This window comes from Clarias gariepinus, chromosome 28, assembly GCF_024256425.1.
Source record: "Clarias gariepinus isolate MV-2021 ecotype Netherlands chromosome 28, CGAR_prim_01v2, whole genome shotgun sequence".
Classification (NCBI taxonomy): Eukaryota; Metazoa; Chordata; class Actinopteri; order Siluriformes; family Clariidae; genus Clarias; species Clarias gariepinus.
Window position 1 is genome coordinate 11,286,680 of NC_071127.1, and position 133,321 is coordinate 11,420,000.

The 133,321-nt window shown below is 37.9% G+C and overlaps 1 protein-coding gene across 1 annotated transcript; it reads left to right on the top strand.

The window, feature by feature from the left end:
- Positions 1-21,439: 21,439 nt before the first annotated feature.
- Positions 21,440-121,614, top strand: thsd7aa (thrombospondin, type I, domain containing 7Aa). The gene is made up of 28 exons (XM_053490479.1): positions 21,440-21,858; positions 59,382-60,525; positions 63,575-63,823; positions 67,259-67,440; positions 72,326-72,481; positions 75,960-76,163; positions 80,621-80,815; positions 83,403-83,655; positions 86,005-86,120; positions 88,106-88,238; positions 88,342-88,445; positions 91,628-91,822; positions 93,209-93,475; positions 96,476-96,654; positions 96,848-96,853; positions 96,952-97,085; positions 97,262-97,415; positions 98,932-99,073; positions 99,160-99,275; positions 99,377-99,494; positions 104,152-104,297; positions 105,371-105,545; positions 110,829-111,002; positions 111,499-111,594; positions 113,634-113,716; positions 117,841-118,054; positions 119,256-119,343; positions 121,527-121,614. The coding sequence occupies exons 1-28, from the start codon at positions 21,738-21,740 to the stop codon at positions 121,612-121,614; spliced, it is 5,232 nt and encodes a 1,743-aa protein (XP_053346454.1). The 5' UTR covers positions 21,440-21,737.
- The last annotated feature ends 11,707 nt before the right edge of the window (positions 121,615-133,321 follow it).

Below are 133,321 nucleotides of genomic sequence, written 5' to 3' on the forward strand. Positions count from 1 at the left end.
GGCTGCCGGAACACGGCCAGATTGAGTGCTACTTTCCTCTCTTAAACTCCATCCCCTGAAGCATATTTTCCCAGAGAATATGCAGCTTTTTTGTCTCCTAGAGTAATTTTTTTTTATTCTAAGTGGATCAAAGAAGCAAGCTTGCGGAGTATGAGTGTGTACTTGACTCGGTGGTCTTCCTTTACGTCTAAGTCGAGTTGCTGTCACACTTGGCAAACTAGAGATTGACACTGATACACGAGAGCATGAGTGAATTCACCTCTTCCTGAACCACAGGATGACAAGCAAGCCTTTGGGAGCCCTGCTGTGGACCGTGTGGGCAGAATGCTTGAGGGCAAAGAAATGCAAGCATCTGATGCTTTACTTGCTACATGTTTAATTTGCTGATGCAAAAAAATTGCTTTTACAGGTAGATATGTTTTTCCGTGGAGCTTTGCTTTCAGAAAGTATGTTTATAATGATCCAATCCTGATCAATAATCAATTACTCAAACACTCCTCCCTGAATTCTCTTCATAAATACCCTGTTGGTTTGAGTATATGCTTTCTTAAAGTATTTAAGAAGGTATGAATGTTGTTTCATTTTTTAAACAGTATTAAATTGTAATAAAACATAAGATGATCATATAACAATTACAGATTCATAACTCTAGATTTCTCAGACCTGAGCTCAGATTCATGCCTGAGAGTTATACATGTTCTCTTTGGATCTATTTGGGCTTCTTCCAAGCTTACTCCAATAATAATAATAATAATAATAATAATAATAATAATAATAATACGTATGGTGATTCTTAATTGTCAATAAATGTGAACAGGTACATTCTATCTATTCCAGTGTAAATTCTCCCACTTCGGTGATTCTTTGACAGGCTCAGGATGAAGTGTTTTTTTTATTTTTTTTTCACGATAAGTAAATGTCAAATGTATTCAGCCACCTGACATTTGCCTTTACCCAACAACTGTATTGATACATCATGACTTCAATAGTATAAGGTTTGTGACATTTTGGAAAGTACATGTTTACTTACAATACATAAACATTCTGTCATATTAGAACATCTTCAATGCAGGGAATATTCAGTATAACTTATATGACTAATATGGGTGCTAACATCAGGCACTAACATTAGAGTTGCATATTATCGTCATTAGCCACCTACATGCAGTATGCTAAAAATAAATAAATAAATAAATAAAAATAAAAAAAGTGTAATGCATTATTTTGTCAAATGCATTAAGCATGCAAAAGAATGAAAAAGCATTTTTGTGACAAAAAATTGGTTTTATAGGCTAGAAATCCTGTTATTAGTCTATAAATGTTGACCTATGAATTAGAATTTGACATTGTGCAATAAGAAACAGTCTGATAAAAGATTATACAACCAAATAGACAAATGTTTGCGTTCTCTAACAGTCTGCGATAAGGGAAATTAAAATATTATCAGTACAAAGTTTACAGTGTAAGCCCTGGTAACTAAATGCTTCAAAATTGCTGCAAATTTTCATACCTTACTATTGCTAGGCAAAAAAATTAAACTTTGGTGCTCCAGATCTTAAAACAGCCACTTATCCAGAAAGAACCTTAAAAATATTAACATAATTTTATCATGCAACTTTATTATCCTAAACTGCTACCTACTATAGGTATCAAGCTAGTTAATTCATATTATTGCAAGCTAATAAGCCCTTACATACTGTACTTGAAAGACTGTATAAATAGTTTATAAAATACACAGATTTTGCCATGGGATGACTGACCAGCTCATACTGGATTCTGGCATCTAGTAGCTAGATTTTTTACAGCATAAATATTGCACAAGGGCAAGCCAGAATCTATACTCAAAGAGACAGCTTTATTTATAATGTGTTGCATATATACTATATAACATATATTATATAAATATATATGTAAATATAAAATAGGCAGAAAATTTGGTCAATCTTGACAAACACTGGTATAGATTAAGTTCTGCCTCACTTTGTTGACTTTCCTTTATGTTAACCTCAATGCATTTAAGGTTGAATACGTCTGTAACACTGAACTGATGTAATATGATGGTTTTGAAAGACTTATGTATCGATCGCATTCATCATAAAGACTTGATGAATGACATTCTTCCTGGAAACTAAACCTCAGCATGAGACAAGTGTAACCTGAACCCCAAAATAGATTAGATGGTTTTGACTGCCTCACCACTTACAGTATATATAGCTTATGTAACAAAGATGAGCAATATCTACAACATAAAGTCCAACCTCAAATACTGTTTCCATTATATCACTTCAAGAAAAGCTTTTTACTTTATTTGATGGAGATTACAGAATAGTACATTATCCAGGGTATTAGTCACCCAAAATATGGTCTGGATCTTATAAATGTACTGGAAAACAAATTGCTGGCACAGTGAGTGCCATTCCTGCCTTACAGCTCGAAGTTCCTGGCTTAATACTACACTTGGCATACTGAGGAACTGTCTGTGTGGGATTTTTCATGTTGTCCCAAAGTCCAAATAATTTCATCTGGGTTCTCCAGTTTCCTCCTACATCCCAGAAACATGCCAGTGAGTGGATCCCGCCTAGAGTGTATTCCTATCTTATGTCAAGTGTTCTAATATAATGTACATTGGCCACAGATCCACTGTCACTCCCACTAGGAAAAAGTAAGAACAGAAAATAAATGAAGAAATCATTTAGTAAAAATAGCTAACAGGATTTATAATATATATATATATATATATATATATATATATATATATATATATATATATATATATATATATTTAACACTCTATGAATAATGGTCCCACTGTACACATACTTATCCTCTAACCTCTACAGCAAAATCCACAGTGTTAAATTAACATCTATGTAATACTGTATGTAAAATAAAGCATTCTTTTTCATTGACAGCACAATCTTGAAATAAAATATTGCAATCAGGTTTTGACAGGTGATATTGCTGACTGTAAAGCTAATATAGCAGCAACCTTTTATAAAGCATGGGTATAAACCTTTTACTGGTTCAATAACATTGAAACCTGATAAAGCTGCCGATTGTGGAAAGAAGATACATAGATCCTCACCAGCGTCTTATTAAAACTCCTTCTTACATAAAACTCGAATCTTTTGGCAGATAATATAATGAGGACCCAAGTGTTCATCTGAATCTCTACACATGTAGGATGTAACTATAACTTTCTTTATAACTATATTGTAACTTTCTACATAGATTTTATAAAGGGTTTAAAAAAATTCTCATTTAAGAATATTCTTAATTTTTACTCACTACTCTGGGCTGTTTGTTTGGCGAACCAAAAATGGATGACCTTATTTTTACCCCCCAACACACACACACACACGCACACGCACACACACACAGAGTAAAAAGATGTTAATTTTTCTATCGAGCTACTAATGAGCTAGCTAAAACAAAAGTAACTAAATAACTTAAACAGGCTGTAAATCACAAAGATTTAGAAGCTATCACACACATATGATCACATATATTTCCTCCATTACTTTTGAATTCCATTTGTTTGCATGCTGCTTTTACAAGTAGTTGTTGTCACATCTAATTTCTGTGAATAATATATTAAGGTTTGGAGCACTGGGCAAACAGTGGCAAAGAAACCTTGAGAGGAACCAATGTGGAAGCATGTTGATAAGTGCAAGAGTAGAAATGTGTCATATGAGATATGAGAAACAGTCATAGAATGAGCACTGGGTAGACAGCAGTAGTTTTTACCTACAGTATCCAGGTGAAATATTTGCAGGTAACTGAAGCAATGGTAAGACTTACAGGTAAAAAAGGAGTTCACTGTAAAAAAAATCTCAACAACAGCAACAAACTTATAGGTGAAACCCGAAAAATTTGAATATTATGCAAAAGTTAATTTATTTCAGCTATGCAACTTAAAAGGTGAAACTAATATATGAGATAGACTCATTACATGTAAAGAAAGATAGTTCAAGCTGTGATTTGTCATAATTGAGATGATTACGGCTTACAGCTCATGAAAACCCCAAATCCACAATCTCAGAAATTAGAATATTGTGAAAAGTTTCAATATTCTAGACTCAAAGTGTCCCACTCTAATCAACTAATTGAACCATAACACCTGCAAAGAGTTCCTGAGCCTTTAAATGGTTATGGGAAAGACTGCTGACCTGACAGTTGTGCAGAAAACTATCATTGAAATCTTCCATAAGGAGAGAAAGCCTCAAAAGGTAATTGCAGAAGAAGTTGGATGTTCCCAAAGTGCTGTATCAAAGCACATTAATAGAAAGTTATATGAAAGGGAAAAGTGTGGAAGAAAAAGGTGCAGAAGCAGCAGGAATGACCGCAGCCTGGAATGGATTGTCAGGAAAAGGCCATTCACAAGTGTTGGGGACTTTCACAAGGAGTGGATTGAGGCTGGAGTCAGTGCATCAAGAGCCACCACACACAGACGGATCCTGGACTTGGGCTTCAAATGTCGTATTCCTCTTGTCAAGCCTCTCCTGAACAACAAAAAATGTCAGAAGCGTCATATCTGGGCTAAAGAAAAAAAAAAACGGTCTGTGGCTCAGTGGTCCAAAGTCCTCTTTAATGATGAGAGCAACTTTTGCATCTCATTGCGAATGACGAATGGAGACTCTGTGAAGTCCACAGTCTGTGTTGATTTGGGGAGACATGTCATCTGCTGGTGTTGGTCCACTGTGCTCCATTAAGTCCAGGGTCAACGTAGGAGAGAACCCACCAGGAGAGAATGACGGCATTGGGGCATCTATGGGGCCGAACAATGCAAAAGAGCTAAAGGCCGTTATTGAAGCATCCTGGTTTTTTATAACACCTCAGCAGTGCCACAGGCTGATAGCTTCCATGCCATGCCGTATTATGGCAGTAATTGCTGCAAAATGGGCCCAAACCAAGTAATGAGTATTTGGGGTTTTCATGAGCTGTAAGCCATAATCATCTCAATTATGACAAATCACGGCTTGAACTATCTGGCTTTGCATGTAATGAGTCTATCTCATTTATTAGTTTTACCTTTTAAGTTGCATTACTGAAATAAATTAACTTTTGTACGATATTCGAATTTTTTGAATATTCGAAATAATTGGTAACAGTGTAATTTAAGTTGATATTATTAATAAATAAATAATAAAATAGAACAAAAGGGAAAACGTAGATAATATCATTGCACTCAACCCTCAATCAGGCCAAAAAACAAACAAACAAATAAACAAACAAACATACAAACAAACAAAAAGATTTGTTACCTTGTGTAGGATTTTTATGTTTTTGTATTTCTGTATTCTCCATATAAGTGAATATAAAAGTTTGGAAAATGCTTAATTATTTTTATGTTGCAAATCAGGGTCAGAGAAATTATTATATATGTATCTGTCTACGGTATGGCCTAAGGTAATAATTAACAATATGCAAAAATACAAAAATACAAACAAAAAAAAAGATACAAAAAATATGTAAACAAATGTTTGCTCCATTTATGGATATATGATGACTTTACTGATCTTGATTTGCAACATAAAAATTACAACAATGAAACATTTTGGAAAAAGAAAATCACAAAAGTAAAAAAAAAAAAGCTCAAAAAAGTCTTTAAACTTACAAATATTCCAATAAATGCCCTGTACAAGGTTTTCCATGATGTTGTAAAAACTGTTATTTTATGGTACATGGATAAAAACTGTTTATGAGTCTGGCGGTGTGGGTCTTGATAGACCTATAGCGTCTCCCAGAGAGCAGTACACCGGTGGTTAGCTGGGTGAGATGTGTCCTGGGTTATTTTTGCTGTTTGCCGCAGGCATCGGGCTGTGTATACGCCTGTGAGAGACGGTAGCTGTGTGTTTATGATTTCCTGTGCTGATTTAATAACTCTCTGTAGTGCTTTTTTGTCAGCCACAGTGCAGCTTATGAACCACACCAGGATGTCATGAGAGACGATACTTTCAACAGAACATCTATAAAAGGACAGCAGCAGCAGTCCTTGGGGCAGGTTCACTCTCCTCGGTGACCTTAAGAAGTAGAGTTGCTGCTGGGCCTGCTTTACAAGAGAGGTGGTGTTAACAGTCCATTTGAGGTCCTCAGAGATGTATGTACCTAGGAATTTTAAATTACTGATTCTCTTTACCCTGCATTTTTAAAAAATATATATATAGAGGAGCAGGATGCTCTCTCTTCCTCCTGAAGTCAATTAGTTGTTTTGATTTTGGAGGGATTGTGTGCCAAGTTGTTATCAGAGCACCATGGAGGCATTTTAGGACTTCATCTATGTAAGAAGACTTGTTGTTTTGTAAGACTACATCCACAAACTTAATGACACACGGCTTTTGTGTTGTTTGGTGTGCAGTCATCCATGTGCAGAGTATAAAGCAGAGGACTCCATTGCTGAGTGTCAGGATCAAGGATTGATGGGACCCCAGTCTGACTGTGGACAATCTGTTAAAAAGTCCTTATCAATCTGCATGTGTACTGACTGACACCCAGCCTGTAAGGTTTTGACAATATTCATCTGGGGATGGTGGTGTTAAAAGCAGGCCTGAAATCCACAAACAGCATATACTGTATCAGCCAGAATTGTATACCCCAAGTCGCCCGCAAGTTTCAAAGTTTAGTGAGCTGAAGGCACACTTTAATTTTTTTTCAACTGGGTACACCATTTTGGTTATAGCCCTTTAAAGGCATCAAGCGGAACTATACTTGGTTTTGTAAACAAGAAGAAATGTTTGATTGTTTTCATTTCCAGAGACATACTGTAATATGGGCAAATATACGGTAATATGAATTTTCTGACCACCCCTTATACCTAAGGCAAGTATATTATACTGTACTTACTGTACATTGTTTTTTAAAATTAATACAAACAATGTCTAAAATGCTACATATTTTATAATTTATATTGTTAGCAATGAGTTTTTATTTGATGCATACCAGGGTTTTTGTGGTAAAATTGAAACTGCTAGGATGTCCTTTTTAGCAATGTTGGCAGCTCTGTGAATATTTCAATTTATCTGCATGTATGCGTGTATGTGTGCAGGATGATAATCTCCCCAGTCGTGAATTCTGGAACTGCAAGGCAATTTGAGAGTTAGAAAGCATCACATCATGCTCTTTAGCAAGACTGCAATGAGGAAAAATAATTTCCTTGGTGTTTGTCTCAGTGGGTGTGGGGATGAGGGAAACACTTCCGAGCTGAAGCACACTGTATCTGGGAAGGAATAATGCTGACGCGCACTCATTGGCAGACCCAGGAAAGATTCTGGGGTCGTGGGGGCTTGAAGATGAGGCATAAAAAAATAGGGGGAAGGGTGGCAGTATGGTTCCAGAGTGAGAAAGATGAAAACCCAAAGCCTGGTCTAGTTATGGCTAATACATACACATTTAGACTCCCACACACAGCTGATTATATATGCAGGTCAATTAATCTTGAGCTTTACTCTCAGCTTCGAATACCTTGCTCTCACATTTCCATTATGCAAAGCACTACAATTATTCATAACTACATTTTTATGTTTTGCATTTGATCATTCAGCTACAAATGATGTCCCTAATAAAGACTGCATATTTTCAGCAGTTTTTCATGTCTTACTTCTAAAGTGCAAATTGCACTGTGTCTTATTTTCAGACATTTCTGCACCTTAATTGAACCTGAAACAGTTAAGTCAGGTTTGTCTAATATAAGAAGAATTAGTAAGATTGAAGTAAAAAGATTTAGTAATTATTGTGTCCCTTGCTCTCGACAAATATAGATCAAAGAGCAAAACAATATGTCAAAAAAGTCCATCCGGGTAAATTTTATGTATAATAATACGTAAGAATAAGTGCCCCTTTTTTATTGTATGATTGTATGACAGGCAGTAAGCTGGTCTGGAGCATTTAGGTGTGTCTTAACACAATATTAAGAGGGAAAGACATAAGCGTTGGTCTTAGACAAGAAATTTTTTCTGCACATCAATCTGGAAAGGGTCATGAAACCATCTACAGCGGAAAAGAGAATTAATGAAAGGAAATCATTCAAGATTTCTGCCAATCTTCCCACAAGTGGAGGTCTCGGCACATTTACCTCGAGATCAGGAATACAAAGCTATATCTAATACCTAACAGGCCTCAATGAGCATGTTAAATATTAACGTATATGACAACACAATTAGAAGAAGACTGAACAAGTACAGGTTATTTGGAAGAGTTCTCAGGAGAAACCTTATTTGTCCAAAAAAAAGAAAGCATGACTGAGGTTTACAAAACAGCACCTGAAAAAAAAACACTTCTGAAACAATGGAAAGATGAGACAAAAGTGGAGTTATTTGGCCTTAAATGAATCAGGGCAGTGGTGGTTCTGAGTTACTGATTGGAATGTCAGTGGTTGCCCCTGTGGGGCCCTTGGGCAAGGCCCTTAACCCTCTGTTCCAGGGGCACCGTATAATGGCTGACCCTGCTCTCTGACCTCAGCCTGCTAACAAAAAGCTGGGAATATGAAAAATAAAAAATTTCATTGTGCAGCAATGTACAGTATACTGTATGTGACAATAAAGGCTAAGCCTGATGTCCAAGCACCATGTTAGGCAAAAAGCAAACACAGCATTTCAACAAACGCCTTGTACCCTAGGAAGTGCAGGGGTGATGCTTTGGGCTTGTTTTGCAGCCACGACAGAACATGCTTGGTTTATCCTTTCCTTAATACAGTACAGTCGTTCTGTCCCCTCTGCAGAAAAACACCCCCAGAGCATGATGCTTCCAGCCCCATGCTTCACTGTATGGTATTACTGGGATGATACTCATCATTCTTCTTCCTCCAAACACGGCGAATGGAGTTAAGACCAAAAAGTTCTACTTTGGTCTCATCTGACCACAGAACTTTCTCCCATGACTTCTCTGGATCATCCAGATGGTCCCTGACAAACTTCAGAGGGGCCTGGACATGGGCTAACTTAAGCAGGGGAACCTTCCGTGTGATGCAAGATTTTAAACCATGACGTCTTAGTGTATTACTGATAGTAGCCTTGGAAACGATCGTCCCAGCTCTCTTCACGGCATTGACCAGCTCCTCCCGTGTAGCTCTGGGCTGATTCTTCACGATTCTTAGCATCATTGATACCCCATGTATCTACTTCGACTTTGGCTGATTGTGGGGTGCACAGGTGTCTTTATGAAAGCTAACGACCTCAAACAGGTTCTACTAATTTAGAATCATGAGCAGAGTGTAGCTGGACTATTTAAAAGCAAAATAACAGGTCTTTGAGGGTCAGAAATCTGGCTGATAAGCAAGTGATCAAATACTTATTTGACACACAAATAAATTGTTAAAAAAATCATACAATGTGATTTCCAAGTTTTTTCTTTTTAGATTCTGTCTCTCACAGTGGAAATGCACCCCTCCATAACTTGCAAAATCACAGGGTGATCAAATACTTATTGAACCCACTTTCAGTCATATCAAAGCTATGGTTATTCTGTACTGTTTTCGGTACTAATTTGATCCAACTCAGAGATGAAGTGTTGACTTTTTGTTTTACTCTGTCTCTTTGCAAAGTCCAGCATCTCACCCTACACACAGAAGAAAGTATAGCTCAGTGTCTTGGGTTTTAAAACAGCAACTGCTGTTTAAGGCTTTTACTCAGTGCATTGACTCCCCCTGACAAATCCTGAACTTGAGCCCCCAAATTTCTAGTCACATGGTGTAGGGTTTAAACCATTGACTTTGCATCGACATGCATCTAAATGTTTTCACCTTGTGCTAGTTTGAGTATTGGCAGGCAAATGTTTTTATATCCTAGTTTAGCATCTTTCTATGCATGTCTGAGTATGGATTCAGCTCTGCTTACTATCTACTGGTGCCATGAGCACATCTGGCTGTAAGCATCATGCCAAAGAAAAAGACAAAAACAAATAAATTCCAGTTGGGGCTGCTTCAGGAGGCCAAGCAAGGAACTACTGTAAGATGTGAGACAGAGCTTTTTTATTATTACCTTCAGTTTGACACACAGCTGAGACAGGAAGAAGCTCCAGCTGGTGTTGTTATGTTCTACAATATTTCATGAGCTTGGCCTTTCACCTGCTGTCATGCAAAACTTGTCAACTTTACACACTTAAGCCAGAGCGAGAGACAGTGAAGACAGCAACAGTGCAGCTGAGGATATAAATTCTTAAAAATGCACTGCAAGAGTGGTTTCATTATTCTCCCGGCTTAGTATGGAGTACTAAAAATGTTTTTTTTCCCCTTTTAGACAGAATGTTGATGCACTGAAAATGCTCATCTATACTGTAGCTCAGTTTTCTTTTTTCCCAATGAGCCAAAAACAAAGCCGACATCCACTGTGTTGACCTCCTCCACTCTCTTCACCTTGCTATCTCCTCTACTCTTCTCATCTTGCATTGATCCATATCAGTCACTAAGAGCTCAGTTGTTGATTTGTGCTCTGGACGATCACAGTCAGCACGGTCTGAATTCCACAGGGGATTGGTTGACCGGATACAGTGCCAATGTGTTTAGCTGAAAAACATCTTCCTAATTGTATTAATTAGAGAGAGGGGGATTGAATTATGAGACAAAGGTCAGCGCAAAAGCACTGAGGTGTGCATAAAGCCACAGGAGTGGGAAGACAGCCACTATTCTACCTGGTTCCTTCTGGAATGGGATCAAATTAGAAAAAAAAAACAAAAACAAGCAGTCCAATACTGTAGGTAGAAATGTGGGAAAAGATACTAAATGTACATATACAGAATGGTCCGAACTACTGTAGCTGGTCTGTGGGTTATGTAAAAATGAACAAACAATCAAACAAACTCAGAGATGGATAAACAATAAATTCACTGGGTAACCCATGAGGCAAGCTAAGCTCCACTGGACTATCCATTCCTACATTTGGTTGCCTAGAAACCTAATTGATTGTTTTAAAATTGTTAACCAAAGTAATGCAATTATAATGTTACTAGTTGGTTAGACAAGTGCTAAGGGAAAGAATTATAACGTTAAATAATGTTATAAATAATATAATAAATACAATATATAATAAAGTGTGAATATCAGCATCTATATTTTATTTCATAGGTTTAACCGTAAGATATTGTGCCACTCACTGTCTTCCGCAAAATATTTTTTTCACATTGTATAATAAAGGCTATATTTAAACTGAATTTGTCATGGAGAGTCCCGAAGAGTGATATTTCCTACATGAGCAAAACAAGCATACAAAAGAAAAATTTCTTATATAACGTATACCTATACAATTCGACTTGCGTGCTCATCTAAAATTTGTTCATTTGACATCACTACTGTGCTATGATGGAAAACACTGTACATAGCATACCTATCAAATGAAACTTTTGTTTGGCAGTATGAATAACAACACAAACAAAAATGCAAGATCCCAAGATTATCATGTGACAGGTTGTCTATAGTAATCATCTAGTGATGAGCAGCAGCTGAAGTAGATAACTGTTACAGATAAAATTCAGTTGGTTAAATTAAGATATTATAAAGGGAATTTATGTCAAACCGGGACTTGTGATTAAATTTACATGAAAAAAAACAACTGACTTTTTATAGAAGACTTCAAGCACACTATGGTGAGACTCGTAGCTGAAAAAAAAAAAACATTTGAAAAGTGCAAACATTTTAAAAGTTGTTCCTGTAAGGCCAGCGTTTTACATGCGAAACAGGTAATCCAATCATGGCTCCGGCTTCCTGAGAAAACCTTCTACCTTGATGTTATCCAAACACTAATGTAGCACTGGGAGACGTGCATTAGTGTAGAAGAGGATTATATAAAGTAATAAAGGTAATTTTTGCTTTCATAACTGTGGTCTTTTATTCTGCATTCATTTGACTTGAATGTCCCTTGTAATTAGACAAATTAGCCTATTCATGTTGAAGGTGGTAATATTAATAAGGTATATCTATACAATGTGTTATAAGAAATGGGACATGAATAAGAGTGCAGTTACTGTATGCTCATTTATGAATACATCAGCAAATGAATGAGAATTAAATAATAAAAAAAGCATGCTATGAGTTATGCTTGTGCAAAAACAGAATCCCACATGTACTAAAAAAGTACACAGCAATCACACAGTAACATTTATCTACACATTTACAAAATAAGGTTACAACAAACTAAATATAAGATTTATTAAGCTTATTTTTTTTTTATTAACAAAATGTCTTGGTGTAGGAATTTATTTCTTGAAAGAAGCCAAATTCTATGCCAATATACTGTAGCAAAACATTTTTACACACAATTTTGACTAGATATAATCTCATATTTAGTTTGTTGTAAACTTGTTTTAACAAATTAAAGATATGCTTGGTTAAAATAAAAAAATAAAAATAAATAAATAAAATATATATATATATTTCACTTGTTAAGATGTAATTTTTTCCAGGCTAAAATCCTTCCCTGTAAATGTCCATCCTTTTCTTGTACTGTACCATTGACCCATACATCGTATGCAGATTAACAGGTCTTGTTCATCTCTATGTGAGCGGCATGGTAAACTTTTCATCATGCAGTTTGCTACAGATTTTTTTATTTATTTCCTAAGCTGTGTCATGAAAATCCTGATACACTTCCCGCCTGGTTGCACCTATCATGTCATGTCTAGTATTCTAGTAACTTACAGCCAGCTCCATTAAACATGGCTGACTGAGGATGACCTGAATGTCTCTACTAGACTACAGAATACACACTACAGCATCAAGATATCTCTTGAAGGGTATGACACACGAATCGTGACAGTTGCGTCTACATCTCAGTGGGGCATTCGTTCAGTATCTGAGTTACTGACCTTCCCTATGAGACACAATAGAAGTGTGTGAGTGTGTAAATGTACAGTATGTGCACTGGGCTCTATTATACAGAATTTCCCTTGGATAGACTCTGGGAAAAAATGATCATTATTCAGCAATAATAAACAATGCAACAGCTTTATACAGTAAAAGTCACCTTCATTTAAACAACCAATGCAAAGCCCAATTCTACCAGCCAATGCATGTTGCCTCCACCTGAGAGACAGCGCATGTTGCCCCACCTCCTTATGTACTCAGTCCACTGCACTGCTGCACTGCATCATGCAGACAAGGTCATTAAAGTATGAATCGATTGAGCATGCAATTACACTCTTTGCATCAGTGTTTAGGCCTGCGCTGTTTAAAGGTGGATGCAAACAGTGGGGGGTCATTCTCAATTGCTTCGTTGTCTACAAAGGAACTCACCTCTGCCTCTGCCTTTTGTACGTCTGTTAGAGCTGTTTGAAATAGACCCGGTGTATACAGTAATTGACAATTACTTTTGGTGCTTGATAACTCTGCGGAAAATTGAATTGCTCAGTTTCCCTGGGGTGGGATCTTTATTTGCAGTGAATAGGCTCTCATTGTGTTGAATGCAAGCATTTAATGTACGGAACAGCGGGGCAGGAATAAAACATGACAGGAGGCGCTGTTATTGGGAAGTAATCACCTCCGGGCTGATTACACAATACACCACCTAAATGTCGATTAAGGTCCAAAATGTTCCAAAATGTTTTGAGAGTTATTACATTTTTTAGATAAAAAAAAAAAAAATCAATAATAGTTTTCAGTTATTGATACAGACCATCCACCAGAATAATTTTTTCCTGTAGTTAACAGCTTTAAACAGTTATTCTATCACAGCTTGTTATGTTGAGAAACCGGAAAGAGCAAAGCCCTCTGTCTTGAAGCTTATGGAAAATACCATAATAAACAAATATTTTGATAAATATTAAGACAAATTTTTCCTTACACAAAGTTTTACCATAACAGTTACAATTAGCTGGTAAAGTCATATAAATGCCCCATAAAATTCATCATAAGGTTCACACATTTAACTGCATGACATAAATAAAAACTGAAGCTCCCTTTTATTTATTCGTTTTGGTTTCCTAGTCCTTATAGTATACTGTACGTCCTTAAGAGGAGTGGGTAGTAAACCTCTATAGAATCCCCTTTGTATGTTTCCCCCACTGGCCCCTCCATACAGTGTGAAGTGGGGCTTGGCGGGCGTCTAAAAAAAAGGAGGTGTCCCATGAAGCCTTTGTTCCCTGTTTGATTATGTGCTGGCAGAAGACAATAGCAGCATGGTGGGCTCAGTCAGGATCAGGTTTGGAGTTTGGGGAGGAGTGTGCTTGGCTGAACCCATTTCAAGCTTGATTTGCTTTGACAAATTCGAGCTGCTTAGATTAGCATTTATGGGAAGGTTCAAATCCATTATTGGCAACCTATTTTCAGCTTACGGATCAGGAAGAATTGCTCCTGAGTGGGCAAATTTTGGGGGTAAACAACAGCTGGTATGCAGGAGGAGTTACATACCACAGTTATAGTCATGGAAAGTAATAAAAAAATGTCCAATTTATTTTTCTCTGGTACTATAGCCATGCAGAAAATCCATTGTGAACCCACAAGCAGGTTTTTTTCCTTTCGTTTTTGAGTTTTGTGTTTTGAGGCTGTCTGTATATTAGCTTGGCATTAAGGAAAGGCATTTGGAGGAGATCCAACTGGACCTGTCCTAATTTGCTATTGCTTTTCCTTTCTGATTAAGACTATTTCTGAAGCACTGGTACATGCCTAAATCAATTTTACATGAGTTAGACTGGTTCTTTTTTTGTTCCTTCATCAGATCTTGCCTCTTGGCATTGTTCTTTGCCCCACACATCATTGTAAAGTGTAATTAAATCCTTAATTGAAGGCTAAACAATGCTAAATGTTCGATTGCATTAGGAAGCACTCCTTTGTTGTTCTCTCTAATCATCCCCCCCGCCCATCAACTGAGAATATTTGCATATTTAAATTGGATCAGCATGGATGGACATGCCCCTACTGTTTGATTGGTTGATTTTTTTCATCCCCCTCCTCCCAGATGTTCTATTGTGAAAAATGAGCAAATTCATCATTGCTTCCTTCAAAACAAACTGGGGCATGACCAGCCTGTCAGGTCTACTTAGGTAAGGATATGACCACGATAAGATGGGCCTGTTTGGATATATGGATGTACTTTGGACTGTATTTTAGTTTATTGCCTTATTCCTGTAAAATCCTCCACAAATTCTCCAACATTCTGTGTGTTTTTCACATCCATGGCCGTTGTCTGGTTCCTTTTAAAGTTTCTTAGTAAGGCCATCCAAATTTTTTTTTGTTAGTGTCTTCCATATCTTGGTTATTAGGAATATAAATCCAGAGTTGAATTGTGACACAGATAAAGCACTATACAACTATAGAAATAAAATAGTATGCAGGATCCTCATAGCCATAGACATTTGTCTGACTGTCTACCTGCAGTAACCCATTTATCTTGGTCATTGTTGTGGTGGATCCAGAGGCAGGAATACACTCTGGATCAGAGGACAGGTCATGGCATTTTGTCACTTTCGACACTGAATAGTGTCTTCTTGGGTAGTTGTAGGAAACAGGATCCTGTGGAAACTCAAGGGTAAATGGAAAGTAAAAATATCAGGTTCTCAGGATTAAACCTCAAAATAAGGACCATTGAAACAGCAAAACAATTTTCCACACCATTGTGCTACCATTTAATTAATTATTTAATTTATATATTCATTAGTAATATTATTAGTTTTTTTCTAGTCCTTAGATCATGGTGGATCTGGAACATCTGGACCAGAGGTAATTTACAGAAGTCAAGCTGACCGGCATATTCTTCAGTGATTGGAGGAAACCGGAGAAATTGGAGATATCTTAACCTGATGTTAAATCATTCATTCATTCATTCATTCATTCATTCATTCATGGTACACATTTGGCCATGAATGATGATGAATCTGGAGTCTATAGTGGGAATTTACTTCGGACGGTAAGTCAGTGCAAGGGTCAGTAAGCTACTAGTATTTTCTCTCAAAGTTGGAAGGAACTGAAGATTGCAGAGAACGTGGCCATGAAGAGAACATAGGATTCATATTTTTTTTATAAAAAAGTAAAATCCATTATCAGGTTTATTTGTGATAATAAACAAACAAATTTGTGTCATAAAGGCTTTGGTTCTTAAGCCCCTGGAGTCACATGACGTGATCAAAATTTTGCTTCTACCCTGCATTTGCATTCCAGTGGTCAAAGGTACACAAGTTTACTACCACTTAGTCAGAACTTCCACTGAAATATTATTTCTTTTCTGTGCCTTACGCTGTCCATTTGAGTCAGCTATATGTTAGATCTTCATTTTTATTCTAATGATGGTAGTGGTGTGATAACTACATTGCATGACAGTGGGGTAATTTATCTTAGAGAGATGACACGGTGTTAATCAGGCTGTTAATTATTTTCATCAAAATGTAATTGGACTGAAATAACTGAGACATGCTGCAAACACATCCTGGCGCACACTCACACACACACACACACACACATACACGCACACACACTGTACATTGCCTTTCATCATTCAGTGCGCGTCTTATTTTAAGAGAGCTTTATGGAATTGCTTTGCCGCCCATGCCATTGCTTGGCTCGTTTCTCAAAGCTTGCAGATAGAGCATGTGTGACAGTGGGATAAATGTGTTTTTCTACTTCTGTATGAATTTAGGCACGCACAATAATCAAGCTGCAGTGCTGTATGCGTGTGCTGTTGCACTTCTGTAAAAAAAAAAAAAAAAAAAAGAGTATTGTTTTTCCTTATTGATTTGTTCTTCTTTCTCTTTATAGTCTTCCTCATATGTTTGTTGCCTGTGCTTTCTTCCCTTTTCAAGTGTTGCCTTTCTTCTTCTAAATAGCCCCTTTTTGTCTTACCAACCTCCTTTCTTTAATTTTTGCTGATGTTCGCTATTTCTACAGCATGCAGCAGTGACCAATTGGATCTTTCTCCGATCTCACTGATGCATGCATGTGTGAATTAAGTTGGTTTGTTGCCATACAATCTGTTTGTGCTGTTTCTGTACTGGCCAAGATGTAGTATGCATGAAATCTTATTGGATTGGTAAAGAAAAAAATATGTACAGTATACTCATGCTATTGTAGGAAAATAATCAATAACAAAGGTGATGTGAAATGGTCCAATGCATGTGTCCTACCATGAAAGTATTGTATGTGGTGAAGTTTTATTCTGCTTCGACCACAGGACTATAATAGCGGTTTATTCATGCTTGACAAATTATTATTTTTTTATCGTTATGTATAAACAATAAGTATTTTATAGAATGTCTGTTTGGAGAAATTAAGTGACTGTTATCACTTACTGTAGTAGCAACAGTCATGCTTTGATTGTCATTTCATTGTAGGACAAACCAAGTAGAGGCAGCAAAGTAGACCAAGGAAAAAATCTTTTTATTACAAATATTGTCGAAAATTATGAGAAATGTTATAAGCAATACAAAAAACTTTAATTTACAGCAGCTAAAATAATGTGTCGAGTACATATTATAATCATTATAAAAGCCAGATCAAATAATGTCCTAAACTGGAAATGTGTCACACAAAGTTAGGTCCACCTGGGAGATTCCAACCCTGGATATATTAACACGCCATCCTACCTAGAGTGCTATGGGCAGTGTTAGTGTATGGGGTGCCATTAACAAAAGTCAGCGGATGATCGAGCAGTTGATCAGTGGCTTTCTACACAGATGGATGAACCTTCCACACAGCCTCAGCAGCAGAGCTCTTTATGAAAGATGTAAAACTCTTCTTTAGTGGTTTTATGGAGGAATGAATGGTGTCACGTAAGAGAGAAGCTCTGTAATGCAGGTGGTACATCCAAACTTTAGGAGGCATAAAATTGCAAACTGTCAAAGAACTTTTTAAAGGTGGACAAGTCACTGGACACAGCAGAGTATAAGGCTTTGGCAGAAGACCTCAGAGGGAGCAGTGACAACTGAACCAGCTGGCTTGGGGTAAGACAACATTGACAAGGCCCAGAGAAAAGAAAGGAGCCATCTGATACAGAAGAATGTCCAAACAGGTGTGGAGGAAACAAGATCAAATACGACAGTGGTACTGTTGTAAGACAACAAGACAGACCGATATGGTGGCGGAGTTCTTCTGCAGTGCAAGATCTTATTGTCAAACATCTGGCAGTCAGACTTTTGCCAAGTCAGATTCCTTGATAGAACTATCTCTAACCAACTACAAAGACCCCTCAAACCTCCATACCTGGCGAAGAGTGACACTGACTTCCTGTCAGCTACAGTATGCTCAGCCTCAGCAGCTTCCTAAAGGCACTTGGGGAAGGTCCAAACTGGTGGCTCCATGATTACTTTCATGGAGGCAATTCTGGAGAACACTGCCATAACCATAAGTGGAAGTAGCAGCCAGAATCCTCCAAATAAGTCCAGCTCCTTTGTAAAAGCTAGAGAAATTTTCAAATAAATAATCTGTTAAAGCCTTCAAATGGCATCCACCAAACATTCGCTAAATGACAAATAAAGGTAGACCTGAAAAGGAAAATCCCAGGCCTGACATGATCATTTTTTTTAGGTTTCACGAAGCAGACGATCATGTTAGAGCAAGAGTAAGTAAGAGTGAAAAGAGTGAAGAGGAAAGAAAGTGCAGAAAATATTAGGAGCTGATGGAGCAGTTCTAGAGCCAGACATGGGAGTCTTGCTTTTAAATGAAAGTAGGTCAATGTTTTGTAGGACGCTCATCTGTCAAAGTATTTAACATGCTGGACCTCACATTTAGGACTAACAGGAAATCCTTAAAATCTGCAACTAAAGTAACAAAAGTAGCAAACATGTAGTTATGGGTCAAGAGAGACATGGAACGTAAGCCAGGGTTTACCAGCCTGGTTTGATCACTTGGGTAAAGGGAGAATACGGAAAGACTTAAAACCTTGAATGACCTCAAGAACATCACTGATGATGCATCCCAATGCATTACAAGAGATCTTGTCTTTTTAGAGTGCATTAACAAAAAGAGAAAATAAATATTAATCTGTAGTCCAAAAGGTGGCTAGTACTGTACCTCTGTCAGAGCTGAATTATTAATTACCATATTTTCACCAATCACATCCGAGTATTCTGCGACACTGTTGTAATAATGCATGGATAATATACAATTCAGTTTTTTGTTACTAGCTAAAGCACCTTTTAATCTGGAGACCATACCATCTACAGTATTCGCTGCAGATTTTCTCTCTGTCTCGTACACACAAGCACAAACACACATATGGGGAATACCATGTGTGGATGTGCAACACTTACTATGACAAATCCACCAGCTGCAGTGCCATGTTGTCTGCACCAGAAGCATTTTTGGATGCCATCCAGATATCCTGTTCCTGGCCCACTGCCATTCCAAACTGACCCTCATGGGTTTCTGGCATGTGCAGAGATATTGATATTTTAATACAAAATTTCACCAAATGCGTGTGCAAGTTTAGTTAAAGTTAATTAAGCGTACAATGTCTATTAACCTGTTTCCCCTGACGACTAACAATCAGAAAATCAGAAAATTTGCTTTTCCACTTCAGTAGTGGGCATCAACTCTCTCTCTCTCTCTCTCTCTCTCTCTCTCTCTCTCTCTCTCTGTCTTTGCTCTCTCTCTCTCTCTCTGTCTCTGGGTTTGTTGGGTTGGTGGCTCTTGGCGTGCTTGCCGTCTGTTGGTACTGCAGTTTGGCAAATTTGTTCCAGGGTTTGCTCTCTGTGTCGTGGACGGTAGGGGGTGAGTGCTTTCCTTTATTATCCTAATCGGTGTGAAATTACTGGAATGGACATTAGCAGGCATCTGGTCTTTAGGGGAAGGAGGACAGCACGGTGGGTGTCCACTAGTATGTGCATATCTGTGACTGGGAAAGACAAATATGTTTACATATTAAATATTCTTATATCACAGTGCTATTGAGTTTTTGAATCTGATTTGTTTTATGGTGTTAATCATTGTTCATTACCAGCAGCTACTATAGTAGCTTTGACTATAATTTAAATCTAATTCTGCACTAATTCTAGAGTTATGACAATCAGTGGACTAGTTTGGTGGCTAACACCATTCAAGATAAAACAAATTATAATGGACTAAGCAAATAAATTAGCCTTTAGATGGCAAATCCTTCTATTACTGTATATGATATTTAACATTTTATAAAACAAGTTCCCATTGCTAATTAGTGCTTTAATAGAAAAAAAAATGCTGTTGTGGGCATGGCTGCTTATAGTTGATATAACATAAATGATGACTGGGATTAACTTGTCTTACAGATATCTTGCCATCCTACAACAGGATTGGCAAAGGAAAATGAAATAAAATTATCCTAATTAAATGTAATTTTAATTAATTTCCCTGGGTTTGTTGCATTTGGGAGATTCGATGCACTTTAATATTTGTGAAAGAAAAACTTTCGAATATGTATATGCAGTTGGTTGACGCTTGATCAGACCCCATACGGTGCATGCTTGGACTATGATGAGGCATCAGAAAACAAAGTGAAACTGAAACTGGCATGAAAAATAAACTGATGATGCATTAACAACTTACATTTTGCTTTGTCATGCTCTTCAACAGACTTCGTAAGTAAAAAGTTTTGTGTGCAGCAAAAGGCAATACTTTAGTGCCGCCAGTTACATAACAGAAATAATTATTGAATCTCAACCAACACTGTTATTGATGCATACTTCCATGGCCACAAGCATAACTGCAGGCTGATTCATCTAATGTGTGGAGTTATAGTATAGCAGTTTGCAAAATCACACACAGTTCATACTGATATAATCTTACCCATTTTTTGTGCTTTTTTACATTCTTGTTCTTCTTTAATATTATTGCTTTTATTTATATATTTTAACGGTACAGTAAACTAAGCTTGAATCTGTGGACATCTAATGCTCACCCCAGTCAATATTTGTGAGCAATTGAGCCCAAAGCCAGCAGTAGTACTAATATACTCAATGCTAAATAGTAAAAATCAGCAGTTCCCATTGATCTCGCATGAGTGCTGTCTGGTTTTATGTGCTGACATGTTGATGTAGCACATGTTTCTATTCAGAATTGAATTTGTGGAAAGAGGCTTTGGGCACTGTCTCTGTAATGATTACGTAGACAGAATCTCATAACTCACCTTTTAGTCAACGGCTCATATCGAGGTCAAATTTGGAAAGAATTTTCTTCAATTATTCTTTTTTTTTTTTTTTCATTTTAGCATGCTGTTTTCGCTGTCTTTCCTCTCCATGTCTCAATGTCACGAGAGTGGTTTAACGCCTCCTCTGCATTTATTTGTCATCCATTAATACCATCCAATGCTTGGTACTTGGTCTAGTTCTTGCTCTATCTTTTAAGTTGCACATACACACAGAGAAAGATAGAGGGGCAATATGTTAAAGAAAAGAAGAGATGTAAAGTGCTGAGGCAATGTGAAGGAGCAATAGCAGGTGAGGAGAGAGGCAGGGAGGAGGGTTTAGAGATAGAGAGAGAGAGAGAGAGAGAGAGAGTGGGAGGTGCTGCATTAGTGCGGTGTAGGCAGGACGCAGTAGCCGCACCAGCAGCAGCCTGAGCTGAGGGACCTATTGTTTCTCTCACTTTTTCTCTTTTTTTTCTCCCCTCCATTCACCTTCACAACGCAGGGAAAGAGACTAAAAGACAAAGAGAGGCAAAGGAACAAGAGGAGCAGAGACAGCACAGTGGATTACCCTTTTCCTGGAGGAATCGTGTGTGTGGAATCAAGAGTGAGGGACAAAAGGAGGCACACGTTACACCCTGAGCCCCTCTGCTCGCCTCTAGTGTTTGAGTGTGAGAGCGTGTGCAGTGGACTCTGTCAGCCGTGGATCTAAGTGGCCGGACTGAAGCCATGAGGCTGGCACTGCCAGCTGCCTGGCTGCTTCGGGCTGCTCTGCTGTCCACTGTGGCACTGTTGGACGTGCAGGCACAGACCATCGCCAACCACAAACCAACCTACATTTGGCAAACAGGTACAGCTATTTCCTTCCTCCTGGGAACATCCATCAGTTTCAACAGTATGTGTGTGCTGAGTAACTTAATGAGGAATTTAATCCTCATCACTTATCCTAAAACGTTTAGTATTTTTGTGAACGTGAATATGGCATAGCGCCTGCATGTTATTAAAGGTACCTACAAGTGATGAAGATATTCAGACATACAGTACTGTATGAGGTACAACTTAAACTGGCAGGAAAAAAAAGGCACTTAGTGTGAGTATGTGTATAGCCCTGACTGGTAAAGTGAACAGAAGTGAAGTATTTGATGGAATCATTTATCAAATCTGAGTGTGGAGGTTAATGGAAATCTTGTAGGTACGAGACCCTCTATCTCACTTAGACAATATAATTAGATCTCCTGCTGTTCTCCAGGAAATTGTGAGGCATACTTACTGTCTGTCTATCGGAAACCGAGTCAATGTGCTATTGTATAAGTGCATGTCGAATATCAGAGAAAGAAAAGTGATTAATTAAAAAGATTAGGAAAAAAAAAGCATAGTTGCTTGTCCATTATGGTGGGATTCATGAGATCTTTAAGGTTTGGAGACACATGAATTGTCAGTAAGTTTTCATCCTACTGAAAAAATAAGTCAAAAGTCTTGTTCTTAAGTGTCCCGTTTGAAGCATCTCTTTATCCCCACATGGACAGATGTAGACAGGGGACGATGCTGTCTATTTTGGGTGGTGCCTTTTTTCTCCCTCTAGCCCCCCTTTCTCTCCTCTCTCCCCCTTTCCACTCTTCCTGCAGTTGATTTGTGTTAACGCCACATCCTCATGGTGGGGGGAAGGCACCGGACAGACTGGAGGGTCTGAGGTGGATTCATGGGGCCTGGCTACCAGTGTGTCTCCTCTGATAAACCCAGGGGGTCGATGTTGGTCCTTTGCCTGTTGTCTCATAGTAGAGCCAGTGGAGAAGCTGCTGATCAATTGCTTGGAGGAAGCAGGACCTCCCGTGTCCAGTATAAAGTGATCAATGCATCACCTTCTGGCCGGACGAAGCTGCAGGATCAATTGAGGATCCCTGCTGCTCCATGGCCTGAGCCAGATGGGCTTGGATCAATACAGAGGGGTCTGTTTCAATCTTTCTGCACATGATCAATGAGGCAATGTGGCAGATTCCATAACTGGTTATAGATTAACAAGATCCATGCTTCATGTGATGAAGTTTGGATTACATTAATATGTACAGTATATATGGGTTGGTCTCATGACAAACACGATAGCATTCTGTCGCACTGAAATATCATGTTCAACATGACCTTTCATTATCTGTATACTGCATGCAGCTGTTTTCATTGTTAAATAGCAGCTGGAGAGATCAGCACTGTGATATGAAAGTACTTTATCTTTTTAACTGAATGCAGGAGATTAAGCTGTGATGAGACGGCATAACCTACATACAGTTCAACACTTGGTTTATTCTCTCTCTCACACACTCACTCACACACACACACCCTCCCTAGCACGTGGCTTTCTTTTCTTTTACTATTTCTTTCAGTGCATATGTCCCAAGCATCCAAGAGAAAAAAAAAAAAAAAAGTGGGACCAAATCAGATTTTTGATGAAGGTGCAATAAATTCTGCGGCTATGACGGATAAGCACACTTATGTTATATGGTGCACTACTGGGGCTTCTCTTCACTAATGTGCTTTGGAGTGACGTGATTGGCTGTGAGAGAATTCCCATGTTTCCCGCTGGTGGATGCTTGCTATGTGTGTGTGTGTGCATGATGAAAAAAAAAAAAAACAGGGGGAGATGAATTCCTGCACGCAGCTTCATCTTTGAGGCTTTGAACTGTTTTTTTTTCCTCTTACAATCATTAAGTCTAATTATTTATCTATGAAAACAAAGCCGTCAAGAGCAACTACTTTACAGAATTCACTGCATACCTGCAATATGGCCTTTTTTTTTTGGTAATGTCAGCACTAATTATAGCATAGCATGATTCCATTATTAAAGCTGATTGGTCAGAAGGTGTTGAAGAACTTCATGAATAACTCAACCTCATGGAGTGTAAGGCTACAAGCTCGTATACGCCAAGGTTTATAATAAACGTTAAAAAAGATGAGTAATTATTTAACAAATAAAATACATTTAACCATGGATGTTTGTAATAAGACGCTCATTTAGTCTTTATTTTCAGGGCTTCGTAATGATCTGCTGGGGACTTTGTGTTACCGTCAACATGATATTTTCAAATTTGTAACATTATTTATAAATAAATAAATAAATAAATAAATAAATAAATAAATAAATAATCTTTAAATATTAATCACAGTCTTGAGTTTAGGACATGGCCATGTGTTCTTAAATAACACAAAACATATATTTAGCTATTATATACCTTCCAGACTATTTCCCCAATGTGTAATTACTGTGTACTGATACTTTTCAAGACCTCCCTGGCCCATCCTCACATCCAGAGAGAGTGAAATGTCTAGCCCCTGCATGCTTGGTCACACACTTACCCTCACACATACAGATCTTAATGGACAGGGCTGAGCCGGCTCGTCAGTCTGCATTGTGCTCAGTCATGGCCCGTATATTTGATGACCTCAGCGACACCCTTCCCCCTTCTGCCCAGCCCATCCAGCAGTCCACTTTCATTCTTGGCTTTTTCACCATCCACGGATGCTCATCCTTTGTTTAATCCCTTTAACGTTTTCCAACTCCCCATCAGGCATCCTTTTTTGTGTCATATAGACCTTTGACCCTTGGAGGAAGCTCTGGAGGTCAAGCTGGTGGGGCTGGGCGTCAGTGGGCAGCAGGTCAAGTAGTTAATTCAAACAATTTGGCTTGGCTGTAAAGTATCAGTTTTGCAGTGTCTGTTTTCCCAACTGCTTAGAGCCAGAGAGGAAAACGGCAAAAAGTGCTTGGGCATATGGATCGTAGTTGAGCTTTATTGTTTGTGTATCATGCACAGCCTGCAGGTCTGATTGTGTGGTAGAGGCAGAGTGAGTGAAGTGATGAAATTACATGAGCCTTCCTCTAGATTCATCACGTGCCAGATTACTGTGGTTCATTCACTCACCCTCCAGCTTTTCCTTCATGCAGTTTGGTGTAAAGGTAAAGCTTGCTCGGGGTGTAGTACCTCATTCGAGCCCTTCTCAATCTTGTTTATTACGCTCCTTATTTCTGCGTAACTGTATTTTTAATAGCTCTGTTCACTGCTTTCCTTCTCGGCGTGGAGATACCACCATCTGCTCCATCGTATCTGCATTTGCCTGCTCCCTTCTTTGTCCTCCTCTTTTCTTAAAAAGAGTGAATGGATGTTCTTGGTATTGAGTAAAAATGAAAAGGATGACAAAGAATGGACTGACAGTATGATTTCTTCCACTTAGCCCTATCCCTTTTGTATACACACTCACACTTTTTGAGTGTATGCTTCATTAGTTTCCTAAGAACGGGCTGTTATTGGAGATTGTGTGTATGTAAGTATGTGTTTGTGTCTTTACAGTATGACTCATTGTGTGTGTGTGTTGAACAAGCTGATAGAAGAGGAGATGTTTGGACTCTTATTTTGCTTCCAAATCTTTTAAGCATTTAACAGCCTGTCTATGTCATTCGACTTGGGTTCTGTTTTTTCTTACTGATACTGTATGATAAACTGGAAATACAATGTTTTCTGATTAAAAGAAGTATGTAAGACAAGGATATTAGGGATGTTCAACTTAATGTTGCTCAGTTACATAATGTTCTTGGATAAACAAGCTACATGATTGAATGGCTTGAGTGGCTTAGTGGTTAGCACTGTGGCCTTGCACCTCCAGGGTCGGGGTCCGGTCCCTGCCTTGGGTCTGTGTGCATAGAGTTTGCATGTTTTCCCTGATGGGGGGACTTGTTGGAAACCCACCAAGACATGCAGATCAGGCTAAATTGTGTCTCAAATTGCCCATAGAGTGTGAATGTGCATTTAAATGTTGACCAGAGTTTCTAAAATGGGAATTAATACAATGGTCTCCATTGGCCTCCACTGTCCCTATTTGGACTACAGAGGTTCCTAGATGGATGGATGTATGGATGTATGGATGGATAATTAAATATTAACAACTGACTGACTGTCTTTGGTATGTAATTGTTTAAAACAAGAAATAAAAAATATATGTATGTATTTTTATCACAGTGATCTATTTGACTATTACTGTAGACTAAAGCGAGGATGTCTGGGTGGAAAAATAAACTGTTAACTAAACCAAAAAAAGTATTTAAAATGAAAAATGGAAGTGGAAAGGTTATGAACTAATGTCTTTTTAATTGCATGTTATTCACCTACAATCGAATCATCCGCTGCACAGGCCAGAACAGTTCATGTTTTAACACAAAATTCATTAAACTACAGCATGTCTAGCTTTTATTCCGGCCACATTCTTTTTTCAAGCACTTGGTTAAATCTGGATCGCAGTCTTCGTGACCCTTGTGATAGATAACAAATGAACTTATGAATTATTTAGTAACCGTGGTGAGACTAACAGGAAGCGTAAGCAGTTATCAGAGTGAGGGATGTAGACCCTAAGACCCAGGAGTTACTCCACAGGGATTTTAGTTTATTTCTCACACGAGGCCAATGACACCAATAATCAAAAAAACAAACAAACAAAAAAAAAACTAATGTCTCTTCCACCTTCCCCCTCTAAGCTTCGTTATGTTTCTGCAGTAGGGGTTGCATGACTATTTATTTTAATTAGTTGACCAGTAATTCACGTGTCAAACCACATTTTAATTAACCGGCAAAGTGATAAGAAAGTGCCAATGTTAAATAATAAAAAAAAAATTTCCCCTCAAGCATAGTCTTACAGAATGTGCAATTGACTGTAGAACTGGCTTCATCTGTACAGACTAACAACGTGCATTTCGCTTCTGTTCTTTACCATCTGTCTGTATTTCTATACCATCTGACTCCCTGTTTTCCCCCAACTTCTCTTACTTCTTATAGTAAGACTAGTAGAGTCCATATACCCATTATTCTACATACCCCTTACTATGGTTTCAATAATTAACAACAGATGCATAAAACTAACATGTTACCCCAGCTTCCATATCTTCCCTTACACCATGCATTTAGACTGTACAGACAAGCAGGCATATTAACACCCTAACCCAGAACATGTAGACAAGCACTTTGCGGTTATTATAAGACGGTGGAGGTGGTGCACATCTTTCACTTTCATGCACAGTCTCGCTTTTACACACACTGTTTTTCTCTGAGGGGCTGATCGGTGCAGCACCATGCTTTATTGGATCCTGAGATCTATGGAGGGGTTTATAAATAGTAGGTAGGCTGCACGATGCAGCACCTGAGCTCTGCTCTTTGTAGCCAATAACACGAGACGCCATAGTAAAGGAAATGGGTGGGTATGATTATTATTGCTGTTTTTTTTCTGTTCTTTCTTATTTCCATGGGACTGGGTGTAAATTTCTGCATCAATTTGCCCCGTAAACATATTAGTGGGTTTTATTGCTTATTCCTTGCAGTGAACCACCTGCAGCTTTTAGCACAGATAACACACAGTTGATGAAATAACACAAGCTAAATACCCTGCAGCCATGAAACACATCTGTAAACAGTATTTTCAAACAATCACACACTCAGCCGGTAATAGGACGGTAATAGAGAGCTTCTCTGTATTCATGCAATGTTCTTCTCAGAATAATACTGTGTATGTACACTGTTACACACAGGACGTGATCTGTACATGTGTAAACATAACTGGCCTTTAATTATTAGCTGGATCTTCGTGTGTGATTAGATGAAGTTAATAATAAATAAACACCAGTTATGAATATATAATTATATAATAATAAGATGATGGAAATACTAGCTGAATACACATCGATCGATTACAACCCTTTATGCACTCAAATTCACACACTCAATTACACCAAGAGGCAATTTAGAGTTAATAATCAATCATATTTACACCAGATACTGGAAATGAATGAATGAATGAATGAATGAATGAATGAATATACAAATGCATTCTTTTATGAGGCTCCATGTGTCTTACATAACTTTGATCATGTCTTTTCACAGAACTGGACATACATGAAACTAGTGAAATATCAGAACTATGATGTATGCATGGGTCTTTTAGCCTAATCAAATTCTGGCTAATCAGCCAACAGACAGACTCTTAGGTGTATATTACAAGTATGTGCCCAAAAATGTAATTTGCTACAAGTAGGAGTCAACCTTCAGATTTTTACTCAAGTTTACGTACTAAGTTTACACGCTCTAAAATGTACTTTAAGTACAAAAGTACACGTATTCCACAAAGAAACTGATATATATATATATATATATATATATATATATATATATATATATATATATATATATTTTTTTTTTTTTTTTGGATATCTATCTGACCAAGTTACTAATAAACTATATTTTAAAATATTTTAAACTATATGCATTTATAACTGTATGTGATTGTAATTTAATGTACAGTACAAATCCAGTAGACATTGATTGAGGTTAATCAAATGAATGTCACATAGCATTATTAACCTCTTTCCTTATTTATAAGGAATATCCTACTATCCTGTACTGTATATTGCATGCAGCCTATGCAATTAGACATGGCCATACTGCAAGCATACAGAATACAACATAGTTAATGCATGTGGCAAAAATGTATATAATGTATACATTATAATGTATGGCTTGTTATAAAAAGTCATAAATGTGTTAAAATGTTAGCTCTTATTGTTTTGTTCCTATTGTGTAGCTTAGTTGTGATATTGTGTAAGCGAGAGCGTAAACGCTTAGTTTAGATTGGAAAATCAATGCCCTTTTTGTGTGATCAGCTTAAAAGTAATGCGTCTCTAATTCTAAAAGTAAAATTGCAGTTTTCTTTGTATAAAGAAATGTAGTGGATAAGAAGAAAAAAGTATTACATACTGTGCAAGACATTTTATTGAAAATTGTAATTAAAAATTTTGTATGTTATATTTACTACGCGCATTGTTATACAAGTGTGTCGACCTTACTTATGTTATTTAAAAAAATATTTAATGTGCATAATTGTTCCAAAAGAACCACCTGCAACACTTTACTCATAAACATTATTAAAAATTGTGCACTAACATCTACCAGACTAGAAAAAAAGTACACCCTGTTTTATCTATGTATTTCTTCTCAATATCAGCATCATGGGTTCAGATCTAGTGAAAAAATAAAAGATACCTACAATATTAACATTCATGAGAATAACACTAATTATGAGTGCATCCAAAATACAGTGTAAATACAATTTAAAGGTGTTGACACGAGCAGAATATGTGAAGAAAGCCTTTTCACAGGCATCAAAGTTGTACATACTGTACATAGCTGTACAGCTTTACTTTTTTTCTTTGTATTGAATTGTTCTACTTCGAAATTCTTGATTATGTTGCGATATTAGGGTCATTCATTTTTCTTATTAAAACATAATTAATTGTTAGATTTTTTTTCTTCGAATAGAGATAATGAGCTTGTGTCGTTCAGCTGCGTTTATCCAAACACACACACACACACACACACACACACACACACACACACACACACACACACGCACACACACACACACACACACACACACTTCTCCATTAGTAAATCTAACTGCAGGTGCTAAATAAACCTATTTGTATTGCATTTTGCACTTTTAGAAAGAAATGCCATAAACTGAATTTTAATAAGGTAAACACAGAAAAGTGTGTGTGTGCACGATGCCATTAAAGAAATTTGCTTTTTCTTGTGTTTAATGGTTCACCCTTTGCAACACACACACATTTTAGCACCAATTGAGATATAGCTTTTATTCTCCCTAATACTGTATGCTATATATGCAGCTTCTTTCAACATAAACAAATCAACACACTTGCTCACACTGCAAGCCAGTTACACATCCACTGTACCCACGCAACACTTCCTGCTCCTACAGAGTAAACACTTCCCTCTGTAAATTCTAACCTTTAACTACCAGCTGTGTTTTTTCCCCCCTCCTTCGCATCACAGATATAAGAACTGCCATCAATTAAAAACCGGCGAGGTCTTTTTGCTCGAGAATCGGTCCAAGAGCAAATGAAATGCAATTAACGGAGGAGAATTGTGAGCTCCTCTTAAGAGGTTGTGAAATGTCTACATCAGCAACATTTTCATGGCCGTTCCACAGGGCTTAGCATGGTGGAAACTACATGCTAGAGCTGTCACGTGAAGTTGCAGAGAAGAAAAATATAACAAGGATATTTTATCCATATCATTTTTCAATGCCGGGTTCTGCTGGGTTTACCGTAAGTGAGATACAATAGTCAGTCAATTTATCACACTTATGATAAGCGATCAACCATTGTTCCAACCATCACGTTAAGCTCCGCCTTCCTCAATGCACCATTACTCAGCATCACCTCTGCTATTGCACTGTTTTTCACTCGTAAGCATGACGTTTTATGCTCAGATATAAATATAAGCTTTTAGTAACTATATAGCTCTAGACAGGGTACACCCTGGACAGGGTGCCAGTCCATTGCACTGTGCGCACACACACACACACACACCCTAACCTGCATGTGTTTGAGCTATCAGAGAAAACCCACTAAGCACAGGCAGAACATGCAAACTCCATGCACACAGACCTGAGGCATGGACTGAATCCTTGACCATGGAAGTGTGAGGTCACAGTGCCACTGTGCCACCCCACAGGTTCATGTTAATATTTAAATTATGGTTATATTAATATAGACTTTGTACTATTGCATATTTTCTACAGTAACAACTCCCTCACAACTCATTCAAATATGCTGGATTAAAGGACACTAGTTACTTGTTATTGTTATAGAAAAATGCATACATATTGATATGTAAGTATTAAAGTATCAAAGATAAGTCCCCAATATATGAACAAATTATGTTCCTAGAGAATGTTCATAAGTCCAATTTGTTCATAAGTCCAACAAACACTGTCTAGGTACTAGGATACTAACAATTGTTCTTGTTCTAAAATGGTGTCAATGATTAAAAGATTTATGGAAAAAGAAGAAGCAATATCTGCCTTCTTTTCACTTCACTCTATTCTCTCAATAATTTCTTTTTTGTCTCTATCGTTACTACTTGGTGCTTCTTAGCAGTACCAGATTCATCACCATTGCTTTAACACTTGCTTCCAGACATCTTCGTATGCACACTTCGTGCACGTCACAATGTACGCTGGACATGTGATCTAACTTTCATGACCCAAGATGCATAAATGCTTTTTATGCATAAAATGAGTTTATAACTCAAATGTTTGTTCGTAGGGGACGTACTGTAGTTAGGCTTAATTAATTTACTAATTTATTAATTTATTTATTCTTTCACTAATTTATACATTTATTTGGTTAGAATATTTAGAATTCTCCTGCATCATGGTCAAGAACTTTTCCATCATGAGAGAGACTTTGGGACTTTTTTTGCTTTTTCAGAATATGATACACTGTGCATTTTTGTCTTAGAGAGAGAAAAAGAGGGACGGCCTATTCTCTGTACCTATAAATGGATAATGTGTCAGTCATTATAAAACAAAAACTGTAATCTTTAGGAAGCTGTTTTGGCAAAAGATGAATAAAAAAAACTTTGAAATGTCATCATGTTTTATTTCTTACAATCTGTAATGTGAATAGTTATAAACCTGCTCAAGAATTTATTGAGGGATTATATGAAATCACCACTTTACATCTTTTCTTTTGTGCATATACAATGTGACAGGAGTCTATGCAGAGACTTATGACAGAAGAGAAATCTAGGCTTTGAGCCATATTTGCTGTATGATTTATGCAAAATAAGCATTGTGAGCTCCTAATGCCATGTGCACATTAATTCACAAAAGCATTGTTGCTTTATACAGAAGTATATGCTGCACTGCTTAACACACTTTCACACACTCGTGCTAGATACAACAATGGAAGAGGAAAGCAAGAAGAATTGACAGGTGATGTTAGTCCAACACCCCCCCCCCCCCCACCACTAAACATAACCCAACACACACACACATACACACTCTCTATCTAAATGTCAGTGCCATTCAGAACTCACATGTTCCTTAGAATGTAGATATGGACAAAATAATAAAGCATTTTATTTAAAATGTTGCAAGCAGTTTTAAAGGCAGTAACCTTCAATTCTTCCACTTTGCTTTGTATGGAATTTTTGTCTGCATTTTCAATTTTGCAGTGACAAGTAAATGCCTGGGGAGAACATCTGGCATTATAGTGTATATCACATACAAAGATGCAGATTTTTTTTTATTGATGCTTAACGTGTTATGACAAAGATTTTTGGTTTGGATCATATCAATGTTTTCTCATTCAATATAAAAAAAAACAACATAAACTCAAAATTCTTTGATTTTGAAAAAAATATAATGCAAATATAACCATAAAGTAAAGTGAACATTACATTCATGTGGATTCTCCTGGACATAACTCTTTTTTTCTTGGCTCCTGTCTCAATATTTTAGCCAACATTGAGATCCAAGTATCCAAGACCACTTTTTTCCCTAAATAAAGCTGAAACATACAAACAAACAATAATAACAATAACAATAACGCGGTACAGTGGCTTAGTGGTTAGCACTGCCTTGCAGCTCCAGGTTCTGGGTTCGGTTCTCACCTTAGGTCTGTGTGCATGGAGTTTGCATGTTCCTCTCACACAGTCTAAAGACATGCAGATTAGACTAATTGGTGTTCCCAAATTAGCCACAGTGTGTAAATAAGCGTGTGAGTACAGTATATGTGTGTGTGTGTGTGTGTGCACTGTATGATGGATAGGCATCCTGTCCAGGGTGTACCCTGCCTTATACCCCAAGTCTCCTTGCACTTATATACAGGATAAAGAAGTATAGAAGATGAAAGTAAGAGAATAACAACAATAATATATGTTAAAATGTGCACTATTTTACATGACAACTTACACTAATTTCAGAATTTCTTAATATTTTATACAAAGGAGTTACCATGGTCAGTAAGTTGTCATGTAAAATAGTGCACATTTTAACATATATTATTGTTGTTATTCTCTCACTTTTATCTTCTATACTTCTTTATATGGTTCTTTGATATGGTTTTGGCCACCATAAGCATGTGCGCCTGATCTCTAATGGTAATTCAATACAAAATCTTTTGTATTGAATTACTATTAGAGATCAGGCGCACATGCTTATGGTGGCCAAAACCATATCAAAGAACCGGAAGGCTGAGGTCAAGGCCCGGGGGTCTTTTAAAGGATAATTATGAAATACCAGAAACTGTAAACAGTAAAAAGCTGGAACAAATACATCACTAGATCATGACTCAGAACTGAAGCTTTGACATTTGCAAGACAGACAGGAAAACATCTGGAAATTCTTGACAGTGGTACAGTAATTGCACATATGCTACAGATGCACTGGTGTGTTGCCTTAGGGTTGAGATGGTTATAGCACAAAATTAATTTTATGAGCATAGCTAGTTTGACAAATTGAAGTCTTATGCCTGTGAGTCCTAATGTATGGTCATGCAAACCTTCTCCTCATTGACCTAGCCTCTCAGTGGTGTGTTTAGTAATAAAACGCAATAAGAGTCAGTGAGGTCAACCACACGCCTGTCTGTCACACTTATGCAGCTGGCACTTTTGCACAGTTAAATTATACTGCCTAGTTGATCGCTCACAGCAGGAAATGTTAAATGAAATGTCACTGGCTAACACACCATGCTCACAAATAGCTGCAATTTGTTAGCTACTTGATGGGCTAATCGCACGTAAACATGATATGCACAAGGCGATCTCATGGTATGACCAAAAGGGCAATTGTTGAATTCCCTTACTGAATAAAACAAACTGTGGTTACTGACACCCGGCTATTAAAAATAAAATAAAATCTGTGTTTCTTTGAATTGTTGACCAAAGGATCAGGTTCAACACTGAGTATTAGATAAATATTTTATTTGGGATTGTAGAGGCCTCAGAGGCAATACATAAAATATGTGCATTTTGTTGCATTTCTATTGCTGGTTCATACACATATACATGAGCTGATGTAGAATTCTGAGATCAGTGTGTAAGTCGTGAGCGATGCATGCAGCATTCATTTTCCCCAGGAAATTAGCAGAGGAAGCTGATGATTTTAAAGCTCTTCCTGGATGATATATTACTGAGTTGTAGTTAGTATGCAATTATTGTGTGTGTTGGGTGGGGTGGCTTGGGGAGAGAGAAAGAAAGAGAGAGAGAGAGAGAGAGAGAGAGTGAGAGAGACCAGCTGGACAGTGGGATCTATTGAAAGACTTAAAAGACACACTAGGAACAACGACAGTCTAAATCATATTGTACCAAAATCTTTCAAGTGACATTCACACAAATGGAGCAATTGAGACCCACAGCTACATGAAGTTTAAATGCACACAAAGGATACTTTCATATCAGCTATTCTGCCTTGTGGGCCAAACTGTTACCACCAGCCCAGAACACTTCATTTTTCAGCCTCATATATTTTATGATACCCATTCCAATCCATTCTCGAATGCCTCAAAGGTTCAGTAATGCAAACCCTGACAAATGCCTGTTTAAAGCTAATTGTCATTGATTTTTTTTAATCAAGCGAGTATTAGTAGGCCATTTCTGCACAGTGTTTATTTTAATGTTTACTGGTAAGCCATTATGGACAGTACCATTTAAAAGTTTGGACACACCTTCTAATTTGATGGTCTTTTCTGATTTTTATTTCTTTCTACATTGTAAACAATGCTGAAGGCGTCCAAAACATGCAATAATTTTAAGATGTCTCTGCCTCTAATCTGAAATGCTTTTTTGATGCTGGTAAGCTTATATATATATACAGTATTATTATATATATACACACACACTGTCTATGCGTGTGATGCACTGTATATTAGGATCCAAATTAGACTGTACTTGGTCTAGCAACATGAAGATATCATGTGTTTATCTGATGCTAACTCTGTGATAAGCCTAATTAGCTAATGGCAGAAGCACGTGTACTGTAGATGCAGCATACAAAATTTTAAGTCAACTTGACAAATGGATCGAGGGAACAAAACTGTTATGTAAATTATATCTGCGGCAAAAAGTGGTGGTAATAGGTCAAGGTGTCCTTCAGTCAGAAACAAAAAATTGCAAAGGACTGACTGATGCAAAAATCAAAATGCACGATGCAATGGACTGACTGATGTTTACCATCTTTTACCCCACATAAAAATGTAATGTGAAACATACAAAATGTACATATAAATGTAAGTGTGAACACCACACTTACTCAGTTAATTCCAAGAACTTAGGGGACTATAAAATAGATGCTTTCTAGTGAAGAAGAAACCCAATCATGCAAGCAGCAGCAACCAAAAGCCCATTTGAATCAAATGTAATCACAACAAATGTGGAACAAATTGCACTGAGGAAATTAGTTGGCAGGATCTTCCCATTCACCCTTCAGTAGCTCATGTGCTTGAAGAGAAACTCCTCCTCCTCTTATTAGCACAACCTCATTAACCACTGCAATAAGCAAAAGCATAATGGAAAGAAAAACAAGTGAGCTGATTCCATCCATCCATCCATCCATCCACTTGAGCGGAAAAACATACACTTTCACATTTATGCAAGTATCCAATTTTATTAAACTTGTAGCAGTGGCACAATATACAGAATCATGGAAAAACAGGTCAAAAGCTTAATTTTAAGCTCACATCAGACACCAGGATATAGAAAATCTGATCTTAGTTGCATGCTTGTTGGTGCCAGATGGGCTGTTTTGAGTATTTAAGAAACTGCTGATCTCCTGGGATTTCTACACAATGGCACAGTTTCCCTAGTTTACTCAGGATGGTGCAAAAAAAAATAATAAAAAAAAATAAAACACATCTAGTGAGAAGCAGTTGTGCCAGAAGAATGAAGGGTTGATTGAATGGCCAGACTGATTTGAGCTGATAGGAAGGCTGTGGTAACTCTCTTTAGCTGTTTGAAATTTAGCTGTTCTGACCAATCAGAAGCAAGAAAACAATAGTACTGAACAAGTTTTATGTCATCTGGTTAAAATAGTTTTTTTTTCCACATTTCAATAGTATTTCACATCATTCAAACTAAAATATAACCGATGATTGATTTTCACTTATATACGGCCTTCCTGCATGCTTATATGAATATCCACTCCATGACATCATTAATAGCCTAGTGTGCTTATTTTATGTTTATTTATCTTGATTTTTTTCCCCTTTGTGGATACCCAGGTGGCTTTCCTCAGAAAGGTCATAGGAAGTGTGCATGGCTTTTATAGAGAGCTTGTGTGCACTATGGTGATAGTCCTCCCTCAGGAATATACCTATTGATTCGCCCCCAAAAAAGAGAGCTTGTTTTGCTCTGAGGACTGTGCAGCTGCTGTCAAGAAATGATTTAGTGTTATCGTGACGAACGTAACCCTGCCGTATCTGTTTTCGAGATGAGCGCAGCATTGCTGTGTGTAAGCAAGGCATATCAGGCGGCATGAAGAAGCAAACAGAGAAATGGAGACGACAGGGTTCGTCGGACCCGAGCCTGTTTGATATGCACTGCCAGGGACTACGGGGTGCACGAAACTAATTCGGCTTCAGTTGAAAGGACTTCCCGACAGCATTATCCAACACAAAGGCAGTAGCATTTATGTTGATTTCCCAGCGTCTGGCCATCACTTTTATTGTTAATCATTCATTCAGACGACGTCCTGTGCTTGAGGGAGCAATATGTGATGCATTCGTCTCGGTAGAGCCCATTGACGCTTGCAGCCCGTTTATTTCGCTTAGTGAAGAGCTATTGAAAACACAAGATGAGTTGAATACATAATGCGCGTCACACATGTACAGCACAGGGCCGTGTAATGACTGTCGCAGTGTGAGATCGTGAATAGAGATATAATAGAGAGCTAAACTGTCAGTTCATGTTTCTATCAGCATTGCTAAACAGAAAAAAAAAGAGACTCAAACCAGTTAATAAATTGAAAATATATTTAGCGCTTAAAAAAGATACCGCGGCTAGGCATGTAGACGAATAAAACACCTGCAGCATGAACACTCAGTCAGACTAGTGCAAACATCTTGGAACAATGAATCTGCCAGCAATTTCTTATCTAAACAATTACATCACATAATTTGCACAACTAAATGCTTCAGCATTCGCATGAATTTTTTTATTATTTATGAATTCAATTTAATTATGAATTATTACATCTTAAAACTGGGAAAGTCAGAGCCATTGTTAAGAGTTCTTCTGTTGACCAAAAGTCAAATGTGATCAGAAAAGTCACATAACGTCATGTGTTTTACAATCAATTCACAAAATACATATTTTTTTAGACTGTAACATTATTTTTCACATATGTATTACTCACATAATCTTATATAAATTACACCACCGCTTAAAAGATTGGGATCACTTGCAAATTTCTTGGTTTTTGTTTAGTGATTTATTTTCTATATTCTACAGTACAATACTTGGGATTTCAATATTATGAAATAATTAATGGAATTAGGTAATTAAGTAACAACAACAGTCAGTTGTTATTTTAAAACATGAAGGTCAAAACAGAACAGTAGAACAGTTTTATGTCAAGTGCATTTACAAAACCCATCAAGCACCATGATGAAACCTTGTGAAGACTTTCCCAGGAAAGCAAGACCAAAACGTTACCCCTCCTGCAGAGGAGAAGTTTATATAGAGTCACCAGTCTCAGAAATCACAAACTAACAAACAGCACCTTGGATTAGTTATGAAGGCTTTACAGTTCATAAGCAGCAGATACATCTCAATATCAACTGTTCAAAGGAGATAAATGTATATTCTGGACGCCTTTAGCATTACTTTCCAATGGAGAAAGAAAATAATAATCAGAAACAAACCATGGAATTAAAAAGTGATTTTAATTTTTTTGAAGTGGTAGTGTATATAAGATTATACAACAGTTATAAGTCTTGAGCCACCCATCATTTCTTCATATTTTGCTTTAAAAGAGCCAGACTTTCATATATTTTTATGTAGTCTTGAGGAATAGTTCTCCAGACTTCCTGAAGGACATTTTTGGCTCTTCTTTCCTGGCAAGTTTCCATGTCTTATTTTCAGTCCAGTATCTGTACCTGATCAGTTTCAGAGAAAGATATTGTGTTTGTTAAGCCATACAATGACCTATGAATCATTTCGGCTTCAAAACTTATCCAACCAAAGGCAAGACCCAGTGAGCAACATGTGCAGATGATGACAGATGATCAGGCTGGTGATTAGTATACTGGTGATGCTGAATGCTGAGTGGTTGGAAGAGACGAGAGGGGAAATGAGGTCGCTGCAGAGGTTGGTACATAAACAACCAAGTTCTAAATTGAATCTTTTAATTGTTCTTTGTAGACTGTCTTATTAAAACATTTGTTGCCATTTCTTTGATCAGCATAATCCAATACATTTACCATGAAAAGATTAAGTAGCATAAAGAACATTTTTAATAATGTATATATATATATATATATATATATATATATATATATATATATTTAATAGGCCACCCTTTAGTTGAATATTTTTTTACCCCCAGCTTAATTCACCCCTGGTGTAAATGTCAAACTCCACCTATGAGTGCATTTTTTAATTGTTTGTGTGTATAATATATAAACAGTGTATGTATGTATGTATGTGTATATATTTTGCATATTGTAGTTTAAATAAAACATGCTGAAACGTGGAAATTGTGTGCGAAAGAGATAAAGAGAGAGAAGACCGCTCTCAACTCTCACTTTAACACCAGCCCCCTCTGCCTGTGGCCACTCTCTCTAAGGACTATTTATTGCATCATGGGTAATTTTAGTCCGCTAGGACAATTAGATTTCTCCCTGTAAAGATAAAAACCTGACTGTGGTTTGAGGTTTAGTAAAGATAAAGTCCCATCATCACTAAGTAAACAGATGACAAGGCCCTGTGGTGAAGCAGGATTAGCACTTTCACTTTGTAGATGTTGATCTATAATAAGAAATGTGCCCACTAGTCTTTTACAAAGCCTGCGCACACACACACACGGAGGAATTTAATAAAGCCAATCCACCTACATCCTATTTTTGGGAGGTGGGAGGAAATTAGAGAAGACTAAAGGGACATAGGGAGAACATGCAAAACTCCACAAGGGAGTAACCTGATCTTATGATGGAACTGGGAACACTGGAGCCACGAGGCTGCGAAACGACCAACTGTGCCATACTTCATGCATTAATTTATATTTGTCTATCCTTTGAATACAACATTGCTTTTGAGTCAGGACTGCACCCTGGAAGAGACCCTGGCTTATCAAAGGCCACCATACTTACACATTAATATAGACATTTGCAATTAGAAGCAATTTATCATAGGAAATAATATATACTGTATGTTATAGCATCATAATGGGTTTAGAAAAAATGTTGCCTCGATATGTATTTCTGCATTCTGTACTCTTCACGGCCTTTTGGACTAAAATATTCTTACGGTAAAGAAAATAACTTGCCAACACACACAAGTAGGGCTTAGCATTGCACCACTGTTTCTCCTGACCCGATTCAAGGCAAGACACGCTGGGTAAAAATAGAGATCATGAAATCACCCAATATTTTTTTACAAGACTTCAGCCCTGGTGCTGGTGTTCCCCTACTCTACACATTTTCTTCACTCTAGCACACCTGATCCAACTAAATCCACTAATTTGTAGCTCCTTCCTTCCCGAGATAGACAAGGTCCAGGCCTCGGATTCACCACTCTAGAGTACAGTAGTCTGAATTAATTAGAGCCTGTCACAATCTGCTCTCTCTTTTAACAAATTGCTCAGTTCCCGTACTCATCATGATGCTAACAGATACAGATATCAAGCAAAAATTAGCAAGACACACAACAGCAAGGTGCAGACCTCAGGAGGCTACACTTCTGTCCTGCAAATCCCACACTGTTGTGAAGCGCAAGTTAATTATCACCTAATTAACACCTTTTTAACATGTGCACACACTAGTGTTCTGTACAGCCCCCTCACCATTAATTAAAAAAGAAAATTCCTTTTCCATTTTTTTTTTATAAGGATGCTGAAAAAGGCTTGTACCGTATCCCCTGGAGAAGTTGCAATGGTTTGCTCATTCTGAATAGGGCCTGGTGTGATAAAATGCCTTTAAAGGTCAGTGAAATTACATTTTCTTACCCTGAATTGCAGTACATGGAAGTACAAAAAAGGGTTTCCTGTGATTGTTTTATCTGCGGTCAAATGACATTTCTTGGAATTGAAGGCATAAAACCGACTGACATCTTCAAGCACAGTAAGCTGATGAGATACAGTAAAAAGAAATACTGCTGTCTTGCCATAAATGATGATCCTGGCTAGGTTGTCTAAGAGCCCACTCCAGTTGTCCCTGTGAACACACAGGAGGGAAAGGCCTGTTTCTTGAATGTAAAATGAAGGGATAACTTGTTAACAACACGTGGGAGAAATGCGTATGTTTGTGGAAAATGTACGCACATGATTTTACTAACACCACTTGCACATTACAGTAAACCCCCATACTCAACCCCCATTGCGGTAAACCCCCATACACAACCCCCATTGCGGTAAACCCCCCTACACAACCCCCATGTCTCCAAGACATTTTCCACGTGATTCGGCTAATAATTATAGAAATTTCCGGGAGGTGATCCGATCATGGCTCTGGCGTACTGAGAAGGTTTTGATGATATCTGAGCATTAGTGAAATTAAAGACTTGAAGGCTCCTCAAAGATGCTTAACAGCTTGGCTTAGAAGAACAAACCAAAAAACCCTTCTGGAGGATAGACGTTTAAGCATGGTATGGCATTACAAGTAAATTAAATAATTAATTTATTTGCTTGTTTATTTAAATTAAAAGCAAATTCTAAATACTCTAAGTCAATGCTCTTGTAGGTGGCACTAATGTATTAAAAAATATAATATGCTTGCAGTACAGTTAGAAAATCGACACAATCATCAATCATTGAATTTAAATCGTATGAACGAGAAAAAAAGCAAAAAACAGAAAAAAAAATAATGCGGTTAAACATGAATAAGCAAAGCAACATAAATTCTTGACATAAAATCTTTGAGCAGTTTATTTTATTTTATTTCATTTCATTTTATTATTCTTTTCTCTTTAAATAATATGACATGGTCCAGAAAGTAAAATGCACATGACTTTGTTATCCTTGAACCCCTCTTGTGGGATTTCCGTTGATTCTGATAAGGTCAGAGTATCATCATGACTTGAGGTCACAGAAGCCATCTCTCCTGTCTGCATCTGAAGTGATACCTTGATATTAAATATTAACATTGGTTATTTTGTGAGCGCCCCAGACTATTCAGATGTTTTCTTTTGCCATTTTCTGAGGACAGACTTGTCATTTCACTCTGATAATGTCAAAGGACCTCTGTGGCAAAGATGATATTTTATTTTGGATGCTTTCTCTGACTAGTGACAATAGAAAGTAAAATTATTGGCCATGAGTGAAGATTGTTCAGTCAATTTTAGTATGAGGCGGAAAATAATGGAAGAATTGTCTGAATGGATGGCATTTCTGTTGGAAAAAAAAGCAAACACTTGGGAACAAACGTGAGTATATTGATTATTCTTGTGCGTGCTGTTGATGTAGAAAGTGTGTTATGCATTATTGTGAGACTTTTACCAGAATAGGGAATTGCTGTTTTATTCATAAAAAAAGATGATTAAGCATTAAATGTTTTTTTTTTCATACTTTTGATGATAATTGCCATGTTTCATATGAAAGGTCTAAAAGATTAAAAAAAAGACTTTGCCATTAGGGAACATAAACCATTTCTTTGGCTTGGGGTATAATACAATCCCAGAATTAAAAAAGTAAAAAAAAAAAAAAAGTCTTTCAGGAATGGAAATAGAGAGAAACTAAAGTAGGTCATCAGTGAAGAAAGTGTGCGCATGACCCCACCCACTGCCTTAAAAAATGCAAAATCCCCCATTAGACTATTTTGGGGTGTACTCTCACTAATGAGCAAACATTTTCTCTCATATTCATAAGTATATCATGATGACTTTCCTGAGTTATTTCAAGAAAACACTGTTATATTTTGGCCTTTTATTTCATCCTGCCTTGCTTTTCCATGTTGCCAGAAGCTACAGTGAGCGAGCAGCACCACACAAGCTCCTCAAAGCAATCTAATGCAGCAGCATCATTAAAGCTGCTGCTACTGTGCCTATGAATATTTCAATAAAGACTTATGCTAATTTCCTCTATTAATATACAACAGCCAGGGGCACACGGCATTTGAAGATTTTTAAAAGCTATGTACATGAAGAATAATGAACGTGGCAGCAAATCTATCAAAAGGTTTTTGATGTCATTGGAAGATGCCGCAGCTCACTTTGAAGCAATGTTCAAGTGTGTAATACACAATTCATTAATCAATTCATTCTTTATTAACTAGCTTTTACCCTGGAACACTGAATGGAACACCAGTGATTGAAAAGTCGTTCACAGAAAGCATTTCCTGTATTCATCCCAGGAGACTTCTTCGTTATACTGTCCATCATATTGTACTAACCCATCCTTTAAACACACTTAGTGCTGATTGACCTTACATAAGAAGGGAAGAGATGCACCCACCATGCATAGTTATCCATCCAAACATCCGTCTACTGGAGGAACCTCTGTTGTCCAACTAGGGACCGCGCATGCCAGTGATGATCATTGTATTTACTCCCATTTTCTTGACCGTGGTAGGACCTCCACCACCATTCACAAGCGCATTCACACACTACTCGCAATTTAGGAACTCAAATTAGCCTAATCTGCATGTCTTTGGAGGAAACTGGAGTACCTGAAGGAAACCCACCAAGCACGGGGAGAAAATGCAAACCTAACGCACACAGTCTCTAAGGAGGCATTTGAACCTAAACCCTGAAGGTACAAGGCAATAGCGCTAACCACTAAGCCACTGTGCCACCTATCATGTGTTGTATAACTAGAGGCAGTGTTATGATCTGGGGTCGCTTCAGTTGTTCCGGTATATTCTAGGGCAAATTATGTGGCAATAAAATAACGTCAGCTGACGATCCTAAATGGCCAATGGAATTTTTAAATTTTCACACATGAACTGGCCACCACATTGTGTGCTGTAATCAAACCTAAAGGTGGTCTAGTGAAACCTTTAGAGTGTGCGACATTTTTGTAAAAGCAGTGTTAACTTTCATTAAATAATGAAATAAATACACTTCCCACTAAAACTGTAAACGTTCACACAGGTTTCCATTCCGTCAACAGCCAGCATTGTTACCACCTTGGTTTACACATGCACTCTACCCTCCTCCATCACACATATATATGAGCACATGGGCCCTCCCCTTTTTTCACACGTTCCACCACCTACACATGTACACGCTCGTGCACATGCACACACTCCCTAGATACCACCATTCTCCCATCTGCTGTGTTTTAGAACCATTAGCATGGCTAGCGGGAGGACATGTGGAGGCAGGAGGGAGTCCCTAATGACCATGGCTCTGTTCTCACTACCTTATAACACACACAAACTGATTATGCAAATGCACATAGATTGTACACTCTAAAATATCTAGTTTTAAATACAACTATGAAGAATGCCTTTGTGTGTGTGTGTGTGTGTGTGTGTGTGTTTTCTGTGACTGTCCCCCACAGTCCCTCACTTGGCAGTGAATATAATAATGACCAGCAGGCATGCTGGAGCAAGGTGACTGGTTCACTCCATCTGAGGTGCTAAAATACGGCACAGCATTCACAATGCATCCCAACGGCTAGAATATTTCCCTCTACACCTATTCCACAATTCTTATCCTACATAAAGCAGCCGTTTGATTAACAATCTTCAACTTAATAGAGGACGCTATGCAATTAAGCTTCATCTTACACACTGACGTCTGCTATTGTAACATTTTCATACCCTTTTAGCTGTCCACTCTTGAGAATTACCTCGCTGTGTATTGAATAATTCAGCGAGCCATTGAGTGGAACACGAGCTGATTACACTGGAAGAACGATGCTCCCTCCAGTCCTTTGGAAATTGATGCGTTGTCATTTTATAGCTCAATAGTTCAAGGTGCCCTCCCTGTATACAAATCTGCCAGTGTCATGGGAAAGCATCATTGATGCGTAATATTAACATCGCGCTCGTGAAATATAAGCACCTCGGTGCACTTACCCTCAATAGGCGTGCTTGGTAGACCTTGACTTTTTAGCTTTATCACTTAAGTGCATTAAGTCTCCGAATCACCCTCCTAAATTGTGGCGCAATATTGAGTTAGCTGTCTTTACACATATTATTCAGTAATTATTATGAATTATTTACAAGCAGCTACAGTGATAGAATAACCATTATTTGGAATCGACAGATAAGAGTAGGGTGATATGAAGCATTAGGGAGAAACAAGCATTACATTAATCAAAATAGTGCTGAGAAATGTACATTCTTAGTAACTGGATAATTGAAATCAGGCATTATTATAAAATTAAGAACACATAACATTAACACATCATTGATTAGCAATTATAAACATGGCTACTTAAGGTTCATCTATACTTTTGGTTAAAATGTTTAACATCAGGTTCATCAGTGGGGAAGTGAGATCTGAACTGGGGGGTCTCCGAGGACATGACCACCCCCCATCTAGAAAAGTTGCTAATTACATTAAATTAAGAAGGCCAGCCACTATATTATGTTTTTTTTTTAACAGTTCATAATTTATATTTATCATTATGAAATGATATTGCAGAGGGAGGATTTAGGGGTTACACTGGCTGGTTTTGATTGTGCAAACCCCCACCCCTGTAATTTAAACCTACTGTATGCACTTGGGGACCAAAAGCTAGCCCGCCTAGTCCTCTCCCACAAATAAAACCAATGCAGCACGAATAAATAAAGAAATAAAATAATACAAAAATATGAAAATAAAATCAGTGCTGGCTATGAGAGAAAGGCACCCGAACACCAATGCGTCACAGCCCACTGTTCATGGAGCCCAGCAGACAAAGAGCCCAGCAACCCTACCCTGCAACCCTCTAGATCCACTACCCTTGAGGTGTGTCCCTATGGAGCCACACCTCAAGGGGCCAGAGCTGCCTCAGTAGCACAAGGCTGGGTATAATGTCTTGCATTGTAAAGTTATGACTGATTGTTGTATCACAGACAGGTAGAAAGAAAATTAATAATGGTGTTTGTAATAAAGGTTTATATTTGATAAGAGTTTTAGGCCACATCCACTCCGTTTAAAACAGAATACAGATACAATGATATTTGATGCATTAAAACAATCCAGGTACTGTGCAGTCAATGCTGTTACTTTTCCCTTGTTGCACACTGTACGATTTAACATTTTTGTCTTTCTTAAACTAATCATCCTTCATATGCAAGAAAAAGGTTTGGTGTGCTTCCTTAAGAAAAAAAAGAAGATTTTAAGGCAGAAAAATGGCTGGTGCACTTAGCGCTGCGCTTGTGGGATTGATTTCCGCGGTGGTGTGTGTGCTTTTTCAGCTCACAGTCTTGCTGACACACTGCCCTGATATCGAGCACCACTCTAACATTGCTGCAGGGCACTGCCTTTGTGTGTGCACACCTAAGTACATGAAAGGGTTCTGTAGATAACTCTACATATCTCATTTGCACTAAAAAAACAAGCGATAGATCAGGGACATGTCTCAGTGATGGGAAACGAATAATAAAAAGAATTTTAATTAGTCTGCCCTCCACATAACTATTATGGATTTTCCCCCTATTTATGCACAAAAAATATATTTAATATTATTTGAATAAAAAGCCATCTATTTCACCCTGTATTCAGCTCATTTTTTCCTTAACAACTTATTAACATAACATCTTTCTTCATAAAAAAAAAAAACTTGGTGATTTTTTTTTTTCCACTGTGCAGTAGAGAACCTCTGTGGGTTTTCCTCTCAACTTTAAATAGGTATTGTAGTGAGCCTGGTCATGAGAGTGACCTTGTGTGGGCACTGCAGCTTTGAAACCAGCGGCGTCTGGGGACAGAGCGCTATAATTGTATACGAGTGAGTAAATCTGAAGGACTGGGTTCACATAAACAAACTGTTAAGGCAGTATGCAGCATGTTATGCCTCAAGCTAAATGTTAAGTGCTGGGGTTGGATTGAAAGTCTTTTGAGGATTGAGGTAATGATTGGAGGCATCCCGGGTCATTATTTCAGAAACATCACCCTTAATTGCACTGTCACATCGATAAGAATTTACATATTGTTTTATTTTGTATTAGATATAGTAAATGATAAATAAGGAATGTTAAGGGATAATATTTGACCCGCTTAACATTGAAGATTTTTTTTTCCTTTCTCGGGGAAGCCACATCGGATCATTTGGCACAGCTTTTATGATGGATGCACTTTGCAGCACAACCTAGCCTTTTCTCCAGGCTTGGGACTGACAGTGAGGGTACCCTGGGTATTTTATATAGGCATAGAGTTAAGGGCCTCAATAGTGACAATATGCCCCCCCCCCCCCGCCCCACCCCCTTATTACGATGATGATTTGGTTGTTTAAAAGCTACAGAAAGTGAAATAATGAGAAAATGATAAATATTTGGGGAAAAACTGTAAAGTTTATCATTTTCTTTAGCTTTGAATAGCCTTATACTCTATACTATTCAGAATAGTAGCTAAATTAGTTACTAGACAAATGAGATGCTTATACAGTAAATACAAAATAACTTGTCATTTACGGTAAACAAATAAAAAATATGATAAGAATTGTATTATTATATTTAATTAATCATATTAATAAGAATAATATGATTAATAGAATAAAAGGCATTTCATGAAATTACATTTTTGTCTCCTCTAGTTTGTCAGTGCGCTATTGCTGCATGAATAGTCCTAGCTGTAATTACGAAATAATTATTGTAAATCGTGCCCACAATCATTTTTCATCAGCTTGTAAAATAGCACTTGATCCAGCACATTTTTATTAACTCTTTTATGGACTTTAAATTTCCCATGAATGGCATTTGGCTATTGAGATTTTTCTTTTCTATTTTGGTGCATTATGAAGACATAATTCGTTTCTGAATAAAACTCTTAGTGATTGTAAATAAAGTGTACTGTAAATATAGGGGCAGGTCTGCACAGGCACAATATAATCAACTTAATTAACTGTATAAGTGCATTATGAATAAGTTGAAACACAGAATCAACAGACATTAGTGCAGACATTCCTCGTCCACTTCAGCAAAGCACCATGCTGACGATTGACAGCCAGGATGATTTGAATTCAAGGTGACTGGATCTACAATAGATTTTGCAGAGTAGTGAATGGTGTGGTAAGTACACTCTAAACTGATTGCTTCTCCTAACCGATGTAGCCAGCAATCAAAGTCGTTAACTCAAGTGTCTTCTTGACTCAATATGTTTATGTTTCAGGACACTTCATATTCACTTAACCTTGCTGTTCTGAACAGACCTTGCTCTTATACTGTAAGTACAAAATAACATTTGACCTGGGCATCAGAGTTTTAGCAGGGATGCCACCCTAGTCTATGTCTTAGACGTGTCCATGGTCTTTTATTATGAAATAATGGCTTAGTGTTTACTGAGTGTGTGCTTGTGCTCTGCAATGGTTTGGCATCCCATCCAGGATGTCCCCTGCCTTGTGCTATAAGTTCCCTGGGATAGTCTCCAGGCTCTCTGTCACCCTACACAGAATAAGCGGTTTAGATCATAGATGGGCGCATTTGATACTACTGTTGATTATGTTTTCAAATATAAGTAGCGTTATACCTCAGCTGTCAATAAAAATGGGGCTAAACTAAGTTTAATTAACAACCTCAGTAAGAACATGATTTTTTTTTTCTAGTAACATGGTCCAATGTCTAAGCTGCCTTACTGGAAGCTGCATTACTTTAATATAAGTGCTCTTTTACCGTGCCATTTTCAACCCTGTGAACTTCGACTTGTATGGATTTTGCAATCTAGTGGGAATATCTGACTAATACATGAGGCCAACTATGAGCTTTCTATAACATTATCATTATATATTATATTCTTGATATCATGGAGACAGTTCAATTTATATTAAAAGGCCAGTGTGGCATAGTGCAGCTATATGAAATAACAGGTTTATCCAACAGCATTTGATTTATCACAGCAGTGTTGAGACACAGTTATGTACACACATAACATACTATATGACCGGCGACCAATGGAACATCTAAAGCAATCAGGCAAGCACTGACTTTCATCACTAATGTCATGTAAACCTAACATACTAATTTATAAGATATATAGCCCTGTTCTATATGAATAATACTGTTCATGCACCACAGTCTGTCAGGCTTTTGGACAGCCAAAGATGCTCGGTAGCTTGGTAATGGGTCATTTCAAGGTTGTTAGGCAGCGGATGTGCTTTTGTTAACAATTTTTTTTTCTTCTTCAGAATCTCCCTTCAGGCATGGCTAATTCCGCAATTTCCCATTGGTATTGGGTTATTAAACGGCATAGAAATCCGAGTTTGTTGCTTAACTGGATTTTCAGGATTCCATAATTTGATCTCTATTTGTGGTAGAGTAACAGTCATGCTTTGGCAAAAAATATCTCTCTGAATCTGCGATAATCACAAACATGTGCACTCTGTTTTCTTGTTGTGCCCGTGCTTGTGATCTTATACATCCTGAATCCTAGCCACTAGCAACAGATGCAGTACTTGGCTCCCATTTTTGTGCTTGTGGTAAGAGTTTGATAAATCTAGCACTCGTGGACCATGTTGAGTGGGTTGTTTCAGCCATTAGTCAGAACTGCTACCAAATTTGCAAATAATGCTATCAGGGAGTTGCAGACTTTTCTCCACACTTTTCTTTACTGTGTGTGAGTTGGTATTACAATTAATGATAGTGAACAACTGCTGGACAGCTGCTGACCTCATAGTACAAATAGAGTGTGGATCCGGACATTCGAGCAATATTTTTTGAATATGAGATTTTGATTTTGAAAATTATCCTATGCCTGCAATTAAAATAGATAATTTTATACTCAATGCAGACAGGTATACTATGGAGGTAAAATGCTGACCTTTTTTTTCTGTCTAAAATATGCACTTATTATGCAAACTTTGTGCTCTACCTGTTTAATATCCATCACTGATTTGAATGCTTTTGACTGCCAGCATTTAAACCTGGCTCATATCTTTTATTCTTGGCTCTCTGAGCTGGCATAATGGCTCCCTGCTTCTCGTTGGCGAAATACAGTGGATCATGTGGAGCTCTGAACATGTTGCTTAGCATGCTGTTTAACCGTTCCACTTTCGTCATTTATGTAAATCTGCCCTAATCGGTTCAAGTCGTCAAACACTGGCAGCTCTCTTGTTTGGTCCTCCTGTTCTCTGTGAATCATCTCTGGATTGCTCATACTGTATATGTACTGTTGAAGCTGTACTGTAGCTGTGTTTAAGATTAGTATTGATGTTAAGTCATGTAATTTTTTTTGGCCAGTAGGATGTAATTGCTTTAATATGACAAATGACAATCATCATCATCATCATCATCATTACTACTAGGACCACCATTACCACCATCAGCACCATTAGGCCAATCATTGTCATTATCATTACCACTGGATTCAGTGCCTTCCTTATCTCCATAGTTTCCTTTCCTATTTCAGATTGTACAGATCTAAATAATTGTGGTTGGAGATTTAAAAAAATAAGGACAATTATTTTTATTTTGTAATGTGTCTGAGACACAAGGTTTATATCTCTAAGTGTGATCCTTTAAACAAGGATTGTACTGTAGGTGTACTGATCACCAAGCTGCTCTACACCAGTTTTAAACCCATTATACACAAGTCACTGCGCTTCCACCTACAAATGGGGAAGCCAAATGAAGTGAAGAGCTGAGGTCTATACAATGAACTGTGAAGCATGCTAGACAGTTTTGTTATGTGAGGTTTAACTACAGCCAGGGCTTTACAGGGATTTTGGTATGGACTTGATAAAGTGGGTTTCCTCCCACCACCTGATTAGGCTAAATGTCTCTTTTACATTTAGTCTGAAACCTGATGTATTATGGTTGCTGTTCTATAAAAAGATAGAATAGGAATAGAAAAAGGTGTGAATGGGTAAAATTTAACTGTTTGTTGCTTTCGATGGTTAGTTGACTTGAGCCCCATTGAATTTGACATACAGTACCAGTCAAAAGGTTGGACACATTTTCTGACTCCATGGTCGTTCCTGATTTTAAGTTCTTTCCACACTGTAAAACAATACTGAAGGCATCCAAAATATGCAATAATCTTCTCTGAACAGTTAATTTTGAGATGTTTCTGCTATTTATGCTCTGTAAAGCCTTCATAACAGCTCTAGTCTGAGGTGCCAACTGTTATTTGGTGATTTCTGAGGTTGGTGACTCTAAATAAACTTCTCCTCTGCAGCAGAGGTAAGTTTTGGTCTTGCTTTCTCGGAACAGATTTTATGAGAGCCAGTTTTCTACTGGGTTCTGGTCCATGGTACAGCAAAGGGCAATTATTAACTTGAATTTCCCATTATAAATAAAAGTGATGGGAAATCTAAATATTCTTATTTATACATATTTCTTCCCAGTTGTGTTGGACTTATGGCATTTAGTTATTAACCTAGTTAACCCAGCAGTGATGTAAACTTTAAAGCACTTTTTGTAAGTCGCTCTGGATAAGAGCATCTGCAAAATGCCTAAATGTAAATGTACTTAAAGTAAGGGGCTCAGAATGGGCTCCTTTTTGTACACTGCTCCTAATTACAAATTGTAAGACTGGTATGTGCTTCTGAAAATGCTGCTTAATTAGAAAGAACATCAGGAACACAAATATTGTTCATATGACACAATCCATGGCCCATCTTGGTCATCTTCTTCTAAACAAAGAAAATTTTCTTAAAGTTTTGCTTCTTCTTTAACTATACTGTAGTAGGCAGAACCACTTTGGCCATGTTAAAAAAAAGTTATATTTTAATTAAGTGCTTTGAGCATATAAACACACATCTTATTGCATCAGCATCCATATAAACAGTTAAGTTGGAGTTTCTATCCAAAACAATTTAAATTTTAGGAACTTTTTTTTGTCCATGCAGCTGAGCTATTTTGCAGTCTAATTTACATAAGAGATTCATAACTGTTTTTGTAGCTCAGTGTACTGTACTTCAATATGTCAAAGTGACATTAATATGCAAAATGTGTGCCATTACTAAAAAAATATATAATTAAAATAAAGGTTAATTTACAAATTGGGTGCCATTTTTTTTTTTTTTTTTTTTTAATAGTTAACTTTTTGTTATGACTGTGTTTTGTAATTAAATAATGTACAGGGTAATGTAAAAATTAGCAGCATTGAGTTAACATAAAATTATAAAATGCTTAGGATGTGCCTTATATCATGCATGTTAACGCCAGGAAAGTGTTAAGAATTTGATTATAATTTACTTGCATTTTTAGAAAGAATTCCTTCAATTCTGGAATCAATCAATCAATCAATCAATCAATCAATCAATCAATCAATCAATCAATCAATCAATCTTTTGTGACTCAAAAATATATACCAGTACATGATTGTGGTAATACAGTGTACTAAATCAGTACTATCAGTTCATTTTATATACATCATTAATTTTTCATGCAGAACTCTCTCTCTTTCTCTCTCTCTCTCCCTCTCTCTCGGATACATTGCTTGCTCAAAGCTCCAGATTCTCCAGTTCAGGGTATTGTGTGGAGTTTCTGTGTCCATGTAGGTTTTCTCTGGGTATTTCTCCACGTCCCAGAGACATGCCTGGATTAGTAATACTAAATTGCTCCTAGTTGTGAATGCATGAGTGCAGTATGAATTGTGAAGGATACATGCAGTGTTTTTTTTTTTTTTCCCTTGACTCAGTGCTCCTGGGGTAGGCTTTAGATGCACCAACCCTGACCAGAATAAACTTGTTAAGGAAGATGTAAAAAATGATATGAATGAATGAATAAATGAAATGCTACAAAGCTACAACGTCAGTTATGATATTCCTACAGTATGCAATACAGTCAACCTTTAACACACTTAAGTCAGTCCATCATTATAATCATAAAGCCACGCAGACATAAAAGTTAAGAGTTAGGAGGAATGCTTAATTGTTTTGTTTACAACAGATTTCAATGACTCCTTGCAGCGTTTAAGTATAATTAGTTTTTTTTTCTCTTCCCCCCGCCATTCTTTCACTGATTCTATTTTAATGCAACATATGAGACAAATCACAGCACCGACTGTAGAATGTGCTAGAGGAGGAAAGACACTGGTCGCATTAGATCAAAGCATACGCTGGAGTGATGTGTACGGGATGTTAATCAGAACAGCAGCGTGGAGCCTGTAAACCTGCTGTTTGTGCAGTATGCAGACCGCTGAACCGACAGACCCCATACCGTGTTTCTCTTTCTCTCCCTCTGTTCAATCCAGTAAGCTTTATTTAGTTTCGGTATTGCCAGCACGTCAGCAAGAGAACAAGAACTCGCATTAAGAGACGTGTCAGTTAAAGTGATAAAACTGTTTTGTCTGAATTAATGTCTTAAATCCCCCCAAACAAACACACACACATTATCATGACGTCAACTCTTTCCATCCCGACTTCCTTGTCAAAGTAATAATTTTTTTCCCCCCAACATCTTCACTTGTCATTCCCTCCTACCCTTCGTCTTTCTTTATGTCTGGATTTGTTCTTTTTCTGCTAATAAAAAAAAAAAAACAAGTTTGTTTAGATGCCTCGAAATATTCTGCACTGTTAAAAAAACCTTCCCCCTTGCTGTGACTTTAGTGAAAGCTGGTCATTACATTATATGGGGATGGCATCAACAGTCGACAATGGAAATAGTGCAGTATGTTGGAGAATGGGGCAATGCATTAGATCTCAATGTCTCACAGTAGACAAAAAAAAAAAAAAAAAAAGGATGAATTCCCACCTTGGGTCAGTATGTGGAGTTTGCATGTTCTCTTAGTGCTTAGTGGGGTTTCCCTTCCTAAAGTCCAAAGACAAGCAGATTATTGGTATAGAAGATGACTATAAATGAATGAAAAGCAGATAAAGATAATTGTTAATGCTGAAAAAACAAAACCTTATATCCCATGTCTTTTAATGGCAGGCCACCTCCAGTATTTGTACAATCTGCCTCTGAGTTGATGTTAAACCCAACTCAGTGTGTAGAACACATAAATCTCTGTTCTACAGGTGCTCCACCTTTTCATTCCAGTCATGGTTAGTCTCTCATAAGCTACAAGATCACGATTTTTTAAATCAGTTGTGAACCTGCCACATGTGATCAGCAGATCAGCTCAAAGTCACCAGCAGGTGGAACGTTGGCAGAGCGTTGAAAGATTGCCTGTGATTGCATGTTTGGACTGTTTTGTCCTTTGTAGCTGTGCTGGCTCTTTCATATCCTGCACTTTTCTGTCTCTACCTAATTAGTCGTTGACTATAGCATTAATGGTGCCTGCGATTAGACTTGATTTATCCTTCGGTGTCAGAATAAATGGAGACTCAGCAGCCGAGGATTTGTACGCACACGAGTTACGAGTTACAGTCCTAAGCGGAGAAGGAACGTTTCTAAAATTTGTACAGGAAAGAATAAAGGACAAAGGGATTGTGTGTGTCTGTCTTTACAATGCTATGGCCAAACAGCATGCTCTTTGTGCTTTGTGTGCGAGTGACTCAAGCTGTCACTGGGTGTCTCATCACTCCCTCCATGTTTTGGTGGAGGTCTGTTCTCTCTCTCTCTCTCTCTCTCTACAGTGCAGTGCTGTTTTCCTTTAACAATAGCAGAGCACAGACTTCAGGCAAAATGCACTCATCTGCCTGTCTCACTTTCGGCAAAATAACTAGTTAGTGGTTTGGAGGAATGGAATCACTTTTGTCTGTTCAGATTTTTGTGAACACGCGTGCACATGTGATTGCTTGCCGATTGCATGAGAAGCGTGGCTTCATATTCAATTTGATTGAAAAAATGCCGCAAGCATTGCTTCAGTGAATCCCATCCTTGGGTGGAGGATTTAATCTGGCTACTGTGGATTTGTATCATCTGTAATCATTGTAGGATGCTTCTCCATCCTTTTAACATACTTACTATTATTTTACTTTTTATATGCATTTATACACTTATAATATAACACATTAGGTAAAATTATATTAGGTCATAAAGTTATGCATAATTTGTACAGGATTGGATAATTAGAGTGACGGCTGCAGTGCGGGCGTAAAACCGCTAGCTACGTTATGCATCACTTTAGCTAAGCAGTAGCTGTAGTTTAACTTACTACAAGAAGTGTAAGAGTTGAACTGGATGGGACAACATATAGGGTATGAACAATGGAGTTTAATCAGATTGAAAGTAACCTTAGCATATAAATGAACATCAGCCACTATGGCATTTTAGCTACGCTAGCTAGCTTGTGGGTTGTAGCCATGGTCCAAACAACAGTCAGGCTCTGTTTGTTCTGCTCATTTGCACATTTATGAATTAACTGGGGTTTAGGTGGAATCAGCTTTTTCCAAGATGGTGATGGTCAGAGCTCCTACAGTTGAGCTCTTCGAAAAAAGTTTTTTCTAGGTCATTTTATACGGTGAATGGCTGTTACGCTCTATATCAGCACTCTTGTCCAATCCGATTACCTGTTCAAACCTAACTGTATGTAACTAAATTTAAAAATTAGGTACTAAATCAAACCGTACTGCATTTGGGTTGGAAGGGTAGCCTTCCTACCTCTAGTCAAAGTTATAGTCACTTATCATTGGCACTTTTTAACTAATAAATTTAAACGATTGTTATTGGCTTTTTGATGAGTCCTTCGGTGCTTTTATTCCCAAGGACAAAACAACAAAACATAGTGACAGTTTTTTTTTTTTTTTTTTTTTACAAGATTGCAAAATGAGATCCGTTTAGTTCTTTTAATCCACTTCTGCTGTAGCTCATCTGTTTGACCTGCAAAACCTTTCTGGATGACATTCCCCTACACACACACACACACACACACACACACACACACACACCCTCTTGAGTTGTTAAAATGGTTATTCTGATTGCTAGTGCTTCTAAAATCATTGAAGACTCCATGCTGGCATGACAGATAATTTTCTGAAAGGGGTCAGACTTTATTTTACAATCACTTGGCAAATTACACAATAGATTATAGTGCTAAATCAATTTCTGCCTTTTGTGCGTTAGAAACTGTGTGGGTGGGAGTTTCTCTGAGCACTAAGTGATTTTTGCTGGGTAAAAAGAACATACACACATACTGTACATACATACTGTACACACATACATACATACTGTATTGATTTATGTATAAGAATGTGTGTGTGTGTGTCTTTTTTCAGTTTGAACTTTGGCATCTGTAGGTTGTTTTTATTGATTAAAAAGTGTATATATGTTGAGCATAATTGAACTGAGTTCATATTATTGTTCTCGAATGGCTGTCTGTTTAACATGTATGATGTACACTAAGCAAAGTGTGAACATGTTTGCTTTTGGATATTTAAATTTTGTAAATTAGCTTTTTTTAATATGAATGTTTTTTGTTCTTTTCTAATGTCAAATTTGGCGAATCATAAGACTAAATATAACCTGAGTTAATTGAGATGTCTGTCTGTCTTCCTACTCCTGCATGGTGATGGTGGTGGTGTTGGGGGGGGGGGGGGGGGGTCCGATCTGGGGGGGCATCAGTCGGGATTTAAATTGGCAATCTCCGGCTGATAGGCTTGGGGTACTGATGTGTGAACAGTGACAGGAACTAACAAGAAAAAACAGGTCAGTTTTAATTTTGTTGCCATAGAGCCGCTCATAAGACAGTACCAGATAAACGGATGAATAACGGTGGTGAATCAGTGCTTGCGATTATGTGCTCTTGCTATAGAGTGACACTATATACAAAGCCTGTCATCAAGCCATGGTTAAGCCCATGAGGAAAGCCTCTAACTTTAAATTGCTTAGCCATTTGATCAGATTGGATTCCAAATTGCTTTTAAGTCTCTCGACATAAAAGTGTCTGTGCCTTATCCACCCCTGTCGTTCAATGAGGCTGAAAAGAATGCCTGCGAGGAATGCACTGTGTGTTGGAGAGAATAAGCCTTTTTTGATGTTGCACGACATCCCAAATGAGGCATGTAATGCCCCTTCGAGAAATTTTTTTATAATAAAGCCCTCTGCTTAGAACAGATAAACGTAAATCTGAGATTGTTGTAGCACAATTCTTGTTCATGAGAATTATGATATCCTCCCTAAAAAACTGACAAATCTCTATTTTTGGCGGAACTCCATGTGGTGCAAGATCAATCCTTCACTTTCTTCTGCTTCTGTGAAGGATACCTAGAAGGGGCTCCAGACAATAAGCCCTCAGATCTCCATCATTACCCTACACTGTTTGATCTCTGTGGTTGAAAATCAAGTCCAGCATGGGTCACTTCATATGAGCCAGAGAGCACTGCATGCTGACCTCAGCGTAGGGTGTGGGCTCTTGAAAAACAGGAAGGCTGATTTGTTTTGTGAAAGCTTTTGAGATGTGGACGTGACCAGGATTTTGCAGTGATGGATGGTGTATCTAGCTAATGATATTCAGAAGGATTGGCCTTGTAATTAAATTGCTTCATTTTTGCTCTCTGGCCAAATTGTTTAGCAGCATCTTCCATAAGGAAATTCTACAGAACCAGTCCCAGACAAAAACCAGCCGCTCCATGTCAGTCTGTTAAAATGTCAACCAAGCAAAGCTTTTACTGTTCGTTAATAGGAGACTAAAAAAAGACTGTAGGGTGACTTGTGGCAGGGGAGGACTAGTGTGAAATAGCAATGTTGGAGACTTCATCTTCAGGTGTACAGAGGACAGATATTCAGCCATACCAGCCAAGACTTATTATGTGGCAGCCTTGTAACATCTATGAAGCATGTGCCATAATTTCTTAAATCTGTATAGCTCTTTCTATCATGTGCATCCAAGAGGGAAGGGATGCAGGAGGAAATCTCATTACCAATTTGGAAATGATTTTGCACAGATCTTTTTTTTTTTTTTGTCCCTGAAAAGCAGAAACAATACACTGTAGGAAATCTCTGACCCTGTGGCTGTAAGCAATTGGAGGCTGGTTTCTGATAGCTGATAAGTAGATTAAAAAAATTGTATCTGTGAATAAAACACATGCTTTACTGGCAGACCTCTTGCTAATTACGTTCTGTCCCTAGTTAGCCCATGACCTTTCTTATTATTTACACAGGCCTTTGAAGTTCACTGGATGATTAAACAGAATACATTGTTGCAATGCAGAGTGCAATGCACTTATTATATATATATATATATATATATATATATATATATATATATATATATATATATATATATATATATATATATATATATATAATAAGTGCATTGCACTCTGCATTTGCATTGCAACAATGTATTAAACACAAAAAATATAATAATCCTGATTAATACTTATTTCATTACCAAATGGTTGTAAATCCATCAGTCAACATAATGTTATTACTGGCACATTCATGGAACATTTTTACTGGAATCAAATATTTATCTGTTTAATTAATCCAAGGTGCATGATGGGAAAATAAAGCCTTAAAGACTTGAAAACAATAGATTTCCCAGCAATGTTTTCCCAATATTTGAAAAAAAAAGCAATTTAACCATAACATTCTTACATTACTTATCAGCTTTTCTTTCAGAACATGCAGAACACGTATTTTCACAGTATTTGATCTTAGTGTATATATATATATATATATATATATATATATATATATATATATATATATATATATATATATATATATATATATATAATTAAAATGCCCTCCTGGGGAAAAAGCCAATGAATGAATCACTTCCAGTCCTAACTATTCTCCTGTTTTCATTCCCAGCTTCCCTTGGCACCTTTTGGCAATGGATGGCGGGCATACTATTCAATTCAGCAACTGATTATAGTCTGTACTATCCTGGTGTCCTGTGTCCTGTGGATAGCCATGGAACCCTGTGACACCTTCATAAATTACACAGGGCACCTGCTAGGGCTCAAAGTGGAAAGGATGCAGGCATCCTGGGTGGGAAAAACAAATAGTGTTACAACACTAAACACATTTCATAGGTCCTATGCTGTCAAAAGTATTTCTTTTTTTTTCTTCTTTTTTTTAAACTCTTCAACCTCGAATCTTTATTGCTTAGGACGATGATGTAGTATAGTGCACACTATTATTGTAGTCAGCAGCTTATGTTTGGTCTGTCAGATAGCATGATAAGTATGCTTTCCAGCTTTCAGCTTATTTCTTTTCTCCACATTTTCTCCCTGATAAAATGGAGTGTATGGTCAATTGTGGATGTTCCAGCTCTGTCTCTACAATTTGGTCCAGGTTCTTGAGGTTACTATTGATCTTTATTGATCGTGTGGCTGTGGCCTCACCTGCAGGCTAATTCTGTCTATTGCTTCTTCCACTGACATTTTTATTTCCTTGCCTCACCTTTATCGAGAAAGGCCATAAAGCAAACCTTCAAAGAGCTCCAGTCCTCCCCGGCCCTTGGTAAATCACTCTCCAGCCCAGGCACTTTATGGCGCAGGTAGACAAGCACTGAGTTCGACATCTCATGAAGTCATCCAAAGGCCAAACAACTACATTGATGTTTTCTTTTTAAGAAAGCGCTCCACGAACCGCACTGGGCTAGAAAAGACCATCAAAGAGAATCAGTCATGTTGAAAATATGCTGCAAAACTGAAAAAATTAATTGCAGGTATATTTTCAAAAGATTTTGCTTTGAAGCTGCAAAAGCTGTTTCAAAGCAGAATACAGATGCACCCAGTAGACATAATGTCACTGTAGCCCCTGTGGCACCAGAAATGGGGTAGTATTTTTTTTTTTTTGAAAGATGAAGAGAATATTGAACTGAGAAAAAAAAGGCACTGGCTTTTTACACTGACCCACTTTCCTAAGCAAGCATGTCTCTGAAGCAGGGATCTTTTTCGGTCACTTCTCGCTTTGCTCTATGCAGCAGTTATTTTTCTGCTGATGCCATCAGGAGTGGCAATCATTTACTGTCCATCATCCTTGATACATTTACCTCCCTCTGAGTGCTTCATGGCAAACATGGCAAATGGGAATAGAGGAATATTGATTTAGGAAATGATCATTTTATTTGATGGGTTAGGGTTAGGGTCGTTTCTAGTGAGCACATTGTCTTAAGTGCATATATCAGCACTAACTGAACTCACAGAATTAACTCTTTTAAATGTAACACCATTCAAATGCTGTACATTTCATCTATTGTTTTTGAATATCTCAAAAAGTCTAAGAAAAAAAAACCCTAAGTTCCTTATTGGTGTAAGTGAGTCAGTAAAATGAGTAATACTAAATCATGTAATGTTCAAGCATGTTATATTGTCATGAAACATTATAATATCAAAACTGTAACAAAATATTTAGGAGTGTACTGTACATTTTACATGAATCTGACAAAATTATTTCACTTCTAACAGGGCCCTGGGGCAGGTGTATGGGCAGCGAGTGTGGTCCAGGTGGGAGTCAAAGCAGAGCAGTATGGTGTGCCCACTCCGAGGGCTGGACTACACTTCATACCAACTGTCCACAGAGTGAGCGGCCCGATAACCAACAGACCTGTTTCCGTGTCTGTGACTGGCACAAGGAGCTGTACGATTGGCAGCTCGGACCATGGAACCAGTGTGTTCCTGTCTCCCTACGCAACCCTGCAGTAACACGGCCAGCGGTGTGCACGCGAGGTGAGGAAGGCATACAGACCCGCGAGGTGGCCTGTGTTCAGAAGAGCAACAGTGCCCCCGCAGAAGATACCATCTGTGAATACTTTGAGCCCAAGCCGAGGCTGGAGCAGGCCTGTATCATCCCATGCCCCCAGGATTGCATTGTCTCAGAGTTTTCTCCATGGAGCTTATGCTCTAAGACATGTGGTTTAGGCTTGCAGAACCGAATCCGATCTGTCCTGGCTCCACCTCTTTTTGGAGGTTCAGCTTGCCCCAATCTTACTGAATTCCAACCCTGTCATGAAGAAGATTGTGAGGATGAAGAGAGTATGTACAGCCTCAGAGTGGGATCCTGGGGGGACTGCATCATTCCCCCTTCACGCCAAGCCAGGCAAGTGGAAGAAACTCAGCCTGAACAACCTGACCAACCCAAAAGACCAGAAAAACCTGGACGAACCAAACGACCGGAAAGACCTGACAGACCCAAACGTAAGGACCGGCCGAATCGTCCAGATCGACCCAAACGTAAGGAACAGCCAAATCGTCCAGACAGACCAAATCGCCAAGACAGACCAAATCGCCAAGACAGACCAAAACGTCTAGACAGACCAAAACGCAAGGATAAACAAAATCGGCCTGACAGGCCAAGCAAGCAAGAAAGAAAACAAGCAAGGCTAGAAAGACAAGCCCAGAAGCGTAAGAACAAGGAGCTAAAAAGAGCTAAAGAGGAACGGGTAAGAGACAAAGATCGTATGAAGGATCCAGAGACTTTAGAACTTATCAAGACAAAGAGGATAAAGAACCGGCAGAACCGACAGCGTGGAAAGTTCCGGAACCTGCAGGTGGGCTACCAAACCAGAGAGGTGACATGTGTGCACAAGAATGGGACAACAACTGTACTGAGGTGAGTCCCACTTAAGTGTTTTACATTCAAGGCACATGTGTTCATATATTATGTAAAATGCCTGTGCAACTTACAAATACGGTATGTACATGTCATCAAAGTTTAAGTTGTTATTTATTATAATGGTATATAATTTACTTATTATTATATATAATTTATTTATAGTATATATTTATTTTCTTATTTACTTACTCTTTGGTCCTCTTTAAGGCTCTTCATGGGTTCTTTTTACAATTATGTGTTCTTAGCTTACCCAAATGGTTCTACTGTATCTGAAATCCTTACTGATATAAAGGACACTGTGGGGTTCTACATAGAAGCTTTAAAGGATCCCAGAAGAAAAAACTATTAAACCATTATGTATCCTGTATTTTCTTATAGTGTATTTATTGTAACTAAAATTTCTGAATTTGAGTTAAATTTCATCAGTTTTTTTTTCAGTAGCATGAAACAGTTCATGAAAAATTGTATATTTTAGCTCCTGGTAACTAGTTTTGATTGATTGGCTGTTTTTACTTTTTATCTTTTCATCCTTCTTCTATAATAAATACACCAATCAGCCAAAACATTAACCCCACATAACATTATCATAATAATTACATACCAATAAACTGGTAACAGGATCATGGACACCCAAGGCTCACCCATGCCCACGGGGAACAAAGTCCAGCAGCCCGATCTGATCCCACCGAAATGCAATCCCAATGCAGCACAAACTATTGAAAAATGTCAGTGCCGTCCATGATAGAAAGGCACAAGAGCACCCAGTGCATCATAGCCCGCTGTGCATGGGGCCCAGGAGGCAAAGAACTTAAAACTGCCTACCCAGCCTCTGAACTCCACAGATCTCAATCTGACTGAACACACAGGTGATGTGACTGTCTAAACCACAGCACTCTAAAGATCCGTTGCCATCTCCTGGTATCACACACCACAGCACACCCCCAGAACTGCTCAGGTGGCAGAAAAGAGTCCTACTGGGCATGATGTTCTGCGTTGCAAGGTTATGGCTGATCAGTGTACATGTTCAGATTATTAGTTTATTTATCATTAAATACATTTAATTGCACTTTAAAAACGTTATTTAAATGGTGTGAAACATTTAGATCACTATCACGAGACACTTTCATCATATACTTATACATATACATATACTTAATTAAGCTAAAGTATATTGAGGAAACAAGCTTGTGCAATGTTTCAATTAAAGTCAACAGTTATTATATCATCATAAAAATGCATTAAAGCTGTAAAAGGGTTATCCTAAATGTGCTGGATGTACAGTAATGTTTTCTTATGTAGAGGTTTAGTGTCCTTTCACCTCCAGGGTTGAGTGTATGAGTCCTGACTCAGGTCTGTGTCCATAGAGTTTGCATGCTCTCCCTGAGCTTGGTGGGTTTTTCATCCACAGTACAAAGACAATTTAATAATTGGTGTTTCCAAATACTCCATAGTGTATGTGTGTATATGCATGTGTGCCCTGTGATGGCATCCAGGGTGTACTCTTGCCCTGAGTCAAGAGAATAAGTTAGTCAGTGGGTGTTGATTTGGATCTTGGATTATTTTCCCAATGGGTTTTCTCCACATTCTCTGCTTTTCTTCAACTTCATAAAATAGTCTTGGGGGTGGATTAGCTACACTACATTGTCTGTAGGTGGGAAGATGTTTGTGTATTGTGCATTATGATGGACTGATGTCCCATCCAGAGTGTATTTACACTGCATGCCCAGTAATTCAAGGAAAGGCTATGGATCCACCACACCCTGATCAGCAAAGAATGTGTAATATTAATGATCGTGATTATTCAATAATGACTTATAAGTAAAGATAGTCTAAAATTCATCTGCTCTTTCTTGTAACTTGTAGAGAAACAAAATTTGTGCATGTCTGATAGTATGTAGTCTAACTGTGGTGTAACTGTCATACGAGTCAGATAAGAGTGACGGAGAAAGAGAGAGAGAGCGAGAGAGAGAGAGCAAATAAAAGTAAACTGCAAATGAGTGGGGCTTAGAAAATTTCCCCCAAAATTTGAGCCGGGTAATTAAAACACAGCGGGAGGTGAAACTCTGCCGCCTACGATTCTCTTAGGACCTGCTGAGAGAAACACAGTTTTAATCATTCTATGGAAAATTGGGTTTGATATCTGTTAATTAAAATTCATGAAAGTCATAACCTGATGCACATCTAACTTGACTTATGAAAAGAAAACCTTAGCAAGAATTTAGTACAGAATATAAGCAATGTTACATTTGTTTTTTGAGTCTTAAAATTCTTTAAACTTTCATTATACAGTAGGTTTGATGAGATTCTGTGATTATATACAGTAACATGTTGTAGAGAGACTCAAGTGTATGAACGCAGTGTTTATTTAATTTGGGCAAATGGAAAAATCAAAGTGATAATCCATACCATAGATTAGGGCAAAGATTGTAAGGCTCATGAGAGGCATACTGTAGCTATAGAACAGGTAAGGGTCAAGAGATCGAACACAGAACATGGAAATACCGAATAAACTGGAAAAGAAGGCTTAATAACGCATAAAACAATTGACTTCCCATAAAGAAAAATAGAACAGGACTATTTAAACGCTGAACTGAGGACAGGTGCAGACATTACGTAACGAGGCCAATGAATCAACAATGGTGGAGACAAGCACAAAGGGCAATGTTCATTTTTATTCAGCATTAATTTCACATATACATAGAGGAAATAGTCAATTTTGAGCTCGATGCTCCATATAAGACCGTTTTGCAGAGATTAGGGTCACCAGGTTAATGGTCTATGAAATGACAAGGACTCTTTTTAGGTAGAGAGGAAACAAGGATCACAATAAAAAAGTTAACTCAAAAGAGAATCAGACTAAACAAAGAAAAAACTTTAAACTGCTAATAATGCAAATAAAATTAAGATATATTGGGTATAAAGTCAATTGTACAGTACAATTACTCTATAGTGCTATAAAATCAGAAGACCTTATGCATCAAAGCGGTATCGCCTGCTTAATTGAAGCTCAAGCAGTAACCTCTATGTTCTTTTTCTTCTTTTGCAGTCTGTGCGATCAGCAAACCCTTCCTGTCACATACCAAGCTTGTCTCATCACCAAGGACTGTGAAGTGACCGAGTGGTCCGAATGGTCATCCTGCTCCAAAGAATGTTATGACTTGAATGGTCCTAAGGGACAACGTACACGTACCCGCAAAGTCCAGCAGTTCAACGTGGGCGGAGGAGCCGAGTGTCCCAGTCTGGAAGAATCCGAACCATGTTCTCCTCAGGGGGATGGAGTTCCACCGTGCGTGGCGTACGTAACGCAGGCTTTCACAGTATCTGCAGAACAAGAGCACCTGCCAGGTGTCTGTATGTGGGTTCCTTTAGCTAACCGCTACTCCCCAGCAATTTCAAGCATTTCTTTTAAAATTGACATTGATTTAAGTCAACTATCGCGGTTACACCATAAACACATTGTCCTCCCAGTAGGATTATTGATGTAATGGCATGCTGAGGTGTGTGTTTGGTGCTGTATTAACAGCTACCAGCAGTTTGGCCTGGTGTTAACAGTGGGGAGAGAAATAATAAGCCTCTCTTTATGCCTGTCATCTGTTTTGGGGGATTTCTTTTTTTTTTTTTTTTTTTTTTTCTGCAGATTGTGTGTGAGGAAAAACACAGACAGAGGAGCTGATGGAAGGGTTGGGGAGGGGAAGCAGGACCGGCGTGCTGGCATCCTGCCAACATGGAAGGGGGAGGTGATGAATGGGGAGTGTCGGAGAGGACAGGCAATGTGGTGTCTAATCTGATCTCCACCACAGATGGGCCAGTCCATGCTCTATCACTCACTGTCTCTCCGGGAGAGGACAGTGTGTCACTCAGAATTAGCCCCAGCTGGTCCGAACTCTCAATGAGTTGTGCCATGCGGGCAAGAGGACTGTCCTCCTGTAACCCCATGTGCGATTTCAATACTGTTTCTCACATTTATCCAACCCTGAAGAGAATTTTTCACTTTCAATACTGTCACTGAGCACAGCGTGATTTAAAGCTTACATCTCACCTAATGACCATTGTGGGATATTCTTACTTTTCATTTAGGACCGCACCACTTACTTAGACTGTTACATTTGTCTTGTGTTTAGAAAGAAACTAATGGGCAAGGGCTAAATGTGACTAGACATCCATGTTAAATATAGATCTAGCAGTGCTGTTAGCATTAACCAGTTATCATGAACACAAGCCAGTAATATGAACAAAACATATCTAACATGTAGAACTGATTTTCTGGTATTCGGGTGGTAGAAATCTCTAGACTTAGGAAACTTTAGGAAAATCCTTTGTTGATTTGTGCCTATCAACCAGTTCTAATGTTTAACAAGATGCTGCCGCCACCACACTTCAAAGTAGGGTTGGTCTTCTCAGGGTGGTGAGAAGTGTTGGTTTTCTGTTGAACATATTTTCAAATATGTACTGTACACCCTAGTCTCATCAGAGCTTTACTGAATCTCCAACATGTTTTCTGGATATCTTCATAAGAATTTTATATAGCTTGCCACTCTCTCATGAAGCCCAGCTTTGTAGAATGGCTAGGTTAGAGCTGTCCAGTAAAAAGCTTCTCCAATCTAAGCTGTGAAATCCTTTAGCTCCTTTCTACCCTAATGGACCTTGATTGCTGTTATTGTGCCATTTTCTTTTAAATTTAAAGATGTTTTACTGGATACTTGAACTTTATGGTTTAGATATGTTTAGATATGCTTTCCAACAAACTCCGGCAATTGCATAACTTTTGAATTGCATGTGCATGGACTTCTTTCAGTGATCTAAAAGACTGGCAAGTATTTATGAGACTGGTAGCTCCTGGAATGATTTAGGGGTTTCAGACAAATGGAACATCTCAACTTCTTTAATATTAATTGGTAAATCATATAGTTGTTTAGTGGTTAGCACTGTCGCCTTGCACCTCCACGTCCTAGGTTCAATTCCCAAGTGTGCATGGAGTTTGCATGTTCTTACCATACTTGGTGGGTTTTCTCTGGTTAGACTAATCTGCATTTCTGAATTGCCCATACTAAGCGAATAAGTGAGTTAATATGGACCGGAGGTCCTACCACGGTTGTACAAAATGGTATTAAATACAATGGTCACCATTGGCTTCCACGGTCCCTAGTCGGACTACAGAGGTTCCTAAATAGATGGATAGATAATCATATAGGGCATTTGACCACATTTGACATTCTATTGTGTATAAGACAAGTAGATTAGCATTTTTTAACATATGGAAAAAAAGATTTCTAAGGTCCACATAGGGATTTGATTCACACCTTGAGTCTGTGTGGGTGGAGTTTGTATGTTTTCTCTGTACTTGTTGGGTTTCCTCCAGGAACTCCGGTTTTCTCCTATAGTATAATGACATGCAGAGTAGGCTAATAGGCATTTCCAAATTACCCATAGTGTCTGAGTGTGTGTCTGTTCATTAATGTCAAAACGCTTTTATTGACAATTATATCAAGTTTATGCAAAGATTCAATATTACCCTAACTGTTATTACTGTAACCCTTCTTTTTCAAGACCCCTGCAATTCACCCTGCCATGCTGGCAGTCAACCTTGCATAATCAATGCTTGAATTATGTGGGTTTTTTATGGTTGGTATGACACAGGACTTATGGTAGCGCAAACCTTTATGCATTTCAAGAAGAGCAGCAAGGAAGCCAAACCTCTATACTTTTGTCCACTGTACCATACAAATGTCACACAGCTGAAAGACATTTGACTGAAATCAACTGATTTTTTTTCCATTAAATGATTCAGCAATGCTAGTGCTATTAGCAAGCACTACAACAAGATGATGTCATGATGTCGTATTAAATATTGAGACATACAGTAGTGATGAACATAGCACTGTCTTCTCTCATCTTTCCTCATCTTCAGGAGTCTTATGACTGCAATGTTAGAAGAACCCACTCTATAAAATGTACTTAAGCCCCTGTCATTCTCACTTAGACATTTCACCCATTTCATCTTCTGTTCATGGGAACATTATTATTAAAGGTCAGCTTTTTATTTGATCGGCTTAGAACGGCAACTGAATTCACTTTTGCTAATGACTGACTATGGTGTCCTTATAATTAAACATAAGTCTAATATTCAATATTAAAACCATATTAAATCTGCTGTATACTGTATCCTGGATGCTAATGACCTAACTGTATCTGGTACAGTTTGTTCTGCACGTATTCTATTTAATCTGTCCAGTAATCCAACAAAAGTTTCTGGCACCTCAGGTGATTCTCCACACATGTTTACAAATGGTTATGATGAAAAATGCATGCAGCTCATCCACCCACAACATTTCAGTGAGCACAAAATACAGTTTCCCCGTTAAATAAGTCTCTAATTCCGTCTCTGCGGAAAATAAAGCTCTAATTTGTTTGCAGCTGAAGTCGTGCTGAGTCAATGCGATAAATCTAAAGGTTTTAGGATCATTGACTGGCAAGGCACAAAAACGAGTTTAAAAACATTTGCTTATTAGAGAAACCACCATCGTGAGTATATTTTTAATATTCAAAGAAATGCAATGCATAGTATGGAGAAGGTTACAACATTCTCCAATTTCATTATCTTTTTGGCACAAAATGTTCTATTTACTAGCTTCCCCAATTTTTACATGGCAAAAAAAAAAAACATTTATTTGTCTATACATTTGTAATATATTACAAACATAAAAATATGTTTGTCTTTTGCTCCCTGCAGATATACCTGGAAGACTACAGAATGGAGTGAATGTAGGGTGGATGTGCTCCTCAGCCAGCAGGACCGTAGAAGGGGAAATCAGACAGGATTGTGTGGAGGAGGGATCCAGAGCAGAGAAGTGTATTGTGTTCAAATTCCCTCAGACTCACCATCCAATCTCAGCTCCCTCAAGAACAAAGAAGGTAACGTACAGGATTAATGGCTCACCTCAAGCAAACTGAAAGTCTCTTAATGATACTAAACATATTTAGACACAATAATGCAATTAACAGGATTAAGGGCATTTTCTTGTGTGTGATGATAGCTGGATGTTGGAAATATCCTACCTACTTATTTGTCTCGCTTTATCTGTATCTTTATCTTAGTTCTATCTATTGAGACCTAACACAGCCTGAGAACATGCTGTTTGAAACAAGATCAGATCAGACTCCAATATAAGTGATAAAGCGAGTTCTAGATAACATCTGATCCCGGGTAGATGTTAAGAACGTGTTTGAAGCTTAAGTGCACTTCACATCTACTTATTGCATTTAATACAATACATTGTAATAGTGGACATTTTTGTTGTAAGTAGTTGAAACAAAACAGACCCCTCATTGTGCAAAACCTTGTCATGAGCCACCATGGGCGAACAGATCTGACAGGTTTTGATGTTGGTTACAATAAAGAATGAAGGTTGCCTGGTATTGTTAAAAGCCAAGTCCTGGAGCCAGGCCTGGGGTTGTATCTGAAGGCAAGTAACTGGGCTATTTGTGTAACCCAGGCACCTTACAAGGTTACCCTCTCATGTTTCACCTGATGGAGTTCTTTATGGGATGGAGATCCAAGGAAGAACTAGGTTCCACTGAAGATAATAACTTGCTTGGTGATATCTAGAGATCTCATGAGAGGAGATGCAACATTTAACCAGAGAAGTTGGTGTTCCCCATTTTAGAATCTAATGAATAATGACACCTCAACCATCATAACAAGAAAGGAAGGAGCAGTAATTGAAAGATATAAGGCTGAAAACAGTCACAGATTTACTATTCACAGACTTGAGTAACAGGCAATATTTCAAATTCAAGTTTTTGATGCATTAATTGTGCTAAGAAAATGATAGAGCAAGAGGATGTGGATGGTGAAAGGCTTGGGTTTTTAAGTGGTGTTAGTTGTACTGTAAGTGTTCTGGTGAGCTGGAGTGCTGTGCATGTGCTGAATGCAGAACTGTTAGTGTGGCATTATGGGACATGCTGGAAAACAATATCTGGAAGTGAATCTGGGGATGAAGAATCAGACAAGAAAAAAGTATAATCAGAAAACAATATGAATATAAAGTGCAGCAGATGAGAGTGGTATACACCCCACCTGTCTTTTCAGCTTTTGTAATTATTATTATTTTTTTCTTTTATCCAAGACACAATAAAACCACATTTCAAGCAAGACAATCAAACCTGTCTCATGGGAGGTTAAGGTGTTAAAAAGAGAACTTCAAACCCAAATTCATTAACTGTGATGTGACATGGCTGGAAAGATGTCCATAGCACCATGCTGGGCACTAAAGCTGGTATCGTGCCCGTACTCTTCCATGCGTTGACAGAGGAAGTCCTCTGCCATCTGCTCTAAGTGTTGAACTGATGACCTCGTGCAGAACTTCCAATAGCCACATCTGCTCCCGAACAGACAGTCAGAGTGAATCCAGAGAGAATAAAAGACATCAAATTAAATGGACAAAGTGGTGCAGTTACACCTCTTCAGTGTCTGAGACCATTCTGCTATTGTTGAAAGGCTGCCATTTTTTCAGTCCTAAAGGCATAATGATGTGACAGCCTTGGCTTGGTAATGCAGTGGGACAGTGACAGACAGTAAAAAAAAAGTGTGTGTGTGTGTACAGAATGTGTGAGAGGGGATATTCTGCCAGTGTGTGTGTGTGTGTAGGATAGGCTCCAGGCCCTCACAACCCTGTACACAAGATTAGCGGAACAAAAGATGTAGAAGATGAATATATAGATGCGCACACACACCAATCACAGGTGGAAACATCGATACATTTGGCTGAATTATAAAAGTCAAGAGCAGAGAAGTGTATAGAAGAGCCTTTAGAGAGCCAAAAAGAGAAAAGCTCTTTTTGCTGAGCTTAGCAAAATGATCTTACTTTCTTTAAAAATGAGCTTCCCGTTACTTCCCATTCCAATATTTTTTTAATTAGAAAAATTGACCAATTGATAAAATATTGGTTGGTCACTTTGATTTTAAAGCCTGACCCAGTGTTTTCATAGTCCTCCAATATATTCATGTCCCAATTACCACCCTGTCACTCAGTACCTACCATCAATTGAACAGGGTGAAGGCTAACACATAGTTCCTCCAAGACACATGAAGGCAGCTATTGCATTTTTTTCAGCTACCAGACACTCAGAGGAAATTGTTAGTTACCTTCTCCTATATACTTAAAATTACACCCATGTTGGCTAGTGTCACACTGATTGATGAGGAAATGTGGGGGGAAAATATTGGGAAAGTGCCTCACCTCCTTCCCAAAAAGCAAAAACCATTTTGGTCTCTTTGACTTCTAGCTGATGTCTACGGTGTCACCAGAATTGGAGCTAGAAATCTTTCTTTGATGTTTTTTTTCTTTTTCCACTTGACAGTCAATGATATTTCATGCTAATCAAAATCTTTTAATATATGCTCTAACATCAAAACTCAAACTCTAACATCAATTATGTGTAGCTTTTTCTTTTATATGTTGCTGTCATGTGCTGTCCCTAGACCAGATCACAACATTAAGAAATTAAACTGAAATTTAGACCAAATGATTGCTATTTCTATTCCTTGGGAATTTTGAAGTAAACATGAAGGCGTCCATACAACGGATCATGTGACCAGCATGTTGAATTATTCAGATATCTTAATATTAATATGAATCAGTTACAAAAAACAGTACTGCAAAAAAACAAGCATGGTATATATTTTGTGCAAATTTAATCTGCTCACTTGCCCTTGGGGAATGACAGCTAAACCAACCATCAGTCTTTAGCATACACAGTATGCTCGGTAAAATGGGTTGTTGTGGTTCCCATATGTGTCATTACCATGAAAATATGAGAGCTTTGTTCGAATCCCAAATCCTGCTTCAATCATTTGGATATTGTGGCTGGCTTCCTGAGCCCTAGTCATGAATGCCAAAAATGGCGCTTTTACATTTTACATTTCAAAAGCAGCTTGCGGCATTTTGCCATGCCAACGAAAGCAGAATCCCCATCCAGCTTCCTGCTCGGCTGTTTGTGTCTCATGAAACTCTGCTTGATTTCCTCTCCCTCAATAGGGGGGCTGCCGTGTCTCATCTATTAACGTGCACCGCTCACAAGGAACCGGGATGGAGAAATTTTAAGCAACCATGCTCCTGACGCCCATTCCTTCAACTCTGGCTACAGTACCGTATGTTTTCATCCTGTTTGTAATCGAAGTGGCTCCCTGTCGAAGGTTTAGCGTGATGGCTTTGTTACACCGCTGCCATACAGATCTCTTTTGTGCCACGGTGGAGTTATAGATGATGCAGAGCAAAGGGAGCTGCTAGCTGGCGCATGGGCAAAGGTAGCGATGGCATACCGGCGCCCTAATTAGACTGGGGAACTCTTGAGTAAGCAAAGTGTGAACCATCTGGCCTCTGTGTGAATGATGTGCCACCTGAACAAGGTCAGACGGCAAGGAGAGTGTCATTAATCAGACTGGGTTAATGGGGAGGTGAGGAGGGAGACGTTTTGGAAAGAGATACGACCAGAGACAAGCTTTTGTCTATTGGAATGACATACAGCTGTGAGCACCGCAACAGAATGAGGTTATGCTAAAAAAATGTCATTTGATTTTAAAGAGCTTTCTTCGCCTCAAAATCAAGCTAATTATGAATGACACACACTTATGGGTACTACATGTCTTTGATTTTGCCCTGCTAACTCAATTCAGTGAGTTAAATTACAATACCATTCCAACAAAGAAAAGGCTACTTCTTCAGTGACCCACATGGACACCAATCTAGCAATTATAACTATGTCACTCTTTGGCGAAATGACACTAAATTGAAAATTATGTCACTCATACTTACCACCCCACTATATAAATGCAATCACACCCCCTCCCCCACACACATTTAAAGAAAGCACTCCATCAATTCACATACCTTTTGACCACACACAGCAATTTGCATGTGAATGAAGTGCAGATCTGTCACAGAGCAATCCATCAGCGCTTTAACCTTGCTGAAAGTCACCTACTGATTTCTGCACATGCACATACTCACAAAGAATATTTGGAGTCTATATGAACAGAATAATGAGAAATAATGTATAGGTACAGTTTACAGTGTAAACTAGAAGAATGGCAACACGGCGGTGTATTGGTTAGCACAGAGGTTAGCACCCACCTTGGGGTCTGTGTGCATGAATTTTGCACATTCTCTGCATTCCTGATGGGTTTTCAAAGACATGCAGGTTGGGCTAATTGGCGTTCCCAAGTTGCCCATATACAATAAATACAATGGGCACCATTGGCTTCCATTGGTTACTATTGGCCTCCATGGCCCCTAGTTGGACTACATAGGTTCCTAGATGAATGGGCTGGAGATCAAAGATAATCATACAGTTCATGACACACGAATAAGAGCATTCATTTAATCATTCAAACTTCATATGTTCTTGATGTAAGTTAACTCAATTTCCCAATCTCTAGAGCCCTGTGTGTACAGGATTCACTTATAAGAACCAAAACACTTATATTCAAGCATGTAATTTATGCATTGCATATATGTCAGGCCTTTAGTTTGAATAGCTCATGAAGTCATGACAGTCAATTATGTTGTAACAAAACTTTAAGTGTGATTTAAACTTGAGCTTTTAATGTGTTTGTGCTTTCTTTACTTCTTCGTTTTTTTTTCAAATTCACAATAACGTTTATTGCGTTCTCCTACATGCAGAGCTTTCATTACTGTGCCTCCTAGCAAGTATTAAATTAACACACAAATCTCTAGCTGACAAAATGAGCTCTATAATCACTTTTTTTTAAATATGTGTGTTGTGTTGTTTTTCATAGCATCCCGTCCTGTGAACAACGATCTGTGTTTGGGGATCGCACCCAACACCACTCAGGTGTGTCACATCCCATGTCCGGTGGAGTGTGAGGTGTCTGCATGGAGCGCCTGGGGACCGTGCACCTTTGAGAACTGTCAGGACCAGAGCTCCAAGAAAGGTGAACGTTTTAATTATATCCCGATGTACTTTTTAAAGCAACATTCTGTAGCTCAAATTCCCCTGTCAAGGCAGGTTTTGTTTTGTGCTTTGTTTGTGTCTACTGTATTTTAGCAGTGATCACAGTGCATAGTCTAGTTTGTGTTTGATTTGTTCATCATGCATAAGAAGGGAAAGTCGGCAGCTTGCATTCTCAGCTTCCTCAATCTCAGACAAAATGGAAAAAAATGAAATGTAATCAGTGACTCAACCAAACCCAGAGGTGCAACGGCTGATGGGAGTCCAGACCTGAGTCAAAACCAAAGAGAGGGTTCAACACAAAAAATCTGTCCCAATGGAGTGTCAGAGCTGCTTTGATAGAGATGTATTCAACATCTTCTTACCATAAATCTGGAGAATTCAAAAATCATTATTCTGTAGAGGTGATACATACACCAGTTAGCCATAATTTTAAATGCAATACATTAAGCCCAGTATTGCTTAGGTTTCCGTTGTGCTGCCATGGCAGGTCTGACCCCTTGAGGCATGGACCACAAGACCTCCTGGGGTGTACTGTAGTGTCTGGCACCAGATGTTAGCGGAGGATCCTTTGAGTCATGTGGGTTGCGGGGTTGGTCCTCCTTGGATTGAACTTGTTTGTCCAGAGCATCCCATGGTTGCTTGGTCGGATTGAGATCTAAAGAATTTGCAGGCTAGTTCAACAACTTTGCCCTTTGCCTTAAGCTCTTTGCCTGCTAACAGTGATACCTGCTAACTGTGATGCACTGAGTCTTCCGATATCTTTCTGTCATAACCAGGATAAATTTCTGTTATATTACAGTAGGTGTTGTGCAGGATCAGACCAGACAGGTGAACATTGGAGCCCCATGATACCGTCACAACTTTATTGATAAACAATGTTATTCAATTAATCTTGCAATGGTGTTAGTGTTAATGGCTAATATTAAACAAGAATCAATTATTAAAGATGTTACAGATAACATTTTTAAAAGGATTCCAAAAATTAAATCGAATCAATTTGTGATTCCATATCAGATTGCTTATTATAGTAATATACAGTAGTAATATATTGTTTACATATGTTTACATTCAGTTAATACCACAAACCTACTGTATGCACACATGCAATGTACAAACAGCTGACAAACCCTCAATAGACCGACATCAATCTGTAGAACATCAAGTTTCTCTTTTGTGTTTTGTTGAATGTTGTTGAATAGTCCGTTGAGAACCGTTGAGAGGTTGGTTCCTCTGGTTCTTGGTAGCAGATTGACGGGTTTGTTCTTTACTGTCTCAGCATTTAACACCTTGTGTGAGATAAAAACCCTCCACTCTAACTCTAAGAGTGCATCATCTTTCCATCTTTCAATCAGTACACTGTGAGCTTATCTACTGCTGCTGGAAGGGATAATGCATTTTCACAAAAGCTTATGAGCTACTTTAAAGGAAAGGAAACAGAAGAAAACGGAAATAAAAGCCTGATGTCAAAAGAAGTGCGAGACAGATTGTTGAATGGTTCCAGAAGGAAACAGTAAATGGGGTTTCCTCTTTTGTAAATCTCTTATAGAGGAGAAAGCCTGAGAATTGAAAAAAGGAAGGAATGGAAGGAAGTGAAGGCGGTCGCATCTTTTTGTTGGCTCCGATAGCACGGCTGCTGACCTGTGTACTGTATTAAATGTTCGGTATGGTTGCTCTTTCCTAAGAGTTCCAGCTGATAAAATGAAAGGACGTTTTTTTCCTCATGGATCTTAATGATGAATTCTTTCATCGTTCATGTAGCTTGTTGTGCTCCTTCAACGCCCACTCTGTGTTCTGTGTAGAACATACGGCTGCCAGCATGCTCCAGTGCTCAGGGCTGAGTTCATTATGCGGGAAGCTGTGGGCTAAAGGAGACACGTGGTTTACTTTATCTTGTTTTTTTATGATTCACACACATGTTGAGAGACTGCCGTCTTACACTACCTCAGTAACCACATATCAGCTTTTGGATTAGCCGAGTGAGGATTTAACGTTTATTTATTTATTTATTTATTTATTTATTTATTTTTTAATGCCAGAGGTGCTCTTGCACATGTCCAGTAAATATACATGAATGTATTCTTCGAAGATTTCCTGATCTTTTACTTGAACCACAGTGATGTCTTACAAGCACCCACCCACCCACTAACACCATCAAGCTGTTTAGATTTGATTAGCAGCATGTGGCACGGCCTCCAATATTCCCCCCCGGCACAGTGAGCCAGTGTGGCTAAAAAAGGCAGATGGACAGACCTGAATTGAATTACCATTATTTATCACCAAGGGGTCATTTGGTTGCTTATTTGCAAAAGTTGAAACCTGCAAAATTTGCATGCAACACCATACGAAGTCCACGTCGGACATTGCACAGCTACGCAAAAGACGAAAAATGAAACGAACAAAGACGAGTGCCTAGATGCCACTGAAATAATCAAAGAGAAACAGCGTGAACATTTTAGCCCTGCAGGCCCCTGTGACTCCCGTGCGGATCCTCTTATCTGCCTGAAACAATAGTATGAATTAGATTAGAAAGTCTCCAGAGATGGGGGGCTGGGGGACGATGTAAGTGACCTTGGACTATCTCTTAGTCCTAAAAGCTCTCATTCAAAGCCTATTTTTTTTATGATGGAATGCTGAACGTAGTAGTTCCCTTGGAAACAAGCTGGTGGGATGAGTAGCTATGTTTCCTAGAATTTCCACAATTTTCTCTGCAGGCACTTTTTGATTACACTTAAAGTGTTACTAGCAGTAATAGTCACTCCATTCAGATTGGTGCAACAGAAAGGCTTTCGCTCTATCAGCAGATTGTGTGTTTGAATTCTGACAATGCCACCATTATCCATCCATCCATGCTTTCTGTGAGGGATGGAAGGAGGTAGGCATGGCATATGCACGGTTTATTCTAAATTAGTGTTTTTTAACATGGTTAAAGATACCTTTGATCAATTCTTGAATCTGTATGTATAGTTGATACCATAATTGTGCACATATGACATTGGTATTCAGACCTCAGATGTACAGTAAGTACACGCTGAAGATCTACTGAGAGTGCTGGAAGTATGTCATAGTGTGCAAAAGCAAATATGATATAAATATGACATTACTATTACGCATTTATAAAGGGATGGATGACATGTACACCTAGTAATGTGATATTTATGCCATATTGCCTTTGCCAGACTCTAGCACAGCGCTCAATAGGATGTGAAGGACAAACCGTGGGACATCATCTTATTCAAATACACTGCTTATCTCAAGACCCTTATTTTTTAAATAGATAATATTTCATTAATTACTGTAATATGTAAATTAATTAATACATGAATGCTTGGCAAGCTTATCCTTCAAACCATAGCCATTCTCTGCTTATACAGTAGTAGAAGTTTTAACTACTCCATAAATATGCACCTTTGTCTTTAATTACTAATTCCTCTGCATGTGCTTTTGTTTATGGCTTACAGGTTTCAAACTGAGGAAGAGGAAAGTGTTAAACGAGCCTACAGGAGGCACTGGAAGCTGCCCTCACCTGACAGAGGCCATACCCTGTGAGGAGCCCAGCTGCTACGAGTGGCTGCTGCTGAAGCTGGAAGAATGCATCCCTGACAATGACAAAGAGTGTGGACCTGGAACGCAGGACCCCCAAGTGCAGTGTGTCAACAGCGATGGTAAGAGAGTCTTTTTAAAGTGGAACATGTGAAGGGCAAAATATTTAATGGAGAACAATCCTTCCAGGCATTTTTGGATGCAGCCAGAGAAAATCCTTTATGGTTTGCTTGTGTTCCAGCTGGCGTCGTATTGTGACAAACCCAAATTGTTCAGCTCAAAGTGCTCTTGAACTCGCTCTACAGGGTCCCCGTTCTGGTCTGCTGCCGATTTCGGTAATTGATGTTTTTATACGGGCTGGTAGTGGTCTTCTATTGTTTGATTAGCCGAAGGGGGGGATTGTGAGAAGTAAGAAGAATGATTGAGAGCTTTTACCGCTGTAAAGTGTTATTGCACACTGTTTTAAACGACTGAATGAGTACAACATTGAATAATAATAATAATAATAATAATAATAATAATAATAATAATAATAATAATAATAATAATAATAAACATATTCATTAAAACAATTAACATAATAAATGCTTCAATTTATAACCTTTCCTCTATTTTCGCTATACAATACAATGAATTGCCACATGAATTTTTTTTTCCAAAAAAAAAAAAGCATTTATGATTCAACATTCATTTAATAAGAATAGATACAAGGATCATTCTTCTAAGAGATGAATGAATTTACACATTCACAATTTTTTTCTTTTATGTATATAACACAAAGTCTGCCTTGTCCAATAGGTCAGAAACTACAGTCCCGGCGCTCAGCAGACATGACTTTAAGTGCATCTCTGGGAAGTCAGACACCCAGACGTTCCTCTAATGCATATTTAATGCGATTTCAAAGGATGGATGCTTTGGTAGACTTGATGAGGGACCAGTGGGAGGGATAGAGGAACTTTACTGCAGTTTAATTGCAATTCTAATTTGTCCAATCTAATTAATTCTGTATAACAGAGAAGAGAGCAAAGCTGATTGAATATTTTCAACAATGAACCCATTTGAATGAGGCCGACTACTGGGAAGGAGGCTAGGAAAGTGTTGCAATAAATTAATTTCTTGTCATCTATCAGAACGAATTAACCTTAGATTATGGTGAATATGAGAATGAAATATGATTATCACACTGGGAGAATACAAATGCAGGTTATGTGATGACGTAGTTTCTTTTTGCGGTTAAGAAAGAAAAAAAAACTTATTGAGTTAGATGAGCATTAATGAGTGAATTATAAGCAAGCACCTTGTAAATGTACTTTGCATTTACACATTTCACTCTGTGTGTAAGTGAATCTCGCTGGGTGGACATGGCAATTACTGGGAAATTGGACTTCGGCATCCTCGCGGCTAATGAGCACCCGGGGGAGGGAGAGATAGAGAAAGACACAGATGTGTGTGTCTACAGCAGTGTAGTGCATCTCATAATTACTGTCTTCATTTTGCACCACCAGAGAAAGTTCTACTTCCTGTTAAGGATGGTTTCACATTTTGTGAATTCTTTTTTTTTTCTTTCTTTTTTTTTGGTTTCTACCAGCTCATCTTTTGTGAACCTGTGGGATGCAGCAACAAGAAGAATGAAATGCATTTTGAAAAAAATAATATGCATTTTTTTAAAGTAAGGAAGATGAAGTGCTAATGAACCATCTGTCCTTTTAGTTAAAGAATGTTGGAATAATTGTAATTATTCTAATAAAACATTTTATTGACAGTCTTATCTTTAGATGGATGGATGGATGGATGGATAGATAGATAGATAGATAGATAGATAGATAGATAGATAGATAGAAGGATAGATAGATAGATAGATAGATAGATGGATAGATGGATAGATAGATAGATAGATAGATGGATAGATGGATAGATAGATAGATAGATGGATGGATGGATGGATGTGACTTGGACAACCCTGGTTCAAATAAAGCTTTTTATTTTACTTGAATTTTTCAATTAATATTACACTTAAAACAAACCTTCTAATTGCAAACTTGACTACCTTATGAGGTGACAATAATTAGGATGGCCAAGTGTGTTTTTATGCTTAATGTATGCATATGGATTGGAGCATTGATTATAAATTGATTGTCAAAAAAAATTACAACCGGACATCACATTTTTAAACAGTAGTAATTTGCTCATAACTCCAAGACTTAACATATCTCTTATTGCTTTGCATTGTAACAAATTCAGTGGTATCACCAAATATAAGTATATATTATATACTTATTATATACTTATACTACTAAGTATATAAGTAGTCTACAGATTAGCATTAAAATTGCATGTAATATATGCAATTATCAATGTTAAAATGACCTCTGTAAAAGTGAACTCTGTATTTTACCCATCCTGTATATTTGGAAGTCACACAGTGGATTTTGGCTCTTGCTCTTTCTCCTTTCCTTTCCACACTACTTGTCCCCATGGCATGATCCTGCTGTATTTTTATTGCCTGGTTTAAGTCCTGCTTCCCCGCTTCAGTGAGAAGTAATATGATTTGCTCAAGGTCACCTCTGTCTTTGTCTTTGCTGATGAGGTAGTACGTGTGTTGTTTCGATCCTCTGTCCCGAATCGGTCCTAGGAATCAAATTAAACCTCCTCAAATTTAGCTCAACACTGATCCTGTTCTAAATATGCATACTGAAGTGTGTGCCTGCACCCCCCCAAAAAACCATCAATGTCAAAAACCAGAAGCGTAATGATTTTTTTTCCTGACATGGAATTCCACACAGACATGTATCTGTATATGAGATGTGACAAGAGCTAACCGTGTCCCATGCTCCTCCCTCCTCTATTCCCTTGTTTCTTTCGTGCCTCCTGGGCTTTTCATCGATCCATGTTTTTTTTTTTCTGCTGATGAGAATGGATCTGTTATGTCCCACAGGCTCCTTGTGTGTCATCTGACTCACTGGCTTTTGTGTCACTTTGGGCTTTTTTAGTGATCCAAGGTGAAGAAAAGCAGGGAGGAGTGTCACAGATCGATAGAGGGGCTATTGTAGAGCCACAGTGGGTGTAGATCCCAAAATACGCTTTGTGATGTTGTGATGACCTCTAACTCTAATATATATATATATATATTATTTTTTTTATATATATATAATTGTTTTAAATGTAAGACGTGCCCTTTTAAGAGTTAATTTTGGACATTTCTTGCCTTCTTAATGTGCTTTAGATCATTAGTTGTCTTGTGAGTCAATAGCCCTATCAGTGCTAATACAACATACAACTACTGTACAAATCTATATTATGGCAAGAAACACTTAGCAAAAAAATAAATAAAAATGCAGTCCATCATTACTTTAAGAAATGAAGCTCAGTCACCAATACCATCAAGCACTGTGATGAAACACAGAGATCAATGGAAAACTGTCCTTTGATCTGTTGAGTCCAAATTCAAGATTTTTGGTTCTAACAGCCATGTCTTGTTAGATGTGTGGTTCCCGCTGTAAAGCATGGAGGAGGAGGTGTAATAGTGTGGAGGCGCTTTTGCTCGTGACACTGTTGGTGGCTTAGTCAAAATTGAGGGCACACTCAACCACAGCATTCTGCAGCAACATGCCATCCCATATACAGTTGTTTGCATCATTTCTTTTCCAAAAGGACAATGAGCCCAACCACACCTCTAGCTTATCGTATGTAAGTCTAAAGACGGAGAGTGATGGAGTGCTGCAGCAGATGACCCGGCCTCTAAAATGGTCAAGCATGTAATTAAAAGTAGATATTTTTTATTAAGATAAAAAATGAAATATGAAATAACATGCCTTTTTTTGTTCACTCACTACGTGCCACTACTGTATAGTGTATGTTCAGCTTCGGTATGTTAAGAGCTTATTCAGTGTGGGTCAAAGGCAAGACGGTGCTTACGTTCTTCAAAAGCCTTATTAATTCATGTTTTCACACAGCTTGGGATCATGAGCTCTCCAGAGTGAACATCTGCCTCATCCAACTGGCAGCAGTCCAAGATGAGGAATTAGTTAATGTAAAATTCATGTACGGATGAACTTCAGCTGAACCTAAATCATGTACATTTGGAGTTTTCAACTGCTCAAGGCAACTCGTTAATGAAACATATGCAGGAGGGATGTTGGATTATCTCTCTCTTTCTCTCTCTCTCTCTCTCTCTCATGTGTGTACTGTATGTGTGTAGAGATGTTTCAGAAAGAAGTAGTACCAGAGATCCTTACACTGTGTAATATTCATTTCACACTAAGATAGGGACACTGGTGGCTCAGTGGTAGGTGCTTCACCTGCCATGTGAAAGGGTTCAATTCCCAGCCAGTGTCCAAACCCCAGCCACTGGATGCAGTGCCGGTCCCAAACCTGGGTAATATATAAAGAATGGTTGCGTCAGGAAGAGCGTCCGGCGGAAAACTTGTGCCAAGCTTGTATGTGCGGACCAATTGTCCGCTGTGGCCACCCCTCGCTGGGAGCACCCAACAACAATAGTGTATTAAATACTTTTTAGCGTGAATAACATAATTTTCTTTTATTCCTGATTATAATTACTGCCTTGTGTTTGTTTGCTCAGGTGAATTTGTGGACAGGCAAATGTGTCGCGATGCCATCTTGCCCATGCCTGCACTCTGTGACGTACCATGCCCCAAAGATTGTGTGCTCAGCCCCTGGACGTCCTGGTCGCTCTGCTCACACACCTGCTCTGGAAAAAACACAGAGGGCAAGCAGACGAGATCACGCTCCATACTGGCCTACAACGCAGGAGATGGTGGGTAGCTCTTTGTGTTTGTTATTGGGTGTTGGGCCACCACAAGCCATGGAAATAGCTTTAGTGCTCCACAGTAGGGATGGTACATTTCTCTCAAACTGTACTGGAGTGATGAGTGCTGGTCTTCTGGAAGATATTCCCACAACTGATGTTTTGATAATGGATACTGGAGGATTTTACTGTATGTATTATTATTATTATTATTATTATTTAGTTTAATTTATCCACCATGGATATGTATGTTTTTTTTCCACTGACATAGATTTATGTGAATAGACATGTGTAGATGTCTACAAAATCTAGCAGCGTTACCATCCCCCCACTTTGCTTGGTTAGCACTATATCATTCTAGCAGACATATAAAAACCCCAGCCAGCTGAGGTAATGAGTATCCTGGAGTGTTAAGCGATTCAAGCCTCATGTGGCCCAGATTGGGGCTCGAGTGATTCATAATGGAGTGACGGTGAAGCGAGTGCCTCTGGGTGAAACTCTGTCCCTCTGAGCTGCCACTCACTGTCCAGGATTCCATTTTCATAAATATGCTATTTGAGCGAGTAGGGCTTCCACTGGTGTCTGGGAGCAAATCAACCTAGCTTTATTTCATATCGCAGCTAATGGCTGTGCAATGGCTCTCCACTAGACGTTCTCTGGCAGACCAGAACATGTCACCGGCAGGAGGAGCATGCATTAAAAAATACAAGCATGAAGAGAAGCTCCTTTATGAATTATGGATTAAGCATGGATACAGTACGTGGTTACACCTGCATGGTGGGGTGTTTCCTGAAAATTTGTGTTGTGCGCCGTATTGTGTGCTTGATTAGTCCGCAAACGATTTGGCACACCGCCTGTGCAATAGACGACAAAGTGTCTGACAACCCAGTTGTGAACTGACTGCAGTGTGAAATTGTGAAGTCGAGCCATCTGGCTTTTTGTGACAGGATGAGGTGCTGTGCGTTAACATGAAGCTTGCGACAATGTCCCTATAGATCACCAGCGAGAGAGTAGAAAGCAACACCTTTTTAATAATTCATTTATTTTTTACTATGAACGTTGATTAATTATTCTGAGCCATAAAGCCTACACTTTTGTTATGACATAGAGGATTAGCGTTCGGCAGGTGAGGAATTAATGGAGAGCAGTGCTAATCCTCAAGCAGAAGTGTATAATGTTTTACAGTTTCGAGGGTAATGATTCGTAGCTGTAAGGAGAAGCCTGTCTTTCATTCTGTGGGTGTGATGTTTAGGAATCGTAACAAGCCGTGGCGGTGGCACCTCATGAGTAATGTTATAATGGTACAGTATATAACCTCTTTATAAAGATAAATAAAGAAAAAGACAGTGCTTCCTGCACTGCTAAGATAAGTCAATTCTACAGCAACAACCTCTTGAGGTCCAGTTTATCTATTCTTTTCCCCACTCCAGCATTGATTGTGTTGCGGTCAGTGCTTACTGCAGGGCTAATGGCTGACCTATCAGTTGGAGGTACTTTGACTGGGAGACTAATGACCACCAACAGCAGTCAGGGGTCACCTGTGGCCCATCTGGGTCCTTCCTGCAGTCCATTTTCTCTTCGTATATCTCACTTTGGCAAGCTTATTTTCCCAATAGTCAACCCAATCTCGTCTAAAATCCATCAAAGGGAAAGACACAAGTGCTAATCCTGCCACTCCTCATAACCGCTGAAAAAAGGTTAAGTGGGTTGGAGCTAAAAGAAAGTGAAAAGGCTTTATGTTTCACATTTGAGTCATTAGATCCACATGCTAGGTTTCTCCTCGCTCATTGTCTTGAAGAAAATTGGATAAGGAACAAAAGTAACAGATGGTTCGGGTAAAATCAAATGACACTTACCATAATTGTCCAGAGCAAAATTTTCAATGTTATTTATTTTTTTTAGCTAATGAGCCTAATCATCAGCTTAGTGCTTTAACTACGTTAGGTATGAGCTCATTAAAAGCACCTTTTGATAAAGCTTACGTTCTTAACGCGTAGGTGCAATGTGAAGTGAGTTCAGTTACATTGTCTTAATTATTATGGTTTACTGGTTAGCACTGTCGCATTGTACTGTACCTCCAGGTTGGAGGGTTTAATCCAGCCTTCATTTCCAAATTGGCCAAGAGGGTGTGCACCTGTAGGTTACATACAGTATCTTACATTTTTTAAACTAGTCGCCTGACATTAAATCATAAGACACTACAGCCAACCATCTTTGGAACTATGAATTCCCTGTCACTAGTGTAAAATGTAAATTTGCATTATGTTTTAAAATTTTGCACAAGAATTTTAATATTAATTTTAATGTGCATTTGTGGCTTTCCTCGCGGGTCCTAAATTATCTGAAACCTTTGAGAAATAACTGCTTGTCAAGTATTCAAGTCACTATTAAGTCATGCGTCCCATTCACGCATCTTTGCACGAGCCTAATAGTGTTAATTGTCATAGTTTCCTAATGACTCCCATCTGCTGCAGTTTTAATTAAGATCTGAATTGAAATATTATTCATGCTATATCTTTTCGCCTATTAGTGGATAAAAAGTATCAATAAAAATACAAAGCTGTTTAAATTTTAATGCTCTTGATGTTGTTACTAGGTGGTGTTCAGTGCCCCAACAACAGCGCTCTGCAGGAGGTGCGCAGCTGTAACGAGCACCCCTGCACCGTGTACCACTGGCAGACGGGTCCCTGGGGCCAGTGCATAGAGGATACATCTGTTCCTGCTGCCAACGGCTCTCTCACCCGCAGTGGAGCTGGAACCACTGGCACTGAGGCTTCCTGTTCTGTTGGCATGCAGACCCGCAAGGTCATCTGTGTACGCGTCAATGTGGGCCAAGTGCCTCCCAAGAAGTAAGAGGAAGTACTGATGTGCTGCCTTTTCTGTTCTTTATCTTAATTTTTGGGGTTATTAGACGTGGGATCAAGGCCAAGTCAAGAATAAGTCCAAATGAAAGTGACGTGGGGGATGTAAAAGCCATTCTTTTAATAATAGGTTGTTACCTCAAATTGAATAAATAAAAAAAAAGCAATAGCAATACACAAAACATTAAGGACGCAAGTCATCTAGCCCAAGTAATTGGTCTCTCTACGCAGTGCAAACTAATAATTTGTTTTGTTGTGGCTCCGTCATCCAGAACATGGACTCAAAAGATACAGCAATATCTACACAGGAAATGTATCCATATTCAGCCTCAGTGGGTTCTTAAGCTGGTTCTCTAGGCATTTTATTTAGATTAGAAAAATTGCTCTCATGCCTCCCGGTTGCCAGATTTGTATTTTCTCCAGACTGTAATAATATTTAAGAAAAAAAAAGAAAAGAAAAGAAAAGAAAAGGATCAATTAAAAATAAATGAATGAAAAGAAAAACACAAATGAACAGATGAAAACATGACAAACCTTGATGTTAATTATTCAAATACATCTTTCTCTTGGTGGAGGATGAACTCTCTCCATTATTATAATTATTATCACACTGATTTATTATTACAACTGTTTTCAAACATAACAATATGACTTCCACCCACACCTCAGTGGAAGTCAGCCTCTGGGAAAAAAAAGAAAAAACGTATTATTTATTATGACTACAGATATAGATGTTACAGTAGCTGAGCAGTTTATTTTATACATAGCCTTTACTGTAGAATTAATTAATTAATTAATTAATAACAAGAATATGGACCACCATGTACACCACATATATCGTATTTATTAGAGATATTTCTTTCCAAGCACATACTTACTGTAGATCTGCTTGCCTACCTCCAGCTGTCTGTAAGGAGGAAAGAAATCCTATTTATTTATTCAGTTTAACAGCAGGATGAAGGGCGTCACCGGCTGTGAAACAGGGAGCTGCCACACTCACCTCATGCTGACTATGGAAATGAGCCCCACTTTCTTTTTTTATGTTATTTTTGTCCTGGGTTTTACCTGCTAGACACGTATGCATCCATGCACATACGTAGGCACGTATGCAGGAACACACAAAGAGCTTTCTTTTAGACATCACCTAACACTTGAGCCTGCAAAAAAGCATCAGGTCTCACAGATCTCAAAGATGTATCCTGCTTCCTGCTTTTTTCTATATGTAACTGACAGTAACAGTGTTACTATAAATGTTCCCAAGGTGTCATATACATTTACAAACATAAATCATATATTATACAAGCTATGGCTGCGATTACACAGATAATTTTTTTTTTTTTAATGTAATGCTTTTTATAATGAACCTTGCCGTTCAGCACGCCTGGTGATGATTATGGAAAGCCATTAGGGTCAAAGTTGGTCATATGATTACTTTGCGTAAAAAAAAAAATAGCAATGCATTAAAATCTCTAGATAAATCACATGCCTTAACGCACTAACATCAGCAGCCTTATAACATATATGACAGTCAGTTGTTATTTTTGAACACAAGTGCATTTGCAAAACTCATCAAGCACCGTGATGAAATTGGCTTATATGAAGGCCATCCCAGGAAAGCAAGACCAAAACCTACCTCTGCTGCAAAGGAGAAGTTCATTTAGAGTCACCAGCCTCAGAAATCACTAAAAGCACCTCAGGTTAGAGCCGTTATGAAGGCTTAACAGAGCATAAGTTGCAGTTACATCTCAATATAAACTGTTCAAAGAAAATAATCGTATATTTTGGACGTCTTCAGCATTCTTTTACAGTGTAGAAAGAAATAAAAAACAGTACAATACTATTGACTTAGAAGGAGTAAAAATGAAAATTGAAAAAGGCAAAATTAAGTATATACTGGATCGCATGTTACTTTTATACTTTTATGCTTGCATGTAAATTGTATTGCAATATGCTTGTTACATGGGAACAGACGCATCACTTGTCTCCTGATTTTAAACACTTCCAAAGCAAAAACTGCTGCCTTTGGGAAATCTTTTGTCGAAACAGAGAATTTGTGATCATAGAGCATAGAATATGAGTTCAGGTGTGGTGAAAAAACAACCTAAACAAAACAACACTGGGATTTGACACATTATTTTAGTACAAACATACAATATTTTTATTCAATTATACTGTATGTAAGTACATATTGCATATTGTTGAAGTATTACACAGTAGGTTAAAAAATACATATATATATATATATATATATATATATATATATATATATATACATGGATCCAGCTGCTTGCTAGTGTGAAAATCATTAGCATCTTATGTATGCTTCTTGCCGTCTAGGTGCCCTGAGAGTCTGCGTCCAGAGACAGTGAGGCCATGCTTACTGCCATGCAAAAGAGATTGCATTGTTACTCCATACAGTGACTGGAGTCCTTGTCCATCAACCTGTCAAGGAGGTACGTTGTTATGTTGTTCTAAAATCCATAAGCCAAAACTCTTTATTAACCTCAGACATAACATGCACAGTATCTGTATTTTAAGCTAATAGTGCACAATCTTTTATTTCCGTTCGAGATAATTTGACAGGACAGATGCAATAAAATAAATAAATAAATAAATAATTAAATATAATAATAATAAAAAAAAGGCTGTAGTGTTATGGAGGCGAGAGGTGAGAGGGGGGTTTCTGTGAACAAATTGATAATTAGCTACTATCTGTGTGTTCACAAAACATGTAAAGCAGCATGTTGTTCACACAGTGACAGACTATCACGTCTATAAAAAGAGACTGTTGCCTGGCAACTCAGGCTATGCGAGGAATTAGAACAAATGCTCTAATAAGCAAAGTGGAAGCTGATTTCAGCTACTTAAGGGCTCCAGACGCTTGTTAACACCATTCATATCGCATGCACTCGTCATTCCAAGGAGTGATTTGTATGAAATATTGACACTGTGCATTTCGAGATCCTTTCAGTTGATTCATCTCTATAAAACTCTCATCATTTTCCTCGCATTCCAAGTGGCAGAAAGAGATGAAAATATTTGACATTTCGATATGAAGTGCTGATATTTATTTTTTATGCCTTTTGATTGTAAAGTGAATGTGTAGGTCTCCGTCTTATATTTCTTTCTTCAACTCTGCCTGAATCTAGACTTAACTTCCAAAAAGTGTTTATTATTTTTTTTTTGTTTTGGGAAAAATGGGTTGCAGTGTTTATTGGATTTTATGATGGTTTTCTCCATTGAGGTATTTTCCCAAGCCTTGGCAGTTAACAAAAGTGGGTCATCATGTGCACAGCATTTTGACATTTATTCATACTAAAGTGAGGAAATAAAGTGAGGAAAAAACATTAGAAAGGTAACATTTAAGAAAGTGTGCTTTCAACCATTTAGAAATGCATGAACTAAGCTCATAAGGTGGAAATCTGAAAATGATTAAAAAATAAAGGGGAAAAATAAGAAAAAAGTAGCATGCAATATCATGCAAGTTCTTTTGGAACATATGACTTGGACTGAGACATGCTGTTCTTCGTAGGGTAAAAGTGTTCAAGTGACGGGATACAGATATGTTGACAGATACAGTACACGAGATTTGTAAATGATTTAAATTATGTACAGTATCTTTTACATACAATATAGTAACAAATAACTTTTACGGTGCCGCCCCTCATGTTATTAGGTTTTTCTTTTAATGTACCTCATTCAAACCACTCAGCATTCAGCATCACCTATATACCATATACTATATACTGTACAGTGTACAGTATACTATCACCGGCCTGATCATCTGTCATCATCTGGATTTTTTTCTCACTGGTTTATGCCTTAAATTAGATGTTTTTTTATATGCTTGAATGATTCATATGTCACTGTGACCTATTGTAACAAACAAAAGAAATTCCTCTAAAGTAGGTCAGGTACAGGAACTTGAGTAACAATAAAAGCCAGAAAATTTCTAAAAATGGCAGATCTGGGTAGAATAATGAAAATGAATCCAAGATTTTAGAAAGACAAAATAGCAGAACAGAATAGAGAGTTAGAAAGAAAGAGAAAAGAATAGAAATTTTAAATATTATAATTTTTTTAACACCTAAATAACTTCGTTTAGTGACATGTTTCTGATTTCGAGAAATTCTAAATTAAATTGCCTGTTTATTTAATTAAATCGCATAACTAATACACAGATTATGTTTTTACTGCTCGAAATACACATCTGGAAATGAAATTATGAAAATTGAATAAAAAATTAAACATAATGCTAAAACCCTATGGAAGGAGTGATTTCGCATTTTGTAGGACACATTTGTTTAATAGTAATAAATACATCTGTGCAATATCTGTTATTATTGTATTAGGTTATTGCATAATCTTAAGCCTGAGACAGGTTCTCCAACCCTTGCTAATCATTTATTGGACTCTGTATTGCATCCTGTTTCACAAGGTGGTGCTACAAAGAGGAAGCAGTCCAGAAAACGAATAATCATTCAGCTGCCTGCAAATGGAGGCCAGGATTGCCCAGAAGTGCTTTACCAAGAGAAGGAGTGTGAGGCACCCTCTGTCTGCCTTGGCTTTAGGTGAAAACCAAACTTTCTATAGTTCTACAGTATGTGTTGAATACAGTATATTCAGATGTGGTTTCTAGGATTATTTATATGATTGAAATGTACTGATATTAAGGTGGAAAACGCATAAATGGAGGCGGTGTCAGTTGGTACCATGGTCAGTTCGACAGGACAGCCCTGGAGCTCAGGAGACATGTGGACCAGGCCTGCAAGCCAGAGGTAGAGAAAACACAAAACACTGCACGGAGACACTTTTACAGTTGGATCACACTGCACTACATATACTTTTATATCAAATCAATTAAATTTTATTGGTATAGCACTTTTAACAAAAGTCATCGTCACAAAGCAACTTTACAGAATCAAAAGAAAATTAGGTAAATGAATATGAAAAAACGCACACAGCGGCCAACATGTTGTGGGTTGTAAGAGAAAATAATTTATAAATCATAATGATACTTTTTATAGCTTTTATACAGTTAAAAACTTAATCAATACCTTTTGTCAAATTAGATTTAAAATCCTAAACGTAAATGTTGTGAAAATGTTTCTTTTTTTTTTTTTTTTATGTGTAGCTGCAAATGAGTACACTAGGAAACTGGATTGATGATATTTCCTGTCGACTGAATAGCAGCATATCCTCCCTCAACTGGCGGAACTAGCATTAAGCTGCTGACCAACATTTAGTGACTAACAGCTAGTATAATTAATGACCATAAGCATTTTTCTTTCTAAATGGGTGCAATTTTGTGTCATTGTTATTGACAAATCTGATGAATTAAATAAATTAATGATAGCAAAGGGTAACAGGCTAATGTTAACACTAATGTTAAACACATATTTGAGTTAATCACCGATGCTTAAGACACTTTACAAGTGAAAATTTTGAACCTATAAGTAATTTACACTTTGTTTTGTTCCTATGTCGTAAACTGAGATTAATTCTTTATACCTCACACTGCTGTTAACATGACTGAAGTTGTGTATCAGCTTATGATATTTCCTCTTGACTCCTAAAGAAAAGCACCTTAGGCTTCAAAATAGTATTAGTAAGCCTAATTAAAACCTGTTGTGAAAATTTTACAGCCACCAAATAAAAAAACAACAACAATTAATTGAATTTGATAGCTTTGATGTAGAGTGATGCATATACAGTATACAGCGGCTAAACATTTCCCTTCTGGTGTCCTGTATCAGAACTCATGGGATGCTTCCTGTCTACTAAAATTACCAGGTCAGAACTACAGAACTATGAAAGTATTGTGAAATCGGTTTATCTTCATACTGGATGCTTTACACCTTATAATGTAATCTTTAAGCCATCCTCAAGGAGACGTCTGTCAGAAGGTGAATAAAATGCACGCAACAAAAGAAAACCCTTAAATTTAAGAACTTAATACAAAAGAAGACGAAGGCTGTAAGTTCCTTCTCCTGATATACTGCATTTACTGTTTTAATGCTGCTTGTTCCTTATACTGTGGCTCTTAGAAATGCTCCAACTAACAGCCCAGTAAAACCGTTTAACATTACAGTATTACTAGTTTAAACAGTGTCTTATTAATCTGGCCGGTTTCATCAAAGTGAGTGTGGGTATTTTGGACAACAAGCTGGCTAAGAAAGGTTCAGTAAAACGTAATGTGGATGCAGAGACTAAACTCTAACCTGCTTACCGGCTGTGCTCTCGCGTTCAGGATGTGCAAACGAGCTCATGCCTCTGTGGGGAATTGTGATGTTTTGAGCATTTGAGAGTAAGGGAGAGTTAGTTAGCATCAAAGTGCTACCTTGGGCTGTTCTGCATGCAACATTAATCTCTGTGGAAGCACCACAGGAACTAAAAGACCCTCCACTGAAATAGGTTAAGAACAACTCAAATGTGGTCTACAATTCAGCTGTAGGCTTAGGACTTGGTTTTAATTTAAAAGCACACACAAACACACTAACCTACCCAGTTTTCAGTAGATCAGGGAGACGATCATGCACGTCAAACCTGCATTTGTTGCATTTAAGAATAGACTGTTTGTCTTTTTAAACAAAAGTGCATCAAAGTTAAATTTTAAGAATAAAATTCAATTTATGTTAATATTTATATAGTATAGGGTATAAGCACTGCATTGCATTGAAATACTAAACATAAGTCTTGGTTCTATTAAAAAAAAAATGTATGCCATATACTCATACACAGTCACATAATTAGAAATAATATCTAGAAATATACACATCAAAACTTTAAAAATGTGATCTCTGTGGCTTTGATCATGGCATGTTTTGCTAGTGCTTGATTAAATATTTAAAAAAGCTAATCTTCTGGCATTTTCATACCCAATAGTGTGAAAAATCATCCAGTATAGGCACTACTGCAATATTGAATTGCAAATATTCAAAATATTTTCCCTTCCTACAGTAAAATGTCAGTTTTGGCAATGCCGTTAAGAATCACCTTAACACATCACCTGGTATTTTCCCCATCCCATACTTTAAGTGTGTGCTTTCTGTAGCCTCAGATACCTTTTCTTGGCTGACAGAATTGGAAACTGTTGTGTTCTTCTTCCGATTCTCCTCAAATTTTAAAGAATTGTATTTTTTTTGTGATTTCATTTTTTTTATAAAAGTTTATATAATTTTAATTGTAATCGGCACAAATCATAGAACAACAGGTGTCCATATTAAAGTAGCCAGTGAATGTATTTCCTTTTTCCAATTTCAAATGTTAACATTCAAATGATGGATCACATTTAATTGAATATTATTTTATTCCCCAATTCTTGAAAACACTTCTTGAACTTTATTATTATCATACTGCACATAAGACACACAGACACAGTATCAATGCGCTACAGACTCACCTGCTAAGCTTAGGAAGAGCTTGTTTCCTTAATTAATGTAGTTATAAAAGTGCTAAGAGTTTAAGTGCTTGTGAAAGACTATAAAGGACTAGAAGAGTCCATAAATAAGGACACTTCAGCGGTAATAAACGGAAAGCATCAAACTAGAGCGTGAAGTTTAAGAGGCTATCTGGACTTTCTTTTTAGACTTCTATTAGCGGCATAAAGAAAACGGGCAATAGATACTCCAGATCGGATCATAAGGCAGACTTTTAGCAGCTCTCTCTCCATTAGGCCTCATTACCTGTAATAGAATCCTGGCGATCGCAGACACGGTTGGAGGGGCAATCCGATTCAGGGCCTTTTATTCTCTCATACGTGTGTGGATCCATTCAACTAGTCAATATGCATTACACTATACAGGTGCTGATCCATCCATTGCAGTCGGTTTTTATTTCATAACTCTAAATGAGGCTGGTTCAATGGTGCAGTGTTAAAGTTACTATAACGATGCCTCACTTCATGAAACGTTTTTATGTATTTTTTGTATTAATTCTGTTTTCGTTTCTCTCGTTTAAGCGGTGTCTTGCAAGAAGCAGGATGGTGGACAGGTGGACATCTCATCCTGTTTGAAGCTGGCTGGTCCCATGCCCCCTCTCACCCAGGCCTGCCAGCTTCCATGCCAAGATGACTGCCAGCTGACTGCGTGGTCCAAGTTCTCCTCCTGTGCATCCGATTGTGTGGGGGTGAGGACTCGTAGGAGGGCACTTGTAGGTGAGTGCGGTAGATTTCGCGACCTTGTTGGCAATTGGCGGGACATTTTTCAAATTGTCTATATAGTCCAAATAACCATGATGGCTTCAACACATACAGTAGTCTTAAAATGTACATAGTTAAAGGACTTTTTGACCTTCTCTCTTTTGCTATGTATGTGTGCATCTGTATTCACAACTGGGAAGCCCAAAGAGAGACTCACATAAAGTATACTGTAATAAAATCATCACATAGTATCATCACAGGACACAAGCACCCACACTCACACACTACCGCCAATTTCCAATCAACCTACATGTACTTCTCATGGTATTGAACTTTGAAAAGAACCCAGAGTACCCAGTGGAACCAAATAGAAACCATAAAAATGTATTGAAATATATGTAGCTTGTAAATTAATGTGATTTTATTACTTTACAAGATGGTGTGTAATAATAATCACTTATTGACTACATACTGTATATATTCTAAATAACATTTGTTCAATAGTAACATTACCTGTATGTTGTCCTTAATAATAACAAATGGTGCACGCCAGGCCTAAACATCTTTATTATTATTATTATTATTATTATTATTATTATTATTATTTAGCAGGACTTAATGACTGACAGGTCATCTTGCTTGTCAGTTTTTCGGGAATTTGATGAACTGTTCATTTGTTTTTTCTACACTGATTTTAGTTCCCTCTGAGCTGAGCAGTTTTGCTTCATACAGTACAGTTTGGAGTATTAATTTACATGGCTGAATAACTCTACAGGAAACTTCTAGGTTATAAGAACACAGCTTAAGATACTACAAAGCTTACATCATAGAGTGTGTTTAATCAAATCAGAAGAAAGAAAACTATGAACTGGAAACTCTAAATTACAAGAAAGTAAAAAAAAAAAAATTCTAACCAAAAGTCTCTTAAAAACACTAAAGTCCAGAGGCATGTAGCAGCTCTGGTACAATCCTGACATAATGAAATATCATGTAGGCGTAACGACTTGATAATTATGTGGTGAAAGTAAATAGTGTTTCTGCATTGGGTGAAGGATCTTGCCGATGATTCAGTGATAAAGTTTTGACTCTTCAATAAGTTAAAAAGTACCCACAACCTTTCCCCCCCCCCCCCCTTTGACCTGGTATAAGACCTCCGCAAGTCTGGCAAAAGATATGTTTGAAGTTAGAGTTATGGTTGGAGATAGTTTCAGCTGTGTACATTCCAGCATCATTTTCAAGATCTTAACAAATATCTTTAAACCATTCTCCAAAGGTAGTTTCAAATTAAACAAATTGATCAAATTGGCCACAGGATTCCACTGTAGTATTGGGTCAATTGAACTTATTTGGTGACACAACTTTAAAATGCTTCGTATGTTTGTTTGCTTTTCATACACGAAGGTAAGAGTAAGAAGCGAGACCACTGTAAGAACACTCAGCTGTATCCTCTAAGCGAGACCCAGTACTGCCCCTGCAACAAATACAATGCTCAACCTGTGGGCAACTGGTCTGACTGCATTTTGCCTGAGGGAGGACGAGTGGAGGGTATCCTGGGGATGAAGGTCCAAGGTGATATTAAGGAGTGCGGCCAGGGCTATCGCTACCAGGCCATGGTGTGCTACGACCAGGATAACCGCCTTGTGGAGACGTCGCGGTGCAACAGTCATGGTAAGATACCAAAACTATGCTACGCACTACACAGACACATTCTTGTGTCGCATATGTGCAGTATTTAACCCTCTTTTACAGTACTTTTACTGTTTGTGTTATAGCCCACAAGTCAAAGAGAATAATATTTCATAAAATTTAATACAAAATATCTCATAATATTGAAGTCGGGAATAGAAGAAAAAACAATCATCTGGCAATAAATTAAGCAACACAATTAAAATGGAATGTAGTTTATATAAAAAAAAATCCCAAAGTTTGTCAACAAAAGTCAGTGACTGGATAAGGAGGACATACAGTAGTCAGTGAAGCAAAGTATCTTTTAATATGATGCTACCACCACCATGCTTCAGTGACGGTATGGTGTTCTAAGCTAAAATGGCACTGGGAAATGCTTGAACAGTGGGTTCTCCACTATCACAGGTTGCGGACCTGTGGGTTGCGCACAGAACTACTTTAGGAGTTCCATATCTATGAAGATGTTATATCACGTTCAGGCCTGGGTTATATTATAACAAATTATAACAAAAGTAGGGGCTTATTTAGTGACTTATGTCCTGTAAGTTTCAAGGAGTTCTATAAACATGATGCATAAATAAAGTTTTAATATAAAATAAATACTGGGCATTCCTCAAAATTCGGGGTGTAGTTTTTTTCCCCCCTCCCTCCCTTTTTTTTCCTACACAAAGGAGATACAAGGCCATTGTGTGTGTGTGTTCTCTATAATCAATTCCCTTCATTTGGCACATCTCAACTGGAGGCAGGAAAACACTCACCTCATTGTGCACACTTAGCATCCACTGATGGAAAATTCAATAGAGCCGAATCAATGTGGAGTGTGAGAGCCCATTGCATCATTCACAGCCCAAATCTGTCAAGGCGCCTCCGACGGAGCCAAATTAGCATTTTGCTAGGGAACGAGGGAAAACTCGCCTGGAACTGGAGATCGTTATTTCCGGAATTATATCCTGTGCTGCCTCAGAGCGAAGCAATGATGGAGGAATCTGATGGCTTTTGGGCGTATACAAAATCCTGGTGATGTTATGGAGTCTTGTTTTATGATTCATACTGTAGTCAAGTTTGATTCCTTTCCTCTCATCCAGATCCTACAGTAGCTTAAAGTTGATGATGTGCTCATGGGCTTAGCATTCCTAACCTGAAGCTATGCTGATGGGAATAGATCTCCTTCTTTATTACTGCATCATGTATCTACACTATTACTCGAGTTTGAGCACACAATCCTCACTTTGTGAAGGTTTTTTTATTTCATTTTTTTTGTCTATGTGTGTGTGTGTGTGTGTGTGTGTGTGTGTGTGTGATGGACTGATGTGCTGCCTGAGGCAGTTTGCAGGGGGTTGAGCTTGTCATGCTTTTAAAACTATAAAAGAAAACCTTTAGGCAGGAAGCCATCTGTGACCACTGAATCATTTAGAGAAAGTGGGATTCAATCATTTTAGCCTCGGAATGAAACTTACTTCGATCAGATTACACTTAACATTTTATACAGGTGATGTTTAAATAAGTCATGGAATTTGGGAGGCAATGAAATACCAGTATCTGTGATATGAAGGTGTATATTGCTTAAAAGGATGAAGATAATTGTTTGAACGAGACAAATGTGGAGAAATAGGCGTTCCTGTCTGCATCTGAACCTTATCTGAAACTATCACCATGGTTACTAACATGCATAAGACATTTCCCATATTCTCAGCATGAGCAATAGCAGGATCTGCTGTTATTGCTTAAACCAGATAAGACTGATGATGCTGGGGAGAAGGGAGGAAGATCAATCGCTAGGGGTTTTACTACAGCATGTCCTTCTCATGCTTGTTAGTAGATAACCATACCACTCCTTTATAGTAGCAAGGAATTCTTTAGGATTACCCTTATGAAGTCGTTTTGATTGTGCATTCCTAATGAGCGGCTGTATAAAATCTCCATCTATATGAATGTTACATACGTACATGATATATAAAAATCATGTACAACATTACAGTATATGTGGGGATGAATTTAGTGTGAATGTCACCGTATTATTGGAAAGAATTTTATTTCTAGACACAGTGCATTCAATTTTTTAATCACGTAATGAGTTTTAAATCATTTCTGCATAAGCTATATATTATGCAAGGGGAAGGAACATAATTTAATGTTTGCATGAGCAAATATGCGCTGGTGGTAAAAACACCTTAAAATGCATAAATTATTATCCCTTTACTTGTCTTAACACAACACACACACACACATGCATAACAGCCTCCACCCTTTTCTTATTCTGCATTTATTTTCTGAATCTCATGGCAAATAGTAAATGCTAAGATAGGAATGGTGTTCAAGTCAAACCAGGACTTTGCTTGAAGTCTTCTGGCTTTATGCCCTAATTCGCCACAGTATGGTGGATGAGAGTCTAATCTGCAGTAAAACATTTAAATGGTGCAAATGCTTTAAAAAAGGCCATATGTTTGTGAATGATGATCCCAGAGCTCTCTGCAGTCGTCTGCATGAATATTCAGCGAGTGGAACGGCTGATCCTTGAAAATTTATAACTTTTCACTGACTTATGGATGAGACACGTCTCTTGGTGGGAACTGTACACACAATCTTTCAAAAACATCATTTCACATTACAGGAACTTGGCTGAGAGCTATTGATGGTATCCGAGCACTAGTGAAACGCTGGGATAAGTGCATTAGTGTAACACTATATATATCATAGCTCATAACTATCTTCTATCTTCGAAAGTCCTGGTTTGACTTGATCGCCCCTTGTATAAATTTATTTAACATTTACACTGAAATATATTGCACGTTGATGGATGAAATAAATACTAATTAAAAACAGTACCCTGTGGCTATTCTCATCAAAAAGCAAAACAATAAAAAAGTCAATTAGCCACTAGTCCATTAGATTAACTGAATAACTACAGCCAACAGCTATTTCAGTTACATCTAATGAAAGAAATAATTTGTTATTGTCTTGTTTGTTCTTATTTAACCCCAGGATATATTGAAGAAGCATGTATTATTCCATGTCCATCCGACTGTAAACTTAGCGAATGGTCAAACTGGTCACGGTGCAGCAAGTCATGTGGGAGTGGGGTCAAAGTGCGCTCCAAATGGCTCAGAGAGAAGCCCTATAATGGTGGAAGACCATGCCCCAAACTTGACCATGTCAATCAGGTGAGCTGGGAGCTTTAAAAGTTATGTTTAATGTGTTCATTCAGCACCAGAGGTTCATGACATGTATTAATAACAGGAGGCGATAAATATTTAATAACCAAGACCAAGTCTAATACCACTCTTCAATGCATAGTAATAAGTCCTTCCATTTCTCTCTTTTTATTCTTTTCTGATGATGGGGATTACACCACAGGCTCAGGTGAGCAAGATATATACAGTATTTGTTTGTTTGGTTAATTGTTTTTAATTTATCTACCATATGTTTTATAAGATGTTTTTTCCCCTTTATTCGAACAGGTGTATGAGGTAGTACCATGCCAGAGTGACTGCGGTCAGTATGTTTGGGTAGCTGAGCCTTGGAGTGTCTGGAAAGTCAGCAATGTTGATTTGAAGGAGAACTGTGGAGAGGGAGTGCAGACCAGGAAAGTTAGGTATCATGTGTTATTATTATTATTATTATTATTATTATTACTATTATTATTATTATTATTATTATTAGTAGTAGTAGTAGTAGTAGTAGTAGTAGTATAGTAGTAGTATTATGTGCATTGACTTTACTTAAGTCCAATTTCCCCTAAATAGAAATCTCTGAAATGTTTCTTTAAAGGTGTATGCAAAATACAATTGATGGGCCTTCGGATCCAGTGGAGGATTATTTGTGTGACCCAGAGGAGATGCCTCTTGGAGCAAGGGAAAGCAAGCTTCCTTGCCCAGAGGACTGTGTTCTGTCTGATTGGACTGCATGGAGTCGATGTCCATTGGTGAGACAATTCATAACTATGTAAAGTTAAGAAAAATTTGTTTTTCACATTATTGCCTCATTACTGGCCCTATTGGCTTCACACCATTCAACTGTCTCACCAGCCATTTCTTTTTAGATTAACCCAAATAATACATTGTTTCAATCTGGCACGATGGTTAGCATTGTGGCCTCTTATCTACAGAGTCAAGGGTTCTATTCATGCCTTGGGTCTGTGCGCAAAAAAAATGAAGTTTGTAGGTTAAGTTTATTATTAAGCCTGTATTTGTCACATATACATTACAGCATGGTGAAAGTCTTTCTTTGCATATCCCAGTGTAACTGGAGGTCAGAGTGCAGGGTCAGGAAAGATACAGCACCCCTGGAGCAGATAGGGTTAAGGAGCCTTGTTTAAGGGCCCAACAGTGGCAACCTGGGGATCGAACTACCGGCCTTCCGATCAGTAACTCAGTGCCTTAGCCATCTGAGCTAGCACTGCCCCCAATTGTTTTGGTTTTTTTTTGTGCTTAGTGGGTTTTCTGTCATAGTCCAAAGACATAGAGATTAGTTGTAAGTAGGAAGTAATTTTTTTTTCTATTATAAAGATGTAGGTGCAGCACAATTTGATCCAGTTCTTTGTGAGCACTCACATGCAGGGCATTATTTGGGACAATAGGAGAAACCTCTGGTTAGGTGCATGGTGTTCCCTGCTCACCTAATGTTCTGTGGGATAAATGGGCTTAAAATAGGGAAAATGGAAGAAGCTTGTTCGATCACTTCAAATGTTATCCTTGAGCAGGGCTGTAAAGAGCATTAATTACCCTGCAGTGTGTCACAATGGGAGAAATGGCAGGAAGAGTCAAATCCTCCAACTGAGGATTTGACTGTGACATTACTTAACAATCCGTTTTCTTAGAAGGTTTTGCAATGCATAAAGCAGTCATTTTTTCCAGTCTCAAAGATTGCAAACCTTTTTTCTTTTTTTTTTTTTTTACCAAAATGTTATATTTGCTACTACACATAATGCTAAATAATAAAAAAGTTTTATGCATTACTTTGATTATTAATAGGCAAAGCAATAAACAATGCTTATTTGAGTTTCAATGTTGAATTTTTTTTTCAATGTTTTTTCATTGTTAGCATGTTACAAATATTACTCATGCACACATTGTATGATGCATACCAGATCTTTTCACACACACACCATACTGTAGACTTTCCATTCACAAAACAGTACAAAAACTATATGCAACAACAACAAATCAGATTGGAAATACGAGACAGTTTAGAGGAAATGGTCATGACCTGGTATGACTCGAGAGGAAGGATAGAGCATCTCCATTGATGATTGAATGTTCTAAAAATTAACCACTCATTACAAACAGGGTAAGCTGAAAAGCTTTTTACAGTACAATGCCCACCTTGCAATGCGTTGAGTGACAACCGTGGTTAATGACCAGGTGTACATCTGTTAGTGCTACTGTATGTCGTCTTGAGAGTGTACGTGACTTTCATAGAAAGAGTTCTGTTTGTTTCAGCCATGCAATGTAAATAACAGCCGAGAAAGGACTGCCATCTCCATCCGTCAGCCCGGAGCATCAAAACAGTGTCCTCCTACAACCGAGAAAGAGCCTTGCACCCTCAATACGAACTGCTTCCACTACTCCTACAACATAACAGGTATTCTCATTTTTGTGAATGCAATTTCGATCTAATTTAGTACTGTCCTGACTGCTGAGATTAAATTACCACCGTTCATTCTGTAGACTGGAGTACATGCCAGCTGAGTGAGCGAGCCGTGTGCGGGAATGGCATCAAAACACGCATGCTGGACTGCGTGCGCAGTGATGGCAAATCTGTAGATCTGAAATTTTGTGACGAGGTACTGTACGGTAGTGTTTCTTGGAATACTATGATGTGTTGCTACAGTATGTGAACTCTGCACAAACAACAACAACAACAAATCAATCTCTTGTGTTCCAGCTTAATCTTGAGAAGAAGTGGCAGATGAATGCTTCATGTGTGGTTGAGTGTCCCATCAATTGTCAGATGTCCGATTGGTCCTCCTGGTCTGAGTGCTCTCACACCTGTGGCCTTGCAGGTAAAACAACAAGACTTACAGTCCAACACACATGTCCTTAAGGGCTCTTTAGCTGGCTACGAGTCCTCATGGGCTCTACTCAGGACATTGAATGATGGTGAGGAAGTATAAAATGTAGCAACTATGATTCATTGAACTGCTTTCTAAGAGCGCCATATACCGTAAATAGGGAAACAATTTGTCGCTCTTCTGTCTAAATTTCTGGGCTTTCCTCACACTTTCCAAAATACATGCCAGGAGGTGTACTGGTGACTGCAAATTACCTCTACGTGAGAATAAGTGTGTGATTGTGTGTGTGTGTGTGCTCACAGCATCCCATCAAGGGTGTATTCATTCCTGCCTCACGCCAATTGTCCTTGAAAGAGGCTCCTGATCCACTGCAGCTTTTCCCAGAATAAAGAGATTAAAATGGAAAAGACGAATTTTCTTTAAAACCGGAGACTTTCAGAATAACGTCATCAGCAAAATGCCTGAAATCAGAGTATTGGATTAAGTTATCCCTTTAAAGCACTGTTTATGAGAACGATAATGTGAGTGTGTAATTTCATCAATTCGAAACACTGACTGAGGCTCTATTACACAGCACCCGAGGAACCGTTTCAATCCCTGAGCCAGAGTAAACACATACACTGACCCAAGTTATTGTAGCACTATTACTCTGCCCACAGACAGGGGGGTGGGGTGGGGTGCTGATGGGATATTCACAAAGCTGGCAAAGCAGGTGGATAACAGCTGTGGGGGGTGCGAGCTCAAGTTATGCAAAGATGGTTGGAATCAAGAGACTAATGCATGAAGAGCATGCATGACTTGCTCTGTTATCAAAACCAAGTCAGAAAGCCAGATGCAGTGCAGTGAATAAATCATCAAAACAAATTATTTTGTGAATGTTCCTAAGCCAAGTGCTACACAGTGACAGCTGGTGCTGAATTCTCCACCCGGTATCCCAGCAGAGAGTATCCCTGATGTTTGCTGCAGGATTGCTTGGCACCTAGGCTACTGACAAACACACAGTGCACCAGAGCACTGGATCTATCGCATGCTCAAACGCCAGCACAAAGTCCCATAGTGCTGTTGAATTATCAAATTTGATTGTTTAGAATTTAGAAAGAGTGTTGTGGGGGGAGGGCAGCGCTGTGACTTAGTGCTTAGCACTGTTGCTTTGCCCCTCCAGGGTTTGGGTTTTGATTCCTGGCCAGGTTCAATTTCCACCTCAGTGAGTTTGCATGTTCTCCCTGTGCTTGGTGGGTTTCCTCCGAGTACTCCGCTTTCCTCTGACAGTCCAAAGACATGGAGATTACGTTAATTAGCATTCCCAAATTGCCTATAGTAGGTTAGAGTGAGTATGCGTAAAATGATGGATTAGCATCCTGTCCAGAGTGTACCCGGCCTCTTGCCTTAAGTCTCCTGGGATAGGCTCTAGGCCCTCTGCGACCCTGAATACAGGATTAAGCAATCGTATAGACGATGAGTGTTTTTGTTCACTGCTAATTTTGTGAATTTTGGGCAAGCACATGACTCATCCGAGTCACATAAGGCCAACTGAATGCATTCAAGTGCTAAACTTTCTCATGTGTTATTCCCATTATATTGCATAACACTCTGGGAAGAAACTGCTCTCAGGTGCATGTGCCACATTAGGGGGCGACATAACACATTTCAAGGGAAGTGCTATCCACCCACTCCTGCCTGCGTGGGCTTATAGATGCCCATTATTGGCTAGTGTTACTATGACTCATTTTGAAAAGCAAGTACAGTATGCCACCTCTCAGATGCCCAAGAGCACGGCCAGTTCTGCTACCTACACTCCCTAGGCCGTCAAACTCATGAGCTCAGAATGATTGGGGAAAATGCATTTCTGTTACACAGCTCCATAAAAGAGTACCAGCACTAATTCAAACCACAGGTTTACATTAATGAGTTATTTTTTATACATATGTCTGTAGTAAACAATGCGTTATGTACGGAAGTCCTCAGTGTCAGTGCTTTGTCATGAGTTATTCTAGTTTTTCCTGGAAGTTTTCAAATGGGAGAAAGAGGTGGTGGTAAGAAGGTGGACTTGTAATGTAAGTAATAACAGGAAGTAACTAGTGTTTCACAACCTGAAATGGATAAAACTATTGGTTATTCTTGTAAAAAATAAAAACAAAAACAAAAGTCAAATTGCTCTGGAAGTGTGACTAAAACACTTCACAACTATCTGTTATTGGTAAAGGATCATTACGTCTCCCCAATGTTGATTATTTTTATTCTGCCCCCCATCCCCCGCCATTTTTTGCTACGATCCTACAATTTTAATGCGTCTTCTAGTAAGCCTCTCAGCAGCGACATTATCACGATGAAAGCCTGTGGAGAAGATGAATCGACAAATGCTAAGACTAGCCGGAGGGCAGTGCACTGGTGCGGGACCTGTTTGATCATCTTCGATATTAAGGAGCATCACATTGTGCCCTGTTAGGGCTGTGTGCAATCAAGCTCATTAAAAAAAACAACTCAGAAGATAATATAACTGAGAATCCTTGTGTGCTGGAGCGCAGAGAATTTTCCTCAATGGCCCACTGATAATCCGATATTAAGCATGAGGTGGTCAGGGGTCAGTCCTGCTGCAGAGAAGACTAATTGGGTGTTCTGGACCAGGTGACATTTGGTCACAAACATTAGGGAGTACTCAACCCTTGCTATAATGTAGATGACTCTGTTTTCAAGCTGCGTAGAAGTAGTGTATACTTAGCATGCCTAAGTATTATAACAATTGTGTCCGAGCAAAACATTAAGCTTAAGTTATAGCTCCTGTACATAAAATGGAATTTTGGCTGTTCAGTTTTACAATATTTGTGTAGGTTGTGCAAAGACATATCCTACAGCCGTAGATATCGCTCTAATAGGCAAGAAAATCAAGTAGATTCCCCCAAGACATCAACAAATCCCTGGTGCTTAATTGCAAGTGTCCCATGGGTGCCACTCTTAACCAGTGGGATGCATTTGGCATAAGAAATGATGCTCATGTCCTCCTTCCCCTCTCCCCCCTTCTGTTCCAGTCAAATTGCAAAACAGTAATGATGCCTAATCAAAGCCGTTCCAGGCACTCAAATTAGGCTGGGAAATGGCTCCACTGAGTGAGTTATGTGTAAGAGAGTGCCATATTAGTCTGGTTCAAGACACACATTATTGTAGGGTTTGGTATCAAGTTATAGCATGAGAGTGTAATATGAACTATGTCTGTTACAGTAAAGGGCTTTTTTTTCCATAATGACTACAAATGCTGGATGGTAAATCTTTAAATAGAGTTTGCAAGAGTCTTGATGAACTTTTTTCCAAGCTTCCTGGAGGACATTTTAGCAAGTCTTTCATTTTAAGTCCAGTGCTTGTACCTGAGCAGTTTCAGAGAATATATATATATATATATATATATATATATATATATATATATATATATATATATATATATATATTGAGGTTCTCTTTGGGAGTGACAAGGATGGATAGGATCAAGAATGAGTTTATCAGAGGGACAACCCACGTTAGATGTTTTGGAGATAAAGTCAGAGAGGCCAGATTGAGGTGGTTTGGACATGTTCAGAGGAGAGATGGTGAATATATCGGTAGAAGGATGTTGAGGTTGAAACTGCCAGGCAGGAGGTCTAGAGGAAGACCAAAGAGGAGATTTATGGATGTAATGAGAGAGGACATGAAGTTAGTTGGTGTGAGAGAAAAGGATGCAGAGGATAGGGTTAGATGGAGGCAAATGATTCGCTGTGGCGACCCCTGAAAGGAAACAGCCGAAAGACAAAGAAGAAGATATATATATATATAAACAATCTTTTGGCACTTTGCAGCCTGTTACATTTCCCACTTATTCCCACTTTACTGTAGAAGTGGCTCAAGACTTTGACAGAATTATACTGTATATATTTGTAATAAATAAAGGTCAGCTCGTTATATAAGGTATAAAACATGACAAGGAGCGTTTATTTAATTTAATTGCTTGTCAGTTTTAAATGCTTTTAATTAGGCAATGCTTTATACTTGTAACTATATACTGTATGGTTACATTTACTGTAATGTTGTGAAACTTTCATGAGTCACGTTAGTTCTTGCCATCGCTTACATCATCATCACTCATTTTTCTCTCTCATAAAAAAAAAAAAAACTGTGCATTTTACTGAAAACTGAATAAAGTGCATAGTCTTATGTCCTGCAGACTTTCTCATAGCAGGAAACGTATTGAAGTTACAATGTGATAAAACAGTAAATAGAGAGCTTCACTAATAAATCATAACCATAATATAGTGTAATGATCATCAATGACTATATGCTTTTTTTTCCTACTGTAAGTACCACCATGTTTTTAATCTGTTGATTAAACCTTAGATCATGTGTGGCATCTGGAGCACATGTGTGGCATACTGTGAATGACTTGTCCTTAATGAAAAGATCATGTAAGATCGAGCATGTTGATGTAAACCCATAAATAACAGTATATCACAGATCATGCAGTATGGTCTGAACCAATGTTTTGTTACATGGCTGCATTTAAATGATACCCAAAGACAATGCACTTTTTTTATTTTTTATTTAATATACATTTCTTTGTGTTTTGTCTATTGTCTGGACTTTTTTTTTTTTTTGCTTGTTACAGTTCTTCTTATTTTCTTTGTAGGAAAGTTATGGAGGCAGAGGACTGTGATCCAGGCATCTCAGGGTGATGGTCGTCCTTGCCCCTCTCAGCTGGAGCAGTGGAAGCCGTGTCCTGTTAAACCCTGCTACAGCTGGAGATACAGTGCCTGGTCTCCGTGTAAAGTTGAGGTCAGGCTAAATTGCATTTCGGGGTCGTGATTTCGTTATTTTCAATTGCTTGTTGTAGAAAAGCTTTCCTTAATTATTTTGTTTAGATCCTGCCTGGCTCAGTCCTTGTTCTTTCTCTTTTGCATTTCTCTGCTTGTCAGGTGTCTAGAGTGCTGAGCCCATTGTGGGTTGTAATTAAAGGCAACAGGGAGATGACACAGCTTGCTGTTCTCTCTCTCTCTCTCTCTCTCTCTCTCTCTCTGTCTCCTCTATTGTTTGCGAGGACTGAATGGTGCCACATGCCCCTGTCACAGTGCAGACTCAGAGGAAATATTACCTCTCTCCTTTGTTCTCCACTGCTCAAATCATCATGCACTGCCCTGGCTCCACCTTATAAGCGGATATGAGAAAAAAAAAATCTTAGAAGAAAACAAACAAACAAACAAACAAACAAACAAACAAACAAACAAACAAATAAATAAATAAAACAGCACAGCCGAGTTGTATGGTTATTGGACGACTAGGATTTTCGTACCCAAAAGTGGCCTCTGTGAAGCATTGCTAGAAGATATTTGTTAAAGGATGAAATCACAACCCGCCCTTATACGATTTTAACTCCCAAACCTTAATCTGATGTTAAGTTCAAAATTTAAAAACCCTCCAATAGGTGTGACATATTTAAATAAAGAGCCTAATATATCTTTTTTTTTTTTATCTGAGTGGGTGTGTGGAAAGTTAATGGACCTTTGCTGCAGTCTGAGAACACCGGTGGTACTGTAGATGCTGCATTGCTATGATGCTTTAGTTCTTCTCATTAAAAGAAAAGGCAGTGTGCTGTAACTGAAATTTGGATAATGAGTTATACAGTACCTGGCTTCGCTTTCCTCCCACAGTCCAAAGACGTGTGGATTAGGTTAATTGGCGTTCCCAAATTGCCCATAGTGTGTGAATGAGTATGTGTGTGTGTGTGTATCTGTGTTTATGCCCCAAGTCTCCTGGCATAGGCTCCAGGCCACCATGACCAGGATAAAGCGTTGTAGACGATGAGTAAGTGAGTTATACCTGACGGTTGTGGTGTACATGTGTGTATGCAGGGTGCTCGATGTGGGGAGGGCCTTCGGTTCAGGAACGTGTCCTGCTTCGTGTCTGACAGCTCTGGAAATAAGGGTGGAAGTTTGGTGGATGAGGAACTTTGTGGCGACCTGGAGCAGAGCGTGAATGGAGACAAACAGATCATTTTGGAGGAGGCTTGCACCATGCCATGCCCAGGTAAAACACTCCCGCACCTTTAGTCTGTCTCTCTCTCTCTCTAGGAATTTCATTAATTTAAAAATGCATTTTAATTGAAAGAAATGTTTAAGGATATGAACCAACATCCTTCTGAGACCTGGACTCTGGATAAAATGTATAATTTCTCCTGATAACCTCCTGAGAACATACAGTGATGTCTTCCAAAAGGAAGCAGTTTGGCAAAAGAACAATACCCAACAGTACTCATATGAGGATTTTACACACAGTGTAAATGTGATGTTCTTATATGAGGTCAGTCAGGTCTCAAGAGTCATGATAGAAATCATCCAGTTTCGCTTGTGAGTGCATGTCTAGTCAGAGTGCTTACAAGATAACTGCACTACATTATCTGTGATTATGGTGTAATGAGCCGCACAACTCTTTTTTTTTCTCCTTGTAATTTTCTTCACGCACATTTCAGGTGCAAAAAGATTCATTGCTGTTTTTTTTTGTCTTTTCTGCTGTCATGCCTCCACATAAGCACTATGTGCTAGCTAAGGTACTGTAGGTAATTGTAATGCAATGTAATTACAGACATAAAACCTTAATTCCCTTAGTAATTTACTCACACATATGAGGGAACGCTAATATTCTTGAAAGATAAAGCCTCATCATAGACTCTTTGAGCGTCTCAGTCCATCTTATTACCAGTTTAGCATATTTATGAGGGACGGTGACTAAATGTTTCCGCTGTGAAGTAGATTTCCCTGGACAATCCTGCCATCATCCTGATCACCCAGCCCCAAAGCAGTGTGATTTATTTGGAGCAATATGGATCCCGGGGTCTCTGGTGGACGTGCCACCAAACTCAGTTTTATCTTTTTAGCATCTTATTGGTGGGGTTTTGTGTTGAATCTAGTAAGGGGTTTTTGTTCTGCTGCAAATATGCAGTTTTTAAGCAAATTCTATTTTTAATCATGTAACAAAGTCAGTGTAAACCTTAATTTGGTGGAACACCCACAAGTGACTCTGCGTCTAATAAACTGGCAAGATAATCATACTTTTGAGGGTGTAGGTGAAACAGATTATAAATATATAATTGAGATGATGAGATGATTATGGCTTACAGCTTATGAAAACCCCAAATCCACAATCTCATAAAATTTAATATTACATGCATTTAATAAAACAAGGATTGTACATAGAACATATCGGACCTCTGAAAAGTATAAGTGTGCATATGTGCTCAGTACAGTACTTGGTTTGGGCCCCTTTTGCAGCAATTACTGTCTTAATGCAGCGTGGCATGGAAGCTATCAGCCTGTGGCACTGAGGTGTTATGGAAAACCAGGATGCTTCAATAGCAACCTTCAGCTCTTCTGCATTGTTCTAATGTCTAATGTCTCTCATCTTTTGCTTGGCAATGTGCAATAGATTCTCTATGGGGTTCAGGTAAAGGGTGTTTGCTGGCCAATCAAGCACAGTAATCCCATGGTCATTGAACCAGGTTTTGGTGCGTTTGGCAATGTGAGATTATCGCATTTTTTGGATGCCTTCAGCATTTCTTTACAAGAAATAAAATTCAGGAACCATCATGGAGTTAGAAAGTGACCCCAAACCTTTTGAACGGTAGTGTGTGTATATATATATATATATATATATATATATATATATATATATATATATATACACACACACACACAGGTAAAACTTGAAAAAATAAATATGTATATTATTATTATTATTTTTTTCTTCCACAGCCACAGAAGCACTTTTATCTTATTTATCTCATGCATTATTATTATTATCTGTTATTACCATATATATTATATTACATTACGTTATTGCTGTTTATCTAGCATATTTCTTAGTCACATTCAGAATGATACAGAAATATAGATGAGATGCTGCTTCATTAGTTTATCACAGAATACCATGCATAAGCACACACACACAAAATTATGCGATCCTGTGTGAAATTCAGCATACCTAATCCACATACCAGCATGTATTTTGAGAAGACATTTGAAATGCTGCAAAGACATTAGCCTGAGTTTAGGATCAGACTCTCCATGAAGCAAATAAACTAATCCAGTTCATACTGTACAGTACTGTATGTGTTCATTTTGCTGCAGTCTTTAGGCACAGTCAGAAAGTGTGATTGACACATTTAGCTCAGTGTTTTGACATGTTCTGTGCAGCTGAAACAGAGCTGTGGCATTTTTTTATTTATTCATTTTTTTGCCCAGAACGTAACCGTAATAATTCATGAACGTTTGTGTGTGTGTCTGTGCCAGAGACAAAGGAAGAAAGTGAATATTAATGGGTTGTTGCCAATTAGATGGAAACATGACGTCTCTGCACAACACGCTGTCGGATTTATTTGTTATCTAGCTTCCCAGTTCCCTCGGTGGATTTCATCCGTAGACTTCGCGACCCCTGATTCTCTTGCTGGCTTCTCGAAGACATTCGCCTGACATACACGCCATTGAAAGGGAGCAATTGACTGTTTGCCCCCTGAAAATCAGAAGGGAAATCCCATTTCATGCTCCACTTACTGTCTGAATCCTAAGTACCTGGCAATATTACGCACATGAACAAACACAGAGATACATTCTACGCATGTTGTATACATGATATGATGTAAACATCATCATCACGGCGCTTTCATATTCCTGACATATTCTAATTGGATTATGGGGTTTTGGGAAGTCTGCTTGATAATGAATTAATATTCAGGGCCATTCATTAGAGCAGGACAGCCTGACCTAGTTTATTCTAATGAACACATCCTAATTCCATATTCCATCTGCATGATGAAATCTGGTACCGTACGCAGGTGGAAATACATTTTGATATTCAAGCAGCATGACATGAATAGAAATAGAGCTATGTGATACTTTCACAGTGACTTTAATATGAACTGTATGTTAAAGCTGATCCTTAATTTGTATGGTTACTGGTGTCACTTTATCTATCTTACAGTATATGACTCATTCATAAAGGAATGTGTGATCTGATGCTGACACAATACAAGAAGTGGTACTTTTACAATTTGCTGTGTACAGTAAAGGGTTGCCAGGGTTTAACTTTTTAAACACCCTAGTTGCAAACGATATTGCACATGGAAAAAAGAAGTTCATAGATGGTGTTTGGTTGGTTGGTTGGGAAAATATCTTAAAGGTAGACAGAGCATCAATAATACAATTTCCATTATAAAATTCACTCCAAGGATGGTGAGATAAAGCACTATTGCAAGGTTAAACCAAAAAATGCATTTGCAGTACAGTGAACATGATTACTCTGCAAAGACTAAAAAAAAAAAAAACATTTTTATTTCATGATTTTTAAGGCTTTGTCTTTGTGTGTATTTTAAAGATAGAGTTGGCTTAGAAATGTTTATGAGACCTGGCAACCCTATACACAATAATGTGCCCAATCCAATGGTGCCTAGGACTTGCTTACAGCCTACAGTTTATCTGCATGCTCAATTCACTGCTCCATACACTTGATAATTTCACAAAGCACAATTTGTAGTCTCCTTTGAATGGATTTTCATCATTACTTGTGAAATGCACGCAAATGCCCATTAATGTGCATTTTTTTCAAAAACAATATACAATCTCAGTTTTTTTTTTAATCAAACATAATGCAATACAAGAACTAGTGTAGTACCATTTCCAATCTAGCGTCTATTCACAGTCTTAACTGATTTCAACTGTCAAGCTTCAAGCTTTAAGCTTCATTATCCAGGAGTCAGAAAACAAAAACAATTCTCTTATGAGCCTTTACTAAATGGTTGATTTATTTAATCGCTTAAATCTACTGTGTGATGGACACCAGAGATAATCTGCGTAACATACTGTAGTGAGAGTCAGAGAGTCTGGTAAAACAATTATGTATAGAGACGTTGCTGCAAGAAAATCTTTTAGAAGTTACTTACTTTTCTCAGACTGAACCAATTAGACCATGTTAAATTTTGGTCTAAAAGTTGAAGCAGCCTGCTTTTGCATTAAAAATAATGCATTGCATTAGATTCGGATTTGAGAAAATCATTTGACGAAGTTGTATACCATGATCCTGATCTTAAGCTGTATATTCTGGACTAGACCAAGAAGCAGTTTCTGCTTTTTATTATTATTTATTATTATTATTATTATTATTGAAGCTAAAAGCCAAAAAGCTAAAAGTTATATCGGTAGAAGGATGCTGAGGTTGGAACTGCCAGGCAGGAGGTCTAGAGGAAGACCAAAGAGGCGATTTATGGATGCAGTGAGAGAGGACATGAAGTTAGTTGGTGTGAGAGAAGAGGATGCAGAGGATAGGGTTAGATGGAGGCAAATGATTCGCTGTGGCGACCCCTGAAAGGGAACAGCCGAAAGACAAAGAAGAAGAAGATTGAAGCTAAAAGCAAGTCCATATGATCTAGATCAGAGATCTTCATCTTTAAACCTGGAAGATCAGTATCCAATGAAGTTTATGATTCGTCAACACCTAAACGCACGCACCAAACCTTGTCGTTAACAGTATAGTTGAATCAGCTGTGTTTGAGCAGAAGAATCACCGAACTGCATTGGACACTGTTCCTCCAGGATTGGAGTTGAAGATCCCTGCTCTAGATAATATTGAAAAACTCTCAAGAGAAATTAAACTTGTGGACAACCTAAAGGTCATTTAAATCATCTGAATGGGGAGTAGAAAAAAAAAGTATGTGTGCTCTGAATATAGCCCGTAAAATTGTGTGCTAGCGGTAAGGGACATACAAAAGACCTTGAAGATGTTTCTCCATGAATCTGAGAGACATCAAGTCTTTTTTTTCATATTATCCAGGCTATTATTAATTATTGTCATGATAAAGGTTAAAATTATAGCAAAGTTATGACTGGCTGGTTTGGGTCAGTCCATTATTTTCAGAAAAGAAAATGATAGAAATGAATTGGCAATAAATAGTGTAGAAATCGATTATTATTGATTATATACTGTAAATGCATTATTATGTTAGACACATATAAATTGAGGTCTTTCAGGTCATGTTATTTTGTATTAGGAATACAGGGGAACTGTCACATGTTAAACTTTTGCCATAAGGATCATATTGTATTGTGTGGAATTCTACAATTAGTTGAAGCATACTGTTTGTGAAAATTGTAACCAAAGTCTCTAAGAAACTCCGAATGAGTGAAAGATAAAATTAAGAGCATAGGAAACATAACTCAGGTCAAGGTGCTTTACATTTTTACTAAAAACACATTGATATATAATTTGATCTAGAGCACTTTAAAAGACATACAGTAATTATGAAATATGTGTTTGGTACTGTAGGTGAGTGTTATCTGACAGACTGGACAACGTGGAGTTCGTGTCAGCAGAGCTGCGTGGGTGGCGGCGATCTTGGCCTTGGTTCGGTTCAAGTGCGATCTCGAGCTGCGCTCGCTGAAGAACCGGAGAACCTTGAACAGTGTCCAGAGCAAGAATGGGAGAGCCAACCATGCACAGGTGACGCAACAGCGTTCAGAACAAAGTCACTCTTAAAAACATGCTACACATAGGCCTATAATACACTCCCTGGTCAAAATTGTTGCACGCTCTAATACTGTATCTTATTAATCACCTTTAGCTTTGATTATGGTGGTTCAATGTGGTGGTCAAGTCAAAGATGAAAATGATTCCTCATGCTTCCAGAACCACTCTTTCATAATGTAAGATTATTAGGGGAAGAAAAAATCCACTCCAATGATTCAGTACATTCAGATGTACCGCTGACTTCATTTTATTGCCAAATAATGTTGCTGGAACTAGACCTGACCAGCTGAAGCAACCCCAGATCATAACACTCTCCAGAGGCTTGTACAGCGTGCTCTATGCATGATGGGTGTATCGCCTTCCTTTCTTATCCTGATGCACTGCAATAGGGTCATTCCGGACTCCTATCCTACGGTGATGTTCATGGTAAATGTATTACATCCATTAATCACTCTTGTTCCTCTGGCAGATGGGCGCTGTTATGATTATAAATGGATGACCGGTCCATGGCGTTCTTCTTCTCGCGCAGTGTGGTGTCAGCGCTCGGACGGCTTAAATGTCACAGGTGAGTGAGTCCCTGCCATGTCCCACACACACACCCACACACGCACACCCACACACACTTTATATCACTGAATAACAGGCTTTTCATTGTATAGTAAATCAAATATTACTACATTTCATTTAAGTTTATTAAGCAAAACAAGAATGCAGTTTTAGGAATTATGTAGAATATTCACCAGCCAGAATCATATTCATGGGTATTGTTACAAGAAATGGGTTTTATGGTGTAGGCTGGAATACATTTCTCACTGTGTGAGTGGGTTTAGGCTGGACAAAGTTGTAATATACTGTGAGTTGGCATTAGGAGCTGTCACAAAACTGTTGGAGGGGAATAGAGAGCGTAATTACTTTCTCACTGTCTCTGTATGAGCTTTAAGCTTGTAATCCAAGACACGCACATTTAATTCCACCTCATATCACACTCCTTGGGGTGTATGGTAAAGTGTGTGTCCATGTATAAAAATTGCCACCACCAACATCACCACCACCACCGACAACGACAACAACAACAACAACAACAACTATAATAATAATAATAATAATAATAATAATAATAATAATAATAATAATAAAAAGAAGAAATTGTTTCAGATACAAGCAATAAAGGACACTTAACCATACACACGTATTGTTTTAACCAATTGCTTATTGAATTTTTTTATTTGTTAATTTCTTGTAAATATTTTTTTAATTTAAAAAAATGAATAACAATTATGTGTTAATTTATCATAAAACAGACCCAATTTGACGTAGAATTACATTTTAGATTTTGTGCTTCTTCAAAAAAATTAGGAAAAAAATACAATTTCAAGCTTACAGTATATGTACATTATATTCATATATACCGTACCACATGACCAAACATTGGGCAGATGATTGCACCTTCATCCACTCCCTGCTACACACACAGAGAGAGAGAGAGAGAGTACAGTATATTTCATGTTTTGTCCTAAAATGCAAGGCGTTATAAATATTCATTAAACATCTTGTAATAGATTGAACTCTTGTTTTACAAATCCCTGGTTTATTTATTTATTTGTCCTGCAGAGGCCACAAATGCCTCATTCCTAAATGCTTCGGCAATAAAACGCATCACAGGGAATGTAGAAGAGAGAGAGAGAGAGAGAGAGAGAGAGAGAGAGAGAGAGAGAGCTCTCTTAGGACATTTCAGGTGTAAATGGTTACTGAATTGGCTGCGGCTGCTGTTCACACTTCCAATCTTGGATGAAACCCAGCGCTTGTTATGGAGAAGATCCAAGCACTGGATAAGCTTCTGTTTTCCCACTTTTGTTACACACACAGAGAGAGAGAGAGAGAGAGAGAGACTCTACAATGCCCTGTAAATGTCCATTACAATTAATTCCCTTTTCTATTGGTTTTATATATATATATATATATATATATATATATATATATATATATATATATATATATATATATATATATATATATATATATATATCGAAAGGGAAAGGAGTGCATATTGCTCTTATTTTCTTCTCGACTGTGGAGTGATTTCTCAGCATCCTGGTGTGAGAATGCTTTTTAATTGCCTGCAGTTCTTGTGTTTAGAAGCCGCTGCTCACCTGGGACTGAGTGCAGGAGCTCAGCTTCTTTTAATTTGAATCCGCCGGCGTCTATATTCATGCAGTCAGCCAAGTGATGAATTAATGGTAATGTATGTACGCGGCCTAGAGGTCTGAACCTTGCAGTTAATATGAGGCAATGCTTAAGCAAGAGGGCTAATTTCTTAAAACAGTCTAGTTAGAGGAGGAAAGAGGGATGAAGAGAGGCCTAATGAGAAAGAAAGAGAGAGAGAGAGAAAGAAAGAGAGAGAGAGAGAGAGAGAGAGAAAGAGAGGCTTAACCAAACATAAGAAACTATTCCATTAAGGAGCAGTCTCAAAATCTGTGTGTGTGTGTGTGTGTGTGTGTGTGTGTGTGTGTGTGTGTGTGTGTGAGAGAGAGAGAGAGAGAGCGCATCTGTGTGTTCTTTCTCAGCTTTGTATACAATATTAAACTATGACCGCTCACCCTGTAGGAGGATGCCTGGCGACAAGCAAGCCCGTGTCTGACAGGTCATGTGACCCAGCCTGTGACAAACACCGCTCATACTGCACTGAGGTTAGTGTTTGTGTGTGTGCGCATTTATTTCCACTACATGAACATAAACCCTGAAAATACAATCATCGAGGTGCAACATATGAAAAAATAAATTACATTTCATAAAACTGTTCCTGTTGCTATTTTTGTTCTCAGTGTGTGTAGGTGTTTGCATCTTTAAGGGTGTGTTTATTCCCCCCCAAAGTCCTCTGGATAAACATCTCAAAAAGCTCTAAAGCGTTTTTTTATTTTAAATAAATTAGACTTTTTAAATGATGCATCTATACTACTGCACTGCTGAATGCTTAATTCTGATGGGTCAAAAGTTGTGGATTAATTTGCTGTAACAGCTGCTGCTTTGATCTTAATGCCCTATGTGTCTGATAGGTTAGGATTTTACATTTTTATAGTAATAACACCATGCAAACAAAACTTTTTGTGAGGAGATGTTTGTTTTTCCAAGCAAAGCTCTTTAAAAGGCAGAGCTTGTCTGTTTGTTGGTATCATGATGACATCATACCCTTATCTGGAACATATACATTACAGCACAGTGACTTTCTTTTCTTCACATATTGCTGCTTGTTAGGAGAGGGTTAAAAGCATTGCTCCAGGGCTCAAGATCCTAGTAATGAAGTCGGTTTTGATAGCATATATAATGTAAATATTATTAAGAAAAAGGAAGAAGAACTAAAAAAAAAAATATATATATATATATATATATATATATATATATATTTATATATATATTACATTACAATACAGTGAAATTCTTTCTTCAGATATCCCAGATATCTTCAGATAACCATGATGTGGCTTCCCTGGAGCAGACAGGGTTATGGATTTGAACCTCCAACCTTTTGATCAGTAACTCAGAGCGTTAACCCCATGAGCTACTGACTTGTTTCCACATTATTAAACATAACTATAAATACATGCCATACAATGCATGGCATTTCTTATCTAGTCAAAAAAAACAAAAAAAGAATTTTGCACAAAACATTATAACACACCAATCAACCATAACATTAAAATACAAGCATTAAAACCAATATTGTGTAAGTTTCCCCACAATTATTCTACAAGACCTCTGGGGGTGTGCTGTGGTGTCTCGCACCGGGAGGTTACGACGATGTTTATTCCTCCACCAGATCTGTGGATCAACAACTCTTTGCCTGCTAAACTCCATTCACAGCACCTGTGATGCAATGAGTTTTCTGATACCTTTTCATCATAGATATCATTAACGTTTTTTTCACCAATTTATGCTACAATAGCAATTCATAGGGATTGGACTGGATAAGCTGGCCTTTGGTTCCCATGGGCATAGAAGAGCCTTGGAAGTTCCCATGATACTGTCACCAGTTTATTTATATATAATAGACAATTTTAATGTTAATTAATTCACTATAGCAAAAAATATCTGCATTCCCATCCAACTTTAAATTCAGATTGTGTTTGCAGGAAAAAAACCTCATAAGTCCGTAAGTCTAATCAAATGTTGTGATTGTTATGCATGAATGGGCAAAGATTAATATGTTTAAAAAAAAAGGAAGATAAAATGATTTGCTATATACATATCGTAACCAAATAGCATTGTTAAGCAATAACTAAAAAATACAAGGGTTAGTCAAAAATTATCTGCACTCAATATAAATATTTCAATATAAACTCAAAAAAAGCAAGACGTTGGCTTAAATCTACCAACAAGCTTTCGCATTCCCTCATTAAAAAACGTTTTAGGCTGAGCTGCGAGCCATGAAAGCACCGCGGTCTACACTACTTCATTAGCACTGAATCTTTGTCCTTGTAGGGCTGCTTTCAGGGGACCAAACAGCTGAAAGTCCAACAGATCAAGATCAGGACTATAGGGAGGATGACGTAGCAAGTCAACACAAAGGTTTTGCAGAGTATTGACAATGTGGGCAGAAAGGCGCAACCTTCCCTTAACTTCTCTATCTATTTATTGATGCACATTTTTTTTTGCGACAAAACACTTTCTCCATAATGGGCACAAAGTTTTTGATAAATAACAGCACCAGGTACACTCTCAGACCACAACAAAACAAATCACTGCACGCTTCTTCTTTTGTGCAAGTCACAAGTGGATCATCCATTTTTGCTCACACTGCAGTTCCATATGAACTGTTGTAACACATTCACATCTGCATTGGAGTGACTGGGGGACAGAAGCCTGGAACGGAATACTCTGATAAGACTAATGGCAGCATGTGGATAAGTTTTGACTCAATCTTGTACAGTATGTTGGTGTGAAACATGGTATAAAGTTTTTTTTTTATTCATATAAATTTTTTGTACCAGAACATTGATATTTAACTGTAAATAAGTTACATATAGGCGGCACGGTGGTGTAGTGGTTAGCACTGTCGCCTTGCACCTCCAGGGTCCGGGTTCGGTTTCCGGCCAGGCTCAATTCCCGTCTCTGTGTGCATGGAGTTTGCATGTTCTCCCCGTGCTTGGTGGGTTTCCTCCGGGTACTCCGGTTTCCTCCCACATTCCAAAGACATGGAGGTTAGGTTAATTGATGTTCCCAAAATTGCCCATAGTGTGTAAATGGGTGTGTATGTGTGTGTGCCCTGCGATGGATTGCCACCCTGTCCAGGGTATACCCTGCCTCGTGCCCTAAGTCTCCTGGGCCCCCGTGTCCCTGTTTGCAGAATAAAGTGGTATAGATGATGATGAGTGATAAGTGATTATGCTATTAACTGGGAAATTATTATCAGTATCACACTGCTTATTTTCCTTTAGTTACACACCATGTCTTGTTTAATTTTTGTTTTTACATGTTTAAATCGAAGTAGCAAGCTTTACTGTATATTCATCTTCTTGTTCATGTTCATAGACACTGATGTAATGCTGTTATCATGCATTCATTTTTTTTTTTTTTTTTTTTTTTTATTGAGCTGGATCTGTGGGTGTGAGTCATTTTAAAAAAAGCCAGTTGCTTCATGCTGCATTTAGTATGTAATGTGTTTGAACATCATGCATGCATGCAATTTACAGCATATGCCTGGTGTGTATTGCTATCATGTTATCAGTACACCGGGTCTATATAGCTGATTAGAAACAGAATTAATATGTTAAACACCCCCTGCTAGGCATTACTGATTTCCTCTCTGGGCATGGACCAGCTTGTAGTCCTATGCTCATTTTGTCTGGAGACTCTAGTTTGTTCTGTCATGTGTGTGTGTGTGTGTGTGTGTGTGTGTGTGTGCGCTGGTCTGAGCACTGTATTTGCAGTGGAAGTGATTATCCTCCTGAGATTGCTGAGGGAATAGGAAACACCAAGCACAGTGAGGAGAATACACATTGGAAATCAGTGGGGATTTTGTGGAATGCCTTTCTGAAAACGGGCGCAAACACACACAAACACACATAAGCACATAAGCATTTAGACACAGAGGAGTGCTGCACAAGCAGACTCGTACATATCAGCTGGAAAACACATGCGAGGATTTATTTCATCCGAACACCCACTCACACTGCCAAACTTACACTTACACGTGTCTAACATTCTACAGCACTGGCAAAATGACTCAATTCCCCCCCACCCCCCAGATTTATGAAGGAATATCAACATAGTCTGCTGAAATCCTCAGTGCTATCACTTCTCAGTGACAAAGTGAGATGATGAGTTGCATAAGAAAAAAACTTACAGAAAGACTGACCAAATACGATCGGTTCTGCATTTCCCAAATTAAGTACTATAAAGGTCATGTGACCCATAAGTGACAACAGGATGCAACTTGTTTTGTATTGATATCCACTCAACTTGTTTAAAATGTATGATGTCATCCTTTTTAATTAATAGCATATGCAACTGTGTCCTAATTGCTGTGTGAGAGGAAATACATGAAGCTTAGCAGCAGTTTGACAGAATGATATGGTTTGAACATTATCATAAAACTAGTGCTAGTGGTCTACTTATTGTCATAACAAAAAAGTCAAATATCATTTTTGGAATGTGGAAAAGATTGTACACTTGTACAATCTTTATTTTTATTTATTTCTCCCTATTAAATTAAATCCCCTATTCGTCATTAATAATCTCTACTTAAATAAAACATGATTAAAAATACAGTGGTTTGTGGTTCAGTGTGTCAGTGGTGTCTTTCTGCCCCCTGCAGGCTGGAGTGTGCGGGTGCGAGGAGGGCTACACCGAAGTGATGACATCAGATGGCGTGTTGGACCAGTGTACCTTAATCCCCGTACTAGAAATTCCCACTGGAGGAGACAGCAAAACAGATGTAAAGACCATCAGGGCCATGAGCCCCACGCAGGCCAGTACCAACCTCCCCGGGCGCTCTGGACGTACCTGGTACCTACAGCCATTCGGACCAGGTGGGCTTTGGGCGAAGCTTCATGCTTCTGCTTTGTTTGCTATTTCAGCATGAATGATCATTGTCCTAGATCATTATTTACGTGCAGCTTTATAATGATTACTAATGAAAAAATCAGTATACATTCTGTGAATTTCTAAATAGTTTCTTTCAAACATAATCTTCAACAAGATTATGATCGTCAACAAGATTTCATATTCCCTCATTAAAAAATGTTTTAGGCTGAGCCTTGAATACGCTGCTATCTTCACTTCTTCATCAGAAGTGAATCTGCATCCTAGTAGAGCTAGGAAGGATGCTTTAACACCTTAAAACCTTAATAAAAAGTTTTATAAAGTTTTGACAGTGTGAGCAGAGGTGTGCATCATCATGCAAGATCACAACACCCTTGGATATCAGTCCTCTGTGTTCAATCTGAAGTTTAGGCTTCAGCTCTTCAATAACCATCTCACTGTAACAAGCACTGTTGATTGTTGAACCTTTTTCCTGATTATGTTCCAATACTTTTGGCCCTTGAGAATTCCAGGGGGGAAAATAGTGAGCATCAACTTTCCAGTTGATGGTTGACATTTGAACCTTTTTCTTGGTCGGTAATTGAGGATGCTTCCGTTCCATACTCTGCTGTTTACTCTCAGACTCGTATTGATGAATCCGCGTCTCGTCTCCTGTAATGATTCTCTTTAAGAAACTTTTATCTTCCTTAGAGTATCGGTCTAAATTTGGTTTGCAGATATCCAAACGCTTCTGTTTATGCTCTTCTGGGAGTTGTTTTGGGACCAGATACATCACTGCATCACTGCACGCCGCCCTTCTTTCAACCAAATCACAAGTGGGGCAGGCACTTTTGCTCACACCGGAGTTACAAATGAACGGATTTAACATGTTTACATCTGCACAGCAGTGACTAAGGACACGGTAGCCTTGAACAGAAAGCTCTGATGTAACCAGAATGCGGGTAAAAAGGAAAAAATTTAGAGACTCTCCTGGGGAAGAAACCTTGATAAGAACCAAGGATCCTGTAATTAATTTTAGCTCTTGTTATGTCATCCATGTTTGCAGCAGGGTGTTGTATAAATATATGAAAAGCCAGATGTATGATCAGTTGATTTCAGCAGGTAGCATCCGATGCCGACAGGCAGGTTTTAATAATTAGGTTGTGAAGCAGCTGGTGTTGATGTGTCTGTGTTGATTATTCTTTACAGATGGCACACTGAAGACCTGGGTGTATGGTGTGGCTGCTGGAGCTTTTGTACTGCTGGTCTTCATTGTCTCCATGTCTTACTTAGCCTGGTAAGAATAATTAACTTTTGTGGCGGGACAGTGTGCACACCTTATGCTAAAAAAATAAAATAATTTAAATGTCAATTTTATAATTTACAGCCTAAATAAAAAAAAACTATTCTATTACGTGTTAAGAAGGAAACATAAGGAAAAAAGATACTATAGTACAATCAGTGACATGTAATGTAATCATATGACTGTGTACTGTTTTTCATATTTATTATTATGTTTCTCATGCTAATCACACACTCCTCTAAATTTCATCTAGGTCAAATAAGTACACGCCTACAGCACAGAAAAACAAGTGATTAAATGGATTTTTTAACATTAAGAGCAAGTGCAAGTTAAAAAGACATATGTTATAACACAACCTGATGTGCTGTTACAGGAAAATAATCATTGATAGGGTTTGATATGACTTCACTTGGAGTTTTAATTCCTTGTTCCTTATGTGTTTTATTCATCTTACTATCATGTGCAACATCAAATATTACAATATATTAATTTAAGAAAAACAAAATGCATTAAGGCTTGATAATTACATTTAATTACTTGTAAATGGAGGTGTAAAATCATTGGCAGAAGACTTCAAGTGCGGTACAATGATAAGACACAGTAAAATATTTGAACGGTGCAAACATGTTAAAGAAAGCTGTACATTCATAACCCCCAGCCGAGGTGTCTCAGAGCCCACTGCAGTCGTTCCAGTGAACATTCAACAAGTGGAACGCCTGATCCTTGACGTTCTTAAAAACTTGTGGATCCATTTGTATGATTTGTACATGCAATCTTTCATAAACACAACATGCACATTATAGGAACTCAGCTGGGAGTTATTGCCACATTTCCTGTACTGTCCTGATCTCACTTTAAGCCATTTCCACATGCTCAGGCCATTAAAGGTGTTCCTGGGAGGCCAGCGTTTTAGAGATGAAGCAAGCAGACAAATCATGGCTCTGGTTTACTGAGAAAACATTTTAAATTGATGGTATCCAAGAACTAATGAAACACTAGGATAAAATCATTAATGTCGCAGTGGATTATATAGAGAAATAAAGGAAGGTTTTACTCTCATAACTGTGTTCTATTTAACTTCATAATCAAAAGTCCTGGTTTAACTTGTATTTGTTCTCATCACTTATGTTAAAAAAAAATCACCACATTACGTAAAACTGTTTACATTGTATCTCTGATACACGCCCTGCTTACTTTAATTATAAATCTAGAAAGTTCAGTCTAACTGCTGTGGCACTTCTGCTACTGCTATACAAACTAAATGAATGAATGAATTATACTTTTTGACAATATCGTGATCAGAAACTAGAATTCCAGTTATTGTGGTGTAAAACATTTCATTTAAAAGGAAGTTGAATAACTGTAGTTAATAATACTAAATACTATAATAATACTTAATAATAGATAATAATATTCCTCGGCAAGGCCTTATCTAAAAAAACAAAGAGGAACTCAACCATTTCTAAACAATAAAGTGTTTTGAAGATATAAAAAGTTCAAAGTTCAATAAGATCAAAGCAGTTATGACTTTTCCTTTAACTCTTTACCGCAATATTGTACTGTAGAGTTTGCTGTATAATAAATCTAAAAAGATTAAGCTAACAAAAGGTTTGGACATCAAGTCAAACAAATTAAAAATCAAGCTGTAAAACAGTATCGTTGTGTATGTCTGATGCAGCGTTTGTTGCTGTAATTTGGTCGACATCGTCCTCTACTGGACAAATCTTAAAGCTATTCTTCACCATCCTTCCTATCCTTTTTCTTCTGTTTTTCAAAGGAATAATACACAGAATAATACAGTATATATACGAGTCACAAAAGCAAACTTTTAAATCTACTGTACTGTATTATAGAAGTATTATAGAGCTGCTGTACATTAGATCCATCACATGATGATCAGCTTTTTATTAACATCATGGCAGTCGATAGATAAGAATGTGCATGAAGTCCAACAGGAAATAACTAAATGTGAATTTGTTTGCATAGTTAATGATGTTCTGATCTTGTGTTTATATGAGTACATATTAATCAGTGTAGAAGGAACTGTAATTATTATTAAGTTTTTTTAAATTCCAAGCAGCAACTCGACTTTGGCTCTAAAGATATATTTAGAAATATTTAATGCTGCAGAATTTCCTGATCTCTAAACTCCCTGCATGTTCATATTTTCTTCTCAGCAAAAAGCCAAAGAAGCCCCAGAGAAGACAGATGAACAACAGACTGAAGCCACTGACGCTGGCCTACGATGGTGACGCTGACATGTAGCCTCACAAACGCAAATGTCGCAAACACCCCCAGCTCCACAGCTGCCTACTTTTCAGACTTTTACGCATTACGCGTCTCCTTCTTTTTTCTATGATATTACAGAACCTCAGACAGGAACCCTATTTATAATTCGCCCGAGTTTGTTCCCCTTCCCTGTTTTTTACGTTTCGAATTTTCACTGGAGCCTTTCACGAACTCGTATCTTCTTACGGAAGGTCCGCCTTCGCCTTTCTGCCATCCTGTAACTCGGACTTGTCTTTGGGGAAAGGAAGGCTGTTGGAGAGGTCGTTTGTGAACCGAGGCGTTTTTGTTAAGAAAGCACAAGGATCGCCGTTCCTTTCTCAGGCTGCGATGTCTGGACTACTCAATCGTATAAGTGATCTCACAATAATCTGTCTTTACTCTGTTTCAGTAATGTGGCATGGGATTCTACAGTAGGTTGGTACTCTGGTTTTTACAGGCCTGCTAGCGCCCCCTACACAAACCCTGGCCTGCTTCTCTCCTTCTCCCTATTTAGGTCCTGTTTTGCACTATATTAGTGCAGCATGATTTCTTGGAACCTTTGCCATAGAAAACTGCCTCTCTCCATACAAACAATGTACAGTCTTGTGCTAGACGTGTAAAAATTTAGCCCTTTTTTGCAGAACGAACTGTTTACTTTAACTCTTGTTTGTGATAAGACAGGATACAAATGTAAAGAAAAGAAAAAAGCAAAAAAAAGTGTTTGCTATTACCCTTTGTAAAGCTAAAGTCTGATAAATGTTCTTTTTTCTGACTGACTTTGTGCGTCATATAATAGGATTCTATTTTTTTTTTCTCAGTTTAGTTTATCAGTTTATTTTATTTGCTTTTGCTTGTCTGATTTAAAGGGCTCCATTATCACAACCTGGAGGCTTACAGACGTTTTGAACAAATCACTTTTTTTTCCCTTTTATAAATATAGCATGGTCATGGGCATTTTACTCTTCTCTTTTGTTGGAGCAAGCAGTGAAAAGATTGAAAAGTAAGATGAGGCAGGACATGTATTGTATTGCATTGTATTGTATTGTATTGTATTGTATTTATTTATTTATTATTTTTCATGATCTGATAACTGCCAGGCTAAGCAACGTGTGATCTCATTATTTAATACGGACCTGCTTTATTAACATATATAAAATTTTAAACTTACAGTACCATTAATTGCTTGCAATCATTTTGCTTTAACATTGGTATTTTTATACACCATATCACTTAATTTGATCATTAAATTCTAACAAGTTGGCACGGTGGTGTAGTGCTTATAGTTAGCACTGGCGCTTGGATCCGGGTTCGATTCCTGTCTCTGTTTGGAGGGAGTTTGTATGTTTTCCCTGTGGTTGGTGGGTTTCCTCCGGGTACTCCGGTTTCCTCCCAAAGTCCAAAGACATACAAAATAGGGTAATTGGTGATCCCAAATTGTGCCCTGTGATGGATTGGTACCTCGTCCAGGGTGTACCCCACCTCATGCCCCAAGTCTCCTGGGATAAGCTCCAGGCCTATACAGACCCTGTATACAGAATAAAGCGGTATAGACGATGAGTGAATGAATTCCACAGTAAAACATTACAGACTTTTTTTCTTGAATTTTTCCAGAAGATAGCTTGATCGACATTCCACTGCCCTAACATATGCTTTCATCTGATTTTTATTTATCTTCAGATGCAAATCTAAAGATCCTCTTCAAAGTGGCTTATGTACGTAATATTTATCTTTTTTTTTTTTACTCGAAATCCAAAGCCCCAGTCCTCAAACCGAAACAGTATTTTCTCAGTGTCTTAAGATAACTTGGGTATATACTGCTTGTCTTGATTAGCCATATCCTTTACTATATATATATTTGTTATCATTAAACATTTGATTATGAATTGATAGTGTGTAACACAAAGATCACACGTGTGGCTCCTGCAACACATTGGAAGGTTTTTCACTGAATATGAAGCTCTTTCTTAAGTTGGTAAACAGTAGCTAGTTAGCAATCACACTGCCTTGCTAGCAAAACTTGCTAGTTTTCTAGCTCGATATTGTCTGAGCTAGCTAGTAAAATGAAGTATTTGAATCAAAAATTGAATGTGATGAATCCAGTTCTATATATTTTAAAAGTATGTGCTGTTTCCATTTATTTACAAGCAGGTTGAGGTAGCGTTTGTTGATATTATTAAAAAAAAAAAGGTCAAGGGTCAATTTTGCACTTCACTTGTATTTAAAGCCGGTAATAGCATGGAAACATATACCTTCTTTACAGAACGTACGGTTTTAACGCTTTCACATTTTCTCATTATCATAAAGCGTTGTACATTTTAATTTGTTTACATATTTAAAGAAAAAAAAACTTTTTTTGCAACATAATCAAAGGCAGTATTAATGTGATTAGCTTCGAACATCATAAAATAGGTGTGGAGTGTTGCAGCCACTTATTCACATTTTAACAACAACTGAAAGGAATGTTTACTTCTGTTTAATTCTTTTATTTCTTCTTGTAAATACATGCATAATGATTTTATTTAAGAATTTTGGGAATTTTCTGTATAATATATAAATATGTTGATTTCCTTTTTTTTAAATGCACAACTCCTAGTGTGTATGTATGTCTGTGTGTGTGTGTGTGTGTGTGTGTAAGAGAGAGAGAGAGAGAGAGAGAGAGAAACAGAGGGTGTGTGAGTGAGTGAGTGACCAAGAGAGAGAGAGAGTCAATAGCTACTGATCTTCTCTAGACTGATGCAGATTTACTATGTGAAAACCGTTCCTCAGCTTTGTCCTTTTCCTACAAGTTGTTTATATGTATCTGATGAATTGCTGATAATAAACAACCTAAAAAAAAAAAACTCCATGATTTGCAAATCCTTTTAAACTCATTAAAACTAATTTGCTATGAACCAGTAAAGTGACAAATACAAACGTGTTTCTGTAAAAATTCCTGTCTTTCCTCCACTTCGATTAGTTCAAAAATACCCGAAAATATTAACTGTGGTTTCATAGTCTTCTGTCACATACTGTACAACCTAACATTAAATGTGTAGAGCAACAAGCAGTCAAAAAGCATATCTGCGATTGCTAGTACAGATAGCTGAAAGCTCTAGCATGTAATTCAACAACATTTATTTATTCCATTTAAATGTGACTGAAGGACTGTCATTTTTTAAACTGAAACAGACATTTTTGTTTTTTTCTTTCTCACCTTTATTATACCAGGAAGTCCCATTGAGATCAAGAATCTCTTGAGATGGATAATGTAATCCACAACATTAAAATACAACTTTTATGATACAGTAAACAAATAAAAACAGTTCAGGTCCAGGATCCATTTACAATAGAAAACTCACTCTCTCATCAGCTATACACTTTATCCTTTATTCAGGGTCGCGGTGGGCCTGGAGCCTAACCCAGGGCACAAGGGCACAAGGCGGGGTACACCCTGGACAGTAGAACAAGATTAAAAACAATTATTCAAAATAAAAACATCTGATATTTTAAGGAAAACAAAGAAAGCTATATGACTCTTTCACCACATAGTTTATATGTCATGTATATAAATTATTCCATGACCAAGGTTCATTGTAGAAAAAAAAATGCAGTTTCCTAGATCTCTGTTAAAAACATGAGTTGTATTAAACTGGAAAATCTGAAAAGAGTATGAAGATAAGGTTCAATGATGTCCAAATCATCAGACATTGGCATTTCTTATATAGCATAAAGATGCATGGTACACTGTGAAAAGGCTTCTTTTAAAAAGGAGGAAGCTGCACGCATATACAGTATAGTAAAATATATCAGCATGCTGTAATCAATCACTGGGGAAAGTCAGGGCCAGGGGTAGCTCAGTGGTTAAGGCATTGGACTACGGTTCGGAAGATCCCAGGTTCAAACCCCACAACCACCAAGTTGCCACTGTTGGGCCCTTGAGCAAGGCCCTTAACCCTCAACTGCTCAGATGTGTAATGAGATAAAAATGTAAGTCGCTCTGGATAAGAGCGTCTGCCAAATGACTAAATGTAAATGTAAATGTAAAGTCGGCTCTACAGCTACATCCAGTTTTCTCTTAGCATTAAATGTAAAGCAAGATTACTTTAGAAAATAGTTAATAGTTAAAGAAAAATGTCACTGAGAGCCTTGAAGGGAAACTGCCTGCAATTTCTTCTTTAACAAAAGAGGTTATAGACCTGGTATATGACCAGCTTGACCTTTGATATGTAACATTGGATTGAACTCACTAGTGTGAACATAGTGTAAATTGTTTAAATGCCCATAAAACCTGAATGGGTCCAGACTTACCGAATGTTACCAACTTATGGTTATAGAGTTCAGTTTTTGGACAGACCTTTCCTTTTGTCATCTTAGCCTTCTCAGGTCCTAACTATAACATTATGTCCCTTCACTCTTCCTGTTGATTAGCACCTGATAACTGTTGACCTTTTTAAATGTTTTTAAACATGAAGAGGTTTGGCAAAATAGTAATATGAAATGGTCCGTATACAGTCTCGATCAAAAGTTTAAGACCACTTGAAAAATGGCAAAAAATCATAATTAGCATGGTTGGATCTTAACTAGGTTCCAAGTAGAGCTTCAACATGCAACAAGAAGAAATGGGAGTGAGACAAAATATTTTTTTGAGCATTCAATTAATTGAAAACGATTAAACTGAAACAGGCTGTTTTACAGCTGATCAAAATTTTAAGACCACATGCTTTTAAAGGCCAAATCTGTGCAAAAATGTGGATTCATCATCATTTTCTGTCAGGTAGTCACACATTTTGATGGCAAAGGCAAAAAAAACTCTCCCTTTTTGAACGTGGTCGGGTTGTTGAACTGCATAAGCAGGGTCTCTAACAGCGCGCCATCGCTGCTGAGGTGAGACGCAGTAAGACAGTTATTTGGGATTTCTTAAATGATCCTGAGGGTTATGGAACAAAAGAGTCAAGTGGAAGACCCAAAAAAGTTTCACCAGCACTGAGCCGGAGGATCCAATTGGCTGTCCGTCAAGACACTGGACAATCCTCGACCCAAATTAAGGCCGTTACTGGTGCTGACTGCAGCCCCATAACCATCAGACGGCATTTGAGACTGAAGGGCTTCAAAAACATAAAACGTCTTCAAAGACCCTGTCTCCTTGAACGCCACAGAACTTCTTGTTTGGACTTTGCAAGAGAGCACCAAACATGGGACATTCAAAGGTGGAAGAAAGTCCTGAGGAAAGTGTAATGAGAAAAGATTTAACCTTGATGGTCCTGATGGTTTCCAACGTTACTGGCATGACAAGCAGATCCCACTTGAGATGTTTTCTACGTGCCACAGTGGAGGGGGCGCCATAATGGTCTGGGGTGCTTTTTCCTTTTTTGCTTTTTTTTTTGCATGCTCAAAAAATGTTTTGTGTCACACCCATTTTTTCTTGTTGCATGTCATCTAGGGCAGAATTTAAATTCATATCAGTGCAGGTGAGACATTTTGTCCACTAGATGGCAGCACAAGACAGGGACAAAAATTGAGGAAGCTCTGACCACACAAGATTATTATTATTATTATTATTTTTGTAGTTTAAGCCATGCTTTTATCATCCATTATACTTATCCTTCAGTGGGCCTAGAGCCACCATGCTGCTCTATTGAAGTTTTATTTTCATTTTTGTTAGTTTCATATTCAATTTTATTTATTTATGTATTTATTTATTGAACATATTTGTTTGTTTGTTTATTACAATTGCAAACACTTTGTAATTATTATCGAGTGTATATTTTAAAATTGTATATATATATATATATATATATATATATATATATATATATATATATATATATATATATATATAGTACTTCTAGCTCTATAAAAACAAAGCACAGCGCATCGAGTTGTCTCACAACCGAAATGTATTAGACGCATCAAAGAGATCAAAAACAAGGACACACTGTCCATAAACATAACCGCAAGTGATTTTATTCAGGACAAGCACTTTAGGTTGATTTATATTCCATTTCTTTTTTCATTTTTTAAAATGGAAACATTTACGGTGGTCCTTTTCTTGTTTAGTTCTGTATAATATGAATTCCTACACCAACTTTTCTTAGCACAAATTCCTTTGTCTTTCCAATTTAGAATTTAGTGGTGTTGCTGTATAGTGCTAGTTATTGTTTATATATGCAAGCAAGCGAGCAAGCAAACAAACAAACAAACAAACAAACAAACAAACAAACAAACAAACAACAACATCAATAATAATAGTTTATGTTGTTAAGGCTTGTCAATACTCATGCCATGTCTTGATATATTCTATATTTAAAAAAAATTCAGTTAAACATAATACAGATTTATGAACTTGTTTTTTCCTTGTTAATCTTGTTAACTGCAACAGCACGAGTCTGGTTAGAGGTCAGCCAAAAGTGCTAACTGTAGAATGATAACTCATCCAATTTAAAATACACTTCAATTCAACTTGAAGCCAACTGGGTGTCCTCCAGTTAGCTAAGCCAAAGCAGGTCTTAATCAACCGGGCAACAATAGTCCTATGATTATAATCATGGGCTCAAGCCGCTGGGAATCTTCAGTCCTCATTATTTAATCAGTAATTATCACAATCATGTCTCTTGGCCCTCATTCCAATTGAATTCCACAGTGAAGGATAGGAAGTCCCATAAACTGACCTAATCAATTAAGTCCCAATGCAAGGTCACACATCAAGTGACTGACAATGTCCCAACCTCTGAGCTATCAAGATGAAGGAAAATTTAATTAAACCAAGAAGATCTCAGGTACAGCAAGACAGTGGATGCGTTTCCAGACTATCAGATCGTCTTCGGACGGGATTCAGCGATAGCGAGCAATATCTTAAAATCAATCTTTTTTTTCAGTTTGTTTTTTAAGGCTTTTTATTGGGCTATTAGGATGAGTGTTCTTGGGCAGACTTTTGCATCTACAAATTTGATCTGATTTGTAAAGGCCATGATGCTCATGGAATACAAAAAAAAGGATAATCTGATGGTCTCTGCGATGTAGAAGAGTAAAATAACAAAATATTCCAGCCACTATAAGAACAATTCAACTGTTTTAAACTGCATGCTATTAATAATTATACAGTGTTGGCCAGATTGTTTTGCTTTACTTTCTATAATCATATTATACCCAAGAAAAACATAAAATAATATTTGCAAATAATATATTTGTAATTGTCATGACATTTCATTCTATTAATATGTACAGTAAATAGTTTTCATTACAGTAAATGAGAAGCATATACTATACTACTGTATGACTCACTGCAACCAAAATTTTGAGGTTTTACACCTTGCAACATCTTTATAAAATTTCAAAAGATCACATATGGTCATGGAGTTTGTGCAAGGGTTCTACCAGGAAGGTGTCTTTAATTTAAAATATTTGAAACAAGTAATTTTTTCCCACCTTTTTGTCAGTTTGCATGCTGTACATGTCTGAGACAAGCTGTTTGCCTGCGCACTTAGAGGACCTACGAAGTATAAAAATAATAATAATAATAATAATAATAATAATAATAATAAGCATACTATATACATCAGGAAATGCATATAAAATAAGAGATCTGCCTGGGTTGAAACATGAAGAGGCAGAATATTGTGATATTCCTTAAATACTGCCACAGTCCTTCAGGTAATGTTCACATCAAACATCACAATATGGTGGAGGAGGGTGTTAGAAGATGTGACTTTGACCATGGCGTGGTTGTTGTTAACTATGAACTGTAAGAAATTGTTTAAATAAAACATAAAAACATCCAGAGAGCACCATTCTACAGGTGAAAATGCCTTTTTGATGAGAAAGGTCAGATGGGAATGAGCAGAATGAGCAGAATGGTCTGAGCTATTAGGAAGCATAAAATAATTCAATATTTTACAACCACGCTGAGCGGAAAAGCATCTTCAGCAGCACAGCATGATCAACCTTAAGGTGGAGGGACTACAGTTGCAAAAAAATAAAATAAAAAAATCACATCAGGTTCTATTCCTGTCAGACAAGAGCAGGCATCAGATGCTTAAATGTGTACAGATAGGAAATGCAGGCAAATCTATTTACTATGTCTCATTTAAGAAAAAAAAAATATTTATCAGGTTTATTTCGAGGCTAAATTCAAGCCTGAAATTGTTTCTATGACTGTGAATTTCTCAAAATAATAATATTTTGTATAGATCATTATTATGAGGAAAAAATATATATGCAGTATGTGCGCAAACACTTAAACATAAACATGTTATATACTGTATTATTATCCCGATAAAAAAGTGTGACCAAGTGTGTGGTGCAGAATTTTGTATCTCAACCACTGCATAAATCCATCTAGAAGCTTTTGTAGTGTATGTTAACTAGAAAGACTAAAACATTCTGACATTCACATGAGTTACTTTGCAGCAGTCAGTATGTTCTGAGATCCATGGTGCTTTGAGCTGCAGATGCTCTGGACATTGTTGAGCACTTATCACCCAGGCAGTGTCTCTGAGTCTTGCTATCAGTCTAATTGCCATGTGGAAGCACTTGATACACACCAGCTGCATCCTGCGACCGCAGCTCTGCACCCACATTTGTCAGTGTCTTTAGGGGCTGCTTTCACACCCAGATGATCCACGCTGCCAGTAGCCGCCGACTCACGCCAAACCTAGCCCTTCTCTACGAATGTCACTCTCTCACACCTTTCAGGCGTGTCTATTTATTCTTTACTGTTTGGTGTCTATGTGATTCAGTTCAGTGCTGTGTCCTCTTACTGACACACAGCCCAGGATGGGTCTAATTGAAAACCTAGCCGCTATGCAGTCATGATGCCCGCAGAGTTTTGCTCCCCTTCTTGGTCAACATCTGCCTACACAACTGGGCATCGAGCCATGACAGCTGAGCAGCGTCATGCCAGCGCACCGCTCAGCTGCCCCGGTCGTCTTTATCTGTCACTTCTCTTCTACAGAGCTATTAGGAAGTGGAAGTCTGCACCCTGTAATCTCCTGTGCTTTTGTCGCAGATTAGATGGTGTGAGTGGAAGCGAATGTGCGTGAGTGTGGGCCAAAGGTACAGCGTGGTGGATTAGACCCACTTGACCTCATGATTAGTACCACGCACTGTGCACTTTTTGATGGAGTATCAGGCAGCCTGTGCCTTAGAAAAGAGGTAGAAAAGAAAAAAAAAAAGAAAAGGAGAAGAAGGGAGGAAAATAAATCATTTTGCATGCAGGTGTCCTCTCAGGGATCCACTTAGAGGCATTAGACAAGCATTATTATACAGCAATACGTTTTCTATAAGTGATCATAGAAGTAAAACCCACATTTGCAAGAAATAAATAAATAATATGAAAAATTAAGCATTTTGTGGCAATAAAACGTCAAAAACTTCTTTTTTTTCTTGGGAAAATCTCAGCAAAGGTTTTTATTTAGCAAAAACACAACTGGGAATAAAAAAAAAAAATAGTACACTAAGAACATAAAAATACAGACTTAATATGTGCATCTATTTCTAGTAATTAATATTTCATACTAGTGATCAGAGGGTTGCTGGAACAGGACGACCAGAACAAATTATGCTAAACTCCTTTATTTAAGTTTAGATAAAACCACCAATTTAATAAATAAAATACATAAAAATGTATTACGTATCTTTTCCTCTATAAACTGCATAGTTTAGGTGAATCATGCCAAAATCTTATATTATTCTGAATCCAAGCTGTATCTTCCTGCGAAAAAGAAAAAAAAAGTGGTCGGTTTACACGAATCCCAGGTCTGAGCAATGAATTTGAGCAGGTGTGATTAATCCCTGCAGGCCCTATCGCTCCATGCTGGGACTGCGAAGGCTACCGGAGCCATTCGCAACCGCATCCCATCAGCCCACCGCCTGAATTATGGTGACATGCTCGGGCTGTGGCGATGCAGAAGCAACGAGAGCACTGCAGATTTATGAAGGCAGACCTTTGGTGTCTTTTCTCCTGACCTCTCTGCTCGCTCGTACTTTTCTCCTTCTTAACAACTAATCCTGTCAGGGAACGGCGATCTATCATGGTGCAACAAGAACACAGACTCAGCGTATGCTGAACTTTTTGTTATAGTCTCAACTGACAGGTTTTCTTTTAAATGTATAGTTTTGGAATGTATGGCATATAAATATCAAAATTTTGTTATACTTTGCTATAAGCAATGTTATACAGTATGTCTGAATATAATTAATTAGCATAAAAGCGGTGTAGAAAGTTTACTAATGGCATTCTTTCTAATCATGAAAAACTCTCCTGGGCTTCCTGGGTTCCTACATCATTTTAACATGCTAAGTAAGTAAGTTTTTTTTACAGTATCCAATGTAGTATAAGGTAAATGATTTATATGTTGTCATCCACAGTAGGTTTTGTTTTGCTCCACTAAGTTTTTCTTCCTCATATTTTCTCAGGTAGTTTTTTCTTGCTACTTTTCGCTTACTCGTGCTCATTAAGTCTCTAAATCTTACATCTGGATCTTGGTATTAAGCAGCTTTGTGACAATGTCTAGTGTTAAAATCACTACACCCATTCATATGAAATTTGGAATGGAGGCATCAGTAATCTTGTTCAACAACCTGAATGTTTAATGTTTAACCTTGTCATCTCATAGCTCCATCGCCCCTGGTTTGATCTCGATCTCTGGCTCTGTCCATGTTCAAATTTTTCCACATGGGTTTTTTTTTTTTGCTGGTTGGTAGAGTAAATGAACTAGTTTCTAGCACCTATTCTAGTGGAAACCATAACCGAACATTACAATGAGCTTGATAATATTTGGGTTTTCCTTGTTTCACCAGGGTGACTATGGCCCCTTGGGGTGTGGTTACATACTATAGGACTGCTGGGGGTGTTCTGTGGTATTTGGCACTGGTACATTAGCAATGGATCTTTTGGGTGCTATGGATTGTGGGGTGGAGACTGGTTGGATTGGACTTATTTGTCTGGCGTATTTAATAGATGCTTGTTTCGATTGAAATCTGGGGAATTTGGACCCTGTTTCGCATTGCTGTGATGCACAGGGTCTTCAGCAACATTGTCTTTTCTTTGGCATTGGACCAGACATGCTGGCCTTGGGTGCCCATGATTCTGTCAGTAGTTTGCTGCCACCCGACAGTGGTCATAATGTTATGGCTGTTTGTATGTTTGTAACAAGTTATGATAGTCACAAGGTTGTGTAACTTTATTGGTTCTTTAGGTTCTTTATTTTATTGTTCATAGATATGGAATATTTTTTCTACAGAAGTGATAAAATTTGACCCCATTATATCAATAGTTAAGTGTCTGATTTAGGAGGTGGGGTGGGTGACCCTGTTAAGGGTGTATTCCTGTCACACAGTGTTCCCATTGGCTCCCGAAACAAAAATTAGATAACACAGTTACTGAAGATAACACCATGGGACTGTTATGATACACATGTGATAACTGTAATTTGTTTATTAGGAAAATAATTTTATGCTTAGAAAGAAAAGAAAAGAAAACGGGGGAACGAAAGCTCTGTGGCTTAGTGTTTAACCCTTGGGTCGTACCATCAGGGTCAGGGATTTTAAATGTTGCCTCTGGTCTGTGTCAAGAAAAATTAATAATTAAATTAAAAGAAAAGCAAGAAAATTGTGACAGATAGTGACAGAAGTGACAAATACAGTGGTAGCTTGACATACAAATGCCCCACCTCATGGTTTTTCGCCTTAAGAACTGAATTCTTTCAAGAAATTTGCCTTGGCGTAC

Bases quoted from the DNA above. Each gene is read 5' to 3' on its own strand.
- thsd7aa (XM_053490479.1), top strand. From the start codon at position 21,738: ATGAGGCTGGCACTGCCAGCTGCCTGGCTGCTTCGGGCTGCTCTGCTG. The intron at 93,476-96,475 runs GTAAGATACCAA...ATTTAACCCCAG, and splicing joins GTCGCGGTGCAACAGTCATG to GATATATTGAAGAAGCATGT. The intron at 119,344-121,526 runs GTAAGAATAATT...TTTTCTTCTCAG, and splicing joins TCCATGTCTTACTTAGCCTG to CAAAAAGCCAAAGAAGCCCC.